Source organism: Pseudopodoces humilis, chromosome 1 (genome assembly GCF_049639895.1).
Source record: "Pseudopodoces humilis isolate 2021_Gansu_Grassland_sample_001 chromosome 1, ASM4963989v1, whole genome shotgun sequence".
Taxonomy (NCBI): Eukaryota; Metazoa; Chordata; class Aves; order Passeriformes; family Paridae; genus Pseudopodoces; species Pseudopodoces humilis.
In genome coordinates, this window is record NC_142200.1 from 19,798,010 (window position 1) to 19,941,768 (window position 143,759).

Genomic DNA, 143,759 nt, shown 5'->3' on the forward strand with positions numbered 1-143,759 from the left:
GTGGTCAGTCCAGGGGAAACCAGAATAGCTGTGCACCACCCATGTCCACTCCCAACGCCTTTTAGCAGAGAGATGTGAAATGCAACTGTAAATATTTTGAGGTTTCACCCCTTTTAGGTTGGTACACAGCATATGACTCACTGGCTGCTGCACAGAGCCTGTGTTTGCTGTTGCAGAAAGCAGATGATACTGTTATTATGCAAAATCACTTCCACCCACCCTCGTGACTCACCAGTACGTCACCAAACAGGATTTACATCAGTTTCAAAATATATCTCCATTACCATTCCCATCTCAGCAGATTACTTATTTCTTCCTTCCACTCCTTCTCTGAATGACGACAACACGGCTGTGTTTTCCTCTTGGAAGCAGAGCAGGGCCGGAGGCTGCTCCTGCCTGGTTGAGCTCAGTTTGCCAGAAACCTTTCACTTACAGATAGAGCAGAAATGCCGTGTCGCAAGGGCTGCTTCTCCACCGAACGACCGAGCCCTTTCCTATGACGGAGGCTTCCCTCGTCAGCTAAGATTTTTCTTGCTCTCTTAAGATCCATTACTTTGTATCTTTAAGAGTTGATTAACCTGTGAATTAACATAAGGTAGCACTGATCTCAGCAGTGAACAGTCTGTAAATTGTGTCTGTAAATGGTCAAAGGCTGCTTAAGACAGATTCATTTGCCTCAGTTTAAAATTGTTACATTTTTTAACTCCACAGTAAAACAAACTGCAGTAGGAAGTCTGTTGATACAGGAAATGAAAACGAAGATAATCTTTTAGAAAAGTTAGTTATTCTCCTGAGGTAAGACACTACCTCGGTCTTGTGGAAGCACCTGGTGATGATAGTAAATAACTAAATGCATTCCTATTTATTTGAGCAATTCTATTAAACTATGAATTTCATGGTTCTCTGCTCTGGCATGCTTTGTTTCTAAATGTGAGTAGATAACATTTATATTGAATATTTGGGCTTAAATTTAATTGAGATGGGATGAATTTGCAAATCTGAACATACTCAGAAATTTGGAAGTTTAGCTCTCCGCCTCATTTACAAACCTGCAAAAAGGGACTATTCCAGCCTTTGTTTGCTGGCAAAATAAATACACACATTGTATGGGATACCGTGCCAGTACACCAGCTAGGACACACGTATAAAAGCAAAGAGGTCTCTAAGGAAGATCTATCCTGAGGAGAATCCCAGCTGCTTTTGAGGATGCATGGGCTCATTCAGGCAGAGAACATTCTCTGAATTTTAGATTCACCCAGCTGCTCTCTTCAGATGGTGCTGTGGACCAAAACACTGCTGGAGGGTATCATCTCTTTGCCCATTAGGTCTATCCATGACATCCTCTCAGTGCCCAGGTATTTGTTCAGCTTCACTCTGCCCCTGCTGTGTGCTGTGGGTTTATTGTGCTACACCTGTGCAAGCAGAGCAGCCCGAGTCAGCTGGCTCCAGGGGAGAGACCTGCAGCTGAACCTGCTGAGCACAGCTGAATCACTGATACAATCCCAGTGCACTCAATGCTTGGCTGAGTTCATGCTTGCCAGCACCTTTGTTTCATGTTCTGTGTGCAACTGACCACAAGGATAGGGAAAAACCCAACAAATTTAAATAGCTTCAGGAAAGGTTAAAAAGCAATAGAAAAAAAAAAAGAAAGCTTATCAAAACGGTGATTTGCAGAGAGTTCCAGGTAAGAACTGCAGCTTGAGAAGGTTGGAGACATCACAGTGTGGAAAAGAAGCCCTTGGGATTCAGTTAGGGATGAAGACATGTAACCCTATCTATGGCCCACTACAGTTCATGGGGATCTAAGGAGCAGAGAAGTTCAGCTGCTCAGCCAGAGGGGATTCAGACAGATAAGCAAAGCACTTAGTGATCCAGGTAGGATCCAGATGGATATGGACCTCCCACTGGCCCCATGTCTTACCTATCATCCTACCTCTGATGATCTTAAAGGTCTTTTCCAACCTAAACAATTCTGTGATTCTACCAGGAGATCCCGGCTGCCTTATGGTGCTTGAAATGGCACTGGACACCCCTGCTCACAAAGCACTACCAAACTGCTCCTCAGGCTCTCTATGGCGAGAGCTGAGCCAGCTTACATGCAGACAAGACCATTTCTGCTGTCTAAAGCTGAATTTCACACTTTGGTTAAGCTGCCTTCTGTTTGCTAACCCTGCTCCTCCCATTCTTTTGCAGGAAGTGTTCACATCCTGGTTCCTTTGCCATGCTATGCAAAAAGGTTGGTTACTTGAAAATGTATTGCTTTGAGATATTGTCCTTTGCCAATATTTGCTTGAGATAAGACAAGGTGTTAGTAATTACATTAAAAAATAGTTCTGTAAAGCAGCTGATCCACTTCCAGAGGTTGCTGAATTTCATTGTTCTGGAGGGACCCCATGTTGTGGGTTTGATGGTTTTGTGGGTTTTTTTTGGTTGTTGCTAGTTTGTTTGTGGATTTTGGGGTTTTTTGTGGGTTTGATTTTTGGTTGAGTTTCTTTTTAAATTTTAATTAGGAAATAGTTCAAGAAGAACAATGTATCCACATAGCTATTTTAAACAGAAATGGATTTAGTATTATTATTCTGGTTTGACTATTGGAGTCAGCTGTGTGAGCGCCAAGGAGAGATACAAAGGCCTGAATTAAGAGCCTGAACTGTCCTCCAGAAAAGCAGAACAACAGGAAAATTATAGGTTTGATTTAGCATTTTGAGTGCAATCCAAGTCTGACAGAAAGAAGTGGCAAGAGATCATTAACTGAAATGGGGATGGCATGAAACCTGCTCATTTTAGCTCTAAGTTTTGAAGCTCTGAAGTGTGAAGTGCCTGAATGAAAAATGTACTTTTTTATTACTTTTTTTTCACAGAAACAAAAGAGAATCCTTATCTGTCTTAAGTAATACCTTTTAATAAGGCCAGCTGAAATACTTAATAAATCTAAAACTGATTTTTACGAATTAGAAGTGTTTTGTTTTTTTAAAGAATGTCAAGTTATATTATTTGTGTAATTATTGTCTTAATATACTTTCCATTAGAAAATATCCTAAAATAATTTGAAACCACTACTTTACAGCACTAAACACAGTAATTTTTAGAAAAATACCAAGATGCAGGTATCCTAATCTATTCTCATATCAGCTGGGCTAATTCTTCCTAAATAGTTTAATTATCAATTTTCCACAGAGTTTGATCCCACTCAAAAACACTCAGAGTATCAGGTTTGAAACTATTATTTGTATTATTAATGACTACCACAGCAGTCACAGTGTTGAACATGGTGGCAAGTAAATGCCTACTTAGCATTTACAAAAAATACACCCAAGCCCATGAGGCGTGCTGGTGTTTCAAGATGGCTTTTGTGCTGTCCCCTCAGGGACACAGTTCCAAAATGTCTGGTTCTTTCATCCATCTTGATTCATCTACAGTGCCATTGGACCACCTCATATCTTCAGAGGAGGAAAAAAGTCCTTTGCAAAAAAGTCAGGCAAAGCTTTCTCTGCCAAAGCTTGGCAAAGGTGTTTTTCTAAACCACAGCATTTCCACAAGGTGAGAAGCCCAGGTGAAGACCAGAGGGAAGTTGGATTACAAGCACCTTTAGCTGGTAGATATGTAATTACAAGCATTTTTCTTAATTCTTATGAAAATTCAGCCACTACATGTGTGTCACACATCTTTAGAAACTAACCATTATGGACAGTTTAAGTGAAGAATCATATTACACTAGTTTGGTATTTGGGAAGAAACTTGCTATTTCTATTTCATTCTGATGAAGTAAAATTGATATAAGCTTTAGTCTTCAAAGTTATGTACTCCAGTTTAAAATGTCACTGATTTACTATTTAGCACAAAATTGTTCATCACTGTAAATTTCAGATTTTATTGCCAACCAGGAATTAAAATCTGATGTTTTACAGTTTCTCTGTAAGTGCAGGCACTGGGACCCTTACAACACTCTGCTGACATAAGTTTTTTGATGTAGAGGCAGGATCCATCAGCACAGCAATGGTGTCAGAACTAATCCTTTTCAGCTGTGGAAACACGCTCAGCGAGTGCTACAATGACATGTTAAGGCAGATCCTGCCACCTCACACCAGGCTGTGTGCACAGGCAGAGCAACTGCAGTGGCAGAGTAACTGTATCCCACTGGTTCTACACTATTTTAAATGGAAAATTATCTGCTGGGGGAAGAAAGCAGCCAAAAATACTTATAAGTTTAGAGTCAATGTTAGTAAGGAATTCCTGCAGGCTGGGGCTCTGCATTGCAGACATTTTTCTCTGTGCACAGATTGCTCATCATGGTCTGAAAAAGTAACTTGAAATTTGGCCTTGCAGTACCTCTAAAGGTGCTGAGCACTTCAAAGCCGCTGGAATGCCCAGTGTATCAGTGACAGACCAGCAAAGCCTCCGTGGTGCCGTACTGGTATTCACACCTCTCCCACAATGGTCCCAGAAGCAGTACAGGCCTGTCCCTTGGGGATGAGCTCTCTCTGGCTGCATCTGCTCTGTATCTCCTATTGCGTTCATCTAAGCTCATGACACATGTTTTCATGTTTTTTTCTGACACCTACTTAACTTTGAATTAAGTGGAAAGAACAGTGACGTAAGTAATTCTGATCCACAGTTTTAGAAGGGGTAACTGGAGTTTTATGGATAGTTTGACTTCAATAGCTGGTGAAAACTCTGTCTTTTTGTCTTGATTACTTGCTGTACCATTAGTAGTTGAAAACCCATATATAATTTAATATTTCCAGACCCTTAATCAGTGGAGTAATGAGTAGATTGGCTAAATAATCAGCTTGTCCTTATGAGCAGATTGCAAGTCTCTTGTAATAAAACACAACACAGTCAGCAAATACATTGTGAAATATAACCATTTCTGAAACAGTATTGTCCAAAAAAACAGATTTAGTAATAACTACAAGGGTGAACATGGCAAGTTAAGCTGTTGTTTAGCTATGGGAGATAAAGACAAGAATGCATCTGAATTTAGGGCAACCAAGTGGGGCTGCAGATACTAAACAATTCTAAGAAAACCAGGCTGTTGAGAACAGAGGAAAAATACCACTTAGCAACATGAAAACATTCAAAACTGCAGCCTCTGGTAGTGTGTCAGTTTATAAATAAAAGAAGAACAAGGAAAAGGAAGAGTAGAAGAGTGTAAAGAAGTGAGAAATGGGAAAAATGGGAAAGTTGGAGTAGCAGGACAGAGAACTAAGAGATTCAGTAAGGAACATGCAAGGACCTGCGACAGAGTAATGTAACCAAGGTGATGTGACAGAGCAGAACAGGACTGAGCTCAGGCCCTGCTCCTGGCTGCTCTGCTGTGGGAAAGCAGGGCCTGACCAAGTGAGGTTGTTCCATGCAACCCAGAGTGACACTTCTTACAGTTGCTTTTCTCCATTGTGTTTACAGGTGAAGTTCGGTTGAAAACAGCTTTTCTGTTTTCTCTTAGCCGAAGGAGGTAACCAGGGCATGGGAAAACAGATGGGGTTCAGCTGGCAGATCTGCTTTGGAGTCTGCTATTGCTCACACAAGGTAGAGATTGTCAAAACAAACACGTGCAAGATAAAGTAACTGTGTCATGATTCCCATCTGTCCCCAGAGACCAGGAATTCCTCTTGAAGAGGAAAAGACAGCCTTCTGCCAGGCTATACTAGAAGTTATCAAAGCCCTACATTTTGAGTATTGGATTTAAAAATCTAAGTTTGTTGTGGAAAGAAAACTTAGTAGCTCAGGAATTACAGGAATATTTTCACACATCAAAAAACTCAAAAATATATTTTAAAAGAGAAAAAGACTAAAAGGGCTGCATTAAAGTTCTACAGCCTTCAGCTGCAGGATCCCTCCTCTTGCCAGGGGTGTGGAGCAGTGTTGAACATTGCAAAAGGAGATGGTGCAGAAGGTTGGAAGCAGAAGACTTTTGCTTTGATGGAAAATGCATGTGATCCCTCAAATTCCTTCATTTAATATTTGGTAAAAAAAACCAAAACAGTACTAGTAAACAGTACAGTCAAAGAGTCTACTTTTAAAGTATCTCATAATGTACCTTAAATTAGACATATACCATTTTAAGTAGTAATTCTGAGCCCACCAGAATTCTCTCACCATTGGGACATGCCAATCGTTTCAGGCTCTTCAGTGAGAAGCTGGATATATGCTTAACACCACATTAATCTTTAGGAAGTACAGGGAAGCAAAACATAGTAATTATGGAAAATATTAAAAACTTCCTTGGTATTATGAGACCATTCAAAGACCAAAAACTTCAGTTCAAACTCAAATCATTCAGCAAAGGCCTCCTGAGAGCTTTACCCCGGCAGCTATTGGAGAGCAGCTCGAAGTCGCTCTCTAGAGGTGAAAAATAGATTTCGTTTCTGCAGATGATGCAACCAAAGCAATTCGTCAAGGAGACGTGACAGCACGCACCCGGACAGAGTTAGACAGGAGAGATCCTTGAAGAGCCTTACAGAGGACAAGAACCAAACCCACTACATTTTCAGAAAAGTGATAGCAAGGCCAAAACCGAGCGATCAGTCCTACACTGCTGTGCATACTCACACTGCTCTTTGTAACTCTTTAGTGTGAAAGTGGAGTCATCTGTTCAAAGCTGGCTCTCCAGCACCTCCTTTTGCCAAATGTAGTTTCCCCTGTAGTTTTCTCAGTGGCTCTGTCCAATGCAGGACTGTCCAAAAGTGTCCACTCAGCCAGTTTCCCAGGTCACACCACCACCATCTCACCCAGTGTCTCAGGGAAATGCAGCATTGCAACAACCTGCTTACAGACTCCAAAGAACCTTAGGAAAACCACATCCTACTCAGCGAAGTTTCAGGAATACAAATACTACACTTGTATTTCCCTCAGAGCCTACAAAATGTGAACTTCTTGGTAAAACACAAACCCCAGACCTCTGCAAGAGCAAACACTCATGATTTAGTCTATCCATGATTCTTGCTGTTAATGCCACAGTACAGAGAATGACAGAGTTCACTTGTAAGCAACATTAAACGATCCCAGGCAGGGATCCTATCCCCATAAAGTGAAGCGTGATACCACTTGCTTATGACTCATCCCACCAATTGTGCTCTTAAAGATATTTAAGTCAGTATAAGATAAACTACACATTGTCTGCCTGGAAACAAATACTAAGCTGCTGGCAAATGTTAGAGTATTTCACTCTAAGAATCCAGTCCTGGTTGGGCAGAAGACAAACACTGCACTTGTTGACATAAGTGATGGAGCACAACTCAAACATCCCCTCTGCAGTGGGAATTCTGCCAGAAAACCACAATTGAAGTACAAAGTTATCTGGGAAGAAGTTACTTTCTAAACACTTCTGCTCAGAAATCAGACACTGCCTAAGTAATAGTTCAGCACATCATAGATACATTTATCTTTCAAAAAGCTTTCAAAATCATCAGTATCTTAATGAAAATTACATTAATATAGAAGTTTAAATGCTAAGCATTTCAGAATATTATATATTAAAAAAGAAACCAAAACAAAGATTCCACATCTGTTCATCACCATGCATTGCCATATCCAAGACCTATATTCCTTAGAACAAAAATAGCTCCAGAAAAAAAGTGCTTGAACACTGCAGAGGCTCTCACTACCCTCTGCTCAATAAAATAATTAGTCTCAAGAGCACCTTATCCATGTTTATTCATACTGACAGGAGAGTGTAAAGAGGGAGCCTGACTTCTCAGTGGTGCCCAAACAGAGACACATCTTGTCCTGTCCAAATAGAACAGTTTTACTACCTGGTGGTTTGAACACCTGGAAGATTGCACAGAGAGTGCTGTGGAGCTTTTCAACCCCTAACTGGACACAGTCCTGAGCAATCTGTTCTTCCTGACCTCACTTGAGGAAGGAGGACTAGATGATGACCTTCAGTGGTGGCTGCCAATCTCAAACACTGCCAAGCTGTGGTGTGTGTCCTCAGTGCTGAGGTGAATGGACAATTCACCCTCCTCAACCCATTGGCAGTGCTCTTCCTAAAGTGAGCTGTTGGCCTTCCCCACTACAAGGGCACATTGCTGCCTCATGCTCAACTTTTCCAAATGGAGTCCTGAGTCCTTTTTCTGCAAAAATGCTTCACAGCCAGTTGGCCACCAGTTTGTACCGGTATGTGGCCAATCTGGTATTCTTCCCCAGATGTGGGACTTGACATTTCTCTCTGTTAAACTTCATAAAGTTCCCATGTTCCTACTTCTGCAGTGTATTGAGGGCCTCTGAACAAGGACCATTTAGCATATGACCCTCTCCTCCCAGTTTTGTGTCATCAGCAAACTTGGTGAAGGTGCACTGTCCTATCATCCAAGTAATAAATAAAAATGTTTAAAAATACTGGCCCCAGTATTGAACCCTGTAGTTCTAGTACTAGTAATTAGTACTAGTTACCAGTAGTAACTAGTGGCTTCTGCATGGACTTTGTCTCACTGATTACAAGTGTTGGGCCCCATAAATTCACCTACTTTCCAGTCCACCTCAGCATGCATTTACCTAGTCTGTACTCCATCAGTTTGCCAATGATGCTACAGGAGACAGCATCAAGGGCCTCACTGAGGCCAAGATAAGCAAACATCTACTGCTCTGCTCTCATCCATTGATCCAATCATCTCACTGCATAAGTCCATCAGGTCAGTAAGGCACAAATCCAGGCTGATAACCCTTAATCACGTTCCTGTCCTTGGCACAGTTTGCTCCTTCATCCTACCCAGAGATCAAGGTCAGGCTGCCAGGACAGTAAGTAGTTCCCCAGATCCTCTTCTTGCCCTTCTTCAAGATCGAGTGATGTTTGTTTTCTTCCAACAAGTTTGTGGTGGTTCATTTTCCTTAAAGTTCACTGAAATCCTCTCCTGCTCTGACCTCAGCCATGGTGATGCTCCCCCACTCCCCTTCCTGTTCAGTAATGAGTTACTAGGTCTGCTTAACTTCCCCTTCTACAAGCTCCCCAGTTCTCTGTTCATTCTTCTTCCCAGTCCTGGTGATCCTGGAAGTCACTGAAGGTATTGCTTTCTCACACAGTTTCATTACTAACTTTTATTTGCCAGCTTTCAAAGGCATCCATCAGCATTTCAAGATCTATGTTAAATTTACAAAAAGACTAGTACATTGCTATTTTAGCTTCTTCTGCTTTGCAGCAGCTGTCTCCCCTTCTCAGACTTTGATTACAGACATGTGACCATTCAGTTATGTCTGCTTTTCCTATTAAGACATAAATCATCTATCGCTACTTAATTATAAGAAAAATAAAATTCCCATACTCCTCACATTCCAGAGTATACTAAGTTTTTAATTTCTTCCACAAATTACTCTCTAACCTAATTACTTGGCATACTTCTTGGAAACAAAATGAAAAATTTCCATTTCTACACTGTTTTTAACCTTTTTTCATTTGCCAGAAATCTCTGAAGAACCACAGAAATATAATAAACTGTAAAATCATGTGGGTTTGGTCATAGCTTTCCCCTATAAATCAAATCTAACACAACCTGACTCCCAGCTCCTGTATCCAAAGAATCTCTCTTCACCACGAGGAAGGCCCAACAATATCCAGACACCAGCTATTCCAGGCTGGTTACTGATACTTAATACTTTGCAAATTTCCCTTCTTTAAACAGCAATTTTGAGTCAGCCACAGGCAATGCCAGACTGGATACATCATTGAAACCAAATGCACTGCAGGTATTTATTTCCCTGTAGCCCACAGAGGGGACCACAGTGAAGCAGGAGCTGTCCTGAAGCCTAATTAGTTAGAGGTCAGTGCCACAGCACATAGCCACACTGTAGCCTTTGGAAGCCCCAAATCAGACCAGGTGCGCAAGCCCTGAAGGAAATGTGATTCACTGAGGATCTGTGCTAGACTAGGTTTACTCTGAAGGACTGCAGCCTGTGGAAAGAGCCATGCTGGAGGCAGGGGAAACATGTGAGGAGGAAGGTAAAGCAGAGAGGAACTATTATGAACATACGATCATAACATCTATTCCCCATCCCTCTAAGCTGCTGGACAGAAGGACAGAGGTTAGGAGCAAAGGAGTTAGGCTGAGCCTCAGGAAAAAAAAAAAGGGATATGGTGTTTCACTTTTTGTCTGCTTCTCATAAACCAAATCTTGAATTGGCAATAAACTTCTGTAACTCCAACTTTCCCATCTTCCCCAAGTCTAGCCTGTGACAGTAAGTGGTAAGCAATCTCAACTCAGGAGCTTTATCACCTTGTTTTCTCCTCGTCCCATCAGGAGTAGTGAGAGAGCAGCTGGTGGGTCAGCAGCCAAGGTCAACCCACCACAGCCTTCAGTGAGAATTTCCCACATTCAAACTTGCATCCTTTGCCTCTCCTTATTGCCATGTACCTCTGACAAGTGCTCAGGCACATCAGAAGGCTCCATCCTCTCTGTATCCTCTGTTCAGGCAGTTGGAAATATCAGTAAAATCTGCTCTTTGCCTTTCCCATCTCTTCCCCAGCACTGAGAGACACAATTCTCCCAGTCAGTGTCACATGCTCCACCGCCCTGACAAGCTTGGGTAGCTTCCACTGGACTTACTCCATTTTCTTGCATTATACAGCCCAGAAATGACTTCACAAGTGCCAAATACTGGGGAAGGATGGCTACCCTCTTGCTAACAGCCATCCCAGGAGATGGCTGGCCACAATCACAACTGGTTTCCCATGAGCAATCCCAGCTTCTTCTCCACAGTGTTGCTTCCTGGCTAGTCCATGCCCAGCCCATACTGGGGTGTAAGACTAACTCAAAATCCCCCAGAACTGGACTTGACAACTCTCTTTGCTGAAGTCCATGCAGTCCATGCAGCCCATTTTCCCAGCACTTCCACATCTCTCTGTTTCTCAGCACATTAACTGCTTCCCTCACTTTGGATGGTGGTGTCATTCTATTGTCCACCTGTCCTTTGCTTCCATTCATTTCAGAAGGATCTAAGGCTGACTGAACTGGCACCAGTATATTGAACAGGGTCAAATACACAGCAAAGCATTTTTCATACAGTACTTACTGGAAACCTAAGCCCTTACCCACACTTGTCTGAAGAATGTCTTTGAAAACAAAATCAAAAGAGAACTAAGGTGAAGAAGAGAGATGACAGTTTAGCCTGATTCCTCCTGTGATTAGAGGGGCAGGACAAAAACATCCTCTTTACCTTTAAGCAGTGTACATGTTATAGTGGGCTCAGAACCAAGATGATGACCTTTGTGTGCAGCAGTAACAAAAGCTAGTGGAAGAACTGGGTGATGAAAGGGATAACCTCTTCCACTTGGGCACACTTTAACAACCTGGACAACACAGTAAACAGCTGTTATTTTCTGTAAGGAAAGAAGTGGGAGAAGCAGAAATGTGACCACAACAGGACACCTGATCTCACTATTTCTCTTTTTGTCCATAAAAATAGGAAGAAAAGCAAATATAAATTTACACAGCAAGTATTTTCATAGATGTCAAACCCCATCAAAATCAGTAGACAGATGCAACTCTTGCACTTAAAAGCTAGACTTCCCTTTTAAAAACTAGAGATCTCAATGTAGGCTTACAAAGTTAGCCAATTCCTCAAGGGTGCTGCTGGGTTATGATTAGAGATCCTACAGCTGAAAGCTCTACACTGCTTGGAGCCACAGCACTGGTATTTTCAGTTAGGGACTAAATGAGGAAAGAATACAGTGGTGACAGTACTTCAAATATTAATTTTGACAAATCAGCACCCCTCCAGTCTCCCTCTTAATTCAAGTCAGTTTTAAACAGTACTGCAGCTTTTACTGCATATTTAGCTACTCAGGTAGAATACTTGTAATAGCTGCTACTGAAATAAACAACTCCTCTCTATACACATTAAAAGAAAGCTATCATATTCCCTTTGTGGTAGAACAGATGTCGCAAAAAAAAAAAAAAAAAAGAGCATTTAATAACACAGTATTCAAAGCCATAAAATAGTCTCGAGCTTCAACTGACTGAAAAGAACAAAGAATTATCAAAACCCCAGCTCAGCCTAGCTTGTTATTATCCCAGCTTGCCATCATCTTCCCAATAATTGTCTCACATCTTTTCTTTAGTCACAAAGATATAAACATGAAAAACATTCGTACATATGTGTGATGGCCAAACAACACACTTGAGCCTTTCTGCACAAAGCAAAATTAAATCCTGCATCTCTTAAAAGTACTTGTGCTGAAGCCAATTGCATTTCTGTGACAGTGTGTGCAGGCTGCAGCACTATTAAAGACTTAACACATTGCTTCAGTTTAGACACAAGTATCTACAATTTTATGTGGTACAAGAAAGTGACACATTTGCACAGGTATGTTTATTTTCCCTGTGTTTACAGTGCATCAATTGTAATTTTAAACCATTCAGAAAGCACAATTTCATACCAATTTTACATACTTTACATCACAGTTCAACAATGTTAACACAGTTGTATCTACTAAATCAAATGAACAAAATGGCCATGAACATTTACACTAGTCTGTAAACAAGTTTTTTTATAAACAACAGTAAATGGAATTAACACAGACCACCATATGAAAGAGGGATAAGCTTTTCCTTAAATAAATCACTCTGTTTATAAATACTTAAATTCTCTCAATATACATTTACAGACATAGTCGATTAAAAGCTGGTTACCTACACTGTTCTTTAAAAAGAAAATGTCTAGAGATGGACCACGGTGTGTTCAAGTCACCTAACATAAGAAGCAAGCATATGATTAGTAGAATGTTTAAAGTATTACTATACTTCAACCTCACTTCTGTTTGTTTACACCAACACCGAGAAGATTGTCATGTTAGGGAACTTTTACTTGAATTCCAGCAAATTACAATCGATCTTGTAGTACACATATGGGTAGTACTCCTGTTGGCTGAGGTTTAAACCTGGAATATCCATAGTTGCCTGCAAATAAAGGTTTGAAACCAGTTATACTCTTACCATTCTGACTCCTATTAAGAAGTAGATGAAATATTCATGTGTTTTAGAAGCAAATAGGCCAGGTAAGACTTCAAGCTTAAATTTTCACATTCAAGTGATTGTTTGAATAACAGTCATTTGACAAATAACTAATAGTATTTTTCAAAAGTAAATACAAAGTGCTTTTTCAAAATCTAAGTAGTTCTGTATCGATAAATGACATCCACTGCTAGTAAACACATCATCACTACAACATCTAAACACTGTCAGTTTCTGATAAGAATGTTATAGGGTGCTGAATGATCCAGGAAGTTATTTAAGTTCAGCATCTTTAATTTTCATCTAAATTGTCTCAAATCCTCTTTCCACAAAACGGCCTGGAAATACATTACATTCAATACAATATTAAAAATCTTTTTTAATTCAGCTAAACTCATGGTATCTTTAGTTAACCAATAACTATTAAAATCAATGCTTTTCAATACAAAGCAAATTAGTAGAATATTCCTCCTAACAAACCACTTTTACACATGAAAATGAGACCTCTACATATGGAAAGACTGATTCAATTTTGACAATGATTCAGCCCTCTTCAGCAGAGGACTGCTATACTAACTTGCAGTCTGTATCTTTCCATCAGTCATAGGAAAGAATGTAGAAGAAGAAATACTTCTAAACCAGACACCTCTTCAAATATATAATACCATCTGCCTTGCTAAAGTGTAAAACAGAAGGAGCATTTTTTTAAGAAGAAAAAATTCTCAGTACTGTGAGAAAATGAAGAATATGGAGAGGTATAGCTTTTTAATGATGCCAATACACTTTTTGCTTTGTTTAAACATACTAGTAGCAGTTAAAAAGTACTTACATCAATGATAGCTGCTGCACTGCTGTCAAGATGTTTGTATAAGTCATACAGAACTTCCCTCAGTTTCTTCATTGTTTTCTTATTAGGCTGAAGCAGCATTGCCTGGAAGTTAACTGGCAAACCATACCTGAGGAAGTGAAGTAGAAAACTATGGATATGCTGAAATAAACCTTCTTTCATAATTCAAGCAGAATTCTATTTTGAGAAAGGATCCTACAGCTGAAGAGGAAATTTTCTCATTTCCATTTTTGCAAAACCATTCTGTGTCAACAATTCTAAGGCAAAGAAGTAGAACTTCAAATTTAAAGTAACAAAACATAAGCCTAAATATTTTTAAAATAATTTTAAATCCTTGAGTATTTAGCATAATTCTCAATGTTACCTGAACACTCAAGACTAAATTTTGAATACTCCATTAGTTCCCTTTGCTTATGACACTTGGTGGACAATGTAGTTTCTACTTAATCCTCCTTTCTATGAATGTGGAAACAGCTGACAACATTCCAATTAAGTTCAGCTTTCTTTACTCAAGTTTTGTCTTCACAATAAGGCCATAGCAGCATGAATGCAAGTTCATGTGATTTGTTTTCTTTTTCTCTTCTGTTTTTCTCCATTATGACAACTTATCAAAAAAGCTAAAAACATCTTGCCCTTTGCTGACCACAGTAGGAGTGTTTTCAACTATAAAAAATAAAGGTCCCTTCTTTTCAGTACAGAACTACAGCTGTTCTCGACTAGTAACAACACTTGTGGGTAGTATGAAGAAAAAAAAGCAGTTAAATTTTCTAGTTAGAATATTGAGTGATTTAATACTGAAACGTTTAGACTACAAAAGGCATGTCTTAAAGTAAAAGAATCCCATTTCATGATGCCAAATTGTTACTGAAATCTCAAACAGTTTTTATTCTGAACTATTCAAAATTGCCGTTTAAATATAGGATGTAGTTAGTTCTTGTTACAAGCAACTCATAAAGTAACCTAAAAATCAGCAAATATGTCTCACTGCTATGCACAGAGTGTCTTTAACTCCTAAAGCAATAATGAAAAGACTATCCAAGGGGAAGATACACAATTATCTACCTCAAATATTTCACAACTGGCAACAAGAGCTATTGCCATCAGCTATTCTTACTGCCCTATTTTTTGCTTCCTCCTTCCCAGAAGAGCAGCATTTGCATACTTCAGTTTGGTAAACCCAAGCTAGATGTAGATTCTTACCAGGTCTAGGAAGAAAATCAATATTGAAATCTGCCTCATTACCTTAAAACAGATTCAACAAAAACACGTAATGCTTTCACATGAATCCATGCAATGAAAGCTTCACTGAAATTGACTTTCAGCCACCGAACCAGAGGCCCCTGTGAAAAAGGAAAGAAAAAGAAGCAGCTATTCAAACATCAGAAAAATACTCAGCCCATTTTGCATGTTTGAGCAGCTACTCAATATCTGTACCATGATAATAAAAGACAAGTTAAAGACAGAGTTCACCACGGGCATAATGGTTCAAGAGTGTTTTGATACAAAGTAAAGAGACATTTAATGAGACTTCCCATTGTCTCTTCAGTTCCCCATCTCAGTTGTCATGATCTAACTATATTAAAGATCATTTTAGTAATATCTGATTATGTAATTCAAACACTTGTCCATTTTCAAACTTCAAACATTATCAGCTGCAATACCAGCCCTTGGTTCAATGCAGTGAGGAGCACTTGTGCAGCAGGAAATTCAATTATCCCAGAGCACATTAGCTGGGTGCAGGCTGACTACATCATGTCATCCTTACAATACTCTGAATCACAACTTCATGAAATTTTTATGCAGCAATAATAAGTCTTAGATGTCTCACATTTCTATAATGACCAGTTTATTAAGACTTACAAACTGTTTCTTCTTGTCAGTTGACAGTCTATTCATTTCTTCTTTATCGGCTTTCATCTCTTCTTCATTGTACTGGAAGTCACGGACCATAAATCTGCATTTGGAAGTGAATAAAAACAGAAGTGCCTATCTACAGATCCTTCAAAGCATGAGAGACAGAATGTACACAGAATAAACCTTACTTATATTCTCTGGCTTTGTGCTTGAAGTCATCCACTGCCTTCCTGAACAAGGTGACATTACAAAGGTAGCTGTCTTGGTCCTCAAAGAGTACACTACACAGAAAGAAAACAAACCAAGTGTCAGAATTAATCAAGTTCAAGTCAGCACAGACCAGTCACAGAGTACCACATGCTGTACTTTATTGCTACAAGGCAAGACATAAATGTAGATAATTATACAAGATTTAGTTCCCAAATTAAGCACCTCATACAGAATGTAACTGACTGCTCAATTACTCCCTTCATAAATGAAGGCAGCTTACAGTTCACATTAAGTTCATATGATATTTGTTCAAATAAAAATTAATTAACAAAAAAAGCAGCTGATGCTGGTTTAGTACTGAAATGTTTGGACTACAGATTTATTAGAAATGTGTGTTTTAAAGAAAAATTGAAAAGATATAAAATAGAAAAGTACACAAATTAAAAGACACAGGTTGGCAAAAGAAAATGTTTCTTAGGCTGTAAAGATGACCCCTCGATTTACTATTTTATAATTAAAAATAATATTGCGTATTTTGAGGCTTTACCTTAGGAAAAAAAAAAGCTTTAACAGACTTAGACTGTTCCTCAAGATCATACTGTCTTCAACACATGTATTATCCAATAGTTTAACAAGTTGACTTTTCTTAGGCTAGTCCTAGGCTGTGGTTTCCCAATAATTAAGTAAGAGCCACTAGCAAGTCTTCCAGATGTGAAGTTATCCAAAGGAAGTTCAGGTTTTTTAACATGCACAGAACTGGTAATATTGCATTTGCCTGATGAAAACCTCAGTCTGTCAGTTAAAATTAACCACAAATCGATGCTTTGTGCTACATGTGGACTTTATCTTTAATGTGGTTACAAGGTTGTTAAAGTGGTTTAATCTTGCCCACCACAGCACCTGGCACCAGCTCGATACCAAGCACCCAAAGAGACAAGCTACCTTTCTTTGTACACAACAAAACCATTTACACTTCCAGACCTCCATTCTTTGGAAGTCTCCAAAGAATTCACACAACTTGTTTCAAGTCCTGTGAATACAGACCTAAAGCTTACAGGCCAACAGCCAGCATTTGTTGCTTATCTCCACCACATTCCAGCTAGAAGCTGAATATATCTGACCAGAATTAGATTAACTTTTCAATTCTCTTACTCTTCTCCAATAAGTTAAGCTGGATAACTTTGTTCATTTGAATCTTTCCTTGAGTATTTGATCAGATTTGACCAGATAAAGCTATAAAGCTACACATATTGACAAGTTTTTGACCAATCTTTAAAATTCAAAGTCTTTCTAGAAAAAAAACGCTCCTGAAACACAGCACAAGCAAATATGAGATTTAGCATTCAACAACTTACTTGCTGGAACGTGGAACAACCATCTCTGCTAGCGTTTCATACTGCTTAACCCAGTCATTGTAATTTAACCTAGAGAATACAGAGGTTATTGTTAGACTTTTAATCTGAGATTAATGGATCAAGGGTTTTTTTAAAGGTAAAAACATTTAATCATCACATCCTCCTTCTCAGGTGTAGGTTGTCAGAAATACGCGAGACTCAGGAAATGCTCAGTTCTCCTCACACTGTTATTATAATTATTGATAAATATAGTGATAGCAAAAGTAACATATTTTCAGTATTCATGTCAGTTTACAAGTGCAAATTTTTTTTAATCTAAGAACTATAAAATTAAATCGTCATTAAGTACAGATCTCAGGGGACCAAATGGAATTAACTGTCAAGGTTAATCAGAAATTCCTCATGCAACTCTGCTCTTCTGAGCAGACGAATACTTCTTCCATAATCATAAACAGGTTCCCCAGAGTCCTGCACTTGCCTGAAGGACTGGGAATTTTGGAAGCCCTGCCTTTCTGTAGTTGGTTGTGAACAGGTTCCATCCTTTCAACAGCAAAAGCAAGCCAAGAAAAACAACAGCTGAGATATTCTAACCCCTTGCTTTCTGCTAAAGACACAGCAAAACTGTTTTTTCTTCACCAGAGTTTGACATGTGACAGATTCTAATGGTTCCTGTGGTAAAGAGAACCAGTGGGCTTTTCATAAAATCAGAAGATCTCTTTACCTGTGCTCCAGAAAGACAGTCAAGGGACATATTCTCATTTTACAACAGTTTTGTGGGCATTTGTATCACTACTTTCCTTGGCCAGGGGAAAACATGAGATTTCTGTTGTTCAAACATTTCAAGTAAGAACAGCCTGTTCCCCCAGCAAGCCTTTGACAAGATGTAAGCAGGGTTCCAATAACAGAGACTTAGGTAAGTAAAAAAAAAACACCAAAAAAGGGTTCAGGCAATCTAAAAAATGTGCAGAACAAAGCAGTAAAGAGTTCACTCGCTACGTGATGAAAGTTGGCGTACTCCTAACCAGGATAATTTAATGACTAAGCCTTCTAATGTAAAACAAGTCATGTTTTTACTCAACACTTATTTTCATAAGGACACCATCTGGAACATGACTACTCATAGCAAACACTGGATAAGAGACATACGTCTAATCTCCAGTTTCCTCAAGAAATGCATGAGCACTCAGCAGTCCTTATGAGGAGTTTTTGTGAAAAAAAGAACGCAGGCACAGACGCTCACTTATCTCTCCTGAGCATCTTAACAGTCCTGTTTGCTCATCCAGGAAAGGCCCAAGTAAATTCAGATGTCACTCTTACAGTATTATAGGGCTGTGAGATCTATTACTTGATTTATATTTCTTATTGTATTCTGCTCAGGATGAATAAACTTACTTCGGCACAATCACTAATAATGTGACCAAATATTCTGAATCAAGTACAAAGTCCTCTTTCTTTACAATATCAGCAAGACTTCTGGTTAGCAAGCTTCCCCTGCAGAGAAACAAAGACAGCCAGAACAATTATATGTTTAAGAATTTAATTTGTCTGGATAACAGTTTCCAGTGCTTAATAATATAGCATTCTCATAAATACATTTTACCTACACAATTGTTATTAGCAGAGCAAACAAAATGTTCTTATACGCATTTTATATCTCACTGTCCAAAGTCACTGAAATTTGTATCAGTAGCTCCACTGCTGTGTGTCATTTCCATGTTCCAAATACATCACACGCTTAACTGGCCAACTTTTCTTTTTAGAAGTTACTTAAAACTGCAGGAACCATTAAAACCATTAACTGTGGATTCTAATATACCAAGCCCCAGAGTTATAACTAACCTAGTACAGATCTACATACAGAACATCAGTAAAAACTTAAAGCAGTGTATTTCCTCATATGCATAAAAGACCAAGAACGCACAGAGGTTTAATGGCTCTCAGCTGACAAACTGCCATGGCTTAGCACAGAACTTATGTCTCACTCCTAAAACAGCTTGTCACACACTGTCATTGGTATGACCCGTGGTTCTGAATCAGCCAGCAGGCTTGTGCCATTCACTGTAATGGCAGGGTTCAGGCACATTAATCAACCACATTTGCACAGAAGAACTGCTGAACCTCAACCGTACTTCAAATAATTGTCACATGTACGTAACAACACACAGTCCTTGTTTAATTTATTATCTGCGTGTACTGCTGCTGTCGCTGCTAGTAAATTCTGAGGGAAGAAACCCAGAAATTAAGTTGGAGTGAAGGAAAGACTTTCTTACTTAGACAAGACACCTAAGTAGCAGAGTTACACACCACAAACAGCAAGCTCCTCTTAAAAGTTCCAGCAATTTTATGCTATTTGTACATGCTTTTGTGATTTCTTAATAGCTTTTCAGTCACAAGTAAGTTAACACCAACCAGAGAGCTCGTAATAAATGTTCCTTTATGACAGCTGCTCTTCTAGATGGATAAAAACCTCAAAAATACATTAAGCCTAGAGCCTGAATCACTCCACATTTCATTATTTATTAAGTTTTCATGCTTAGATAACATTCCTGTGCTACATTAGCAAAAAATAATACAACTTACGCATTCTTTCTTTCCAAATTCTGAAGATTCCCTTTCAGATTATTGTATGCCGAGGCTCTTGCTTTTAGATCATTGTCAATCTGGTTTACTCCCTTAAAAATGAAAAGAAAAGGAACTATGTCTAAAGAACTAGAATAGAATTTATGTTCAGCTTGCCACTGCTGCTCAATAATCCTGAAGGATGGATTTGAAAAGGATGGCTTAATTAGCATGATTACCAAAAATGATTCATTCCCAGCTAGATAACTTGGCAGTAAGTAGAAGAACACAAAACAAAACACTTTAGTACATCTTAAACTGCCAACCATACTCGTATCAGCATGTACCCTATACAAGGAAATGTTTTAAAATCAGTGCACTCAGTAACAGTTGGGAAACTGGAAGAACTTGGCACAGTGTTGGTCTGGCATTATAATGCTGCCTACTGCCTCCTTCACTGCCTCCTCACTGTAGTATGGAGGTACAAGCATGAAAAAATTTCCAGGGACACATTTCTGAACACTGTCAAGGGACTCTCCCTTTATACAGGCTTAGGCCAACAGACAAAACATTTTGTTTGCATAAAACACTACAGGCTGGAGATCCAGATATGATTTTGTTTCCACAAAATAAATCTCTCTTAAAAGCAAGGTCAGTTAATTAAATAGTGACCTTGTTTATGGTAACACCTAAGTTGGCTTGTCTGTAGCAGGAAGTAATCAAAAGCCTGAAGATTCTGTTAGTTTCATGTGGCAACACATTAACAGCTTGCACCTCTACAGATTCAGAAATCCTTTAGACAAAATACTCTGAAAATGACAATATTAAAAAGGTGAGTACTTAAGGCTATTTAAATCCTTTGACTGATACAACCTTTAGCAAAGTAACATGCAGAACATTTCAGCAGGTGTCACACAAGGCATATACCTTCATGCAAACCCTTTAATACTACACCAGCACCTTTTTTTTTTTTTTTGCATCTAGAAGGCATCGTAAGGTGAAAATGAATCAGAAGTTATTAAGCTAGCACCTTTGTGCATTCAGCTCTTCCCCAGAGTGACAACTCTTTGCCTTTTCCAAGGATCAGGACTTTCAACAAGTTTAACTATGCATTACTTAATGACAAAACCCAAAAACCACTGCCTTTACAAATCAGTTCCATTCAGCATTTCCTAATTGACAATACTCTAATTGCTCTCATTTGCAGAGTCAGTAGTCTTTTAAAAGATGACTGCTTAGCCAAAAACCCGTTACTGCTGTACTGACTTAAGTTTATTGAAACAACCAGCTTTGCTTCCTACTCAATGTTAGAGAATACAGAACCACAAATCTCAATGCCACAACAGAGCCCTTGAAAATAAATTTTTGTAAAATTACCAAATGAAGCAACAATACAAACTTCCTTTTGGGAATAGAATTGGTGAATAACTCACAAAGGTCATTGCAAAAAGAGGCAGACTAATGGTATTGCTAAAGAAAGTGCCAGTATAACATAGTGAGCCTAATTCTACACAGATATTTAAACCACTTAGGTAGTGTAGTCATTGGCAATACTGAGAGTCTTGCAGCCATACAACTGAGTTGTTGCACTTCAATACATGCCTGGGTTGCTGAAAAGATTCAACTAGAGCACTAAAAATATTGAGGTCTTCTTGCATAAGTCTGATGACTAATTTCAAATTCAAAGAATGACTCGATTAAGTGACAGCTCTCACATAGCGCAGATGCCATCTCCAAAGTATTCGGTATTGCCACTGGGGTTCACAAAACTTCTGAAAGTTAAAAGCTGAAAAAACTTGATGGATAGTTTCAAAAGATATCATTTTATTTTAAATGTTTCTAACACTGCTGTAATTTCTTCTCAGCTGACAAAGCCTCCACTGCAATTGCCATTACTCATCTTGACAGACATCAGAACCTGCTGTCTGAGTGAGTGAGGATGATATAAAACCATACAGGAAAAGCAGTAATTCATGATATGACAAGCTTTTCAAATTATTTAACATCAACATGTCAGAAGGCTTCACAGATTTTAATTAATGTAGCTCTATCAATTTTCCTGTATCTTCACTTTGGCACATGATTACATGAAGATTTTATCTTTGTCAGAATTCCTGCCTTGGGACAAAACTGCTTCAAGTCCTGTGATATGATTTCCTAGGGGTCATTTCTGTAAGAATGTAAGGTATCTTCAGTCATCTTCTCTACTTTATGGACACACATCTATGGCTCACAGTTGAAAATATTTTATGAACTATTTGAAATCAGATTTATGACATTATGTGTCCTGAAGCTGTACCTGTAGAATAGAAGCACAGCTAAACATGAAGAGAAATGGCAACCCTCAACAGGATGAACTCCAGCAGACCTGTTTCTCAGCATATATTATCCAACCTAATAGGTCAATGATGTGCCCAAAGTAGATAAAGAATGTAAGACAGTTAAAGTTCAGGCTAGAGTACAACTTTATTGAAGCAGATTATTTATCTAGCAAACTTCAGGACACAGAATAACATGCACTTAATCTTTGATAATTTTCAACAAAGGGCATATCTCATCATGTACTTTGTTTCTTTTTCAACAAATTTAATTTCTGCAAAAACAAGTGCTGTACTATTAAAGCTAAAAAGTTCAGTGCTTCATTTTGGTATCTTCTTCTGAAGAAGCAAATATTATGTACTAGTGTCAGATATTAAGATTCTAATTTTATTATCTGTGAGATATTTTTAATGTGCAATTCTTTAGAACTGTAAGATAGCCAGTCATCTTTAACAAAAGGCCACACCACAGATGTTTTCCAGGAATAGTTACTAAATGCAATTCGTGAAATAAATTCAAGATACAGTGATAGTCCCAAAGAAAATATCAAAAATGAAAGTACTAATTACAGTCTCAGTCAGCTTTGTAGCATATATTAAGATTTTGTTCTCTGAAAAAACATTAATGTAATAGTTTCGGGAATCTGCAGTTACAGCAAAGCACAAGTCTGCCAGCACTTACCCACATCCCAAACCCATTATAGTCCCTACACATCCATCACCAAAGACTACCAAAGGTACCTCTATAGGTACCCAGAACAGCTTCTTTTTTCCAAGCTATGTATTTCCAGTCAGTAACAGAGGCAGATCCAAGTGCCAGTCTGCAGATTGCAGAAAACAGGGAAGGAAAAAAACCAAAAAAAATGAAGCAGCTGGGAAGATCATAAAGCAAGGGCTGCCTACAGAGAACTCTCACTGTCTAAATCAGCCAGCCACTGCTGAGGACCTTGTACAGGCTCACAAGTAAGTACAATGCAAACAAAACCCTGCACGTATGAAACACATTGCCAAAGTAAAGATGAGGAAAACACATGACAACTCTCAAATGAGCTTTCTTTACATCTAACAATGAAGGCTTATTTCTCCCCTCATAACTGACTGCCGTGGCTTTCAGAATGCAAATAAGCTCCCTGGCTCACTGCTAACAGCCTACATACATGGTTTGAGAACATCAGACAAACAATATGCTAGTGCAGCAAAACTGAAATGTAAACATCATTTCCTGGCTATTTATTTGTTAGATCCTAGGAAACAAAAATCAGCAAAGACAGCATGATGGTCTTCAGGGAGCACTCTCCAAATCCCAGCCACATCCTAATGTATTTCTTTGGTTACTAACTGCTACAAAGTTCACTGCTATTGTTAGCTGACTAAAACAGACAAATTTGAGAGCAAGTTTTCTGCATAAATATCTCAAGTTCAAGTAGGGAAGTTTTATAAAACAAGTTACCTTACCTTTGCAATAATTTCTGAAATATTCTTCAAGGATTGCTTGATTGGGTATTTGGCCATATCCCATTGGAACCTTGTTATATAGGTGACCAAGTCAACTAAAATTTTAAAGAATTTTGTTAAGATTGACAATAAAAAGACTACTGTGTTATATTCTACGTAGAAGTGCTGTAACAGAAGAGAACTGTAACAGGCTGGACCTTCCCATGTCTGGACCCTGTTGCTTAAGAAATCTGAAAAGAAACAAGTTGTAAATTAGCCATGACCTCTGCCTTCAGATATTGGCTTCTCCACCTCTACAGATCGTAAATAACATTTACTACCAAGTCAAGGATGGTTGGAGAACTACAGACAGGAGCAACTATTTTTTGCTCTGTGTGAAAAATAGGTGGGAGAAGGGAAGGTTATGATGGCAAGAAAGACAGCAATGACCATGTGGTTCACCTGAAGTGACAGTTTTGTAAAGCTTTTTATGAAAGACACTACTCCAAGCCCTTATCCACTTATATTAGCCTCTCTTGCGTCAATACAAGTTGTTAAATTCTATTAAATGGCTTTGAAAATAAAATACTGGTTCAGAGAAAAGTGAAGCTTGTTATTGAAATAAAAGGCACGCTGGCACCCTCAAGTGCTTCTCAGCAGGGCTGCCCTCAATCCATTCATCCCCCACCCATATTGACACTGAAGGTTGCCCTGACCCAGGTGCAGCCCCTTGCACTTTTCTTCCTTGTACCTCAGTAAGTTTCAGGATCATTGCCTTCCTTTCTAGTTTTAGGATACATTAGGATATCATGGTTAACACTTTACCTCCATTAGCCAGAAGATTCTCCTGAACTTTATCTTTACTGTCTTCTAAAACATCAGCCATATACTGAGCCACCTTCTTTACAACACTGAAAAATGAAAGATCAAGATATATAAAAGCAAACAAACAAACAAATAAATCAATCAAAACCCCAAACCCACCATTTGGGGAATACCATTCATGAAACTGATTTTATTTTGCCTGAGATTGGATCAAAAGTGACTGGATCAAACAAGGATGATACTTGCTCTACAGTCAGGCTTTCCAGGAGCACAAGCTGGGGTCAGTATCTGAAGGAGACCAACTTCTCAGAAGTATTCCACAACTTTATTTAAAATCTTCTCTACTGTTGCTACTCACCAGTTCGCAACAAGGTGAGGCCAGCTCACTCACATTGGTATTGACTTCAAGTGTAATGTCACTATATTGCAAATTTTTTTTAAAAGCCTGTGGTACTTCCAAAATTCTAACCCGTTTTTAGAAATAGAAATGTAGAAGTTAACAGTAATCCAAACTAAACAAGGCAACCCTGGCAATGCAATCTGACACTCAAGATCTGCCTTCCTAAATGAAAAGCCATGTATAATACTACTCACATGTGCCAGGTAAAAAGCTGCCTTTTCTATTTAAAAACTTCTAGTTAATACTTCTCTCCTTGAAACTGGAGATGGCTCCATGAGTTCTGGTTATGTGAAATTTTGCTACTTTTGCTCAAAAACACTTTCAAAAGGCTATTAGTTTCTTCAAATTTTATAGGTTTTGCATTTTAATAATAATACTGTTTAAGCACTTATATAGATTAGAAAATCACATTATTACCCTCTCAAAGTGTGTAAACAGCATTCCTGCTAAAAGAATAAGCTTTTACTTCATTTCATCACTACTTCCTGTACCTGTCAGGCTCAATTCTTAACAATTCTCCAGGACCCAGCACCACACAAGCACTACTTTAGGGAGAACCATCCTTCATCAATGCATAGTAAGAATTTCGAATTATTTTTCTTTTTTCAGGAACAGATACTGCGAAAACCAGCATCTCAGCTTTCTTAAATCTTAGCATGTTGACTGCCTGCAGAGGATCATTTTTTCCTATCTTCCAAATCACTGTGATACAAAAAATGTTGAAAATAACCTGTGTATTATTAGGACTCAGCAAACTATCACATCATTATTCTAATACTTTGCATCCCAGTAAAAATAAACTGTTACCTCTCCACAAATGCATCCAGTTTAGCCAGCTCATCTGACAAACCAACCAAAACATCCAGTGTGCCAACCTAGAAGCAAAGATCAAGATGCATTAGCAGATGTATATAAACACAGAAAGATAAAACCAGCTAACAGTAAAAGCTACATCTCCCAACAGGTCTGCAGAACTACATAAAATGCTGGACTCTAAGATTTCAGACATCTTGATTTACCAAAGTCACACTGTGTTTCATTTGTTAGATATTGCCCCTCAAAACACCACAGGATCAGATCTAACTCACTAGTTTGGTGCTCAGTTTCAGTTCTGCAATCAAGACATCCAGAACATGTTAAAACAATGTCTACACTATGAATGCTGTATTTTTCACAAGGCAGTTGCTTCAGCATTTAATTCACTACTTTAGATCAAATGTGAAATTTCACTGATCAGGAATCTCAGCACTGGAGGCAACCTGGACGTTGAAAACTTTAATACGAGAGTACTGGACTTTTTGCATCTTGGATAATAAAATATCTAGTTTGTCTACAAGCTTTCACTCTTTTTTCCCTTCTCTTCCAGAAAACCCTTTCTTCCCTAATTTCATGTATCTGGAGTACCCATTTCTACCTGAAATATTACACGGCATAAATGAATCTTCTGCCTAGCCAAGATGCTATTAGCATTTAACGTATTTGTAGCCTAGCATCTACTTTCTATATATCTGACCACTCAAATTCACATTAGTTCTTTTCTGTTTAGCCTTGAAGCAGAAAGGAGCAGAATTACTTAAGGAACATGACTTTCCATGCCCCACCTTCTTGTGGGCCACAAGAAGAATAAGGAAGCCTATTTTAACTAGTCACAAGCCTCAGGACAAGCAAGTCCTTAAGCAATAAAACTGCTGTTCAGCGGAGACTAAACCACTGTTTCAATGTGTTTTAACTAACAATCTCACTGCTTAAACAGTTTCACCAGGTCCACAGAAGCCAGACTATTTCCCACCATACATAAGGTATATTCAGCTTCTGCCCCATTTAGGAAGCAGAGTAGAAGCAAAACCAATTGTTTCTAACCCTGATGGGCCCCAACAGTTTTCAGCAATAAGTCTTCTAAATGCTGCAGATATCCTACAGTTTGAAAACCATCCTGACTCATGTCCAAAAATCTCCTGGGAGGAGAATGACATTTTTTCTAGTCCCTATTTAACACAGGACAGTCCAAATGTGAATACTGGTTATGGCAGTTGGAAGATCTTAAAAGGCACACCAAAGCACTCTGTGCTCTGGGCCCATTCCTTAGCAGAGACAGGAAAAAGGCATTATGCCCCCTGATCTAGATCCACTCTGTAGACAAAGACCGAAGGCATTTTTCTCCTCAATTTTGTAAGCTTTGATGAGCTGTCACTACATTAAACTGAGCTCCAAATTCTTGTTCAAGAAACATTCAGGCATCAGGAAAGACCTTTTCTAAATGAATACACTGGCTCATAACTTTTCCATATTCTGATCATTGTATTAAACCAAGATTAACTACTTTCAGATTTTGTTACTATTTGCTTCTCACTGAAGAATTCAAACAGGCTTTTTTCCATTTTCCACAACACATTGGCAGGTCACACTGGAATGCTCAGCCAGAGATAAACCACTGCTCTAATAGAAGAATGTTACTTCTGGATGGAGAAAAGGCAGTGCTGCTGTTTGATCAACTCCTGTACTTTAATTTCAGCCTTTTCACTGTATCTCAGACAGAAAAGGAGCAGACAAATCAGATGAGGAAAAAAAAATTAAATAATTTTTTTAAAAGGTAAAACAAAACAGTCAAAGGAAACTATCAATAATCAGACCACAAGTTCCTACTTTTCTTTTCCAATTAACTGCTACCTCTATGAGATCAAGACTACCATCCTCAGAAAAAACTGCTTTATTTGCTGGAAAAACACAGATTGCTGAATCTTGAAAACTTACAGAGTGAACAACTAACTCAGAAGTTCAGAAGAAAAGATAACTGTCTGAATATCATATAATGTCTGAATTATTTCTTAGCTCCACACATAAACATCAAGAAAAGTCAGCAGTTCTCTCTAAAATGTCTGCAAGTTTTAATCTAGAGAAAAAAAGATGATGCAAAACGAACGCACTTCTTAGGACACGACATGGGGTTTACATACCTTCAAGTCCGGAATATTGAACTTTGAATTAGTAGAAAGATTGTTATGTTTTGTAGTTGCTGCATGTAGCTTCTCCCATGTCTGTTGACAGGTTTTTTCCCCAGGAGCAGAAATCAGCCAAAACTCTGTCATTTTTGTGCCTTTATCTTGATGTTTGCTGATTCTGAGGAAAAAGGCAAGATGCTAGCAGAAGGGAAGTAAGGGAAAGAAGAAAAAAATATCTGCCATTAATACAGCAGTCAAAGCTTTGCCTGAAGAAAAACATCTCATTCCATATTACTGAAGTGCAGTTCCAGTCACTGTAAGAGATTTTACCAGGAGTATCACATGGTTTCAAATTAATTTTTTCCTATCTTCCAAATCACATTTATACAGTTCGAAAATCTTTTTAAACTGCCTGTCCTGCATCTTAAAGGGGGCTGAGTTTGCAACATTAGCACCTTTCAACTCTAATTTCACAGAAAGGTAACAAGGAAACAATCTAACTGAAAATAAATAAGAGAGCACCCAAATTATATTTCCACAGCTATATACGTCTTCCAGTGTCTGTACAACAGATAACTTTTTCTGAAAACATCAGAGAAGAAATAAGAAAAAACAAACAAATTTCAACTCTGACATATCTTTTCCAATCACTTTTCAGATTAGGACAGTGTTTTAAAGTAAGTAAATGCCTAAAATTATCTAAATGCAGTAAGATCTAGTTTATTCTTTCAAGTAAAGAAGCTTCTCCTGGCAGCTAAAAATTTCAAGAAAAAGGAGAACACTTTATAGTCTTGATATCTCTGTCTGCAGACCACCAATAAGATTACACATACTGGCATTAGTCAAGAAAGTGTTGGTACTAAATACAAATTATGTTGGTTTACTTTGCAGACAAGCTCAGCAAGTTAAGAGTATATATGTTCTTTTGTCACTAAGAAGCAGAAACAGCTGATTGAGAGTTACTGAATGTCTTTGATAAGGGAAAGAAGAACAAAAACAAAGTCTACTTTGACAGAATCTATATGTCAAATTTTGATATCTGTAATGTTTTCTGTAGCAACTTGGAATGAGTAGAGACTAACCTACATTTCATAGCACTCAATTTTTTTGAGGGAGAACTAATCAAATGTTCTATTTGTTAGAACTAGCATGTGGTAGCGAACTTTGCCCAAAGCAACACACATAGGTCCTTCATCGTGTATTCATTATAGGGGTAGCAAGTTATTAAGGATGTTGAAATTCTAGGTAAGATAAAGGCCTAGTTGCTGATTCTTTTGCTCAGCTACTCAGGAAGCCTAAAGCTGAAGTTTATCAGCCATCAAATTACTACCATGGAGCACAGCCTGGCATAGCAGCCACCCACCTTAGAATTAAGGGGCCTTGTTTCCAGCAGGAGATGATGACACCCAGTTCCTGAGGCCCTTGATAGCAAACACTCCGTGCCACCTGGCACTGCACCACCAGGCACAGCACAGTGGTGCCACAAAACCGAACACAGACAATGCCAAGGCAGGTACAGGTAACTGAGAAATCAGAATATTTACAAGAACTGACACACAACATCAGTTATCACCATGCTACAGGGCTTCTTTGTTTAGCACCAACTGCAGTATCTCAGATAACAGGTCTCCACTGGAAGTATACTAATTATCAATGATTTGGAACAAAACAAAATTTCCTCTTATTCAGACTACTAGGATGCATTGTCTTCCTTAATGCATGCCAGACCTGGTGCAGGAGAAGTTTTCCTGCTCTCCACTGAACTCTGACCCTATAAAAGGCACAGCCAAGTTTACAGTAAACTTCACCTACTAAGGGAGACACAATTGCAGCTGACACACACTCACAAAATGTTGAAGCTTCGAATTGTTTTTTTCTGGATTTGACTAGACTAGGACTAGAAAAAAGCTGTGGAATAAATGTTATATAAACAAACTAGGTGGTGGCAGCAGCAACTTGCAAATATCCAAGTAAAAGACAGAAGAGAAATAACACAGAAATCCAGAATCCTACTCAGTAAGATACAGGAAACATTGCATTCTCACATTTTCCACAAACATCAGTAATCTAAAGAATATTTTTAAAGTTTCCAGAAGTGGCACAGAGGGAACAATTGTAGCTCCCAGGAACCATTAAGTCACTGAACTTCCCTTCCTCCCTCACCATTTTTTGTCTGTGTGGCTGGTTTTACTGAAACTCTGTTCCATTTCTAATAGTCATGGGAAGGAAGATGATTTCCCATTTCAGGTGTAAGGTATTATTATCAAATACACACAAGGGAACAAAAAGCTTGGTAAAAGAGTTTTAAGTGTTTTCCACAACAGGGCTTGAAATCAGAGCAATGGAGAATACCAAACAAGAAGTGAAGAAAGGAGAAGTGCTACAGAATGGTTTGAAAAACAGATACAAATACTGGTCAGACAAAAAATACATACAGATGGACTGTAAAATGAAAGCAAAGAAAATTAAAGATAAGAACCACAGGATAAAGCAGGAAATTCCAAGTGTTCAAAATAAAACCTAGAATAAGCAGTAAGAATGGGTAGCTTGTTCACATCATATACCTCTATGACCAGGACTTTTTTGTAATGCACACTGCTTCATCCCTATGTTATTAGGAAAATGGGTTTCCAAAGAAAACATTTTCATGCAATATATTACAATCTAAAATAAACTGTTTTCAGTGTTACACCCAGAAAAATATACAGTGATGTCAAAACAGAATCTCAACTACGGCATTGCATTTTTCAAAAATGCAGGGCAAGGGGCAGGGGACAATTGCTTCTATTTAGCTCAGCAGGAAACCTCAATTTACTGATGCGACTTAGCACTAAGTCCTCAGGGAGTCACTTCTTCAAGCCCGCTTTCAGAAATCACTTCTGGCGCTTGGCCTCCACGTTTCATAAACAGAAGCGGACTCGACGAGGAGACCAGAAAGACTGCGCCGTGGGCAAGTCCCCACGCTTATGCGGAGTCGACCTGGGGCTGGCCCCGGGAGCGGGGGGCGCTGCCCTCGCTCCCCACAGAGCCGCTGACCCGGATCACAGGGATTGAATGTCCGCTCCCACAGCCCGGCAGCCGCCGGCTCGGGCTCCCCGGGCCGCGCTGTCCCTTCGCGCTCCCCGATGTAAACACCCCCCGCAGCGGCAGGGCGATGGCCTGGCCGCTCCGAGGCCCGGCGGAGCTCCTGGGAGCCGCGGTACCGCCGGGCCCGGCCGGCGCTGCCCTTCATGCCAGGCCCTGCGCGGCCCAGCGCCGGGGGAGGCAGCGCGCCGGGGAAGGCCGGAGCGCTGCGGTAGCCACTCGGGGTAGCCCAGACACTCGTCCGTCCTTCTGTCTTTCCTTCCTTCCTTCCCTCCCCCGTCTGCTCCCGGGCCCGGGCCCGCCGTTACCGTCACTGCTCCATCCCCGGCGCCGCCGCCGCCGCCGCTCACCCGCCGGTGGGTCACGTGACCCGCGGTCAGCTGACGCCGCCGCAGCGCCGGGCACGAGGGGCGGGAAGAGGCGCTGTGACGCAGCGGCGCAGTGACTGCCGGGTGCGCTGTAGCCGCGGGTTCGAGACCCACCCCGACGCCATGTGTGCTCGCCTGCGCGCCCCGCTGTCGGGGCTCTCGGGCACCGCTGTTGCCACGGGCACTTCAGGGCACCGACTGCCTCAGGACCCGGGCCACTTCTGGTTACTCTGGGCTTGATTAGGGAATTGGTGTGAAAACCACGTGTGGCTCAGGGCGGCTCCGTGTTAAGAAGGCTTTGTACGAGTCTGCCCTTAGGGCAGAGAGGGACGGCTGGGTTTGAAAGCGTGTTTGTTTGTTCTTGCTGCGGCCAGTAGATTTTCCTCCGATTACAGAAAGCGTCAAGGAAACATTCAGACTGGAAAAGGCCTCTAAGATCATTGAGTCCACCACGTTGAACACCGTGTAAACCTGGCTCTGCCACTGAGTGCCACATCCAGTCTATCCTTAAGTCACCTTAAGAGGGTGACTCCAGCACCTCCCTGGGTACGGGCAATCCATTCCAGTGTTTAATCACTCCTCCACTGAAGAAATTCCTCCTGATGTCCAACCTAAACCTTCCCTGGCACGGTTCGAGGCCACTTCCTCTTACTGTACTGTCTGTAACCCGTCAGAAAATCCCGACCCCCCGGCTGCAGCCTCCTCTCAGGGAGCTGTAGAGAGTGATGAGGGCACACCCGAGCCTCCTTCGCTCCCTCAGCTGCGCCTCACGGGACTTGTGCTCCGGACCCTTCCCCAGCTCCGTTGTACTTCTCTGGACTCGCTCCAGCTCCTGAAAGTCCTTCCCGAAATGAGCCCAGTGCTCGAGATGCGTCCTCCTCACGAGTGCCCAGTACGGGGGAAAAGATCAGCCCTTGGAAAATACAGAATGCTGGAAAACAGAGCGTACTTCAGGGATCACAACCATGGGAACGTGTGCTGAAACGCTTTACTGCTGTCAGTCTGCAATGAAGGGCTCGGGAAAACAGGAGGCTTGCATGCAGGTGACAGTGGAAAAACATGCACTTAAGAAGAAACTGTTGCTGTTTTATTTTGGCACCTAACCCCATTTGTCTTAGAGTAGAAATGCTGAGTGAAAAAGAGCAGGTAGTAAATTGCTTTATTGGTAGCCAAGTTGTGTGAAACTGCCTGTCATTATAATTCACAACATTAGCTGAAGAAAGCAGAAACTGTACACAAAAGGCAAACTATTTTGGTTTGCTGGTTTTAGGGAACCAAATAGTTTGTTCCTATTTTTGTTTAGGTTTGGGGGTTTTTTTGGGGTTTTTTTTGTTGTTGTTGTTTTAATCTTTTTGCAAATAGGCAAGAGTTGGAGCCGTTATATAGCTGTGGGTGGCTTGTAGGGAATTGCAGCAGAGAGAAAGCACAAATGTGACCAGAGATACCAGAAAGGTGACCTCACACAGTTCCAACCCAGCAAAGGATGTGACTTCATGACTCTGGGAGTAACTTCAGGCTTCTAGTCCTGTGCTCTTCTCCCCTTTAAGTATTTATAGACGCAGAAGCTCCAAACTCTATTTAGTCAAGTTCAAAATGTAAATGTTATTAAGCAAACCCTGATGTGACAGATGAGTCTTCCTTCAACCACCACAGGCTACTGAAAACATTCCGATTGCCAAACTGCGCACAGCCATTTAAAATGCTCTTACATGCTCCTGCTGGTACAATTTTATTAGAGAGGCTTTTCTCATACCAGTATAAAAAGGCTTACCCTAAACTAACATGGTAAAACAGAAACTTGGCTACCTTAAAAGTGGGCACACTTATTTTAAAATTACAAATGAACAACTGCAGCAAGAATAATTTCTTAATGGATGCATTACTAAGTTTTCAATGAAAAATCCTATGAAATTTCACAATAGGCACTTTTTCTCATTATTGTTGCAAGCCATTTCCTCAAAATGTGGCAATATATGCCATATGCAAACACTAACCAGCAAATGCAAGACATTATCTGTGTTATTTTTGGAACAAGATAAGATTTTTTTTAATGATCCATAGCTCCAAGCTATCAGACGGAAACTTGGCATCAACCTCTATAAATAAACAGAATGGTTAGTAAATGATACTCTAAAAGCAGTACTTAAGAGAGGAACAGCAAGCATTTCTAACCTGCAAAATGACAACGTGCTTGTAAAATTGCAGGAGGGGATTCTGAGAACAAGGACCCATGATCTGCTACTTTAAGTCCACTGCCTAATGTGGTTGGTTTTATAATGATATTTGCCATTTGATATCAATTAACTGATGCCAATGAGGTACAAAGCAAGCCTGCAGGCAATCTATAACTCTTCACTAGAAAACAAAAACAAAATAAACAAATCAAAAATAAAACCAAAAAAAAGGTAAAAGTGATTAGTACAAATCAAACAACCAGGATATTAGCAGCTGTGGAATAAAAGCACAGTAACAGTGAGCTGCAACATGGTCTTTAAGTGAGCTATTCATGGGAAACCTAAGCCAGATGTGTAATCATTATAAATGCTGTTAGGGAGAAATCTGTAAATATATTTAAAACCACAGCTGATACAATAGGAGTATATATATGGTAGATTAAACCGATATGTTCACTAATATTTTTATAATACTTCCCTGTACCATTATTCCATCTGGCCTGAAAGGGATATTTTTATGAAGACTCTGAAGCCTGGAAAAAAACAGTACACACTTCTTTTTTTTTTATGTCTTGACGAATCTGTTGAAATTTCATTCAGGGAGAAGGGAACTGTTATGTGTCTTTTTGACCTCAATTATTTTCTGTTGTAATTTTTGAAAAATAATTATCTCTTTTAATCATTGCATAGAAGTTTCATTCTATAATAAAAATGTGTCAAAAATTACTTTGGGTAAGGTCTCTGTGTAGGCCTGTATTCAGCTTTGAATATCTGAATGACTCATTTTTGTTGAATATTCTTATTATGCACAGGCTAAACACAGATTGACTTGAGAGTACACTGGGTTGCAGAGAAGTATTTGAGATAAAACTACTTAGGATTGAGAAAGCTTACCTGGGAGTTATAAAGAAGTGATGGGGGCAGGGCTGCCCTTAGACATGATCTTTTACCAGCTGCATGAAGTGGTTGCTCTTTTAGATCTCTAGAGTGAAAATTAGAACACATGAGATAGGTTGTGAAAGTAGCTGCTGCTGTTTGAAAATCCTGGCAACAAAAGTAACCCTACCCGGGGTTAGGAGGGTCCCACAGGATTTATATGACCCCAAGCATGTGTGCTGAGCCAGGCAGTGATGGGGAGTCCCCAGTGAGGGAATCCAGGGCAGCTGTGCAGGAGCCTCAGCCAAAAAGCCCATTGCAGGCTGCTGCCAGAAACTGTCCAAGGACTCTGTCCTGCAGAGGCCCTCTCAGTTGTGAGTCAAGACTGACATTCCACATTCCCTCACAGCAGCGGAGGGTTCCAGAATGAACGGGGTAAAAGGAGTTTAGCTTTTCATTCTAACGTGATGGCTCTTGACATCTCTGGTCATTTTTTAGGGAAATACAGATTTTATTTGAATTCTGATTATTCACCCATTCTCTATTTATTTGATTTGTAGCCAGATTTTCTCCAATGATTATTGCAGAGCTGTGTGTTCTTCTTTGATGTGTGGATGACGTATACAATAGAGGCCATCAGAGATAGTACAGATTTCCTTTGCTTTTTGGTGTCTTCCGAGGCCATGCTTCTCCAATATTATACCAAGAAAAGCTGAGAAACTGACTTGCTGAAGACAATGGGGATATTATCATCAGTTTTAATATGATCATAATTTTGCTCACAATTTTATTAATATGTCAGTGGGATTTTTTTTTTTATTTTGGTAATAAAGGTGGTAAAAAAGGATTCCATACAGTTTGCAGGACTAAGGCCCTAAAAATGGAAAGTCATGATTTTAAAGCTGAAAAATATCTGCAAATCAAAAGATAGTGAAGAATAATGTTGCTGTACTTATAACCCAGTATCATGTTGTACAGTATTCAAATATCTGAAAAATAACTACAACTAGGTAAGGTCATAATGTTCTGTGTAAAATGAGTCAACTGCAGTATAAGACCCCATCTTGCAGCTTCCATCAGTTTGGCTGATATGAGAATGAGATAAAAAATACTATTGTTTTCCCAAAATTATTCAAAGAAAGCGGCAGGAAAAAGATATATTACTTTGTTATTTATCTTTATTTTTCCTTGAGGTGCTTTTTGAAAGCATTTTAATAAAAATACCTATCAAAACACGCTGCATTTTAATCTTTCCTGATGTTGCCTGGGAGACATAAGTCTTAAGACTGAAATGTAAGTCTTTAAAAAAAAGATGTTTGCAAACTGTAATTTTGTAATTTTTTGTTGCAAACTGTAAACTTTTTTCCTTCAGGTGTGCTTTGTGCCGGAGACAGAAAATGCCGCTTGCCTAGCTGCTTCTCTGTTTTAAAACTTCATCCCTGACTTTCAGCTTCCGTTCAAGGACTTGAGACAGATAATAAATCTGAATTTTACAAAGTTTTTTTTAATTCCTGGATCACCACAATTGACATTGAAGTCCTTGTTTATATATATATTTATGAATATGAATATGTAATTATTCTATACAATGCAGATAGCATGTTCAGGACAGGAGCAGAAAGATTTAAACCATCATGCCTGAAAAGCTGTGGGGCAGGCTGTACTCTGACAGAGTTGAAATCCACATCCGCAGCCTTGTTCCAAATCAAGCCGAGTGAAGTTATGAACAGCATTTGTGATCCCAGTTGCATAGTCCTTGTGGACAGCATTGACCAGTGCCTCCCTCATTCCAAATAGGATGGAGTTCTCAAATATTCCACTGTTATTTAGGAGAGCACCTGATTTATGGGAGGGGGCACTGGGAAGCCCGGTATTATCATGGATCTCTGTTTCAGAGCCCCTCATTTAGAGCTCTGGTGTAGAGACAAGCTGATGGGGGCTTCTTGTGGGACTCCTAACTCCAGGCTTGCATTGATCAGAAGGGCTGGGAAGGCTGTAGCCCTGTACAGTGTGCAACACCTGGGGACACCTTCAGCCCTGTGGCTGCACAGCACTTCCATCCACACCCTGCTGCATCCAGATCTCATGTTAGTGCTGTTCTCAAATAATCTAAAGCCAGGCAGTAACCTCTTTGTCCAGTACACCTGTGTCTACAGTAGAGCCCAGCTGGCCAGGCTCAGGCAGCAGAGCTTTGCCGAGTGCACAGCAAAGCAGTGCACAGTTACTAATCTGTAGACTGGAAGAAATCTCCAGAAAAGAAGAAAGAGTCCAGAGGGGTCTGTCAGCAGAATGGTTGGATGCTTTAGGAGCTGTGGGAGAAGCCATGAATAAGATCTCAGGACACCAGTGATGCCAGGTATCACTTCACTGGAGTTAAATGCCTGAACCACACTGTGAACCCACACTGAATTAAAATTCTATTTAGGTAATTTCATTATCATAGAGTAGTATTTAAATGAGTTATATGGCTGTATATTCTGAAAAATGGAAACCATATATAATCACATCAGTAATAGCAGTAATGGGTTGGCAACTTACATTTTATGACAGATTAAGAAGATACGAGTGACAATAAAGTATCAACCATTATAACTTGGCACCCAGCTCTAGAAGCACTCATTCAGCCTAGCAGGATGTATGTCCCTTGTGCCTTTGTAGACAATACATTGGAACACAGAAGTTGCTGACTAAAGACGTAAGACAGACTATCACCACAGTAGTTTTGACAAGAAAAGCAAAATCCCTGTATTGCTACTGTATAACTGTCCTAGACAGTTTTCCTTTAAAATTATTTTTTAAAAACCAATTTGAGTAATTCACTGCATTCTCATAAGTTCTTAGTTTCCTCTCATTTAAATCCTTTGGTTATAATCCTGGCCAAATATTTTCCTCATCACAGCATTATAATAGAAAATGTTTTAGGACATATTTTGATAATTAACTGCTTGATATCAGATTGCAAAGGCAGCTTATAATGTCATCATCTCCTTCTGTGTTCTTGTCTACTGGTCCTACTGGTCCACATTACTTCCTCTTTTGCCCAGCATGGGCAATCTGCAACCACATAGTGGACTCATGTGGCTGGATAACAACTTTTTTCCATCCCCTCAGTTATTCTTCAGCTGAATCAGTTCTTTAACCTAATCTGAGTAGATCGTGTGTTTTAAGTGGTTGTAAGTGTGCCAGTGCTTGAAGGACAGAGCTGGTGGGGGAGCAAGAGGCCCTGAAGGTACAGGAGCACTGAGCTGAGCTGATCTGATCTCCCTCTGAATCATCATCACATAAATAAAATTACGTATATGTTTGTGGTTTATATGATGTTATAGGTTTCTTTTGCGAACTACAACAATAACATCTGCTACATACAGAATTAATAAATCATGTAAATTTTGTCTTTACTTCAAATTTCTGATAGAGGGCAATGTTAGAACAGCTTATCTTCTGTCCTTGTTTTTCACAGTCTATAAACGATGGTATGTCTGGTTCTTCACAGACATGCAGCAGAGCTAATAATTTACTCAAGGTTCCTGGGAGCTTGAAGTCTCTTTTTGTCACACATACTTCCAAGGCAACCACATGGACTTTGTGACACTTAAACTCTGTCAGTTTATTTTTGATTTGCCAAAAGGGTTGTGATTTACCTGCTGATAAATTTAGATATTTGAGTATATTCCCTGTTTCTTTACCAGAATTAAATGATCTCACAGGAGGCACTGAAGTTTATAGTAGAACTTACTCCTTATTTATGAGGATAAGTGATCACCAGCAGTGGCATTTTGGATGTTTTATCTTTGAGTCTATTCTACAAGTGTATTCCAGAGTTCACACAAGGAGTACATTTTATTCTGTCTGACACCTGGAATGCAGAAACACAATAAACATTTCTCAGTTAACTCCATCACATCCCTTGCATCTTTTTGCCTTTTGTTTATTCTGGAGCTAAAAATGCTTAAGGTCTCTCTTTTTAACAGGCTCTGCTGGACTTGGGCTAAATAACATACTAGATTCTTCCATGTCAAATTCCTTTGAATCACATTTGTTCTGCTTGGGTGGATTAGTAATGAGATCAACAGTGTTTCAATTAAACAATGAAGATAGACATGAACTTGCACTGAATTCCCTGGATTTGGAAAATACAATATGAAACAACACCTTCTTAAGACAAGACACAACTGAGAACAAAAGGGACAGCTGGAAGAGCTGTTGACTCTTGTAACAAGTATTTGAGACAGCAGTAAGACACGGAGGCACCTTTTCTTGCCAAAAGCGCAACTTGGATGGCAAACAAGTGAATTTGGTACATGCAGTTCCAAGTTTCGTATAAGGTAATGCCTAACACATTGCAGGTGAGAAAGGACATGTATAAGTGTTAATAACAACAGCAATGATATCTCTTTAACGCTGCTTTCACTTTTAAATCTCAAATGTATGTTGCTCATATATATGTTTATTTTATGAATGAGAAGAATGAAGCATTGGGAAGGGATCTGACTTCCTCCCATTCAAGCAGTGTTTGAGTGAAGATTGAACTGAGGTTTCCAGACCCTGGCACATGGTCAGAACGGCCCCACTGTGGGAATTGCTACCTTTTCCACACTGTCTTTTCTCATCAACAGCAGAAATCTAGATTTGTATTTGAGAATGCACCTCTACTAATAGTACTGCTGGTTCTTACCATGCAAAGACTGGCTGAAAGAATGCACTTCCCAGTAAATAAAATGATCATAGGAGAGCTTCAGAAAGGACAGAAATGGTGCAGTTCAACTTGGGATCATTATATTTGAAATCAGCTATCTGAATGCTGTATTCTACCTCTGTTTATGGTAAAAATGTGTTTAGGAAGGACATAATTGCCAGTGGGAAAGAAATGGCCTTCTCTGGCCGTGATGGAGGGAAAGGTCATCTAGCTGGACAGAAATTCATTGAAAACCTTATTTTTTCACATTTTATATATATATATATATAAAGACACATTTTGCCAGACAATGCTTCTGGCAATGCAGATTACACCTTGCTCACAGAAGCACTTGGTGTATCACTCCCCTTCTTCTGCAACAGAGTAAGATCCCTATGCTAACCTAAGCAACTGCTTTGGTTTATAACTCTTACCGGGATAGTAACTACTTTTTTTTCCTTTCTTTAAGGACGTTTTATGTCTTCTTTAAGCAAGTTAATTGATCTCAACTTCTTCACTCTCATCTGCTTTCCTTCTTCTCAGTGTTCTTTCCTATATGCCCATTCTTCCTCATATGTTGCACACTGATCTGCTCCTCCCCTCCCAATGAGCCCTCCAGGGCAATGCTGTCCTTCAAGTGAGGGACCACTGTAATTGCTGTGATATGGTAGCCCTGATTTGGAGGTAGCTCTTGAGTTTCTGTCACCCCTCCTTTTTAATAACAACCTCCTAATAATAACTCCTGGGATCTTTTGGCCCAGAGGCTCATGGGTTTCCAGGCTACTGTGAATTAGAATTTATTCTGATCTGATCCTCTAGCATCACTGCGTTTTGAGGAGTCATTACCTGCTAGTACCCAGAATTACATTTATACAATAACTTGATAAGAGCTACTTATGCTATGATCATGAGGACAGAGAGCGTGGGGAAAGCCTGGATGTGCCTATAATGCATGCCCAGATAAGATGCCACAGCTGTGGGACCCACACACAGCAGTGCAGCACTGCAGGATGGAGCAAGTTGCCCAGAGTTGTGGATGCCCTCATCCTGAAACTGTTCAAGGCCAGGCTGGATGGGGCTTTGAATAACCTGGCTGAGTGAAAGGCATCTCTGCCTATGGCACAGGGTTGGAATTAGATGATCATTAAAGCCCCTTCTGACCCAAATCATCCTGTGATTCTCTGATCCCATTTATATCTCCATGCTGAAGTAGCTCTCGTGTCTGTGTGAAGGATACACAGCTGAGCAAGGGCTGGCCAGCAGAAAGAGTAGCTGCCATTTCTTCATTTCATTGCTTCATTGCTCTGCAATTTCACAAAAATAGTGATAGTAGTGTACAATCTGCAGCATGTCAGCTACAGCTGTAAAATAAGTAATTTTAAAAAAACCCTTATGATTACGTTTTATTGATATTTGCTCCTTTCTGTTGCCACTAACCATCCCCACCTTTGAGTTTTTCTACACAGCCCATGATTTTTTTCTTTTAATGAACATGCAGCAATTGGGCAGAAACCAATGAAATATTGTAGGCTCCTCCAGTCCCTGTTGCAAGTGTTGTGACGCCGCCTCTGTCTCACTACATTTGCAGGGAAACCTTTTGCCTTGGTAGCTTGCACATCCTATTGGTCTTAATGGCACACAGCCAGTCTGATGGATTAATCCAGGCTGTGACAACTGATAAGAGCTGGTGCTTGCAGGGAAGCCAGGGTACTGGAGATCTAATACTTGATATGTCCTTTGCTGAGTTGGAGATGTGCACAGACTGCTGGATATTTCCACTAGTGTGATTATATTTTAAATTTGACTTCTAAGTACTCAAAGTAAGCTATTTTTACAGAGTTATATATATTTAAATAGGATTCTTTAAAGTGCTGCTTTGTGGAAAGGGAGAGTGCAGGGCTAATTATGGTTGAGCACTAGCATATATCCAAGGCCATAACATACCTGTAATCTAACACATGTATCCAATTTTTAAGGGCAGCAAACACAGACTCCTGGGAGCCTCCACCTCCCATCCAGTCACTAGGTAGTTAATTTTCTAGATTTTAAGTTTTTGTCATTTTCATTTTCAAGTTCTTAATGAATTTATACAAGTCATAGAATACTGAAATGGGTGAGATACTCCTTAAAAGGAAAGCCACTGCCATCAAGGCCTCTAACTATTACAAAGTCACGCTGTTTTTAATGCAACATTGATGTGTATGTCACACAAGCTGTTTTGTTGGATTAGCCACATGACTCACATAGTATTATATCCTTTCCCTGACAGTATTCAGCAGAGGAAGGGGCAAGAAATGTCCTAATCATGTTTAGCTGAGGATTGGGGTAAACCATGACTGATTTCAAAATTTCAGTGTGTTGCAACTCTGAACACTGGTGTTTGTGTTCATGCCCTTACCAACTCCTACAGAGTTCTAGCCATTGGTAATATCTATCAACTGGGAGTCCCACAGTTGAACTGTCCCTCATGAGAAAGAACCTAACTTCATGTCACTCCTAAATAGGTCACATTTTGATTTCTTCAACTCTCCGTTCCAGCTTGCATCAGGAGAGAGATTAGAAATCCACACTACACATTTTCTGTATTTTAATTACCTGATGCATTTCTGTTACTCATGTTTCTGTGCTTAAGCAGAATTTTCCATCTTCAGGCTTATCCACCCTGAAGATAAGCTGTTGTTAAGGAAGTTAGAGTGTGAAATTGAAGGTTAGTATCATTTTGCATAAACTTTTTGTGTAGCTACCCCTTCCCTGCACTTGGAGGGCTTTTTAGAATGCATTCCAGAATGCTTCTCCTGCACACAGAGAGAATGTTGTGAAGGTGCCAGCTTATTCCCCACAGCTCAGATCCTTTCCCGCTATACCTCAACAAGCAAGGCAGGTGTTCTGAGCCAGGTGCAATGCACAGCAATATCATCTGGGCAGGACAACCATGTCCCCTGGCAAGCTCCACTTGTGCTACCCTTGTGCAAGCAGCCTCTCTGGAAGGTTGTTGATGACCTCCCCCAAAGCCTCCTTTAAGCCCTTCTGACTCTATTGTTCCTGAAATAGGGTAAAGTGCTGTCATTATGTGCATATGCATGGCTGGGCACAGTGCAAAGGAAAGGGCAGAGAGGGTTGTAGGTAAATAACTTGCCTGTGATTTCACAAATTATGCATAATACGGAAGATTAAAGCAATAAAAAAGGAGAACAGAAGGACAGAACTATCCCTCCATTTTTCATGTCTGCATTTGCTGGGCAGTCACAAATGCTTTGGTGTTGTGATTCAAGGAGAATTTTTGTCATATGGGTTAGTTTGGAGGTAATCTTGGTATAATTTCTTAGCTTTTAGAGCAATAGTATGTCCCAGGTGGAAATTTGCAGAGCTGTCAGTTTTATTTGTCTGTTGGGTTGTTTTTTTTTTAAAATTTACAGATTATCTGAACATTTGAGCTACAAGAGCAATGTAGAAATAGTTTATTCTGTAAGGACTTTTCCCTTAAAGGCAAGCTCACAGAGTAAAAGGTCTCCCTGGCTCTGTGGAGGGCTGGCAGGAGTTTCTGAGTGAAGGCCAAAAATATGTTCTTGCAGCAGTGTTTCCAAACTGATGGCACTACAACAGAGGCAGCTCCACTAGAGACGAAGCAAGCAAACCCACGCTTTGGCAGGATGGGGAGTTCTGCCTGCCTAGATGTAAAGGTAGCTGTCATCTTTTGAGCTTTATTTGTCTTTGCCTAAGGCACTGAGAGGAATTATGTTCATACGGTAAATAAAAATAGTCCAGGTAAAAATATCCTATGTCTTTATCCTCTCACTTTTATCTTACCCAAGAGTTATCTGCATCACTTGGGAAAGCTGATACTCTCTGAACACAGCACAAGCCCTATATAGTATTGAGTGCTGTGACTAATTACTGGGTAGTTACAAGTGCTGAAAAGAGCAAGGAAGAAGACAAGCCTCCTGAACTTTCCACTGTTTTTAGTCTTGCTTCAGCTGCCATGGGTTTAGCACTCCTTTCAGCTGGGGCCAAGAAGAGGTTTCAAATGACTGGTGTAAATGGACTAAAATTTCAGGGTAGCACATGCCTGGGAGGACATTCTCTTCTACCTAGCTAATTCCCAAAATATAATCAGCAGGCATCGGCTGAACTGAGGGAGCCTCTCACTTGTACCGTGCTTTACCCTGCTGGTTGACCTAGTTGCTGATGCAGGGAGTTACACACAAAGCCAAGCCTGTTAAGTGACTGCAGATTTCTTTGCACAAACAAGCAAACAAGAAATTAAAGAAAGGCTTCAGCAATGCTGATAAGCTTGTAGGGGCACTTAGGGCTTGTTTGTTTGGTTTGGGATTCAGTTTGGCCTTTCTTTGAACCCAGCTAAGATGGAAAGCTGTAGTAAGCTTCAGTGCAGCACACGAGGCCAGAGGAGGCCAGAGGCAGCTGCAGCTCCCTGGCCATTTGGGGCTTGCAAGAGCATACACAGCGTCAGTCCTGCTCTGTATGTCACGTTCTCCAACGCCCTGGAAGTGTTTGCTCTGTCATGCTGGTGTCAAAGAGATAAAAGGAAAGATTGAAACCATCTGTGCTATAACACACCCTAGTCAAAGGTGTCACAGGGTTTCTGTGAGACGAGCAGCGTCACTAACATTTCCATGTCTGCCTACCCATGATTATCATATCACTGAACATGAAAGAGACTTTGAGGAACTTTGAAGGGGAATTGCAGTGGAAAAGTGTGTAGCAATTTGTGAACAGTTGCTTGGCAAGGACTACATCATCCTTAAAAGATCATTTAACTGCTGTTCTAAATCCTTTTCACTCCTAAAAGCACACAAATAAAGAAATGCAAATACAGTTTGTACTAGCCACATATGTTTTAGGACTATATTTAAACACCATGTAAGTGTTCTGGGGTGGATTTAGAAATAATTTCAGTAATTTTAGAAATTTTTTTTTCAATAATTAAATTTTGCTTTTAGTACCAGGCATTTAGTACCATGAAGTGTAGAAGATTATGGTAATATATGATGATGTTGGAGAAGTGAGGCTTGCTCCTGTAGGAAGCCCTTATCCCTGTAACACAGATATGCAGGAACTGTTTTTATGTTCTACTTTGAAAGATTATTTGTGAACACTTTAAGAACTGAAGACAGGGTTTATGATGCACAGAGAGAAGACAGTTCATGGCTCAGTGGTGCTGCTGCTCAAAGAGCCAGGCACTTTACTGGTCATTTGTTGCTCTGACCTTTTTCAGAATTTTTCATCAGAATTTCAGAGTATTTTCATCGGGTGTTTTTCTTATTTTTAATACATCTTCAAGCAGGGAGAAGTGACTTCATAATTTTGTTTTATTAAAAAGAAGGACCATGAATTTTCCTTCTCAGTTTTACTATATCTATGAGGATAATAATGTGTATGCACTGTGGTACATGTAGAAGACTACAACTCGTGGATAACATTCAGGGCTGTGATGCTTTAGATGTGTAACTGCAGTAAGACAGAGGCAAACAAAGCTGATCTGCATATAAAATATTCTTTTAATGAAAGAGCACATGAAGGTAGATAGATCTTGCTGTTACAGCTACATTTTTAGGGTCCTAAAGACAATCACAGACTCTTTCAGCAACATTTTTGTGGGATGTGAATGGTCTAGAAACCTACACCTAGTTCTTCCTACAAAAGATGCTAGCGTGGATGAAACTGTGGAAAAAGTCTCATCACCAGCAGCACAAAGGAACACCCCAGAACTGCTTTTCATTTATAATATATTGCACTGCATAAACATTAATGGGCCATGGGTGTTAGAACCAAATCTTCTGAACCAGATCCAGCAGCCACAGATGTTACCATGGTAGTGTTTCCACCACTTCCAAGTGGTCTTCTTGAGCAGCTCCACCGTGTTGCCTCTTGTTCAGAGCCTGAGGCCTAAAGTCAGTCCCACAGACCTTCTTTTCCTACACAGCTGAATACTGTCCTCTCCTTCCCTTGTAACACAATTGCACAACCACAGCTAAGGTTTGCACTCTCCATGACAGCGCTGTCAACAAAAGATCTCTGCACGGTTTTTGAGCTGAATGCTCAGAAACCTGTACTGCAGCAAGTTCCCAAGGGCTGTGGTCACTGTCCCAGGCCTGGCAGTGGGCAAGATGACTTTGTACAATGCTTTTAGATGTATGATTTACCTTTTAGTCTGCCCTTTGGTGGGAGTTGGATTTAATGATCTTCTTGAGTTCCTCCCAATTCAGAATATTGTGTGATTCTAAGTTTCTAGTGTTTTCTACTTTTCCCACTTCTTGATATGTGACTACGAGAATATTAGCGCAACTGTTTGGTGAAAACTTTTGAGATCACTGGCTGCAAGAAATAAGAATAGAAGAGGACTTAGCCCTCTTTTCTTAGCTTTTAATTGAACACAAAAAACCAAATAATGTTGCTCACTTACTGTGCAATAGAAGAATCATCTGTCGGAGAAGGACAAAGAAGCTAATTTGTAAACTCAAGCTGTCCTTCAGTGCATGTTACTATGGCTGGTAAGATATAATGTCTCCACTGCTATTGTCACTTTATCCTGCCATGGAATTCTTACTCAGCTGAAAGTGTTAGTAACTGATCAATGGCCTGCTTGAGCCTGGATGTGAGCCGCTGTTTGCTGGATGAGTACAAAGTGCCAGGAGTAGCAGCTGGCCAAGGGCTGGCAGTAGGAAGAGGTGTCACTCCATCTGTAAAGAAAATCCTAAGTCATAAATGAATCAAACTAGAACTATTACACTATCTTATACAATGTTTTTAGAAGGACATTTGTTCTAATATATTGTGAACCTGGAAGTCTCTTTTTCTCTCCTCCCACTCCCCTGAAAATATGTATTAAAACATAAAAAAATTGTGGCTGCTTGTACTTTTTTTATTTGCAGAATTAATTTCTAAAGCAGAGTGATTCTCCTTACTGCAAGATCTAACTAGAGGGTACTTAACTTTGCACCTCCAGTGATGAAACAGGCACTGTTTGGTTTATGGGAGTAGGCAACTGCAGGGTTTAGGTTTCTTCTTAACAGCTCGGTAGCTGCATTACAAAAGACCATCACTAATACTATCCATGTTTCCATGGTCTAAATATCACCAAAGCATGTAGACCACAAGCATCTAGGCCTAACAGTGTCAGAGAAGCTCCTTTATCTCACTGTTTGCAATGCATAAGAAAAGCCCAGTCATGGTAAAATGCTCATTGCTGCAAATTATGTTTTAAGCACAATTGACATTCCAAGCTCAAATCTGGAAAAAAATTCAAGGAAGGATTCCTGTCCAGGGGTCCTTTGAATTAATTCCTTGTGCATAATTGTAGCCATTAAGTCCTTAGTATTGGTCTTGTATATGTATGAAATTGTGATTACCCCATTGTGAACCAAAATACTGTTTCCACACAGGATAGAGGATCGAGATGATATTCACTATCATATTGGTACTGATTGTGGATAGCACTGAAGTAGCTTTAATTAAATTAACCCCTTCAGGAAACAGGTAATAGGTCACTGAACTTACCAAAATGAGTTATTTCTTCAGGATTTATTTAAAACCTGATGGCTTGCAAGGATAAAGCTGAAATATAAGACAAGTGTGTCTATAATTAACTCCATATATCTGAAGTATAGTTTGACCTTGGGCCTCTATTATATCTGGAGTTGTTATGACAAGTTTGAGGGATGCGTGGCCTTCTGGGCCAAATCCTATTTTAATAATGCTGGTGTATCTGAAACTTCTGTAAAATCACTCTGCTGAATACTAGGATCACCTATGCCTGAGTGTGATTTCTTTTTTTCTTTTTTTTTTTCCCAATGTTTCTCTTGTTTTAGTAGCACAATTATTCCCACTAAATCTATTTGCAACCTTTCCTGGCTGATACTTTTCTCCCAGTGAGCTGTAACTCTCACCTTACTGAAGGAATAGATCTGTATTTTCAGAGGTCTGGACACCTTATATGCCATGTTTAGAACTTCTTAACTTAAATCATTGCAAAAGAGAAATTTAAAAGTTTCTAGTGTCATCACATCTAACTGTAATTTCAGGGTTACTTTGATCTTTCCCAGCCTCCCAAAATACAATGTAGTAGCTTGAAACTTGGTGTGCTTCTTTCCAAAGAGCCTCCCTGGTGATGAGAGGATACGAATGACTGCTAATGCATTTTCTACTTAATATTTTATCTCCTAAAAAACTGCTTATAATTTGGCTGATATTGCAATTACTGCAGTGGATACTAAACACTGGGGAATGGGGGTGTATTATTATTTAAATCATGTTATTTTGAATAGTGTACCAACATATCAAATTTCAAGCATATTCCTTACAAGGAGCCTCTGTAACTAGTAGCTCCCTGTCTCACAGCTTAGTTGCTTCAGTTGGTGCTGTGACTGCCCTTCCAGTGACACTTTCAGAGTCAAGCACATTAATGCAGATTTAATTAATGATACAGTTACTCTACCAGTATACAATCCTCACTGTATCAACCAGATAATTCTTTGTGGGCATTTGTATTTATGTTTTCACCCGCAACCCAAAATCACTTACCCTTTAATAAAGTTTGTTGCTTTATCTCTTTGTATCATGCCCTGTACAAGCCTTTCAAAATTTATTCCTCACAGGTTTAGAAGTCATCATTTCCACTGATTAATTAAGAAAACCTGAACTTCTTATCTGGGATTTGGGTTGAATTTTTCATTTTTATCTTCCCCTGCATCTTCTTTGGAATATCAGGTTTCTGATCTGCCTGCAAACCCCAAGCAGTTAAATACTACTTTGGGCAGCTTTTCTACTTAAGGGCATGACTTCAGGTGGCTTGTTATGACAGCCTGGCAGTTGTTATCTGGCATGGGTAAGTATTTAACTTTGTATTTTCATTGGAATCACACTCATTTATTCTCTGTTTGGTGAGTACTGGAAGTTTAACATGTCATTTACATTCTCTGTGGTATTTTGAAAAATATCAGCCGAATCATTATAACACAAGGAAAATAGGTGCCTCCCAAATTTGTCTCCAGTTTTCTTCCTCTTAGGGCATGCAAACTATGTGAAAACTTCATTTTTGGCTTGGCACAAAAGCAATTCCACGTAGAGCTGAACATTAGTGAAAACTAATTACACCATCCTCAGCTTCCCAGCAGTGAGAGAAAAGAGGAGTTATCAGAGGAGGATGAGCCAAGAGAATGACCTGGTTTTCCAACACTGTGCACAGAGAGACATAAGCCGTGGCTGATGAGGAATGCTAATGGTATCATGCAGCTGGCATCTTGTGCTAAAGCAAGCAGCCACAGTGACAGCTTGGTACTGCCTTCAGAAGAAATCAGAGCCTGTCTTGAAGGAAGCAGAGCTGCCTTCTTTCTCATCAGTGTACTGAGGGATTTCACTGAAGCTCTTTATTATTACCTTTATTTTATACTTCACTCATGGGGTCATTAAGCATGCCATGTAAATGTGTGATTTAGATCTCCCCTTTGGGGCTCTGGTGAATGGTAATGGTGCATGAACTGCATGGCATTGTGGTGTCGTTGTCCCCTAGAAGCTGATCTAAAGTGTGGTAGGAGGAGACAATTTGCCCCATGGACAGCAGCAGTAACCATGTCTGCTTCCCACAACTTGTGCAGAAATCCTATCTCACCTCATCCCATCCTTGTCTCCCTCCTTTGCCACAGCCCCAGGTTCCCTCCATGTCTCCTAACACCCCTTGCCCCCAGTAGCCTGCCAAGGACTGGCCAGGGAGCAGACAGTGTATGCTGAAGCTGGTCCAAGCCAGTGCTCTTTAGCTAAACAGAGCAGATGATCACTGAGCTCCTGCTGATACCTAATCCTGGTGCAAGCAGCAATCGGCTGCAGAAAAAGTGATGAGCAGAATGTGTTTTACCCAATGCCTGCCCCCCAAAAGGACTCTATTTGCTAAATAAATTATTTTTACTTGGAAGAAAAAGCTGAAGACAAAACCTTTTTCAGATGCATCATTTTAACATGACTCCCTAAAAAAAGATGAGTACTACCCTGGAGAAATGTTGAGACTTTGTAGTGCTAAAATCACAGAACCATAACTGACCAGAGCTGAAAGTGTAGCAAGAATGATGGACTGCCCTTGCTGCAATGATAGGCTGCTACTATTGGTGTCTGCAGCTTTCCTCAAACTGAAAAAAATGCAGCTCTCTGCCACTTTCTGATATTTCTGTTGGAAAGCCAAAGTTTAGAAGGTATGTATCATCTGTCAAAAATCTTGCTAAGTGCAGGGGTGATAAGTACATACTATGGAGTGCAGGGGCAGAGTTAAGCAGAGCTTGCAGCTTCAGGCAGCCCTAGGCCAGTCATGCAGAATTTGTGGAAGTCTCTCCTACCTAGATGGAGATCCTCAAGGGAAATGTTATCCCAGACAGAATGCTGGCAGGAGACAGGATGTCATCTGGATGATGGGAATATACTTCTGATCGATCAGAGTTTAGGGACCAGACAGTTTACTGAGAAAATAATGAGGCAGAGCCCTAAAGTAAAGGCCACCAAACAGCAGTGTATTAGCTGTGGTCCTGCAAGTGGAATTTCCCAAGTCAAATCTCTCTGTTGCAGCTGTTTTTATTCAAGATGTAGATGAAGATTATTTCATTCAGTTCAAGATGCAAATTAAAAAGAAGTGTTCTAGACATTCAAATCATCCTTCCAATTTTGCTGTCCATACAATGTCTTCATAAATTTTACGAAATTTAGGATTTATAAAGACATTGTATGGACAGCAAAATTGGAAGAATGATATGAATGTCTAGAGCACTTATTTTTCTCCTAAGGAAAAGTGCTAAGATGCCATTTTCATTTCTACATAGTCCTTGGCAGAAGGGGCAGGCAATCCATGATTGTTAATTTTTAAGATTTTAGAGAGACCAGTGTGATATCTGTGGTGTTTTTAAGTGTTCATTGTGAAACACTGGTGTTGCTTCTGGACATGAAACGAGTCACATGGACACAGCTCGAGGTGTGGTGAAGGAAGGAGAGAACCTTATCTTTTCTCTCAGAATTTATAGGTTTCTGACTACGGCCAGGGATTGGATGGTCAGGATAACACCTTCCCAACCGCACTGGCCGTGAGATATGTCCATCAAAAGACGTGTATCAGAAAGAATGTACACATATCTATGTTCACAGTTATTGCCCTGGGAAAGTCTTTAGAAACTATGTCAACAAGATCGAAAAACTGAGTTTTCAGGGCAACACACTGGTATATTTTCTAAGTTTCCTTTCAACCCTAGTGTCAGCTCTTCCTATCATCTTCGGGGGGATTGAACTGTTGAGAATAACTCCTGCACACAAGGAGGAAGAAGACATGGAGTTCAGAAAATTGGAGAAGGTACTAGAGTGAGAAAAAAAATCTCTGAGGAATTAGGTAAATAGAAGGAAGAACATTAGGGAAATGGCAGAAGAGTGTAAGATTTAGGGATGTGCCTGGAGGGGCTGCAGCCAGGTGTGGAAGGAAGGGAGGAAGAACAGGGAGAGCAGGAGGTGTTTGGGAGGGGGCAGACAAATGTGTGCAGGGTGACTGGGGCAGAGCAACCTGGCGTAGGCCTGGCTTGCTGTTATTAAGGTAACCACAGAAGGAGGAGTTAATTGCCCATTTCTGTAAGCCCTCGTTATTCATGTTATGAATAAGAATTTATAAATAGGAATTTTCTGTAACACCAACCAGAATTTGCTGCCTGCATTATTTTGAAACATTCAGTAAAATAAATCAAGATGGGACAGACCTGCGTTTTGATAATAGGAGGAAATTTGAATATAAGTGTGTTGTGGTTTGACACTGTTCAAATCCCAGGCACCCACAAAAGCTGCTCACTCACCCTCCCATGCTACAGATAGACAGAGGAGCAGAAAATTTAACAGAGGGTTCATGAGTTGAGATAAGGACCAGGAGAAAACACTCAGAGAGAAAAACAGGTTCAGCTTAGTGATACAAAGTGAGTTTATTACCAACAAAATCATAAGTGGAAAATGACAAGTAAAATAAGCCCTTAAAAACACCTTTTCTTCCCCCGACACTGCTCTCCTTCCCACCAACAACTCAGGAAGATAGGGCAGAAGGGTTTTGGTCAGTTCATCACCTAAGGTTTTCTTTGACTGCTCAGGGAGAGAAGTTGTTCCCCTGTGAAACCATAGGGTCCTTTCCCACAGGAGACAGTTCTCCATGAACCTCTCCAACATGAATCCAATCTCATGAGCAGCAGTACTCCCAAAACTGCTGCAATGTGAGTCCCTCCCACAGGCACACAGCCCTCCCAAAACTGCTGCAGCATGGGTCACTCTTCCACGGGGTTCAGCCCTCCAAGGACAGGCTGCTCCAGCATGGAAGCAGGGCCCTCTGTCTCTGTTTGGGTCTCCCACTGGATCACAGCCTCCTCCAGGCCTCCACCCACTCCATCATGGGCACCTCTTGAATGGGCTGCGGGTGGATCTCTGCATCCCTCATGGATCCCTGGGCTGCAGGGGCACAGCTGCTTCGCCATGGTCTCACCACTGGCTGAGAGGAATCTCAGCTCTGGCTCCTCCTCCACTGACCTTGGTGTCACCACGTTGTTTCCCTCACATGTTCTCACCTCTTCTTCTTCTCTCTGGCTGGAATTAGATCTGCACCCCACACCTTTGTTTTGATTTCTTCTTAAACCTGTTATCACAGAGGAATTACCATAATTTCTAATTGGCCCAGCCTTGGCCAGTGCCACATCCATCTTCAGAGCCATCAGGGATTGTCTCTGCTGGACATGGGGGAAGCTTCCAGCAGCTTCTCACAGAAGCCACCTCTGTGGCTGCCCTGCTACCAAAACCAGGCCATGCGAAACCAACACAAAGTGGAAAATTAGGAAATCGCTTTTGTCTTCTGAAGTACTACACTCTCTTCATTAATTTTTTCAATTATCATGGTAAGCTCATAATAAATTTCTGGAGGGAAAAAAAAAGTAATAATTGTCTTGTTAACAATTAGAAGATGCATTATGTTAAAAAGAACACTTAAATTTTAACATTTTTCTTAAGATTAAATATCCATTAAGTGACTGCAAATCACTAAGAGGCAGCATAATTTTTTTTTATTTGTGCATATATGAGAAATATGTACAAAACTCTTCCAATTTAGGATTTTATGACTTGAGCATTGACAAGGATTTATTAGCTGAAACTCATTCATGGAATCACTTTTTTCCTAGTCTTTAGTATCTAATTTTGGAACTTATCAGTTTGCCATGGTTTAAGATACTTGTTAAATGCAAGAGCATAACCATCAGCTTTGGATAATAAATGGTCTGTTGTAAGAAATAATTTAGCATATCATCAAAGCAAATAGTAGAACTAATTGCATTCCATTTATCATTGACCGTGTCAAATCTGGTGCGGTATTTAAAAGCAAACTTCTTCTGAGAATTAAATGGGAGTCATTGACACTGATTACACTTATGATTGCGTTTACATGTAGTAAAACCTCAGAAACACACTCCATAGTTATTATTATAATCTTTCATTTAAACTCCACTGCTTTACAGAGAATGGTAAGCATGCCTTTGGTTTCTCACAATGAACCTAAGCCCAAAGCCCTGCTCCATAACTAACAACATATTAGGATGTTCTGAGTAAAGGGCCATCTGGGAGATGGTAACCTTAAATTCACGTTGCTTTGGGCATTTTTTTCCCATGATGGATGACATGGGGGCAGCCATCTCTCCTCCCAGCTCTTGTGGCACCTGAGCTGATGATCCAACTCAGCCATGGGACTAAAGCAGCTTCCCAGATACTGTGTTGGGTCTCTGCCCCACATTTCCCATCAGGAGAGAAGAGAGGAAAAAAATTCTAAATCATGCAAGAAAATGATACATGACAAGAAAGTTGATTGTGGCTTTTTTGATTGTTTTAATTTCAACATGGAACAGCAATTATCTGCCCCTTTGGAAAACTGCATCTAATAAAACGAAACAAATCCCAGTCTAAGAGCACCAGGCAAAGTTAATAGCCTGAGTCTAGTTTTGGTGGTATTTTTCATGAACAGATGCAGAGTAAGTAAGCAGGAAGCATCCATTGCAGTGTGCTTACAGGTACCAGTAATAGCTCCTTAAATCAGACCATCTCCCTGCTCCTTGCAGTGGCTGAGCTTGCAGGGGCTGGGCAGTTTTCTGTCCTCTGGCCTGGGAGCTCTCTGCAGGGAGGTAAAAAGAGGTACAGATGATGCAGAACACCATGGCAGGGAGAGGGCCAGGAGCCCTGAGGACTGCCTGGGGCTGAAGGCTCAGCTCAGCTCAGCTCAGCTCAGGTCAGCAGCTCTTTCGTCTTCCTCCTCTGCAGATACCCAGTGGGGCCCTGGCTACACCCATGTCCTGGGGCTTCCTGGCTGGAGTGACTCCATTGTCCTGCATAAAGTCCTCCTTGGGGTCTTTCCCTGGGGCCTGGGAGATGTTAAAAATAGGTGAGGTCTTCTGGCTTTGCACTTCTGGTTTAAGTGTGCACTAAAGGCTGTTCACTCTTGCTGATGAAACAGGGCAGGACAAAGGGCATCAAACACAAGACCCTGCTCTAGGCTTATCTGGTGCTCACTTCAAGTTCAGTTTTCACTCACATTTCTATCTGGTCAGATTTGGAAGGCACTGAGTACTTAGACCAGCTGCAAGGAAACGGAGTGTAACAAAAATAACCCAGCCCTGTTTGCCTTGCTTTGCTAACTTTCCTGTTGCTTCTGCAAATCTGGCTGGAAATAGCAAAGCAGGGAGAGAGCATTGACACAGTAACCTGAGCAGATGATACCCATAGCTACTGTTTCACCTCCAACAATGTATCTGAGCCAGGACATAGCTCCACATTCTTGAGTGAAAGTCTTCTCCAGTCTTGAACAAGATCAGGGATCATAACGGCAACAAAATTAAAAAGGGGTTTCCTTACCCGTTTTTGAGGACCTCAGAAACACTGAGGCTGGAAAACAAATTTCAAGGTAGAAATCTCAGAGTTAAGGCCCAGGCCCTAGAGAGAAAGAATAGAAGGCACACAGACACAATTTCCTGAGGTGAAGATCAAATTCGGTTGAGTACAATTAGGCACTCAAAAACACGTTGACAAACAACTTGTTTGAAGACCCTGAGTACCAGCAGCATCACTCCTGCCATGGTCTGACAACCAAATGCACATGTCCACAGCCTGTTCCTTCCTGTATGCAGGTCACACAGGTGTGACAGATCCTTCTGTATCTCTGAACTGTGTTAAAGAGATAACTGTTCCATGCTGGTCACTATTGCCAGCCTATCATCTGTGGGTTTTCTGGTTTTTTTATGTGGAAGAAAAAATAATTATTATTTTAAAAAGCCTTCAGCTTCTCAGGGCAAAATGTATATGTTACAGAAAATTGAAATGCAGAGGGACATGAATAGTGCTACATGCTGCTCATCTTCCTCCAGCTAACATAACAGCTCTAATCATACAAGCAAAGTAAACAAGATTTACAGGATTTATATTAAATGGATCAATTTTGCTTTTCAAATGTGTTGTTACTTGCTTTTAAAGTAGCAAAGGAGTTTGCTAGAGTTTTGTGTGAGAGTCCTGCTCCTTTCATGCTAGTGGGAAAGGCTTCTGTGTTGACTTGTGGTTCTCTCAACCCCAAAATGTGTGAGACAACATTGTCAGTGAGAGAGAGAATGCAGGCACACATTTGGAGGCATCTCCGATGGCACTGGAGTGCAATCTCAAGAGACCACTTCCTTTCTTGCTGCTCTTGGATAACAAGGGGGGGATCATCGCCACCTCTCAGAGCTGGGAGGGTGATGAAAGACATTGACAAGTAGAAAGTGCTTCTCCAGGGGTTAGCTGAAAATCTTTCTTTTGAAGTCTGTGAGTCTTCACTCTTGACAAAATGCCCTAGCAGCCTGGAAGCCCAGCAAAACTGGAGGCTATTAGGACATGCTGTTACTAGAAATCATGAGCTGAACGTGTGCATGTTCAGAAAGCTGAGACATGACTGTCAAGAACAACTAGCAAGCCAAGCAGCCTGAAAAATCTTAATCATTGCATAAAGCTAGGATCACATTTGAGGAAGACTACTTACACAAGAAGTACAGGGCTGAGAATAAACATCTGGCAACAAAAACTTCTTGCAAATGCAACCAGTGACAACAGAGAGAGTATTCATTCCAAAAAAGGTTAATAAGAATCTCCCCATTCAGTAACCATCAGTCACAGCACATGATATGCATACTTTTAACCTCCTTGCATGGTACACAGACCACTTCATCCTGCTTCAGTGTTTGGACTGTTGTGTTTTAAAGTTGATTTATCGCTGCTGACCAGTTCACTCTTCTGGGAACAAATGCCCCGTTTATCCACACAGGGGAATTCCATGCCACTTCTCCAATTCAGAGATATTTGCAATGAGAAATTATAAATTCCACAGAGGCATAACCTTTGGTGTCCAGCTGACCCTTCAGGTATTAGTGATGATCCATTGCACATGGATAACAGGAACTGGAATGGATGTGATTAATACACAGCTCAATATCTATCACACAATGAACCCAAGTAATTCCTAACCTGATTTCAACTTGGGCACATTTCCTATGGTAAAAAGACTCTCAAGTAATGCTCATAGCTGAATATTGTCTTAAATAGTCCTTATTTAGTAGCTTGGATTGTGCTGGTTTTGGCTAGGGTAGAGTTCATTTTCTTCACTGTAGCTGGTAAAGGGCTATGATTTGGATTTCTGCTGAACACAGGGCTGCAAATATAGTGATGTTTTTGTTATTGCTGAGCAATGCTTACACAGAGCCAAGGACTTTTCTGCTTTTCATGCTGCCTTGCTGGCAGGGAGGCTGGGGGTGCATAGGAGATTGAGAGAAGACACAGCCAGGACAGGTGACCCAAACTAACCAAAGGGATAGTCCAGACCACATGACATCATGCTTAGTAAAAAAAGTGGGGGGAAGAAAGAGGGAGGGGGGCACATTTGGAGTGACAGCATTTATCTTCCCAAGTAACTGTTACATCTGATGGAGCCTTGCTGTCCTGGACGTGGCTGAACACCTGCCAGCCCCTGGGAAGCAGTGATTCATTCTTTTCTTGTTTTGCTTTGCTTGTGTGAGTGGCTTTTGCTTTACCTAGTAAACTGTCTTTATGTCAACCCAGGAGTTCTCCAGCTTTTTACCGTTCTGATTCTCTCCCAATGCCACTGGTGAGGGAGTGAGCAATGGTGTGATACTTGGTTGCTGGCTGGTTCTTTTCCCTTAGTTTCTGCCTATCCAGTCTAGGTTCTTTGGAGCTGATACCATTTTAGCATTGAACTGCAATCAGCTTATGCTAAATCACTGAATACGCCCAAACCGAGACTGACTTTTCTTGCTCTTTCCCTCTTTCTCTTTGTCTTCGTAAAACAACCCAAATTTAATTTTATTTACTTATGATGACTTTATGTAGTGCTTTGAATTGATGTTTCCATTAACTTTATGTAAACTACTTGGTGTGGATATGAGATCTATTCTGTAACTAGTCTCCATAGGTATTACACTCCTCTGAAACCAATAAAGGTGGAACCTTATTTTTGTCCCAGTTGTTTTGATCCAGAAAAATAGTCAGTAAATATAGGTGAAAGGTGACTGTCCCAGTGAGTTAAGGCAGAGATGTCTTTCCTCCCATCACCTCTGAGCTTTTAATAATTATGAATCATCCTCCAGCTGGTTATCAGCATTTCTGTCAACTGGCTGGAACAGTGATAGCTCCAAAGTATGCAGCAATAAAAAAGGTCTGAAGATCAGAGTATCAGTTGATACTACTACAAGGTCCTATTTAGACAAGTTATTTTACTAAAAAGAAGGAGTACTGAAGTTCTAATATTTCTTTGTCATTTTGGGTATGAGGGATCCAGAACTATCACAGCCTTCATTTCCTTTTTCTCATGCCTCTTCCCTTTGTACAGGCATTCCTGCCCTGAGCAGCTCAGATGAAAATGCACTTTGGACTGATTCTTTCCTCCCACCCCAAGAGCTGAGTGCTAGAGCTGGATGCCTTCAGATTTTTAGCTATACCCAATGCCAACTATACTGAGTGCCACTACATGTGAAAGGAGATGGAACAGGGAACATGCTTTCAAGTCCAAGCACTCAGAAATTGAAGCAACCTTTTCCCTACTTTGAAAGGTGGATCATTATTTATATTTGTCTTCTGTTGCACTGAGTTTGCAGTTGCTAGGAACATTTTATTCTCAATGGAAGATGAAATTCCTGCGTAAACACATAATTCCTGCACCTGAGGCTTTAAGAAAAAACACTGACCGCTGCAGGAGTTGGCAGCAGTGGGGGAAGAGGAAGAGGAGATGGAGGAGGAAATAATCTCATTCTCTCACTGTAGGAGTGGAATCCGACCCCAATGCTGATGAGTAGCGATAGAGGGTGCATCTGAGAGGAAGAGGAAATGGGAGAACCAGAGGAGAAAAGAGCCCTTAGAAATACATCCTTAAGAGAAGGAAATGCTTGGGATTAGCAAGGAGAGTCATCAGGCTGTGTAGCCCTCAGACATCTGCCCAAACCAATCTGGACTTCCTGACCACCAGGGTTATTAGTGAGTGCCTCATTAGTGAGTATTTTTTGCACTGCAAAACATGAGGTGGGGAAGGATGTCTTTCCTGCTCCGGTTTATCTGTGTCATAGGGGTAACACCTGATTTTGTCTACATCCAACAGTGAACTATACTGAAAAGAAAGTCTGGAGGCAAAAAACCCCTCAAAATGTGGTAGAAATACCGCACAGTTGGAAGTAAGGGGAACTCAGAGTTGGAGCTGCATTTTGTGCTTTGCTGACTTTCTATCTTTGGAGCAGAAAATGTAAATTTTTACTCTACTAATATATGAAATGTGGAGATGGAGCCATACAATTTTAGGAATCCAAGTATTAAGACTGAGTGCAGATAAATGAGGCAGAAGGAAATTTTATATAAGGTTTTTTATATATTTTGCCACTCCAGACAAAACAGGACTGCTAATATAAATATATATACATTGAGCTGTGGCATCAGTTTTCTAGTTCTACATTAATATCACCTGTGGTAGCAGAAACACTGTATAAAGCATTCATCCATTTTTTCTCATTTTGTATAAAGTGACTACACAGTTCAGTCTTGTACTCTTTCTAATAGTGTGCCACTCTATTTTTTCCAGTAGATTTGAGAGGATGAAGTTTATGTTTCTGTTTTTAAGCGTTGCTTCCCTCATGAGCAGGAAATCCTCTCTCCCTCCATGCATTTTTAAAATAGTTGACAGATCCCCCAATTAATTGCATATCAAACTGAAGTTATTTTTCCTGTCCTACGTGACTATACATTCCTCTTAAACAGTCCATCTGTTTTCTTACTCCTGATAAGAATATCAAAAACATCCCCTACCTACCAAAACAAAAACTCTCCTGGGAAGATGAATGTGGAAGTAACATGTGCCAGTGAGATCACTTATTTATCACTGGGATACCAACAGGAGACCTCTAAGAACATATATAAAATACATAGTAACATCTCCAAACTAGTCAAGTCCTTTTCCTAGTTTATATCCCTTCCTAAGATGTGTTTTGAAAAATATACCTTCTTAATGAATACAGCTTTCTGGATTGTTCTTCTGTATATACCACTATAACCTTTGTCCTCCCCTCTATCCCTTCCTCCTTTCTTTGCCTGTTAATGATTCACAACTACTGTGCCATAACCAAGCTCTGCCTAAATTTCTCTTCCTATCTCTCTATAGCTTTTTCTGGTTTGGGTTTATTGTTTGTTTGGTTTTGTTTGTTTGTTTTTGGGTTTAGTTTAGGTTTGTTTTTTAATATACTCTGATCCCTCTTCCTGCACTTGCATTCTGGAATGGGAACTCAAAATACAGGTAAGTCACTGATACATAGAACACACCTGAAAAAACAGTGCTGTAAACTATAAACTTGAATTTTTTGTCTTCAATACAGGGTTTGTTGCAAGTGTATGTAAGAGGTTTTCTGATTTCCTAATCAATGTACCTGCTCTTACAAACTTTATCCACAACCTACTAGTGCTGTTATCACAAAAAAAGGAGACATGATAATGAGACTGCATGTATTTCTCAGTTCATTTCCTCCTCATTTAACATTATTTGCAAAAGAGAACATGGTAACAGATGAAAAGAATAAACAAACTCCATCTCTATGTGCTGTGGAGCCTCAGTCCCATTCTTTTTCTGAAGAGATGATAGGTGTGTATCTATTCCCTCCTTTTCTAAATTCTCTCTGCTATAAATTTGCTTTGGAAAAAAAATGCAAATTGTACTAACATAACATTTTAAATAAATGTGCCCTGAGAGGAAGAAGTGCTTTCCAGAACAAGTATATCTTTTGGTGGGTTTCAGTGAACTGCATAACTACATATTTTAGTGTCTGGAAAGAATTGTGATTGCTGGAATTAATTTTTTTAAAAGCAGCCCTGCATGGTTTAGTAAAATTGACATGGCAGAGCCAGGCTGGTAGATAAGGGTTCATCCACAGTTCCACCATGAAAGTTTTGTGACTTTTAACTGAGTCATCTCATCTCCTAGTGGCTCTTTTCCCATTGCAGCTGAGCAATGCAACCTCATAAGGCTGTTATGAAAGAACTAAAGGCTTTGAGGTGCGCTGAAGATGTCCCAGAGCTTCAGTGAAACTCTGTGTGAATTATATGGGTCAGCTAAAGCCTTCCATTCATGTATTTACTTACAGGATTCTTGAAGGCCTGAAATTGCTGGGAGACTGAGGCTGCCAGCTATGCAATGTAATTAGTTTCCTCTGGTGAGCATTATGAGCAGCTTATCAATGCCCAAGGAAACAGGGCGAGCTGTCGGGCTGGTGTTAACACGGTGAAGGAGGCCTCTGACTGACCATTAAACCCTGGGTTCTTTTTCCACCTGCTCAAAGCCGTAGTGACACAAAACAGGTCTCGGGTTAGTGGAAGCCATGACAGAAGCACAGATGCCAGATGTCGTGTGAAGACAAGTATGGTAACCACCTGCCCGGTATCCCGAGGGAATTCTGACGGTGTCCCTGCCCTGACTTGTGTCAGAAAATAACCAAAGACCTGATCGCTCCAGGAGCACCCTCGGTGCCAGCCAGAGCGAGGGGCCCGCCGGGGACACACGCCTCGCTCCCCCGGCCCAGCGCGCTCCGGCCGCCGCGGCGGGGGAAGGCGGCGGGTCCCGCCCCCGGAGCGGTGACGCCAGCCCGGGTCCCGCCCCTCCAGTCCGCCCGCCCTATAAAAGCCCTGCAGGCGACAGCCCCTTCTTCTCTCTCCGTGTCTTCGCTAGCTCGCAGCTCACCGGCCACGCTCCCTCCTCCGCCCGCTGCTGCCGCAGCCCCCGGCCCGCTCCGGCTCTGTCTCTCTCTGCCTGTGCCCTCTGTTCCCAGCGCTGCGCTGCGCTTTCCCCGCCGGCCGCCCCCGCAGCCTATGGCCCTGGAAGGCGCCGCTGCCGCCGCCTGTATTTCTGCTGTAGGTTCCCACATCCCTCTTTAAAAATTCCGCCTAAAAAGAGAAGACGATTTACCAAATCTTTCGGGCCGTTATCTCACGTGAGTACCTTAGCGGGGGTCCTGGGGCTCTCGCCGCCCGTGGGGGAGTTGGCGGGAGGGAGGGAGTGAAGTGGTGGCGACGCCCACCCCAAGCTCCGAACGGGCCCGGAGCGTCCGTGGTCACAGGCGGCGGGCGGGAGCGATAGGGGCTTCCCCCTGCCCGGGGCCTGGGGCTCGGAGCAGTGCAGGGAGGGACGGGGAGCGGTGGTCCTGATGCCCGGAAAGGATGGAGGGGCACCCGGCGGGCAGTACCGTGGCGGTGGCTGCCGGGGAGGTTTGGGGATGGAGCCGGTTCCTCCCGCTGCCCTTTCTTCGCCCGGCGGCGTGGGGCGAGACCGGCTGCCACTGGCGCCGGCAGATGGAGAGCGGCGGAATGAGTCAGAGCTGGAGCTCCCCCTGTCCCCCGGCGTGCCGGGCGGTGCGGGGCCGCAGTGCGGGGCCCGAGCGGGCGGGCAGCGGGACCCACACACCGGGAGGGTGGCGGCGGCGGCGGGCGGAGGGTCAACGGCCGCCGCGCTAATATGGCGGACAGCGCTGCGTGCGAGCGGTGACGGGGCGGGAGCAGAGGCCGGGCACCGGGGTGAACGCTGCGGCGGTGCCGCCGGTCCCCTTTTCCCGCAGTCCCCGGGACGCGGAAGGGCGGCGGGGCCGCCGGCTCTGCGGGCAGCGGGGGCTCGGCGGCCGCCCTACCATGGCGGATTCCGGGGGAGGGGGGCTGTACGGTGTCTCCCCCCTCACAGCCGGGGCAGTGCCCGCGGCTGGAGACCTGCGCCCACCGGGCGGGCGCTGCCGCCCCTCGCAGGGCGCCCCTGCCTGGGAGCGAGGGGCGTCCTTGCCTGGATCCCACAGGGAGAGGGGCTGCCCCGTGCCCTGTTGCAGCTGCCTGGGCTGGGAGCGCCGGCTGCGGTGCCGGTGCTGCAGAGTCCCTTTCCAGGTGTGACCCACACGCTGTTAGCTCCCCCGAGCCCCCGGAGGTAGCCGTGTGTGACAGGCTTCGGCGCTGGGCAGCCTGACGGGGGCAGAGGCTGGAGAAGTGCTGGTGGCATGGCCGCGGCGTCTCCTCGCTTGCTTCTCAGGGGCCATGTTGTGCTTCTGTGAGCGTGATTATCCATCCGGGCTCCCGCTGCCGTGCTCCAGTTTTCCCCTCACCTGAGCTGCGCTTGCACGAGGCCTCCTCACCTGTCCCCCTCGGTATGGTGAACAAGGGCCGCACCGAGGAGCAGGGTGGCAGCGCCAGCTGTCAGAGCAACGCATGAGTTGTAAGGGTATTGCACAAGTAACGCTTTCCGGGACTGCCTTCACGCCGAAGGGCCGTGGAGTCACCCGGCATGTGGAAGTGGGGAGCCCTTCCCTCCCGTTAGCAGTCCCCTCCCTTTGCCCGGGGAGTAGCTCCCTGGTTATCTCACGGGTGCACCCTTTCTCTCTCCCCTTGCTCAGACCCTTAGTGTAGCAGTCGCAGGTTTGCTGCTGCCGGTCCTTTTGGAGGTATCTTGGTTGAGCTCAACCTTCCTGGCTTGGCTGCCTCTGCCTACGTATTGTGGTCCATTTGACCCCTGGTGTACTGGTGGCTTTTGGAAAGTATGGAGGAGAGAGTCTGGTTCCTGCTCAGCTGCTAGCTGAATTTGTGTGTGTAAAGTGCGTGCCCCTGAATGCTGGGGTATCCGGAGTGTGTGTGTGTGTTGGCTGCAGTGCCGTTGTTCCCTGCTCGGTAGCAGGTCAGCAGACTGGAGTGGTGGAGATCAGTAGAGGTGTCTGTCTGTTCCTGGTGGTAAGGGAGCTGAAGGCACGGTGAGCAAGTGGGCTCATGCATGCATAAGTGGGACGGTGCAAGTGCAGGATTGTGGTGAAGCTAAAGAGGATGCTGTTATGGCTGGGTACTAGACAGCACTGCAGGTCTTTTCCAGTCATGAGTCTGAGCCCATGGTGATGTTTGTGTGTGCTGGGGGTTACCTGGTTGTGGTGAAGAGGGAAGAAAGTGAGCTTAAACCTTTTGAGCCTATCTGAAGTGCATCTCCTGCAGTACAAAATCCTGCACAGCTGCCTTGTGCCTGCAGGCAGGAGGAGCACTGCGTTTCAGACCTCTGCAGCAGTCTCCGGTGGCTAACCAGGGTGCAGTTGTGTAGTTGCAGTCAGTAATAGCCGCCTTGAATGAAAACAAGTCCAAGTGTGAAGTCCAATAAAACCGCGTAGATCTGCCTACCATCTAGTCAGATGTGGCATTGAGTCTCTTGTGTACGAGTGGGTTGGGGGTAGTCCTGCCCCACTTCTGCCCTCCCTGGCTGCTGGATTTTAATCTCTGAAGACACTGCACTTGCCCACTATTCTTCCTTGGATAAACGTGGGAGGCAGTGGTGCTGGGGGGAGGTGGGGGTTGTGAATAATGGTGATGGTAGGAGGGGTTAGTTCCAGTCTGGACTGGTCCAGTCTAGTTCTTTCCTTCCTGTCACTGTGTGAACAATGCTGCTGCTGCTGTGGCTGATGCCTGTGACAAGGCAGCCCCTTCCCCGTGTGCCTCTGGCTGTGGTGAGCTCCCTGCTCTGCCTCCTGTAGGCCAAAACCCCCGGCAGGCAGCCGGGCGGCCTGCTCTCCCCCATCCCTCCTGCTGGGCATTGAGCTCCAGGGGAAGGCTGTTAAACGCAGAAAAAGGAGGGTCTTTGGGAGGGGGGAGGGTGTTGTTGGGTGGTGAACAGCTGTGGGAATGTTTCTCCTGTGGACACAGTTTTACTGGAGGCAAGAGGCAGGATTACTGCCTTTCAGCACTGCAGCCCACCCCTGAACCTGCAGCCTGTGCCTCTCACTGCTCCCTGGATGGCTGCTGCAGGTGTGTGATTGCAGCAGTGCTACTGGAAATGATTCCATCTCTCAAAGGGGAGACAGAGTGCTCTGGAAGAGAATTAAGACTGTCCTTTCCTGAGAGCAAGGCTTAATCGAGTAGTGCGCTAATTTGGGTATAATGGTAAATTTCAGCTCCAAATACTGTTGCTGTAGCACAGGAACAAGAGTGTAGTTCATGGGAGAGCTCCTCAGGGACCTGTGCTTCCTTCAGGACCTGCTATCCCCCTTGGGCATCTCCTTGCTACAGTGTCTTCTCCCTGATCTGTGGGAGGTTTAATGTATCTCAAAAATACCTAGGTTTTTCTGTGAACCAGAGTGACTTTGGTGCCTTTGAGTCTGTCACTCAGTGTGAATGTGCAAGGTCATTGTAATTCTAGAATTTTAGGGTTTGGTTAATGGATATTTTAGCTTAAGCCATTACAGGGTCTCTTCTCAGAAACAGATGCAGTGGATTTTTTTTTTTTAAGAAAATAAATTGATACCTGATAAATTTTGTAGGCCTGTTGGCATCACACATGAGGAGTTGAAGGGGGCCAGTGAACTGGAAAAAGCCCAGCCCTGCTGGGCACTTGTAGGGCTTGCTGCAGGGATGCAGGTGTTCTGACAAAACTATGTTCTGTGGACAACTGAGGGGTGATTTGGGTCCTCAGGTGAGTTGTGACTGTTCCTTGAGCTGTGGTCAAACTTCAGGAACCTGCTAGTAGAGTATACCAACAGATGATAGATAAATACATGCATATAGGTGTCATTTGAACATTAAAAGGCAGTGCTACCTTGCTGACTATTCCCACAACTCAGAGCTCACTGCTTAGCAAAGAATACTTTTATACCTACTTTAAAACCCTTAAACAATGAATGCTTCATTGTGGTTGATAACATACACAGTTTTTGTAAAACCGGGTTTGCCCTTATGGGTTATGGACATCTAATACACTTCTACTTAAAATGGTAGCCCAGCTCTTCCTCTACATCAAAATACCTCTTTCTGCTGCTTAAAGCAGACTAAAATGAATGTGATTGGAAAGGCTCAAATTGTACCATTTTCCTCTGAATGTTTGGGAGTGGCAAAGCTGCACAAAAGAGAGCAGTCAGACTATTTTGTATATATTTGTGTAGATCCTTTAGATAAATCTCATTTTAAAAAAGTTCTGAAAGACAGAACTTGCGCAGCTCAAAGTTGTTGCTACAGAAAATTGTTGGGTTTCATTCCTGCTCCACAGGAACTTTCATTGTAAACTTTCCTCCTTGGGACATGTGAGAATATTTATTGGTATGATACTGCAGGTGGCATTTGGCTAAAGCACTGTGTTTTAAGTGTTGCACTGAAGGTCGTGTGCTCTCCCTGGAAGCACTTGTGTTTAATGACTTGTTTGGCTAGGAAGGTAAACTTAATTCCTATCACTGGAAAATTTGTATGAATTCTTGAGTGTAATCAGAACAGCAGTAGGAAGTAGTGTAACTACTAGTTAATTTTAAACATTGGCAGCACCTTTTTGTAAAACTGTTGTGCGCAGAGCTAAATGTTACTGACTTCTTGCTTCAGTAAAAGAAAAGGATAAGGTTAAATTTAATACATACACATTAATTCTAGCTGGCAAAATTCTGTTATATCTCAAATTTGAAGCATTGAGGTTTGTTTTTAATGTTGCATGCTAGTAAATGCTAATTTATGTGGTAAAGCTGCAGGGATTGCTGTGTGGGAGTTGCTGTGAAACACTTACCCTCAAGTTGCACTACCTCTGTGCGTTATGCAGTACTTCATAGAGTGTACTAGGTTAGTTTTCCAATAGCAAGAATAAGTGGAAAAGTACATTTCAGGGGTTTAACTAACATGGCTGTGAAGATCTTTTGTGTAGGGTGATTCCCAGAAATCAGGCTTTTGTAGTCAGCCCATGTATTATTACGTAATAAAGAAAGTAGCAAAGGTTTATTTTTACAGTAGGTTGGTACATTCTATGTTTCATGCCATATATCACAGTGAATTTTTAGAAACTTTGTTTTATGTTGGGTTTACACGTGACCAGTTTGGTAGTGCATTTAATTCCATGAGAATTACTGTTGCTTTTTGGAGGAATAACTTCTCAACAGGGCTAATAAATGTTTCCTTGACTGCTCTTATGTTCATTGTACTGGTTTGTGTGATTGCTTTACCTTGAATAAGCTAGCCTTGTACTTTAAAATGCTGCTTTGGTGATGTGTGTAATAGCCTTTAAGGGCCAGCTGAAATGTTTCCTCATTCCTGAAGGCAAGCATAAGTTTCTTTGTTTTTCCTGTCTTGCTCATTTCTGGATTTGTCTGTGTGGTGTTCAGTTTCACTATATAAAGCACTATTTTTCACCCACATAGCTTTTTCACCCACATGCCGTGTTCATTCACAGCAGAGGGAGAAGGAACGTGGCGAGGGAATTCTAAAATAGAAGGGAAGTGGGGAGGGGAAGAATGCAGTGGTTACAGGGTTAAAAACACTTCTGGGAGAGTAGTCCAGTATTAAGGCATACTACCCTACAGCAGGATCATGTAGAGCTCTTTGCCATTAGTTTTAAGTTTTCCCTTTCAGACTGTGGAAGGTAAGTACAAGCAGTTTCACGTGTTTTAGCAGTTCTTTGTATATCTGACTTATTCTGGCTCAGAGTTTATATAAACTCCTGAAAACTGTGTGCTTCATGTGATTATAAACTTTTGTGGTGGGGTGTTGCAAGCCTCCTTAAAAGCACTACTGAAAAGGCATTTGTTACATGTTTTATGATAAAGCTTTTATTCTGTTCTGGCTATGAAATTTATTTTGTGTGCATTTTTCTCTCTACAGGGCAAAATCTCTGATCAAGTTTACAACTATCCAGAGGGCTTAGGAGAAGTGCTTTATAGAGAGCAGTTCGACTTCAACGCTGAGCCACCTTGGGAACCTAGCTGATGATAGTAGGGTTCCATCTCCTAACTTGTCCATGTAAGTGTCTCTTTATCCGTAGGCAGGAGGATAAGCACTTGCAAAAATACAGCTTGTATTGTTTTTTTCTGGTAAGCAAGATAACTGTCTGGATGTAGATTATTACACAGGACTTAATCATGTAGTATGACTTATGTCACATGTAATGTGTCATGCATATTACATAGGATGTAGATTAAATTACATAGGACTTTGATTCAGGATGGTGGGGGAACTAAAATTTTTACTTGCCTGACACCTTTCTCAGTACAATTATCTGATGAAGTTCGGCAGTATACTTGGTAAATAGAGCTACTTTTCTGAATTAGGGTGTTGGCTGCAGAAATCCTGAAATAAAATGCTGTTACTTCAGTCTCTCAGTGATAATTCTGAAGTAATGAATTGGACTGCATGACTGTTAACATGAACTCGTGACTTGCTGAGTACTGTATAGTTTCTTAGAGTAGTTTATACTGAAATAGTTAAAATTTGCTATTGTAAACAGTAACTAATGCTGATCATGAAGGGTGTGCCTTCCCAAATGCCTGTCTCCATTATTTGCTAATTACTATCCACTTCCACAAATAGTTGTAGTGGAGTTACAGTAGAATGTGGAATTTAGTGTTGGATGGAAAATGTGTGCCAGTTATAAATGCCTTTATATTTTGAAGTGGCAAATAGTTATTGAAGGAAAAAAAGACCATGATAATGGGAAACAAATGAATGCACTTAGCTGATCTTAAGGAGCACAGAAGACATATGAAATGTGTGTGGTTATCATGTTCTGCTAACTTAAAATAGTTTTATGTGGTTTTTAACAATGGTCTTAAGTCAGATATTACAAATGCATTTAAGCTGACTTTACACAGTATTTGTACAGTATTATTTTTCCTGTCTAGCTGAAGGCGTTTTTGTTTGGCTTAGTACCTATAAATTATATAATGCTTTTTAATGTAGAACTTACAAATGGTAAAGTATATCTTACTGAGCCAGGTACTTTTTAAAGACCACAAAGATTCTAAATGCCAGTTGTGTTAGTATGCCTCCTAATAAGGTACTTAATGTAGATAAACTTGTTCTTTGAAAATACCACAGTTGCTGAGGCACAGGATGAGCTTGGTTTATCTTCTATTTGACTTCTGGCTTTATCTCCAGAGGTTATGTTCTTTGTTTTGTTTGAAACTTACTGAATTAAGTGCATATATTATATCTGGTTCTTTGTAGTTGAATACTCTATTCAAGTGAATTCAGCTAGCACTGAGAATTTTCTGAATATCACTGTTATGTTTTAGGTGTGTTTTTTATAAGCAAAATAGCTGAGAAAATTGCTTCTCCTGTTCAGTTCAAGTTCTCATTCACTCTTGTATGTGGCTAGAACTTCTGCATGACATTTTGCACTTGAACAGGAATAAAGTAATAAAAAGGTAGGAAAGGCAGAAGATGTGTTAGAAAGAAGTGAATAAACAATTAAGAAGTATACAATCTTAAGGTACTACACATGCATCTTAATTTCTAAAACTGTTCTGAAGAGAATTTTGGCTGTGACAGACAGCCTTACTCTTGAGGTGAAGGCTATTCTGGTACCTTCTTTGAGATACTCTTTCTCTAACTGGTAGGCTCCTGTGCTGTGACAAATGATGCAAGGTATAGATTGCCCTAGAATGGAAATGCCACTGGATTTGCTTTATTTGCAACTGAATGTTCAGATAATGTGTGTTTATTTTGAGGTTGGATCTATTACGTGTTCAGCAATAACGTACTGTGCACAATAGAAGTAATTCAGTATTGAAAGCAGTGCTAGATGTAGGCAGCAGTACTGTTTGCCAGGAAATCTGTACCTGTTTTGGTGTGCTGAAGCACAGGTCATTGCCTCAAATGCAGCTAAGACGTAAGTTAGAGAGCTAATTGGTACTTTGAGTCTTGTTCAACTTGCAAAGTGATTTAATGGGAAAAAGGTCAAGTGAGCTTTTAAATATAACTGTAATGTCATGTGTTAATGTTCCCGTGGAGCTAAAATAAAAATCTTCTGTCTGAAGGTGTACTTATATTTCCATTAAACTCGCTTCCTTTTTATGATTTTCTCCATCTCACTTTTTCCTTGTGTTACACTGGCCAGGGAAAGACTTGGGGTTTAGTTCTGTCTGTTCTTCAAGCTCTCACTCCCTGAGAAGTCCAGCAACCATGGCCTGAAGTCTTGCTCTTCTAAATTCACTTTGGTGTATTGCCACATCTGGTTGAGCAGAAATGCTGGGAATTAGCAATGGAAGTCTGATGTACTAGCAAGCCTTCTCTATGCCAAGTGGAAGCAGTAGCTGTCTGGGCTGGTGAACTTTGGAAGCTCTTTGTGTAAATGGAGCTGGTGACAGTTGGGGGAGCAGGAGGGCTGGGAGTTGGGAGTCTTACGGGGCAGTGGGGAGGCCAAATACTGACACTGACTGAGCAAATAAGAAGGTAGGATAAGGAAGTGACTTCACTGTTATAAAACAGAAGTGCTGGTCTGGTTCCACAAAGTATATGTGCACTTAGAAGAGTAATCATTCTTTTGCAAGCTTTGTGAGCTTATTGGGTCTGAATAATATATTTAAACTTCAAGAGCACAGAAGGAGGTTCTTGTTCCTGTAGAGGATGCTGGATGAGACACTGTTTTTCCAGTATCAATGGAAAAACCTTCGCTTTCCCCCTTTGCTTCAGCAGAATTGTTCTTTGTACATTGCTCACTTCACTGTGTAGACTGTTGCTGAGAGAGTAGAGTAGGATGCAACTCACCTAAGGTGTACTATGACCCTCAGTGGATTTGTCCTGAGCAATAACTTGAGTAATACAAAAAAAGACACCTGTTTCAGCATTTCCATCCCCTGGTTAGTGGCTGCATTCAGCTAACTGAATTACAGTGATGCAACTTGGTGAAGTAGCATATTGGAATATTTTTTTTAAGATACTGCCATTAGAAATATTATAAATTTAATATATTAAAATTGTTTTATAAATCAAATGTTTTATATATACTATTATAATATCTATACATTAAGTATTTAAATATATCTAAATTAAATATTTATAGATTATAATTTAAAATTATAATTTAATTTAAATTATAAATAGGTATTTCCTTTACTGAAAACAGAGGACTGTATTTTCTAGTATACCTGTTCTGTTCTGAATTGCCAGTGTTACTGACAATGGTTTTTTTAATTTGTTACCCCTGAAGATACCCCAGTATTGCAAAGGAATGAGAGAATAATGTGGTTTTAGCCCTTTGTTTTTTGCATTAGTGTTATGTCATAAATACTTCTGTTTAATAAGATGTGGTTGAAAGACATTATTTGGAGCCTGTTTGGTTTGCAGAGACTTTTTTTGCAGAGGAAGCTTTTAATGAGAGAAGCAAACCTACAGATGTTTGGCATTTTTTTAAGTACTTTTCTTTGACCAAATGATAATAGTTTGGACAACGTGAAAACAAAAATGAAAATTGCATGTTATGGATGCTTACATGTGACAAATGTGTGTTTAGACTCTGTTCAGAGAATTTTAATTTTCTTTTATTCCAGATGTCTGCAGTAATTGCAGTATTTAAATATGTACACTTATCTTAGAGTTCTTCATCTGGGAAGTCATTGTGTTGAACGGTAAAAAGCCTGAGGATGTAACGCTTACTTCAAAGAAAGCAATTACATGCCTATGTAGAAGTCTCATACCACTTGACAGCTTTTGTTTGACTTAAAATAATATGTCCTGGAGCATTGTGCAGACAAACATTTCAGGTGCGAAAATGGGTGGTGTTACTGCACCAAGTCTGTCAAATAATGACTTGCAGCAAGTCAGCATTTCCAGCAAGGAGTGAACTCTACTCCAATGATTTCTGACTCATCTTACAGACATTAAAAGTCCTAAACCATCCTTTAGATTTCCTTCTGCAAATGTTATCAGTGATTCTCCTCCCCCCTCAGGAGGGAACCAGTCAGGACAGAAGGTGACAGCAGTCACAAGTCCCACTGTAAGGTATTGACCCCTTAAAGAAATGTTTCTCTAGCCACTACCTTGTAGTGGTGCTTTAGCAGTGCTTCTAGGAATTTGTTTTTTCTTTGTAGAATATTCTTTCTATCAAGACTGAGGAGATGTAATTTATTCAGAAAAGGGGAAATTGGACTGTAGTCAAGCAAATGTTAGTTTTGTTTTTTTTCTACATGACAATTTATGTTAAATGGAAAATCTTCCATGTCTGGCATGTACTTAGAAAAAGCAATCACTGTTTAGCAGCCTGGGAGAGGTTATATCAGGTTGTTTATGGTTTGTTGCAAATTTGTCATTGAATCTGTAGTAGCACATATTCCTTTTGGTCCCTGCCTTTTGACCATAAGATGCCTTTTGATGAATGAGCAGATGAGTCTTAGGAAATAATCTTCATCAAAATGAACTTACTAGATAATTGTTCTTTTTGATGGTGGTGGCTTTGGGGAATTGGTGGTAAAGAGTCCTTTATGCTTTGCTTGAACAAAGTCTCCCCAGAATTAAAAGGGCAGCTTTTGAAGAAAACTATTCTTCTATACCATCTGTCTGAAAGCTACAGACACCACAGTAATTAGGAAAAAAAGCCTTTCTTTTAAGAGTACTAAACAACTAGTTTAAATCTACTCAACTGTAACTCAGATGAACACCCACACTCAAAGAGAAGTGTGCAGTTGGTTTGATTGAGGTGCTTCATTTGAAGTACAAGGTACAAGCAATTAAGCTGTGTGTGTCTGGTGAGTCTGAAAATCTGTATAGGGCTGTGACTGGTTCTAGTGGGTGTGCTGAGACTTTCCAGAAGGGTAGATCTGGGGTGGAAGGGACTCTTGACCGTCTGCATGCTTTAGAGTATAGGAAGTGGCTTCTAGCATGAAAAAAATCTCAACCAAAATTTTAAAATCTAGCTAAGTAGTACCCTTGTATATACAGTAATTCCTTAAAAAAAATCCAGCAAAATGCTCATGCCAGCATTTCTTTCTGGGGGAAAAGTTAACTCAACCTTTTTGGTCCTCTGCCTCTGAAAACCATGGATATTTTACGAAGATGACTGTGGTGTTCATGCTAGTCGGACTGATTCTAAGGCAAACTTAGTTCACGAGCTTCTTTTGTTCACTGGTGGTATTTTTTTAAGGAGTTTTAGCTGTTAGTCCCATACTGAGTTAAGACTAAGGACTTCTGGTTATTATAGTCTACCCCCTAGTCATTGTTTTTATAACTAATTAAATCTTTAGATCAATGTGATCATTATCTTGCTCTTCTGTGATTATTTTGGATCCTCAGGAATCCCTTAAATAATCATAGGACTCACTGTATATGCGAGAGACAGGTATTTCTTACCCAGTGTACTTGTCTTTATCATTCAGCTTCTGAATAGAACTGAATGTTCTTGCTGCCACTGAGTTAGTTCACCTGGCAGTAAATTCCTCTTGTAACAAACATAGGGGGCATGTTTGAGTTGTGCAGAAAGCATATAAAAAACCCTGTTGGCTCCTTTCCCATTATTTGGCATAATGACAAGCAGCAGCAACTGCTGCTTAGTTGTGGTAATATTAAGCTACAGCAAAGTAACTTTGTTCATATTGTTGACAACATTAACCAAACCTATGTTGCAAATAGTGTAATTTTTTTTTTTTTTTTACTCTATGGAGGTGATAGATGTAACATGAGACAGTTAATACCATGGCCCTGTGATTATTTGAAGCCAAAATTATCTTACCTTTTATAGTCCTAATGAAGTATTTTTGGCTTTCATCTGTAATGTTTGTGGTTTCTATAAATACTTTTAATTAGAAAAATAATTCTGCTATTGTAAATCTTAAGTGCAGGTGGTTTTAGAGAATAACTATCACTTTTTTTACAACTTCTGTTGAGAGATTAAAAAAGTTAGGTCTTCATTTAGAGAAGGAGTCTAGTTAGCTAGCTGGTTTTGATCCATCTTGTGTTAGTCATAAAGATGACAGTTGAAATAAAAACGTGGTCAGTGGGTTGACGTAAGCTAATAGGATGTTTTTAAACAACAGCCACAACTCTAATGGAATGTAAGCTGCAGATTGTTCTATTCATCAAGTAAAGCAAATGAAGGTATATAGTCAGCTGTTAGCAATTTTCTGCTGATTTTTACTTGTGATTAAATAGTTAATCTGCATTCTAAGATTATATTTAACAGTGTTTTCAGTGTTTGGACTGTGGTGATTCAGGTTGTCTTTTGGAAAATACTGTATAAACTACTACCTACTAAGCTAATTTGCAGTGAAGATCTGAGGATAAGAAAGATGCAAATAAGGTTGGACTGTAACTGTTACTTCATTTTAATAACAATTCTACATATACCTTTATCACTTATTTTAAAATTATGTCTAGCCTAATGGCTTCTTTTTGTTAACTTCTATTGCAATTAACATTTTGAAGTGTTGCAGGTAATGTTATGAGCAGAATAACAAAATAAATGTCTAATAAATACAATGTGTAAATGCAGTGGCGATAAATTAGCATCAAAAAAACTAGAATGTTAACACAAATATCAATTTAATCAATAATCTACAAGTTTTTTAAAACATTCTGAAATGTTCTATTACAGGCAGTCTTCCATTTGCACATTTGAATGCTGGCATTGCTAAAGATGCTGTTCTTGAGAAGAACGGAGCCGAGGAATTTGTACAATTATGCTGCACTTGCAGTATTTTCATAGTTTGCATAAACTCAGTGCAGATCAGTGTGCATACAGTCTGGAATTCTTCTCAAGAGCAGCCTTGCATCAGTTGTTTCTGGAAGTATCAGATTTAAAGTACCCAGCTTCTGTTTTATTCTTGGCTTCAGTAGAATTGTTCTATCCATATCCATATCTCTGACAAGTGTAGGGTGAGCAGGTAAAAACATCTTCTGCTTTTGTAGGGGGTGGGTGTGTTACTGTTTGTAGGACATCAGGTGTAGAAAGCTGATTTTTAAACAGCAGCATAGTATGCTTTGTGCCTCTTTTTCCTTTGACACATATTTTCTTTGTACAGTTTGTTGCATAATTTAAGGACCCGGATATAAGGCTTGGAAGCCCATCCCTTGTGTTTCTTGGTTTATGACTGTCGGCTTTGTGGAATACGGCTGAGATGAAAGGATTTCTTGAGGATGCAAATTATTCCATTGGTCTGTTGGATGAAGGAGCAACTCTTGCAGATGTTATTGACAACTGTATTTACGAACATACTCATGTAAGTTTGCTTTCCAGATCTTTTGATTTAGTTCCCTAAGTGTTCAAACTAGGTCAAAGTATTTTAGAACTGATGAGCTGACAGCAGCAGTGGAGCAGTCAGCTAAGCCTCACTCAGCTTATAAAGTAGTTTCCTCTTCTAATTCTGCTTCTTTGCTGTTTTCTTGTTTTGGGTAGAATTCTCTTGGGAAAATTTGGGCATCAACTCTTACCTCCCTGAGTATGGCTAGCAGGAAAGTAGTCTGGCTGATGTAATTAAATACAGATTCCCATCTCATTGTTTCAAGAGATTTTATTATCAATGGAGTTTAGATCAAGCACCTGAAATTGTGCAAGTGGGTATATTCAGTTAGAACCTTCTTGTTGTTCTTTCCCTGAGAATGTGGCAGAGTTCTGACAAATGTGGATGCTCAGCCAGTTTAAAGCCATGTTTAATTTTTTTGTGGGCTATCATGGTTTATATTTATACATCTTCCTGTAGCCCTTCTCCCCACTGGAAACTGGTACAAGCACATTGTGAGGTGCTATCTTTCAAGGCAAACTGGTGTAAAAGCTACTGAAGTTTAGCAGCCAGCTGGAAAGAAACTTGAATAATTCTGTGTATACAATAGTAATTTTTTAATAAGGCTTCACTCATTTCTTAGGAGGAGGCAGGAAGATGTAGCTTTTGTTCTGTAGACAAAGTTGTAGTAAGAGCAAACTTTAAAAAAAATTCATTAAGCAGATCTTGTGTTCTTCATATGCCATACCTGTGAGTTGCTCACTTTTCCCTTGATTAATCAGAGCTAATATTCATGTGCAAGTGGTCAACTTTGGTACAGCAATAGCTAAATTCCAAGGCCTTCTGAACTCAGGTGTAGGATTCCCAAATCCTGATTCCTAATATTCTTTTTCTGTCTAGCAAATAAATAGGTAAACTACTGGCAACATGTCATGTCTCCAACCACTGGCTGGCTCACAGAGGATAGCTGCCTCCTGCTGCTTTCATTTACTCCTTTAGCTCAAGGGGTAGAGGCCTGTGCCATGGATCTAAAGCTCCAGATCCCATTCCTGCTGGTGACCCGTACAGGGGGTCAGTATGCTTCCACCCGATGGAATTTCTATTTGTGTTTTTTAAACAGAAATAAAGACTTTGTATAAATAATCCACAACATATAGAGTTTCATATCTGTGAAAGTCAAGTGCTGGAATTAACATTTGATGTACAGTCTCGATTCAGATCCTTCGTATCTTTTGTGATGGTCTTTAATTGATTTATGTAGGTCATTTACTTAGAGTAGTTTTTCTGAGTGCACATTATGAACAAATCTGGAATGATCTGTTTGCATTTCAATCCACTACACCTACATCATGACCTGATATTGAGAAAGCCTGTGTTGTAACAGATGTGCAAAAGGAACTTAACAGTTTCAGAGAAGTCTGTGCATTTTCTTAAAGATTACGTACTTGATTCTGTCACCTTTAATGTGGAGTCTAGTTCTTAAAATACCTTTTAAACTTAATTCTTCACAAGATGTGGAGAACAGTCTCAAAATTGACTTCCTGAACTAAAATAGAGAAATTTCAGTAAAACAAGCTATTAGCTGGATGTTAAAATAACGTTAGTGCATCAGATTTTATTCCTTCTACAAGGAGATATAAATTACATTGAGACTGTGGAAGCTTTCATCCCAGTGGATTTTCTTCCTATAAATAGCTGCAGACTTCTGAAAATAAAAAGTTGCAAGAAATGTATACTTAAACTGGATTTTTGGCTAAGATCAGCATTAGGCATTTAAGTAGAGTCTTTTATTCAGGAATCACAGAATATTGTCTATAGCATTTATAGTATCTCTGAAGTGGTAGGTATTCCCTTTGATTTTTTTTAAACTAGTTCAAATTGCCAGGTGAACAGAAATACATTGTTCAAGGTCAAGTCTAAAAGTTAAGAGCAGGGTGAAAAAAAAGGTACATAATTCTCTAAGACTTTGGGCTGTTTTTTTTGACAGCAAACCTACAATTTCAGACATTTTATTTTCCTATTCTTCCTTTTACAGGCTGGAAAAAAGGCATTTTATGTTGGTGACCTTGGAAAGCTTGTAAGGAATAACATACAATGGCAGAATGTGATGGCACCCATAAAGCCATTTTATCCCGTAAAATGCAATTCTACTCCAGGTGTACTCGAAATTCTGGGAACCCTTGGTGTTGGTTTTGCATGTTCCAGTAAAGTAAGTTTTTCTTGCCTGTGTGCCTTATTTTTTCATATGTCTGCTGGTTTAAATTCATCTCTTTGGTGTTAAGTGCCATAATTATAAATAAAATTTGAACTGTGAACTCATTTGTAACTGGCTGTTGAAAATCTGTACTTCTGTCCTAGAAGCAGTAGATAGTTTTCTCTTTAGTGTGGTAGTAGAGCACACCTAATAAAAATTCAGTGCACTTTGTCAAACTCTGGTATGGTCCTGTTTTTCAGTCTGAAATGGCATTGGTGCAAGACCTGGGCATTTCTCCTGAGAACATCATATACACAAATCCTTGCAAGCAAGCCTCTCAGATCAAGTATGCAGCAAAAGCTGGGATAAACATCATGACTTGTGATAATGATATTGAGCTGAAGAAAATTTCACGTAACCATCCAAATGCCAAGTAAGCGTCAAAATTCTGATTTTGCTTTTAATGTGGAGGAAACTTAGTTTGCCTGTGTTCTGGGTGGTTTGAGTTGCAAGCAAAGTACATGGCTTCTTTAGTACAAATCACTTGTATCTGTTCTTCGGTCTCCTTTGAAAGCAGCTGTTTTGCATCTTTTCCTACTGATGGCTTCCTAATACAGTGGCCCTTGATTTGGGAGAAATCTTGGGAGAAAGTGTTTTTTTTTTTTTTTAAGGCAATCTTCATGTAAAGGTTTCAGTGATTGAAGTTCAGAAGTCTGGCATTTCATCATTTGCGAATACATCTTCCTCCTGCTCTGTTTTGGTTTCAGTGTTATCTTTCAGGGAGTTTTGTTCAGATATTAGTGGCTCTGGCTGAAACTGGGGCTGAGCTACCAACAAATGACCCTGTGCATTGGATCCTATCTGGGGTTTGGGCACACTCTGCAGGTCTAGTAAATACCCCTACAGGTATTTCCACAGGATTTAAACAGTGAGAAATTTGACTCCTCTTCTATTTTCAATCACTTTATTATTAGCTCAGCTGCTTTCTGTAGAAAAGTGATCAGAGCTGATAATGTGACTGTTATTCATGGCAAATTTATTGATGCCAATGTATAATGGTCTCTTGGAGCCTGATAGGCACTCATGTCATTTAACATCACATCCCTCACATGTGAATGCTTTAGCTTTGGGCCATGCCTGTAAGAAATACAGAGTCAGAGCTTAAGTGAATGTTACAGTGCTATGCAGTGATTCAAGGTATAGCTTTCCATAAATGTCATTGGAGAAACCAAATTCCTGATATCCTTTACAAATTCCTTGGTTCTGAACAGTCATGATTAAAGTATTTTGTCTTTGTCCAAAACTGGGTTTTTTTTCATTTGGGTGGTTTGTTTTTTGGGGGGTGGTGGTATTTATTTGAGATAGTTTTTCTGTTTGTTCAAGTCTACAAGATTTAATATTGTTGTTCCTAGTGATTGCACTTCATCCTCATGCAAGTCTGTGGTTTGCATACTGGAGACAAATTTCTGTGCAAAAATGTGATGTATGATAAATTTTTCTGAAACTGCTAGCCCTGTGGATTTGAAAGCCTTGGCAGTGCTAAAGCTGCCTGGTAAATCATTAGTGTTTTACCTGTTATTCACTAGTAGCTTCAGAGTTTTGTTAGCTTTTATGTTGATTTATTTCCATTATTCTAACAACCTCTTTAAAGAAGATACTGTCTGTGAAAACATCCACAGCAAGAGAAGTTAGGTTGCAGATTTTTCTTGGGCCAGAGAAATTGTAAATCAAGGAGAAAGGATGAAGGAGTATCATGAGCTAGAGAAAAACAATATAAACTCTTTACTTCTTTTGAAGGATCCCATTGTCTAATACTTGCAAAAGTTCCTGTTTACCAAGGGCAAGAAACTCAATTTCTACCAAAGAACTGCAATTTGATGTCTAAATTTTTTAGATATATGGTCTCTCTTATTGGATAGAATATTTTTCCTCATTTTATTAGAATTATCTTATTCAGGTCATTTTAATGTTGATGCTCAAGTGACAGATTTTTTTTTTCTTTTCTCTTCCTTGGCATAATTTGAAAAAGTCAAAGCCACTATATATATCGCCTTGTTTTCCTTATGTGTGCTTTGCTAGAGCTGGGTTGTTCACGTGGGTGAAACCAGTGTGTTTTGGCTGAAAAAATCATTTAGGAAGATATGATTCTTCTAATTTTCTGGAAATGTGTAGCTAAAAAATTTATTGCACTAAACTCAGTAATGGGTGGAAGTGTCTCTTTTTGTAACTGATGTTTTTGTTATCAACTCAAATAATTGCAATTTTTTTTAAGATCAAAAATGCCAGGAAGGAGTGCTTAGGTATTGCTTTTCTTTATTATATCTTTAAGATTTTTCCAAGTAAAGTTTAACTGCTAAGCTTTTTGGTGTCCTAAGAACTTAGGTAGAGGCAAGGGTGTTGTTAGTATCAATGCTGCTTTAACAATAAAACGTAAAACCAATCTCTGTAAGCACAACATCACCCTCTAGCCCTGCTTTGACTGGCTGAAACCCAGGAGGAAGAATCCTGCTAGATTCCTAGAAGTCAGATTTAGTGGGTTTTGATTGAAAATATCTTGACTCACTTAATGCTACTGTAACAATTGGACAATAAATTTAACATTGGATGTCTTTAAGGAGGGTTTTGACTAATCTTAATATGAGCCTACAAATCAGAGTATGGATTTGATTTTTTCTATTGCATTTTAAAGTGTTTGACTTGTTATAAGTTTTTGCTACACTCGGGACGTTCTTCCAAATGCTTCACAAAATGTTGTCAGACTACAGATTTTTTGAACAGAAATTTCTGTGCTAGTGGAGAAGCAGGAAATGAGATGCTTGTTTCTCAAGATGAAGTGGTATAAATTAACAAGGATTGCAGGGCAGCCTGTGTGAGAACTTAGGACTTTCTGCTCTTTACAAAATTCGGTTTAAACACACCATGAAACATTTGGAAAATACTTGTAGAAGTCATGGTAGATGTTAGGCCAACTGGCTGAGTTCTGTTTGTTGCCTGTCTTGTAAAGAGCTATTTTACTCTGGGTATGAGTTTTTTCTACTCATTTACACTCCTCACCCTGGTTAACTGCAATGTGTTCTGTCCAATCTGCATGTATGTCATGATACCACCTTTGTTTAGTTTACTGCATGACTTATTAATTGCTCTTGTGGGGGTGTGACTTTCTCAGTGGACAGCAGTTTGAATTTGGGAGGTTTGGGGGTATGTCTCTAGAGGTTTGGATGTCACTGTACCTTTGCCCCTCAAGTGTTACTTTAACATAGAAAAAGGCCAGCAGTGCCACTGCAGTTTGCCAGACCTACCCAAAATGTGGCTTTGACCAGAGAGAGGAAGATGTCCCATTGCATAAGAATGTAAGAGATAATACTTGCTGCCTCCCTGCTCTGCAGTGTCCTGGAAGAAGGGGCAGGGAATGGACTGACCACCCTACCCCCTCATCCTGGGTCCATGTGCTTGGCCAGAAGGGGATGTTATGTGATATGCCCAGATGTGCTTTCAGCCTGGTGTTCTCCAGATGCTAAGTTTAACTAAATCTGATACATGTGATTGAAGGGGAACCTCTGGGCTGGGGAGTAGGACAGAGATGGGAAAAATCATATTAGTCTTACTGATTTTATGAGGAAACTACTCTTTATTAGAAGGTAACATTATTTTTTATTACAGCACTCAACAGACTCTTGCTGCTACAAGAGTCTTAGTTGCTGCATTTTGAAATCCCTTGTCCTTGTTGGCTCCATGTTTTAGCCCCTAATTGCTAGTTTTTTCTCTGTACAGGATTGTTATTATTAGGTTACCTTGATTCATCCATCGTTGGAGCTGGAGTACTGACAACCTAATCAACACACTTCTGACAGTCTTCAGGCTTCACATGTGCTGATGATGTAAACCAACTGCCCCAATCATCTTCCCCTTCTCTTAGGCTCTTACTGCACATTGCCACAGAAGATATTACTGCTGGTGAGGAGATGAATATGAAGTTTGGCACCACCCTGAAGAACTGTAGGCACCTCATGGAATGTGCTAAGGAGCTGGGAGTCCAAATAGTTGGTGTCAAGTGAGTAAATTTATTGTCCTCTGCTGGCTGAGCAGATATTTGTATGAGGTACCTAAGATGTAAAATAGGATTTTTCCCCAGTGACACTATCTTGCAGGCATAAAAAAAAAATCAACAAAAACCCTAGACAAACAGTATCACATCAATTTAGAGTCATGAGCTTTTGCTTGCAAGCCCAAACTAGTAAGAAACAAAGTAACTATGACAGCAATCAAAACAATATGAAATTAAGTATCATAAATCCTTCTGTCAGCATGAAAACTTAGTTTTGAAGCCTCTCCTATTCTTTAACTGTACTCTTGAACTTCTGTGGTAACTCAATTTGTATTTTTCCAGCAGTAAGCATCATAACAGAAGTGCTAGTACAGCATATGGAATAGGTTGGATAGTTTGAATACGTTGAATATGGGGGTCAGATTTTGTAAAAGTTAAGGTTGTATGTCACTCTTTGATCATATCAAGACAAAATACTCAGATACATTTTTGACTTGCAAGTAGTAGGAATGAATCCTAGAGTTCTTAGTTTGGACTAATGATCTGTGATACTTTAATTGTAAGCTTAATGGATATTTTACTATATGGGAGAAAAATGCAGGCACAAGTCTGCTCTGTCTGCCTTCAGCTACAAATCTATCACATGCTCATGACTGTTTTAGGAAAGCAACCAAACAAATAAATGGGTGATCAAGACAGTAAAAAAATGTTGAGCCAGATTTTGATGATTTAAACAACAAATGTTTTGATGTATATCTGCTTGAAATGGATGTTAAGGCATAAACTGCAAATGTCTTAAAAAATTAGATACTACTGAGAAAACATTCCTCTTTGTATAATGTCTTAACCAACTTCTATAAAAATCACATGGCTCTTGTGCATTATTTTTATTTAAATAATTTTAAAATCCACATGTGGATTCATGCACAGAAGTTTGAAAAGTGACCTTTGCCTCAAAATGGCATTCTTTAAAGGAGAATAACAATAGAGAAAAACAATATAAACTCTTTACTTCTTTTGAAGGATCCCATTGTCTAACACTTGCAAAAGTTCCTGTTTACCAAGGACAACACTGTGGCATGGGTGTGTGTATGGTCTGTCTAAAACCAGCAGACCATACTCCTCTTGAGGAAGCCCATGGGAATGCTGACACTAGTTTTAGCACCTCAGTGACTTAACTGCATATGCCAGTACTTGAATCTTTTGAACAAGGAACAGGAGGGGATTCAGGAGCTTGTGGCAGGCATCCGTATTTCTCTGCAGCTTTGTCACCTACTGAAGAACAATTTTTATCCACCTTGATATTGAAGACAGAAAAAATTCAGTAATGTTGTTTCTCAAAGATGAGATTACTTTGGGACATTCTTAGGATTAAGAGGAAGACAGTTCTCAAGTACAAATCCAATGAAATAGAAGACAGTGGTTGTCTGAGCTTATTCTTTGGACAGTTGCTGTATTATCATTTAAGCTTGTTTTGAGACACTTGAGGATGAATTGCTTCTGTTGCTCTTTTATATGGTGAAACAGTTTGTTTGGTCTGAAAGCTGCATGGTTCAGTGTATTTAGTGTGTTTTTATTTCTTTCAGATTTCATGTTTCAGGCTCTTGCAAGGATCTGCAAACGTACATTCATGCTATATCTGATGCTCGATGTGTGTTTGACATGGCTGTAAGTAGATCTATGCATACATGCAATTGCTGCAGTAGAGAATCCATTCTATTCCAATTATACTAACAAGCCAACTACATTCTTTTCAAAATAAATCACTGGAGGTGGAAGTTTTCGCTAGGGCCTAAATATTCCTTTGTGATGTGTGGTAGAGGTAAAATCAACTTTGTCTAATTGTGGTAATGAATACTGTCCCACTGACAGGCAGTAGCCTTGCATACTGTTCAAATTAGTTTCCCACTTTGGGTCAAGGCTTTTTGATATTCAGATCTCAGTCCTGTAAATACACAACTGATGCTTTTAGGTTACATTGAAGTTGATCAATTATATATGCTGGCACCTATTGTGGTATGAGAAGTTTGTAAACTAAATGAAGATTGCAAGTCTTTTTACTCTGATTACTGCAGTGCCTTAGCTGGTCACACATGGGGGCAATAAAAATGACAATCTTGATGATCTTTGTGCAAAGTCATTGTAAAGGTCTTGTCACAAAATTTGTAAAATCCTAAAGCTGTCTTTTGTCAGAAGCCACCGCCTGTTCAGCAATTACTGTCTGAATAAAACAAAAGCCAAGAGATGAGAGTTGATATTGCTGTGGGACTTGCAAGGAATTGTGTAACCAGCCTCTACTGACATCCCAGTGCTTTACTGCTAGATGTAATGGAGCTGTACTATGCCCTTACTCCCTCATTAGATGTACTCAGCTAAATATTTTCAAAAGCTTAAATACACAGAAAACAACCACAGTAAGGAGCAACAACATACTTTTGCATTTACAGTTGTTCATGTACTTGCCTTCTGCCTATGCATTTTAGGAAGAATTTGGCTTTAAGATGAATATGCTGGATATTGGTGGGGGCTTCACAGGCTCAGAACTTCAGCTGGAAGAGGTATGCAATGTGTTGGAAGTTGAAACTCTTACTTTTGAAGAAACGGAAGTGTTTAAACTGCAAATTGAGTTGATAGCTAAAACATGGTTTAAGTTCTGTGTTAGACTGTAACTCAAGATCCCACTAGTTGGGTTTGTATTCTTGATCATAGATAGTGTAATCAGTTCTTGGAGCTGATCATTGCTTCTTTTTAATCCTGATCATCCTGGGTGACTGCTGATTTTAAGGGTGTTAGAGATTAAATTACTATCTGAAGCAACCCTAGCAGTAGTAATTCAAGTTGTTTTTTACTGTTGTTGTTCAGCTGGTGACTCTTGCATGCTTTGGACCATAAACTCTGTTGCTACTGGATGAAAACTTCCAGTATTTTGCTTTAGAACTGAAAGCTAAAGGTCTTGATTTGGCTGGCCTCTGATTTGGCCTAAGTACCATCTTTAGTATGAAGTGGCACATAAAACAGGATACCAAATTTACAGGGTTGTTGTCTGAAACATGGACTCCATTAATTCAGGACAGTGAAAGTGGTGTAGTGAGGAGTTACTAACAGCAGTCAGTGCTTTTCTCTCAATATGGTTCTGTTACTTGTCCAAAATATCTGTTAATCTTCAAATATCTGCCTTAAGAACATTAGTATTAAATAATTTTGTTCCTAATATAATAGTATTCAGAACTGATCACTTTGCCTGTTCTTGTGGGTTCATATGTAATTTTTTACACTATCTGTTGTGCTGCATGGGCATTAAAATTATAGTCTGAGTGTAGGAGAGCTTTAACTTTGGTTGTAACAGAGACTGTGTGGTACTCAGACTCATGGTTCTCAATCTTCAGTGTTCAGCAGAATGATCAGTTTTCTTACATGTTTCCTTATAATTTATGGACCTCTGATAAAGGCATTTCTCAGACAATGGAGGACTAGAGAATGCATTTGGTGTGCTGACTAGACCTGTTGCTGACTGGAAGTGCATGTATGTCTGATACACCTATAAGCTGAGTTCTTTGGTCTTACTTCTGACTTCAATTTCCCAGGTTAATCATGTCATCAGGCCATTGCTGGATGTCTACTTTCCTAAGGAATCTGGTGTTGATGTGATTGCAGAGCCTGGATGTTACTATGTTTCATCTGCATTTACACTGGCAGTGAATGTCATTGCAAAGAAGACTGTTGAGTATGATAAACTTCTTCCTTCTGGAGGTAAGGGTTGGATTTGTTTTCTGTGTTATGAATCAGTACAGGTAACTGCCCACCATTAGTTGGAATAGACTAGTTTGTTATATATTTAGTGCATTCCCTAATTCTTGCGCTGTAACATGCCTTTTGGGTTTTGAATAACATATGTTATCTGTGTATCTCACTTATTTTTGTCATGCTTCTTATATCCTTACTAGGTTAAACATATATTGGGTGTATCACATATGGTGTGTTAGAACATAAAAATATTCTGTATTATAACATAAAAAAATCATGTCACAGAACAAGCTACTTCTCTGGTTCTCTGGATTTATATTCTTAGCAGTAGTTATTAGTGAAATTACTAATTTTATTAAGCCTCACACTTAATGTTATTACTGAATTTATAATCTGGTCTCATACAGATTACTCTGCTTGTAATTCTCCCATTCCAGTATATATGGAACCCCCTTGTCAGGAGAAAGCAGCTGACTTAAGTTAGATTGCAAAAGGACTACTTATGACAAAACATGCATGCAAGGCAACTTCTTTTTTTACTTCCAGTGGAGCAAACCAGGAATGATGATGAACCAGTATTTACATATTACATAAATGATGGTGTTTATGGTTCTTTTGCAAGTAAATTGTCTGAGAAACTGAATACTATCCCAGAGGTTCACAAGGTGAGTCCTTTTATATTCTTCAGAGGTAGCCCTTACTATGCTTGTATTATTGAAGATATATTTAACACTTGATACATATATAATTACATAAATTAACCTTCTGTATATTTGAAAATTTTCTTATTCAATAAACTGAAGCCTGAACTGCCTCATCATTTCCATATAGAAATACAAGGAAGATGAGCCTCTGTTTGCAAGCAGCCTTTGGGGTCCATCCTGTGATGAGCTTGATCAAATTGTGGAAAAGTGTCTTCTTCCCGAGTTGAGCGTTGGAGATTGGCTGATCTTTGACAATATGGGTTCTGGTACCTTAGGTGAACAGTCTACCTTTAACGACTATCAGAAGCCACTGATTTACTACATGATGTCTTTCAGTGACTGGTAAGTAAACTATCTTGATAGTGGCATGGTTGCTTTTGCTTCCTTCAGAAGTGTACACCTATAAATTACATTCAATGGCAAATATAGGAAAATGCTGAGTGCAAGAATGTGCCTTTTTAGTTTGTGCATTTTTTTTTTGTCTCTGTCTGACTGCTGAGACTAAACTGAGATCTGTGATAAAATGCCTACTTTACTTTAGGGGTGACAAAGGAAAGCAAAATATCTGACTGATCTCACCTGTGAGTTCAGTGGCGGCTGTTAAGTCTTGCTGGGTTAACAAAAGCTGTTCAATGTCAACCTTTGAGCTTTCCTAATACAAGTAACTGCAGCTTGTGTACAGTGTTGGCACCATCATAGGCAGGAAGGGCAATGATGCTCTGGTGGTGATGGAGAGTGTGGTAATGCATTCCTGCACTGAGGCAGGCAGGGCCTTGTGCTCCCAGCCCTGGAGAGTGGCAGCATTTCTGAGTGTGCCAGGCACTGGCACAGCTGGGCTCCCTTCTGCCAAGCCAGGGGCCAAGCCACACAGGGGCATTTGGCTTCAAATGCTGTGTGGAGGCTGGTTTCTGAGGGGAAATTGAACCTGAAAACGTACTATAACATCTCTTGACCTTTCCTGCTGCAGGGATGAGATGCAAGATGCTGGGATTGCTTCAGACACATTGATGAAGAACTTCTTCTTTGTGCCTTCGTGCATTCAGCTGAGCCCGGAAGAACGCTTTTCCACTGCAGCTTAAACAGGCATTAACGCTTCATTTAGACCTGCAGTTGCAAGTCTGTAGTTTGTCTGGTCAACATTCCAATGTGGAAGAAATGGAACAGTCTTGAATTCAATTCATTCTCTTCAAAACTTGAAAAAATAGTAATAGTAATGGGGACCAGGCAAAACAAGCTACAGCTAAATTCAGTGGGGGGTGGGAGGGTTAGATAATGGTGTCCAAATTTAAAATCAAGTTCATTCAACCCCTGAGCGTTAAATATGCAACAAAATGGATGACTTAGTGGAGATGGAAACCCATCACTTGGGTTCTTCAACAGTTTACATACAAGTACACAGTTTTTATACTAAGGATTCCTGTTAGAAAAGTCTTGTAAAGTTATTGTCTTTCGCCCAGATATATCAAATGTCAGTGGGAGACCAGTGTGACTTCATTAGATGTTTTAGTGTATTTAGAATGTGTAAATTTGTGCTTTGAACTGTAGTTTAATAAATGTAAAATTGCATCATAGTATTTGTTGTATTTGACCTGTGATGTATCCCTTGTATGATTGCAATAAAACTTTGTGTAGATTTTACTGTTTTTCAGGCTAACTTTGGGAGAAACTAGGCAGATAGCTATAAAATAGATGTATATGTGATTGATTTGAGAAACTTTCTTTTCCCAAGCCCACCAGTTCAGCTTTGTGTTAAACAGTAAAAATTTTTTAAGTTTGTTCAATCTGTATGAAGTGAAAGTCATGTAAGTTCCTGGAAGGCTAAAAGGCAATTTGTGGTGTGTTTTTAGAGCATGACCTTAGATTCAGTTCTTCACACCAACCAGCTAACCTGCACTAGGCATGGGTGTGCACAGAGAGGTTGTCCCAGCTCGTGTGCATGCAGTGCCCTGAGGCAGCATGGGTTAGTCCAAATCTGCATGTTGTCACAGAACCTTTGGCTCTTATTTTAATTGTGTTTATTTGAAAAGGCTTAACTTTCAACTTCAGCTAGTTCTGTATAGTGCTGACTCTAGGGGAGGGCTGCACTTTCTGTAAAACTACAGAAATTTCAAATGCTCTCTTGCACTGGACTTCATTTAAATGTATCCATAATGTAAAGGTAAATCAGACTGCTGCACGTACACGTGCATTGAGTAATGAACTGCCTGAACTGGTCAGAATTTCTTTATTGTGTTACTGCAGCCTCTTGATTTCTTCAAGGTCCTTTGCTTACTTTCTCACTTTAACTTTCCCTACTTGAAAACTGGGGGAAGGAGGAGAAGGGGGTTTTAGGGTTTTGACATGATGCACCATGGTCTGCATCCTACAGACAAAAGGGACTTTTTAAAACCCTTTAGTTGGAGGAAAAATTTATACCCTTTGGCTGCAAGTGTATTTTACATGAGTGCCAGCTGGTAGGAGATTTTATTTTCTGACTCTCTAGAGCAAAGATTTTATGAAACTTTATGAACTTGAAAGTAAATTCTCAGTTTGGATTAATCAGACCAGTTTTACAGGCCATTTAGGTGATACAAAATGGCTTATGCTTTGGAGATGCAGTCTAAGAAATAAATACTACTGTAATTAAATGTGCAGGTGGAAAGGGAGTAGATGAGAGGGGAAAGTCTGTGTTTTGGTTTGGGTTCCTGGTTTTGTTTTTTTTAACTGAAGTTACTAGCTGATCCATGTCAAGCAGTTATAAGCTCTTCAGTTTACCTGTTGAGGTCTTTCTAGACAAGGTTTGTGGGTTTTGACTAAATGCAACTACAGTTGCCTAAGGTTAGATAATCCAACAGGATTGTCATATGGTCTTTAAAAGTTGTTTTATGTTAACTCACAGATAAGTAGAAACCAATTTCTCTATAAATGCAGCAGTGTCAGAGCAGAAATACTTGCTGTACTTGAAGAGAGTCTGTCATTAAAGCCAACCTGGAGTCTGAACACAGTATTTCAGTTTGATTTGCTATGTGCTACTGTTTATGTTGTAACTGCACTGCAGAATTTTTACAAAATATGAAAGCTGGATGATTTTTTTAGAGTACTTGGAAGTGATGTAGCCCTGTTGTGCTCGCTAGACAACTGCAGCCCCTCTGGCTTGACAAGGCTGTGCAGGAGCAGAGGTGTCTGACACATACCTGTGCCTCTGTGTGATGTGGTGATGGTCGTGCATGGCAAACAGCCCTGCCTGCTTTGGCCTGAGTGCTTCCCTGATGCAGCCCTTCAGCCTGTGTTCCATTTCCTAAGGAAGATCCAGGGCTGTGGGCCCAGACAAGGCTGTGGTACTGGTGTTGCCAGTTACTACTTAGGAACAGGAGTAAGTGGTTCCAGCTTTTCATTGTGTGTCCAAGCAGCTGCACAACTGGCTTACATTGGATCAGAATAAAAGTGGGTGCCCTGGATCCACCACTGGATATTTTGCTGCTTCCTATGTACTCTGGTTTCTGCTTTTTGGGGGGGGAGGGTGGGGATGGGGCAGGGTATGTGGAGCTGTCTATGTCTCAGGATAGAACCCTTGGATTTTTTTATTTTAGAAAAAACTCAAACACCTAAAACCAAACAAAAACCCACCCAACCAAAATAAACCACCCACCACCCCCCCCTCCCCCCCAAAAAAGAAACACACCTTAGGCTAGAAAACATCTTTCAATCCTTGATAGCTGGGCAACTTCCCTTGTTCTGGTCCAGATTGGTCTTGCTGAACCAGGACTGTAAGACTTGTAAGTCTCCTCTTCTGGGAGGAGAGGGAATGTTCTCAGGGCTTTGCTAAGGCCTCTGGCAACAGCTGGAAAGCAGATGCAGCCCTAAGAAGAAGCCTGGATGCCAGCAAGGATGGCAGTGGCTGCCCATAGCAGGGGGGGTGCTCAGTGGGTGCTGGCAGTGCCAGCTAACTGCTGCAAGGAGCCAGGAGAAGGAACAGGGTATGTACCAATGATGGTTTAACTGGTCTGGTGATAATGGAAGGAGAAAATACCTGTGACTGCCACATGTACTGCAGGAGGGTGTCAGATGTTACGCACCTAATTTTCCCTTTTGCTAGAAGTATTGCACTGACTGCAGACGTGCTCCTTCTCTGAGCTCTTATTCTTTTATTAAAATTTGAAGTAAGTAGTAGCATGTAATTCACTACTCCAGTTATAGTTACTGCTTTACTATGTGAGAGTCAGGTGCATCAAGTACTTGCCCTGAGTTTTAGGGAAAAGCATGATCTGTTGGATCCACTGCTGAGGGGAGGAGGTGTCTGCAGCACTGGCAGAGGGGCTGCCAAGGTAAGGCAGGCGAAGGTCTCTTTAACCCAGGGCTATTCCAGGGCTGTTCCCCCTTTCCACTTTTCAAAAAAAGTGGGAAGGGTGGGGACCCTCCCTCTTACAGTCCTTACACTTGGAGTAACAAGCTTTATTAATTTTATTTCAAGTTTTCTTCCCTTTATAATTTCATCTTTTTGCAGCTGCCCAGTCTCTGAGCTGAATTAGGGGCATTAATAGGATTACCTTCTTGGCTCATAGGACAAAGCTTATTCTGTTTGTCAGCCTGAGTTCGGATGTGGTAGCAGGGACTGGGTACCCCTGTCTTCAACTGGCTGCTTCCCATAAGTTCTGTTAAATATAATCCTTTATTTTAATGTTCTCTTTACGTGCTTGAATAGCGCAGAACTCAATCTGTCAAGTGTCCATCGTGTAACACTACCTGTCCTACTGTGCCATGTCAATCCAGGGAACCTCCTTTGTATCACTGAAATAGGGGAGATACTTTGGGCCCAAGAGTTTGCATTTAGATCCTGATTTTAGATTTTATTGAGTTGAGAAAATTTAGATTTTGCTCAACTACCCAGTCTTTTAATTCCCTTCATCGTATCCTTGAGCAGCAAACCATTCAGCTGTGTGTCAGAAGTTTATTCCACCTTTCCAGTGGAAATCCCCGGGCTGACGATGATGAAGCAGAGAGGAGCTGTGCGCTACAGATCACTTGTCAGCCGCTTGCTGCAGTCAGGGATGGCTGAGGGATGTTCTGGGCAGCAGCTGTGTCCTCCACGGTGGACACCCTCCTCCCAGAGGCTCCCCTTTGTAGCACCAGCATTACCAGCGAGCCCCAGAGCGAGTTCGGAAGCAGCACCCGCACCTCTCGCTTTCTCAGGCGGGTGCTGGAGCTGTGGCAGCGGGGGCCGGTCGGGCGGCGCTGGAGCTGCGGCCAGCAGGGAGCTCCAGCGCCCGCCCGGAGCCGTGCCCGGCCGGGGAAGCCCTGCCCCGCTGCAGCCCGGGCCGTGCCCGGCCAGGGAAGCCCTGCCCCGCTGCAGCCCGGGCCGTGCCCGGCCGGGGAAGCCCTGCCCCGCTGCAGCCCGGGCCGTGCCCGGCCGGGGAAGCCCTGCCCCGCTGCAGCCCGGGCCGTGCCCGGCCGGGCCGAGTCCCGGCGGCGCCGGGCAGGGCGCGCCGGGCAGTCGCCGCACGCTCCGAGCCGCCACGTCACGCTCGAAGGCGCCCCTGAAGTGCCCCTGGAACTGCGGCTGGGGAAGCTGTCTGGATGTGTTAGGCTGGGCCAGGGGCTGCCCAGACAGGCTGTCGGGATCCTTTCCTGCAGGCTTTCCCAGCCCTGACTGGACGAAGCCCTGGGCAGCCTGGTCTGACCCTACCCAGAGCCAGGGGCTGAACCTGAGACCTCCCGGGCCCTCTTCCCTCCAGAAGTACCCGGTGAGCCTGTGACACCGGATCACAAACCCCCTTTCCAGTATGAACTGTGCCACCGCCCTGGCTGAGAGCTGGTGGTCCACGTGGCTGGGGCTCTGCTGGCAGCTGCTGTCTGTAGGGCTGGCTTAAAAACCCATTCTTTTGAGCTGTCTGAGGATCCAAAACCTTCCTGTTCCATATGAGGATGTGGACTGACCTACCCCCGCTAGTACAAAACAGAGGGGAAAGGCAGGAGACGCTCCAGGACACAGGAGCAGGAGACTCGGTCTCCCACGCACATACGAACGTTCCCATTAAAATCTTTGATTTCAACTAATTACTACTATTTTCCAACAACGAACACCTGAACATCAAGTTCCCAGCCCGCTCTAGCTCCTGGGATATCGGCGCTGAGGGGCGGGATGAGGAGCGGACACCCCCTCACCCCCTTCTCCACGTGCTCGCCCCCGCCGGCTCCACGCCGCGGTCCCTGGCCCGAGGCCAGCTGCCCTGGCACGCTTTCAAGGCCGGTGCTCAAGGCCTGTGCCGGGGGCAGGGCTGGTGACATGCCCCATGTTGTTCCTGCAGGACAGGGGTCGGCCCTGCCGCCGCACCCCGTCCATGGGCCGCACCGCGGGGAGTGATGCAGCTGGAGACCGGGATGAGGCGGGAAGGCAGCCTCGGCTCCCGGAGAGTCGGGACGGTGTGTTCCCAGGCAGGGCGGGGCAACAGCGGCCGCAGCGTTTGCAGGCTGCATCCCATCCCCTGCGCTCCCCTGGGCTCAGGTTTCCTTTCTCCCCACCGGAGCCGCTGCCAGACCCAGCCCTGCCCGCGTGGCAGGCACGGCCTCCTGCGGAGCCGTCCGTCAGTCTGTCCGTCCGTCCGTGCGTGCTGCAGAGCCAGCAGCAGCTGGGCCTCACCTCCCTTAACCCCGCCAGCCAAAATCAGTTCAGCTGAAATTTTCCACTTGAGACTTATGCGAGACCAGAATAGCTTTCCAGGGTATTCTTTTTTTCCCTCTACTAGGTAGAGGAAGGCCAGGCAATGCTTCGCGATGTTTGCTTCCCTCTAGATGACTTTAGGAAGTGTCTAATGCATGGGCAGTCCCACAGGGGCACCCACTCAGGCTCCAGCGTGCCAGGCTGCGGCTCAGCCGCTGCTCCCCTGGCAGTCCCAGCCCTCCGTCCCTTGGGACCATCGAGCCGAGGGCCGCCGAGCCACGACACATTTTTCCACGGTGCTGCTGCAGTGGATGTGGGGGCCCTGTGGGATCCTGCGAGGGACTGGACAAGTTAGGAATGGACAAGCAGGGAAAAGGCAGAAACAGAAGAGGGATTCCCAGCCTCTGCTCAGACCCCAAAGTGGTGTTTAGTGGCTTGTGAGAACAACAACAAAAAAAAAAATTCCCAAAGCAAAGCTGGTTTAGCTTAGCCCATTTAGCACGCTGTGCTCCTGCTTCTGCCAAATCCATTTTGCAATTTCCCTGCAGCAGGGGCTGTCCCATCGCTGGTGCTGCTGAAGGGCTGGAGCCCCTCTCCAGCGGCGGCAGGCAGCCCACAGCCCCAGCCCCGCTGCACCCATGGCATGCACCCACCCACACCCACCTCCATGGGCCGCTGCTGCTCTGCCTGCGTGCCTGGCGAGCAGCTGCTGTCCCCTGAGCCTAAGGCCGTGGAGGAGGGCACCAGTTTGGCCATTTCTGTGGGATTCAGCCATCGCAAACCTCAAAGCTGGCAAGTCAAGACAAGGGGAGTCACCCGCAGCCTGGCAATGAAGTGGCAGGCACATAAAGCCCACAGCTCACACACAGATCTGGCTCCAGACCTCGGTGCTCTGGATGACCTTCTGGTGCCTCTCATCTGGCTGCAAGCACGTTGGGCTGTGGCTCCAGACACCAGCTTGGCACAGCACACAAGGCTGCTCCTGGCCCAAGCAGTCTCTGGCAACCACGATGTAACCTCTCCAGCTCAGAGGAGGGAGTTTCTTTGACACCAAACCTATTAAACCAGCAGACTGGTTATGTTGGATACATCTTGAGCAGGATGAGTCCTCCCCCAGTGCAAAATCCTGGAGGACACCGGAATTAGAGAAGTTTCAGAGGAGAGACCTCACTTGCCAAGTGCCCTACCCTGCACTCATGCAGGACTGAAGACTCGGGATGAGATGGTGGCCATGAGCCCCGCTGCAGGAATGCAGACAGCATGCATGCCATGCCAGGGCCAGCACTGCAGCCACAGCCAAGCAGAGTGCCTGGCTGCCAAGGCTCTGGCATCCTCCACACCTGCCACCCAGAGACTTGCACCTGCCAGGATAGAGCAGGAGACCACTCTGGATGTGACATGGCTAGCAGGGAGAGGAGAGAGGGGATATGGTGCCAATGTCACATCCTGTCACACCACAGCCCTCTGCAGTTCATTGCAGCCCCCTGCCCCCCAGCAGCACTGCATTTCCTAGGAGCTGGTGCAGGCTCCCTGTGCCACAGACTGAGCCCATCTGCCCCACATGCTGCTCTGGCCTTGCAAAGGGTGCAGCTTGGCTTGCTCCACCTGACTGTTTCCATATGATCACATTTTTTTTCTATGTGTGACCTTCTTTTGCCTCTCCAGTCACTACTAACAATCCCCCAAACTCAGACTGATGTTGTCCCTTCAAGCCTCTGGGGTTTGTCTCATACTGCAGCAATTTCACCTTAAAACATGTAGTCTTTTAAGTTTCTATTTACACACTATGTGTTTTACACACAGCCTGCTGGGCTTTCTGCAGCATGTCCCCAAGATATCCAACAAACCACAAGTTGTTTCTTTACCCAGTACAGTTCCCAGCTTCACACATAAATGAGATCTAAGGTGATTTGTTTCATTTTTATTTCCAAATGAATGACTGCAAGTCCCAGGAGCAGGGTTTCATATAAGCTGCACAATGGAGAGGTGAAGCTGAGGACATGCAACAAAACATATAAAGCATCATGGTCTGGAATAAGCTGCATTATCTGAAACCAGCTGAAGGCCCTGACAGCTAGTCAGAAGGCATTGTTTCAGCATTAAGTAGATTGCTAATTTTTTCCAAAGAAAATCAGTTTCTGCACTAGGCTCCCTTGCCCAGTTGAGCAAACTGATAAAAGCAAGAAGCAGAACTGTAATGTTCCAGATGGAAGCACAGTGTTTGGCTTGATATCTCATCTGTAATTCACACAGAGTGTCTATACTGTCTACAAATGGCAGGACCAGATCAACAGAGACAGATTATTAAATGATTGTAGCTTCTGTTGGTTGTTTTAAAATCAGTGATCATGGGATTTCACAACAGATCTCCTAAAGGTCCTTTTGGATGGTTCACAGGCTGTCCTGTGCCCATGAATAAACAGCAAAGGAGGAGGATGACATGGTGGCCTGCCTCGCTGTTAAGGAAGCTTCTCTGTCCATTTGGGAGCCACTCTGGGAGTCTCACTCACATCACCCCAAACTGGGCAGCTCCAATGAACTGACAGGTGCCCCCCGACTCCATACACACACCACTCACACAGTCACCATCCCCACCCTGGCCTTCCCACAGCAGAATTTCAAACATCTGGTTCCTTTCAGTATTTTAAATGTGGTACAGCAGACAGCTTGAGCGGGTGCCTCTGGGGAGGGACTCCCAACAAAGAGGTCCCCGAGCTTTTATACCTTCACAGTGTGTGCACCTGTTCTGCACATGTCTTGCACCCATCTCTTGGTGCAGTGATGATACAGGGCTGTGCTGTTCATCAGGCCCTGTGCAGTCCCCAGGTGACCATCCACCCCCCAGCTGGCTCCCTCTGCAGGCAAAGGGTCGGCATCGTTACCTGCAAGCAGCTTAACCCCCAAGGCATGATGTGCAGCTTGCACACCCAGCTACTGGCACTCAGTGAGTTCCTCAGCATCAAAGCTGGTGTGAGTTGTAGATGAGTAACCAAAGGATGCTGGATGCAGCTGTCACTCCCTGCATGTGCTGTAGGTGCTTTCAGCCCTCTCATCTGGAGCAGAGAGGAGCTGCTGGCCATGCTCACGCCCCCGGCAGAACATGGGGCTGCTCTTGCTGCAGGCATGGAGGGAGCAGGGCCCTGGGGATGGGGCTGACAACTCCAGGCCACTCCTGTCCAACCAGAGTCAAACCAGAGTGTGTTTGCAAGTGTGCAAAGGGGGCACACCCTGAGCCTGGCAGAGCAAGCCCTGCAGAGGGGATTACACTCATGGCAGGGACCACAGACATCAGGGACAGCCACAGGCTCCCCTCCTGAGTGTCACCAGGGCCACGTGCCACAACTGAAAACCAAAAAGGAGTGTAGGAGAAGGTGCTGGTGCTCCGTGGGAGTCACAGGGATAGCTGCAGGGCATGTTGTCCTTCCAGGGCTCGGTATCTTGACTGTCAGCTCTCGTTCTTGGAGCTGGAGAGGAACTGCTGGGGACAAGTGAGTATTTTCTTTAACAAAACACCTGCACCATTTCCAGCACTTGCAAGCAACCCAAAAATCTGAATTCTATGGCAATTCAACATGTACAGGTAGGGTAAAGCAATGTTTAAAAAACAGTCTAAAACTATTGAGTTGTATCTTCTTTTGTGTGTGCCTAAAGCACAGCCAGTCCATTGCTCACTCTGAGAATAAGCAAATTCCCAAGTTCTGTTTATTTCAACATGTTACTCCCAAGGAAATCCTCTCCTTGGTGGGAGTGAAACCGGACAATATTGCCCTAAACAGAAGTCAAACCCAACTGAATGCCACCCAAAAGATTGGCAACGAGATCCAGGTCAGGTCTGGGGATGGGCTGGTTTTCACCACGCTCGGGCTTGTTCCAGCACTCCACAGCTCACCAGCTCATCTCCATCATCCAGGCGGATCAGAAAGGCAGCACTCACCCTGTGCAGCCTGGAGCCACGCTGGGCAGCCCTGCTGCCAGTGCAAGGAGCCCACTGCCCACAGCCACTTCCACTGCTCGCACCGGCCTCCCCCGGGCTGCAGGCCACCTTTAACTGCAGCAGAGCAGCTGGGAGGGAGGGATGGATGGATGGATGGATGGATGGATGGATGGATGGATGGATGGATGGATGGATGGATGGAACCCCCTGCAGCCGCGGCTCCTCCGGGCTTCAAGCAGCACCTTGGCAGGCACGGGGAGTGGCGCAACAAGCCGCCTTGGAAGCAACACCGAGACAGGCTGTGCTTTCCTCTTCCTGCCCGCTCAGAACTGCCTGTGCAACATGAGAGCTTCCCGCTCGGCACGCATGTAAACAGAGCAGCCGCAGCCTTTCACCCACTCCAGTCTGTTTACAGATCTCGCTCCTTTCCCAGCACTGCACACCAGCTCCTGCGGGTGTTGCACTTGGCAGGGCCATATGGTGCTCTCCTGACATACATCTGATACCTAACTGCACTGCTGAGAGATTTAAGATGAGAAAACCTTTCCAGGACATTTAAGCTGTACAAATAATGATAATAAAAGGCCTTTATAGATGTGTAGGCTTAGTCCAGACAAACTCTTTGCTACTCTGCTCAGTACAAAATATAAACAGACTGTGATTTAAGAGTTTCCTCAGTAAAAAAACAGCAAATGAGTAAAATAAATTAATATGTCTATAAAAACAAATGCTTCTTAAAATTCCACTTAAACACATTTTTATTTCATGGAAGCAAGAAAAGAGCACTTGGAAATTATTTTAACATTAAAAAAGTCTTACCCCAATATACTAAGATAAGCAAAGAGTTATGGCTAAGATCTTCAAATCTGCCTAAGGTGTTCAAGTCTCCAATTAAAACAAGCAAAATGAGTATCCAAATCCTTTCAGCAGCCTTGAAAATCCTCCTATCTGTGTGCACAGGTCCATGCATATAAAAGTATATAGAGCTTCATGAGTAAAAGATTTAGGATGTCTTTCACCAAAGCAACCGTTTCAAGGCATTCTGAGAATATAAATGCATAAAAATGAACTCTGTAGGGTTGCAGTATTTGCAACAGTGCTCTGTTGGGTTGTCATATGACCTAATCAATATTAATTGTTTATTTAACAAGAGTAAATTTGATCCAAAAGTTTCTAAAGCCTCAAGCTCTCCAACACCAAGTGCCAGCAGGATTATTCAAGGGCATTCACCCAGAGTTGCCAAATAGCTTTTCAGTAACCAAACTTACCACTTGAATCTGAATTACTGTGCTAATAATAGTCATCTCAAAGAGAGGAGAGGGGTCTGTGCATGCAGGGCCACTTGTAGATCTGCACCTAAAAAACATGTCTTTGCTATATCATCTCTGTCATCCTAATTTGGATCCAAAACCTTCCTTCAGCATGGGTTGCTGCTATGCTGTGTTTCTTTAATTTAGGAAATGCTTTCCAGACATGTTTTTTTTTCACATACATATACTTTAGTGTCTCAGCTTTGCCTTCCATGGGTGCACTGACCAGGATGGTACAGCACTGATTTCTCTACGACAGCAACTCCTCCAGTTGCTCTTAAATGAAATCTGAGCCTTTAATTCACTGAGCCCAAGGAAACAGACCAAACTGTGACAGGCTGACAATATGTGACAATGCAGCTCACAAAGGACACAGAACCCTGGGGTGGAGGAGAAGGACGTGTCACACCAGCTTTAGGAGTCCCCAGGACTTCACCAGAAGCAGGAACTCTTTGGGAACCTGAAGCCCAAGCAGCAGGCAAAGCTTTCTGGAGAATTGTTATGGATATTACATGTTCCAGATAAATTACAGCTTAGATTCATTCACTGTCTCATGAGACTGACCTGGATTTGAGGTTAACATCAAAGCTTCTTGGGGACAAAGGAACACAAAGGGCTTCCACCTACCTCCTCTTTTCTGTACTCATGTTCCAGCACTGGTCCCAGACAGTGCTCACTGATTGTCAGCAGGACTCCTGAGAGTGGTATCCACCACCAGTGCATGCAGATCTGTGCAGCTGAAGGCTGAACACACAAGCAGAATAAAAGTGTGGAGAATGTGGCCCACTTTATCTGACAAAGCCTTTTGCAGGCACAAGAGCCCCCTGACCCTCACTTGCTGCTTTCTCTTCCACTCACACCCACACTGATGCTGGAAATGCCCTTTTTTGGGGGGATTCTTTTTTGGGTAAGTGCATGATGCTGACTGCACTGAGTGGGATGTAACAGTTTTCTGAAAGTTAAAACTGTTCTAGCTGCAAAACAAACATATCTACACACACAGACATTATGGTGACATCAGTAGGGTTTCTTACATCTGGTGCCATCAAATACACGAAGATGGTCTTCAGGACCATCTTGAAAACTTCTCAAAACTAACTAAGGCATCTTTAAACTAACCAAAGGATCTCGTTAGCTTCTTGAAACTAACAACTAGATGTAAGCTTTCTTCTGGTAGACATCTCTTTCCTATTGCCTTTTCATCCTTGCTCTAAACAGTTCACTGCACTGGTATCAAGAGCTATAGAATCACACCCTCTTTATTTCTGCCCAACAGCTGCATTTTCAGCCCCTAAACAAAGGGAGATGAAACAGTATTTTGCAAGAATCATTTTGTTCTTCCACTACTGCAAACTTTTCAACAGCACCTGTGAAAAGGCTTCCTGAAAGTTCATGATGGAAATGAACACATCAGTCCATCTTCAGCCAATCCTCTTTGTGTAGAAATAGAGTTTACCTGCAAAACCCACCTTAAGCTAACTCAGAAACAGGAAGATACCAGAAAAATGTTGGGGAAAAAAACAAGATTTCACAAAATCAAACTTGGAAGTAGTGAGAAATTAATGTCAATTTTCTCCTGGGATATGGGAGCTAGTTACACACAGGCTGTCTCCTGAATTTTAAAATTATTTGTTAAGACAAGATATACTTGTGAAAACTAAACTGGAAACCAAAGGGGTCACAAAGCCTTTGACATCAGTCCCTCAGCTTCACCCAAAGACACAGAGCCAAAGAAGAGATTCATGATGAACAAGCACATTCCTGAAAAACCTGAAGGAACAGAGCCACGGCCCCTCAGCAGAGCAGACATCCAAGAGACGGTGACCGCCAGCTGCCATGCTGTGCACCAAATCCAGGGGGAGTGGGGGAAAATGGAGCCTTCTGGTGCAGGATAAAGGCAGCCAAGCTGTTCCCTGAGCTGCTCTGTGAGAGCCTGGTTCACCACAGGGTCTGAAGCTGTCCTCTATGGGCCCCATCTCAATAGCCACGCCATACCTTCTTTTCCAATTCCTTTGTGCCCTTGCAAGTCACTCAGCCTTTTCACCTTCTCTAAATTTGAGTCCCCATCACAGCATCTCCTTTCTCCCCTCAGTTTTTCCCCAGGTCTCCTGGCAGCAAAGGGAAGTGTGAGATGTGTTAAGTTGCAGACCTGCGTGTGAACACCTGCATGCCAGCAGCCCTCAAACAGCTGGAACCTGCTCCTGCAGTACCTCCACAAGACTCTGCTCTGTGAGCTGATGGTTCTTGTGGGCACTTGTGGTGGGACCCACCTCACCCCACCTGCTTTGGAGAATCACCCACTGTGGTTGCTGCGCAGGCTTCCCTTATCGTCAGGGAGATGGAGTCAACAGAGCTCAGAATGTAATTCATTCTGCATCAGAGAAAAAAAACATGCTTGAACTCAATGATTTATATTTATTAGCTCTTCACTGACCATAAAAAGAGCTATAAAACCAGATGCTTGTGTTATAAGCATCTAATCTTAAATGAACTCTGCCCACAGTGACTCTGGGTACCTTTATATACACTTTACTGTTGAAACCCAAGAACAACCTTGTGCCCAGGGTCTAACACTGCAAACTGGCTCACAAGGATCCTTTGGAGCAGATGATTTGTACCAACAGAGAAGATGAAGGGGAGAATGTCAGCCCAGGGCCCACCTGCTCAGGCCTCCTTGGCTTCCCATGCTTGTGTACTCTCCATGCTCAAGAGCCTTCCATGGCTGTTTTGCATAAGACCTGTGCCTACATATCTACACCCTTTCAGACACTGACCTTGTCCACCATCCCTTCTTCCCCTTGTGGAGAGGAGACTTTGGACCAGGGCAACAGCAGTCATAGGCAGGTTCAGATTGATGAGGTCTTTAGAAGGCTGCTTCCCAACCCTTTAATGCCAACACATCACTCACAGGCCCTGCAGAGTGGTTGGTACCATAACCAGCTACATAGACTCAGTCTGCACCACAGATCCAATAGGAAAAATGTATCCTTTCTACTACAGACAAGACAGTGTCCTCTTCTATAAAAGCTTCCATTAGGTCAGGATGCCACTTTGTGTGTCACCTCAAACAAGGCTCAAACTGTCCCTCTTCTTTTTACTGTTTGTTGTGGTTTAATCTCAGCTGGCAACTAAAGACCATGTAGCTGTTTGCTTACTGCTCCCCCCACCTCCCTGGGACAAGGAAGAGAATCAGAAAAAAGGGTAAAACCCATTAGTTGAGATAACAGCAGTTTAATAATTGAAATTTTAAAAAAATAACATAATGAAGGATAATATATATATATATGAATATAATGAAAAGGGAGGAAGCAAAAAGAGCTATAAATAAACCCAAGAAAGACAAGTGATGCATGGTGCAACTGCTTACCACCCCTGTCCAATACCCATCCCATCCCCGAGCAGTGACTAGCAGCTCCCAAACAATTCCCCACAGTTTATGTACCAAACACGGTCTTCTATAGTAGGGAATATCCCTCTGGCCAGTTCGGGTCAGCTGTCCTGGCTGTGCTCCCTACTGCTTCTTGTGCAACTCCTCACTAGCAGAACACAGAAAACTTAAAAACCCTTGATTTTAGCAAGCCCTGCTAGCAACAACTAAACCATCAGTGTGTTATCAACATTTTTCTTATCCAAAATTAAAAACATAGGACTGTACCAGCTTCTGGGAAGAAAATTAACTCCATACCAACTAAAAGCAGGATACTGTGGCTCCCACAGAGTGAATGTCTGTAAGACCAAGGATGAGCTGTGGGACAGAGGTGACTCTCCAACAGTGAGCTACAAGACCAAAGTGCATATGCCCCATGCAGAGCTGCAGGAATGAAGTGTGCGTCCCCAAAATTGAGCTGCAAGAGCAAAGTGAGACACATAGAGGAGAATTCAGGGAGCAGATGGATGCTGGCAATCTGCTGTCATGCAGGTTTTGGTATGAGGGCACACTGAATAACCTGCACAATCTCCATCTACACCTGGGATCTTGTGAAAACTGATGAAAATCTTTGGGCAAGTTCTTCTGGTCATGAGGGTAACCCCACTGACGGGTTTACAAAGCCAACACCATTCCTGCACATTGTGCATTTGGAGAATAGAGATCTATCCCCTTGCAGGCTCACATGCCAGTCTGAGCTCACGGTGGATACTTGCACTGAGGAACACTGGCTTTCACAAAGGCTCTTACTTTAAAGATTTAAAGCTTAATCCTTATATTGCTGCTAAGAGACTATGTGAGCAGCAAAGCTGTGGCTCCTATGATGTCTCTTTAAATGAAACACGAGGCCTTGATTTCCACAGGTCCCACAAATGTGCCCCTTGCCCTTAATTCTTGTGAAATCTTAAGAAAAATAAGGAAATCAATTACTAATAGCAAGTAGGTGGCTTAACAGCTTGTCAGTGATGTGTTTTGTACCGTGATGCCAAGGGTGTGGTATGTGAACTAGGAATTTGGCAAGAGAGAGCAGCAGGACATGGGAGAGCTCGAGGCCTGCTGAGACATACAGAAGGAGTGTATCAGCTCCTGGGGGCCAAATTTGATGCAGTTTAGTCTGTATCAGATGTTACCTGCCTCTTTTCACTTTAATTTTCCTATCTAGAGATTGTTTGTTTGTTTGAATATAAACTAAGAGATACACGGTGGGTTCAGGTATTACATTAATAAATTAACCCTGTGGGAGCTATTAACATCTCTAGTTTATTTGTCATATGGAGATTAAATTAGTCAATAGTTCAGAAATAATTAAAGTTAGATTCAAAGGAAAGAAGAACCTTAGATCTCATGATTTCTATCAAAATACATGTCATGGCTAAAACCCTGCCAGCAGCTAAGCACCACAGAGCCACTTGCTTATTCCCTGGCAGTGGGATGGGAAGAGAATCAGAAAAGTGAGAAAACTCAGGGACTGAGATAAAGACAATCTAATAGAAACACAAGCAAAGCAAACCAAGGAATTTGGAATTCATTCACCCCTCCCCATGAACAGCCAAGTGTCCAGCCATCCTCAGGAAAGCAGGGCTCCACCGCATGTAATGGTGACTTGAGAAGACAAATGCCGTTGCTCCCAACATCCTCCCTTTCCCTCTTCTTCCCCCAGGTTTATGTAATGAGCATGATGCCATATGGTGTGGGATATCCCTCTGGTCAGCTGGGGTCAGCCATCCCAGCTCCTTGTGCTCCTCCAGCCCCCTCACTGCAGGGATGAAGTGAGAAGCAGAAAAGGCTTTGACTCTATTAGTGCTGCTCAGTGATAATGAAAACGTTGCTCTGTTATCAACACTGTTTTCAGGACAAATCCCAAACATAGGCCCAAACCTGCTACTACAGAGAAAATTAACTCTATTGCAGCCAATGCCAGCACCTTCTCCACCCCTTATTCCATATCCTTTATGTCATGCTCACATCCCACACTGTGTGGGGACCTAAGCATGACATTCTATGGTCTGGAATATCCCTTTGGCCAGTTTAGGACAGCTGTCCTGACTGTGCTCCCTCCCAGCTTCCGTGCAGCCCCTCACAGGCAGAGCATGGGAAACTGAAAAGTCCTTGACTTAGGGGAAGCACTACTTAGCAACAACTAAAACATCAGCATGTTATCGATGCTGTTCCCATACCGAATCCATAACACAGCACTGTACCAGCTACTGGGAAGAAAATTAGCTCTATACCAGCCAAAACCGGGGCAATACCTATAGTGGGAGGTATGGAAATGTTATCTGTGTTAGAAGGAAAGGCAAAGTGTCCCTGCTGATTTTTACACTATATTGCTATGTCCCGTACCACCACCACCTCATCTCCTTCATACATCCAGGATTTAGCCCATCAGAGGAATTTTTAAAATGCAGCAGCCTTTATGACACAGTGTAACAAGAAAATTCTGTTTTGGCAGGAAAAAGGACACAAATATGTTTCTAACACTTCCATTGGGAAAAAACATTTATTTGATCATAGCAGGAACAGGTGGCTTTGTTAGCTACACAAGCTCATTCTACAATGGTTACAGGCTGTCTGCTTCTCATTTTATGAAATTTTATGAAATGAGAATATTTATTATCTGTTCAGCTTCTAAGTATCTGATTTTGATAGCAGAAATTCAAATTGATCAGCTAAGTTTTATGCTGAATAGTTAAATCAATCATGACACCAAGAAAACTCAAAATATATTAAATATACCTTCCTATGTGTTGGAATGCACAGGTAACTGTATGTTACCCTTTTAAGCAGAAAACATTCTCTGTTGTGTTTTCTGATATTTTCCAAGCTCTGTCTGCAAAAGAAGAAATGTCACTTTGCCACACTCTTCCACTGCTCTCCAAAGGTATCCATGTTGTGAAATGAGAAACTCCACGTGACACAGAAATGTTGCACTTTACTGGAGGTATCAACAAACCCACCAGCACTGCACAAGTGAAGAAAGACCACACAAGATACTAAACAAAAATAAATGCATGGTCACATCCTGGGAAGTGAGACAGGAAGCACTGAAAGAATCAACAGATCATTCCAATATTAATTCCTGATTGTCACTGGATTCCCAGGATTTCTTGGGTCAAAGCACTAAGTGAGTATGAGACTTGGCTGGTTTGAGCTGACCAGACACCTGTTTTGGTTGACCTTCCAAAAAGACAGATGGAAGCAGGGCCGCAGCTGTACAAGACCAACAGTACAGTGTCCTCAGAAGCATAGCCACAGGACCCAAGGAAAGTTCTAGTTGGCATACAACCTAATCCTGCACTGAAACAGCTGAGTATAAAACCTCTCACAATGTTTGCTATGTATTGAAGTGATCATTTACTTACCTGGGCTCTTTCTGTGCTAGAGAAAAAATTAAAATGGCTAAAATGGCCATCTATCCTAAAGTCTTATGTGGGACATGTACTCATCAGAAGTAAAAAATACCCCTTGATGTCCTGTCATGAGAAGTGTAAAATATCTCTTGCTTATTTTTAGGTAGAAATCAAAGAGTTTAGGATAAAGGAACAACTTAAAACACCTTCTTAATTCTGCATGCCAAGGCCAAGATAAGCCACAGATAACAAAGCTGCTTTTCTTAAGAGAGGGGTGAGATTCAGGAGGCTGTAGGTTCGCCTGACTTAGCCTCAGCCCCTAGACCAGTTACAAAGCTGGCCAGTAAATTACCAGCTGTGTTCCCAATTCTCTTCTCTAATTTATTGTCCCAATCCCATGACAATTTAGCTTTTCAATCAGAAAAATGAGGTCCTCTATCCCTGAAAGTGTTCACAACTGGGCTGGATGGGGCTTTTAGCAACCTGGTCTAGTGGAAGTTGTCCCTGCCCATGGCAAGGAAATTGGAACCGGTTGATCTTTAAGGTCCTTTTCAACTCAAACCATTCTATGACCTGCAGGATGGACAAGTGTTGGTTTTTTTAAATTTAAACTTAAGATATAGTGTAATAGGCTTACATAAATAACCGCCAAGTGCTTAACAGTCAAAATACTAAATACTTCCTAAAGAAACACCCTTTTCCTCCTGGGTGGCATAAAACCACATCCCCAGCTTCTCTGGGAAACTGAATGGAAAATACTTGTGAATTGACAGTCATCCTTTAGCTCCTTCCATTGCTGCCAGAGAAGATCAACTACACTGGAAACACCTCACTTGCAAAAAAAAAGCTTCTCTCACCTGACCTTTGGCTTCATTAGGGGTGTTTGAGGTTTCCCCTGACCCCATGAGGCTGTCTCCTATGGCAGCAGTGCAAACATCAACACTGCTGACAGCCCCTGAGCCTTCCACTGGGCAGGCACAGCAGGACTAGAACTGCAGTGACTCAGGCACAGCCACAAATGCCCCAGGGACAAAGGGCTACAAGCAATACTCTGTAAAATGCACGTACACAGAAACTGGGGTGAGTATCATATAGGGCTGGGGAGGAATATGGCACTGCCAGGCAAACAGGATTTGCTCCATCTGGCAATTAGAATGGTAAAACAAAGTAAAACCCAAAAACTGAAATCTTAATGACAAGTAAGTTCTGTTTTTCACTTGGTACTCCAATAAGCAATTGCAGAACCAGCATGAAGCAGATTTTTCTTAAGGTTAGGATATGTGAGGAAAATGGGGCATGAAGAAGAAGGAAAAATGAGATGAAAAAAGCACCAAGCTGCCTTGTTGCTGACTGTATGCTCCCTCTCCCCAGTTATCTGATATATCATGCTTGGCAATTGCTGTCAGTAGCAGCAGAGAAATTTTTCTAATTCAATAACTGAATGGGAGCAGTAGAAGGACAGGGTAAAAAGAATAGCCCCACACTGTACAACCATCTCATGCCCTGGACTTGTTGTCTGCAGCCTCCAGTCCTCCTTCCTCCCCCTCCCCGTTCTTCATTTGCTCCCTTCCTTCCGTCCTTCCTTTCATGTTCCCCAGCTGCCATTTCAGAGCTGCCTTTCCCTGGCCACCCCCTCAGCCTCAGCTGCTTTCAGACACCCACTGCATCGCTCTGCATATGAAAATGAGCTGTCACATTTTCCAGCCTCTGAAGCAAGAGATTATTTTTGGGAGAGGTGGTTTTGACAGTTCTGCTCCGTAATTCAAAGGCAGAGCACAGGGCAGGGAGAGAAGATACAGCAGATGAACACACATGCAAGGCTCCTGGCTGTGCATTTAGAAGGGACCAGAGGTCTCTGGGGGGACACAAAGCTCCTGTGGACTGTGGGAGTCAAGGAACAGATATGTCTACTCACTTCCGAGGACTGCTCTTTCCTGAGCCAAGGCCAGCTGCTACCAACACAGCTACAGGACATGCCACTGACATGACAGTCGAGCCTGCTTGTGGAGGACAGGCACAGCAAACCCCCTCTCCACCCTCTCACGAAGTTCTTCATCCCACCTGCATCCTGATCCCCCACACCACCAGGAAGTCTAACAGAGCCCATACTCCCTGCCAAACCCAGAACTCATATGAAGATCTGGCCTAAAGGAGGGGAAGTGTAACAGGTTTTTGACCTACCAGCCCAAGCCCAGTCGTTCTGGGTATTTTGACTGCACCTGGTCAGTGCACAACACAAAACTTTCAGGGCCCTGCACCTGGATGGAGACAGCAGCAGACAAGCATTCACATGGTGGGAACAAAGCCCAAGGGTGAGAGGAGACTCTCACACAGGAGAATGAGCAGGAGGCTTCCTGAGTAACCAGACAGGCAGACTGAAGAGAGGCGTGGCTGCAGAGGGTTGTTCTGGAAATTAATGTTGAAACAAGCTGGTTTAAAGAAGCAAAGAAAGAGGGCAGTTGGGGAGGCAGGGCTGGAAACATCAGTGGCTGGAGGTGTCAGCGGAGGAGGAATACATTAGGGAGGATCGAGAAATAGTGGAGGAAGCAGCAGGATCTGAATGGCCGTAAGAGATGCAGAGCAGACTCTGGCAAGTGCTGGTTACTGGGAATGGCCACAGGGAGAGGCTTTCATGGAGCAAAAGCAGTACAGACATCATGGGAAGAAAGGTGCATTATAAGGCATTAAGAAAAACTGTGTGTGCTGGGCATATGAAACTGGCAGCTGCCACAGGCAAGCCAAGAGGACCTGTGGAGAATCACTGCTGGAAGGGGTGCCAAGAGCAGCAAGGGTGATCCTGCAGCACCCACAGCAACAAAGAGCTGAAATGGCTTACTGGGAAGCCAAGAGAAGGATGGGCAAGGAGGTGAAGCAAGGACAGGGGAGAGAGAAGTAAGAGTGGGAAGAGAACAAAACAGAACAAGCCACCTGAAGCATGAGCTGCCATTGCAAGTCAGCCCTTTATTTTCTCAGTCGCACCATAGCAGAGTCGAGAAGTACCTGTCAGTGTTGGATCATAAGTTACTTCATGTTACATAAACAAAGAGAGATATGGCCAAAACTCCAAAGTGTTTACAACAGCTTTGTCCACTGTTCCCTGAAAGTCATCCTTATGACAAATCTAAAAGGTACATGATCAAGCTTAAACAATGCTATGCTAATTTCACCTTTCCATTTTATATGAAAATAATTGTATTCCCTCCAAAGAGCACTTTACTTACAGAAAATTACTGCAGAATCACCATAACCTCTTCCAACAGTCCAGCACACACCTTCAACACGTTGCCATAGCAAGCAAGCTAAAAATGGTGACAGTAGTTCACATTGCAGATCTTCATGTTGGAAACCGGATTTTTAACACTGAAGTTCTTACTGTATCAGTAAAACATTTGTATATATGCATTACATACATGTAAGGGTGAAAAAGTGACAATTTTCTGGTGAATGTACAGGGAAGCTATTAATTTTGTGAGTGAATTTATCATGTAGGCTGATGCAACTTTTACAGATTTAGTTTTAGCGGCAATATTATGTTTCAAATGAGATTCCAGGAAACCACTTACAATCACAAAAATTATGATAGAACTTGCCATAAACAGAAAACACAGAATTTCACCAAGAACTATTGAGTATTTGTTCCACAACCTTTATTTCATTCAGGGCAGATGCACTTGTAAGTCAGGAGCTCATTCCCCAGCTGCATGTTGTGTGACAGTAGCACCTTCTGGCAAAGGACAGCATGTTCTGGGAGCCAAGCAACCATTTTATCAACATTTTTTCCCCTGTTGATTTCAGTGTGAAACACACAATAAACATACTTTATTCTGTTTCTCCACCCAGAGACTTGGGATCCAGCTGAGTAATTTGTAAACAACTGTTTGCTACTAGTAGTGAAAGGAGTTTGTATAATCCTGAAGTGAATTCTCTTTTGGGAATTCTCTTTAGATAAGGCAGTCAGGCCAATCAGTTTCTCTGCAGTGCCTGCAGGGATTTTATAAAATCTGTCAGAAAGTCAGGCAGATATCCAGGCTGCACAACAGAAACAGGAGATGGGAGATGCAGATTTTTCTCTAGTGGCAAGTTTTTCTACAGGTGTCAATTGTGCCAGCTGTACGAGCAAGGAGAAAGGGATCTCACCACTGGCAGCCTGGTGCAAGGGGATATAGTAGGACAGCACACCCCATCAGATGTGTCTGGGGTACCACTGTGAAGCCAAATAGCAGAGATTCCACCTACACAATGTATCAGTTGAAATACTGGAATTAAAGCAATATGAAAAAAAAGTGTCTTCCTAGGAAAAAATATTACCACTCTTTTGTCAATACATGTCTTTGAAATGATTAAGTATTATTTTAAATTACATACATCTATGGTCATGTTTTGCAATATCTATATCCTTTTTCTATCTTCAGGCTGAAGAAACTGCTAATTTCTTGCAGGTTGGTTTTCTCAGTTTGTTGTTTTGGGTTTTTTTTCTCTCTTTCAAGCATAACTAAAGTCTCTGGAACTGGTGTTTCTTGTTTCCTTGCTTTCTGGCAAATTACAGGAACACATCAACTGCTGCCAGACCCCTTCTGCCAATTGGAATTGGCTGACATGGGGAAGAACTAAGCAGAAAGAAAGAATAGGACCATGACACCATTGAAAAGGGGAAGGACAGGAAGAATGACATAATCACAGAACAATTAGGTTTGAAAAGGCATCTGAGACTTTTGACTGAACACCATGCCAACTGGACCATGGCACTGAGTGCCACCTCCAGTCTTTCCTTAAACACCCCTAGGGATGATGACTCCACCACTGATAATGGGGCAGCCCATTATCAGTGCCTAATCACCCTTTATGCGAGGAAATTCCTCACAATGTCCAACCTAAACTGCCCCTGAGGCAGCTTGAGGCTGTCTTCTCATCCTATTGCTTGCTGCCTGGGAAAAGAGCTCAACCCCCACCTGGCTACAGCCTTTCCTCAAGGAGTTATAGCGAGTGATAAGGTCACCCCTGAACCTCCTTTGCTCCAGGCTAAACACGCCCAGCTCCCTCAGCTGCTCCTCACAAGACTGGTGCTCCAGACCCTACATCAGCTGAGCTGTCCTTCTGTGGACTATCTCCAGCACCTCAATGACCTTCTTGAATTGAGGGGCCTTGAACTGGACACAGCACTCAAGGTGTGGCCTCACCAGTGCTGAGTACCTGGGGAGGGTGACTGCCCTGCTCCTGCTGGCCACACTATTGCTGATACAGGCCAGGATGCCACTGGCCTTCTTGGCCACCTGGGCACACACTGGCCCATGTTCAGTGGCTGTTTACCAGCAACCCCCAGGTCCTTTTCTTCTGAGCAGCTTTCCAGATACTCTACCCACAGCAGGTAGTGCTGCATGGGGTTTTGTGGACAAAATGTTGGACCCAGCAATTCTCCTTATCAAACCTCATACCACTGGCTTTGGGACATTGATTATGCTTATCCAGATCCTCCTGCAGAGACTTCCTACACCACAGAAGACTGATATTTGCACCCAGCTTGGTGTCATCCACAAATTTATTAGATCCCCTCATCCAGATCATCAATGAAGATATTAACCAGGACTGGGCCTAACACTGATCCCTGGGGGACACCACTGGTGACTGGATACCAATTGGATTTAGCACCATTCACCACCACTCTGGCCCAGTCATCCAGCCAGTTTTCAATGCAGTGGAGAGTTTGCCTCTCAAGCCATGAGCTGCCAGCTTTTTCAGGAGTGTGCTGTGGGAGGTGGAGTCAGAAGCTTTCCTGAAGTCCAGGTAGACTATATCCACAGTCTTCCCATCATCTACTAGGCAAATCACCTGGTCATAAAACGAGATCAGGCTGATCAAGCAGGACCTGGCTTTCCTAAACCATCCTGGCTGGGACTGATCCCTTGGTTGTCTCGTATGTATCATGTGATTGCACTGAAGATGATCTACTTCATAACCTTGCTGGGCACCGAAGTTAGGCTGACAGGCCTGTAGTTCTCTGGATCCACCTTCTGGCCCTTTCTGTGGATGGGTATCACATTGGCCAGCTTCCAGCCATGTGGCACCTCCCTGGTTATCCAGGACTGATGATAAATGAGATAAATGATGAAGAGGGGCTTGGTGAGCTCTTCCACCAGCTCCCTCATCACTCTAGGATGATCCAATCCCATAGACTTGTAAGCATCTAAGCGGCACAGCAGGTCACTGCTTCCTCCTGAATTACAGGGCATCCTGTAATTCTGCTCCTGTCCATGTCTACCATCTCAGGACAATGGGGTCAGGAGGCCCATTGTACTGAGGATAACTGATCTTACTGTTGAAGACTGAGGCAAAGAAGGTGTTAGAAAAAGAAAAAAGGGAAAATGCTCTGACCAAATGACACTAGACTGCTTAGGAGGACGGGAGATCTCTTAAGTGAGACTGAATAAGCAGGAGCAAAGAAACTGAGCTATAATGAAGCCTCAATAGCATTTCTAGAGCCCAACACCAGTCACAGCTGCAGCCTGGCCTGGATACGGCTCCTCAGGTCCTGACACACACAGCCGCTCTTACTGCTTTCATTACAACTTTTGACGGGAAAAAGAGCCCGCCCTAAACCCTGCGTGGGGCAGAACGGATCTCCCGGCTCTCGCCGTCACGGCGCGCCGCAGCCTGCGGGGTAACGCGATTAGCAGCGACCCAGCTAAGCCGCAGCTGTTCCCGAGCCGGCCGGGCGGCAGCAGCCGGGGAGCGGGCGAGGCAACCGCGGCTGAGCTCCGTGGGGCCGACCTGCCTGGGCTCTCCTCGGACTGCGGTCTCCCTCGGGTCTCCGGCGAACAGCAGCGCCCTGGGCAGACACGGACGGTGCCGGGCGCCCCGGTGCAGATTGGCGTGGTCCCGACGCGTGGCAGCGACCTCCCCCGCTCCGAGGGTGCTGCCAGGACACGGCAGCGGGTCCCTGGGCGCGCCCAGCCACGGGGATGGGCCAGAAAGGCCCGAGGAGGTCGGAACGACCGCGCCGCTCTCTGTCTCTCCCCCCGCCCGCGGGTCCGCGTCACCTCAGCCCGGCGGGGAGCAGGGGCCGCGCCGGGGAGGCTGCTCCCTCCCCCGCCGCCGTGTGAGCTCATGCAGGAGGAAGCGCCGGGCCGCCCCCGCCGCTCCCACACGGATGCCGCGGAGGGAAGGGAAGGGCACGGCAGGGGGGGCGGGGGCGGCCGCCCTGGCTCAGCCGCCGGCGGGGACCCGCCGCGCTGGCACCCCGGCCCCGCCGCCGCCCGGGCGCCCGTCACGCGCGGCCGCCCGGAGCCCATTGGCCGCCGCCCCACACACCTTTGTCGGCGATTGGCCGGCGGGCGGCAGGGGGCCCCGCCCACCCCCCCGCGCGCGGGCCCGGGGGCGCCGACGCCCGAGTGGGGAGCGGCGAACAAAAAGAGGAAAACCGGGAGAGCGGCGGTGGCACCTCGGGACGGGCTCGGCTCCTCCGGTGAGCAACCCGGGCATCCCGGGGGTCGGGACGGCTGGGACGGAGGGAGTCCCCGGGGGTGGTGCGGCACGGGGATCCCCGGGGCACGTACGGGGGCGACCCACGATAGGGGGCACCGATAAGTGGATAGGGGGCACCGATAGGCGGGAGATCGGGCTGGGGCGGCGGCTGGAGGGGCTGAGTTGAGGTGGGGGATTGGACCCGCTGGGGTGGGCTGTAGAAGAGCTGCCCGCGTGGAGAGCTCTCCGCGGGGCAAGCCGGCGAGGAAAGCCGCGGGAGGGAGAGACAGAAGCCGCCGAGAACCTGTTGGCAACGCCGGTCCGGCGCCGTGCAGCCTCCTGTTGCCTGCGTGCCCGACCGGGTGCGGGCGCTGGCCTCGGCGGCTGCACGTACCAGGTAGCAGCGGTGAGGGAGGAGGAGAAAGCCGGGGGGATCCCGGCGCCACGCGGGGTGGGCGGCGCGGCGGCAGGGAAGCGGAGCGGCGCGGCGGGAAGAGCCGGCCCCCGCCCCCATAACCCGTTTCCCCCAGGGTCGCCGCTTCGCTTCCCTTCCCCCGCGCCGGGGGGCGTCGGGTGTGGCGGCGCTGGCCCCAGCCCGGCCCCCGCCCGCTGTGCCGCCCCCCCCCGCCCGGGCCCCTCCCCCCGCCCGCCCTCACAGCCGGCCGCCGCCGCGCGCCGGAGGCGGGGGCGCCGCGCAGGGAACTGGGGGAAAGGTCGGCGCGCGGCGGCGCCCGCTCACGCTTTGTTCAGGTGCCCCGCCCCGGGCCGCGCCCTGCTCGCTGCGGACCAATGGGCGCGCGGCGCCGCTCCGGGGAAACCAATAGGGAGGGGCGGGGGCGGCGCGCGCGGGGGCGGCCGGCGGGGTGCGCTGAGGTGAGGGTGGCGCGCGCCCAACAGCCGGGGGCGGGGCCCACGCCTGAGCCCCGCCCACAGCCCTGCGTGAGGGCCGGGCAGGGAATCCGCAGAGAGAGGTGTGGGGAGTACATATGTGTGTATATCTGTGTATATGTATATAATATCTCGGTTCTCCAAGCAGGTGATTTCCCTTGCATGTACGTGTGTGTGAGAGAGACCCTTTCGGTATTTTCTAGAACATTTTTTGTTGCTAATAGCTTTCGAAGAAAATGTGAATCAGCCCCAATGCGGTCCTTTCTCATGTGCCAGAATAAGCACAGTGCTGACTGCTGTGTGTCCAAAGCAAAAATAGAAGGAGGGTGGGATGGTGGAGGAAGTTTTGATTTACTTTTTGGGGGGGGTGTGAAGATTTTTCTTAAATTCTCAGACACAGCTCTTGCAGTGTGGAATAACTTCAACATATCCAGAGTAGTTCTTCTGTCTCAAATAATGATATAATTTTCATCTGATTGCCAGATTTCCTCACTAATAACTTCATAAAAGTATTACATAAATAAGAAAGGAGGCAGAAAAATACAGGTACATCAAGTGTATTTATCTTGCACAGGTTTCCCTATTTGATTTTAGCAATGCCTTCTTACAAGCAGCTGCAAAATACTCAACATCAGGTTTAAAATCTCTTTTTTTTTCCTCTAACCAAAACAGGAGTAAGAAATGGAGATAATGACTGAAAAACAGAGAGATAAGAGGTACTTCTGGAACAATACGCCTGAAAAAAGCGATTATGAGGCTGTAGAAGCCCTTATTTCTATGAGTTGCAACTGGAAATCAGACTTCAAGAAACATGCAGAAATGAGACCTATAACTCCTGCATCTGACATATCAGAAGAAAGTGATGAGGCTTTGCTTCCGGGAGCAGCGGACTTTAATGCGATACCAGCATTTGTAAGTTTCCCAGTTTGTGTGCATGTGCTTGTTTTTAACGATTAGTGTGGTGATGTCTTGTTAACATCCCCCCCTTACTGTGTCTCTCTCTCCTGCACAGTGCCTGACCCCTCCCTACAGCCCTTCCGACTTTGAGATGTCGCAGGTGATCCATCCGCTCGCCAAGGCACTGTCCGAGGCTGCCAAGCCTCCTCTGGCCACATCTCGGAGAGAAGTGGAGAGGTCTCCAGCAGCCAGGCCTCTGAAAGCTCAAGTGACAAGTGTTATCCGCCACACGGCTGATGCCCAGCTCTGTGACCACAAAACCTGCCCCGTGAGAACAGCCAGTGTGCTCAAATACCAGGACAGCGCTTTGAGGGAAACAAATGGGAAACAGAATGCCAAAGAAGAGCACTCAGTGTGCTCTGCCGTGGCACCGAGCGGAGCCTGTGCTGAGACCAGCGAACTGTCGCTGGCAGAAGGAAGAACTGCAGGACCAGCTGTTGGTCCCGTGCCCTTGACAAGGCCCTCGGTGAGCAAGGAGGAGTCTGTCCCTGAACCAGCAGAGCAGCCAGCGGCCGCAGCACTGCTGTCCCCAGCCCAAGGCAGCGGAGCCCCCCCTGTGCCAGTGATTTGCCAGATGGTCCCACTGCCCACAAACAACAATGTTGTGACGGCTGTGGTACCCAACACCGCGCCAAGCCAGCAGCCGGCTCTCTGTCAGCCCATGGTCTTCATGGGCACCCAGGTTCCCAAAGGTGCTGTCATGTTTGTTGTGCCTCAGCCAGTTGTGCAGGGCACAAAGGCTCCCATTGTTAGTCCAAATGGCACGAGACTCTCTCCCATTGCCCCCGCTCCTGGCTTTGTACCTTCTACGGCAAAATCCACTCCTCAGGCTGATTCTTCAAGAATAAGAAGTCACATTTGCGGCTACCCAGGATGTGGGAAAACGTACTTCAAGAGCTCCCATTTGAAGGCTCATGTCAGAACACACACAGGTTGGTTACTGCTGCTGCATGTTAAAATCTAATGTAGAAAACTCTGGTTGTATATATAGCTTGTTATAGTTGTAGCGATTACCGGATCTGTTCATGGAACAAATTGTGGGCCAGCAATGAAATACTTTTTTTGCCGGCATGCATTATAGTGCTGCCTAATCTCTGACGGGAAGTCTCCCCGAGGGGAAGTTGACTCAGCAGTTTGTTTGTGCTGGACTCGCTTCGTGTCAGAAGGTGTTCAGTAATGCATCTGTGGAAGCAAGGCCTTGCCCAATGTGGAGAATGCTTTCCAGAGTTAAAGATGCATTTTTAGGCTTCTCCTCAGGAATGCCTTTGCCAGAAGTGGGTAAAACTTGGAGGTTGTTTCATGTGAGAATCCACTCCAAATTTCTATTCCTGCCTTGGTTATTCTAGAGTAACTTCTCCAGCCTTGGCCCTTAACTGCAGTAGCAGAAAGAGCTCCACCTATTTTCACACCGGCTCACAGTGCACTACTAGAGCTCGGTTACATAAAACATCATTGCAGGCTGTGCTTCAGAGCTGAGTTTTGGGCATGCTGCGTCATCATTATCTGCAGTTTACACAGAGAAGAGTGTTAATATCAGCTGTTTTGAGATGTGAAGAGCATTTCAAACAATTTGGTTTCAGAGAATTTTTAACCTTCAACCCTTTTAACCCTTTTAACCCCTACTACCTAGCCTTGGGGATAGCGAGTCTGCATGTTTAAATATTAGATAGAAACAATTTTCCACATTTTATGTGTATAATGCTTATATAGAGTTTTTGGCTCAGCTGCCACAGTAGAAACTTTCCTGCCAATTAAGTCAAATTGTGCCAGTTAAGGCAGTGGTGTTTATTGCTCAGTACTCACTGGGTTTTTCCCTTTGTAATTTCTTCCCTTCTAGGAGAAAAGCCATTCAGTTGCAGTTGGAAAGGCTGTGAGAGGAGGTTTGCACGCTCTGATGAACTGTCTCGCCACCGCAGAACGCACACTGGGGAGAAGAAGTTTGCCTGCCCGATGTGCGAGCGGCGGTTCATGCGGAGCGACCACCTCACGAAGCACGCGCGTCGCCACTTGTCGGCAAAGAAGTTACCAAACTGGCAAATGGAAGTGAGCAAGCTCAACGATGTTGCCGTACCACCAATGCCTGCGACCGCCCAGTGAAAGGGCTTGCTCTGGAGACAGTGGAATTAACTGCTGTTGCTGGGATAGGCCGGCTGAAAAAAGGCTTTTTCTCCCGGTCTGTGGTTCTCCCGCATTGGCTGCTGACAGCAGTACAGAGGCAAAGGCAGCTGCACTTAGTCACAGAAGATGTTGCTGGGAGAACCAGTGGCTGACTGGAATAGCGGGTGTCTTTTGCACTGGTGAGGAGAGAAAGGAAGGGAAGGCTCTAGAGCAGAGCAGCCACATTGTGCCAGTTTTGAATTTTGTGAAACACTTTTGTATGCTCTAGATTCAGTCCCATGCAAGTGTTCCTGAGGGTTTGCTGCTCGTGTCTGAGACCAACTCCAATTTTAGCTGTCAGTTGTCCGTCTTCAGTAGGTGCAGACAAGCACAGCAGCAATGTACAGGCACAGGCTTGAAAGCCCAGAACCCACCTGCGTGAGATAATCTAAATCAGTTTTGCTACTTCTGCCACTTTTGCTTGGTAGGAATCTCTTCCTCCTAACCATTCTCCAGCCCCATTATAATCAATGATTTGGTGCCAGACTCCTGGAGATTTTAGGCACCTCCTCCTGCATGGGGTGGTTAACACACCCAGCTTTACACTGCTGTGTCCAGAGGGGCTTGGGATGGGCACGCGGGGGCACTGCATGGGCAGTCGAAGGCAGGAATGTTTCTGAATCCTTGTTAGCTTTGTAATGTTTTCCCAGCTGCTTTGGCAAGCTTTGTGATTGTTACAGCTGGTTATACCTGGGCATCGCATGATGCTTCTGCTTTTGTGTTGCTTACAGTTTCCTTTCCACCTTCTCACTGCGCTGGTCATGAGCAGATAATCGGGCACCTTGAAGGTAAACTTGGTAACTGTAAACTACTCTGGTTGACTGAAGAAGAAAACCAAGACTCTTAGACTTCTTGATTGAGTTATTCATTGAAAGCCGGTTTATGCTAAAATTGAAATGGATATATTATGTATTGTATTAAATTAGAAAATTGTGATTCAAAGAGGAAAACAAGGCAACAAAGACATCGGCCTAGAATTTAAACCAGCTTTCATGACAATGCATCAGTTTTCATTATTTGTATTTTATCATATTATGTTGAGGACACATATCAGAAAGTGAATGGTTTGAAAATAGTGTATTAGATCTGCTTTTTGTGACTACTTTAAAGATTTGCACATTTCTTATGTTGTACTTTATACTTTGTTTACAATAAACCAATTTTCTGTAATATTGAACTCTTTTTTTTTTTTTAAATTCATAGTGGAACTTATCCATTTGCAAGGAAAATAACCTCAAAATAGAATTGTCCTGACCAATGGAACACACTTATCTCTTAGTTTTTTAATATTTTTTAAGTACTATAAAGCCCACGGGAGTGGAATTTCAAGTCTGCACTTACTACTCTGCATCTCTATTTTAATTTGGTTTTGGGTTTTTTGTCCCAGCTCTTAATCCCCCGGCTTTTCTCCAGTACCCAAAGCTAATCATGCCTATGTGTGCTGTTATGATGCCATGAAAAGTATTTCCCTTTTGTTGGTGATTGCACTGCCTTCCCCAGGAAGGCACCTGCTCATGTTCCTGCTGGCCCGGCTGTCAGGCAGAGGTGGTGGCTGCTGCCCCGGTGGTGTCCAGGGCCAGTGGCCACGTGGTGCTGGCACCGAGATGGGCTGGAGGTGGGCTCCAGGCTGGGGGTGTGCATGCTCTATTAAAGCTGTTGCTGAAGGAGTCCCCTGCCAGGAGGAGAGCAGGGAATTGGGGCTCTCCCATCTCAGGGCAGAAGCCGGGCAGCCTGGCTTCTCTGTCTGCTGCGCCTGCGTGCCAGGGGTGGCCATTGGTGCTGCTTGTGCGAGCTCTTCTGCCTCCCACTCCGAGTCCCCTGCCTGCAGGGATCCCCAGATTTCACAATTGCATGGATGCTGACTCACTGCCTTTCCCTGCTGTGGGTTTGGGGCAGAGGCACTCCTTACCTTATCCTGTGTGACACAGGGCCCTGAGTAGGGAGCACCTGAGTCATTGCCCTTCTTGTTCCAGGTGGGGTATGCCATCATAGCCCAATGCAGAAGAGAGGCTTCTTCCCCAGCAATGTGAGATGTGAGTCCCATTCAAACATCTTGCTTCAAGGTATTTCTCATTTCATGGCCATGACATAAAATATTGCAACAGCTCTGGGTCTGAGACCTTTTCCCATCTGCAAGTAGCCCCTGGACTAGGAATGAGGTCCCCTTGCCAGCTCTGTCTGGCACACTGATCCTTGAATGCCATTTAGTGCTGCAGCCCTGCAGAGGAAGAGCATAAAGAGCGTTGCCCATTAGTATCCTTCCCATGCAATGGCCCCGTCCCTCTCCTCAGCAGTGCATGTGGTGGGCTTTGAATCCCCTCTATCTCAGCATGGAGCTAAACTTAAATCTGATTTTCCAGGTGAACACTCTCGTGCTGCCATACAATAACAGAGGAAGAGAGTGGCTTTCCATACCGTGACCATCTCAGCTGCTTGTGTTTTCTGAAGTAAAAGCAGCTGCTGGTGCTTTTTGCATAGCAACCCACTCTGGAGGCATGCACGGGCTGTGCCCTGGGATCTGGCTGCACTGCTGGGAGGCTGCTGAGGGAAGCTTGTTCCTGGCATGCTGTGAGCTAAATAAAATACAGCTTCTCCCTCTAAATACAGAACTTAACAGCAAGAAGTGCACTTCTGGCTAGTTCCAGCTGAAGACGGAGTCATAGTTGTGAATTTACCTCATACCATTTCTAAAGCTTAACCTTGAAAGCCAGCTGGAAATTACATCAGCTATTTTGGAGTTTAATCCAAGGCTAACCTGAAAAATGAAGTTGAAAGGGCATTATTAGACACCTTTTCAATGCTAACTTTATTGTGCAATCAAATTTGGCTGCAACAGTAGGAAGCTTGATTTTAGTGAATTTTGTACAGATTGCTGTAAATAATTAGAACCTCCTTATTCCTGTATGTGAAATAAAGGCACACCTCGTACTTTTTCCTCCTGTTTGGGTTCATTGTTGAAGCCAAACAGAAATGCAAACCAAGACACTCTCAGAAACCCCCACAATTAGTACTTGGATGCCAACACTGGCTGATGCTGGCTGTGGCAAGGCTTGTCATTTGCTGTGCAGACACCTGGCTCTGGGGAGTTAATACAAAGGCATCCAAGAGATAGCACACATTCTTAGTAGAAGATTTTGGAAGTATCTATAAACCCTCCAGCTTGCTGGTTAGCACTGCACTGTGAAGTGATGCACACACATGAAAGTTGATGCTGCAGTGCTGACATCGATTACCAGAGCTGGAGTGAGACACATTCCGTGTCTCAGCTTGGAGTAGGGAAGGGCAGCAAGAGTGTCATAACAAATTGTCCTGGGAAAGCAGGGAGCTAACCCCTGTGTCCAAAGCAAAGCAATACAACCCCATGCTTGGTGTGCCTCCCTTGCCACTGGGGGAGAGCAGGAGAGGGAAGCTGAGGGTGCCTGCCTGCCCTGGGTGTAGCACAGGGAGTTCATTCCAGCCACAGGACTGGCATCAGCAGGATCGGTTAGGGGGCTTGAGCTCTGGTTATCCCATCCAAATGGATCAGCAGTAGGGAACTGCAGTGCCAGGGCACCCTGCATATGTCCTGAGCAGTCTGAGTGCTCAAGGATTTTAATCTCCAGAAAGGATGGAGAGAAGGCTGGAAAAAACAAGCATTTTTCCTTGTGGTTTGGAAAATAATGATTTCCATTACAGCAGAAGTATTTGTGGGAGGCTTGGATGCTCTGTGAGTGAACTAATATGTATTTTAAAAGAAGAAGGATCCTGGGCTGGGTCAATTTGTCTGGACCCCCAGATGCAGCTGAGACAAGAACCTGTCTACACAACCTGCCTGAGTGCAGCTTTCTGAGGTTTTTCCTCCTGAGCTTTACCATTCAGCACTGCTATTTCAAGACACCCTTAACCAAGCAGTCCTGTTATTCTGGCACAGGGTGTCTTCAGCCTCTGTGGCAGAGTGGGTGCCACAGTGCAGATGTGGCCTGTGCCCAAAGAGCTGAGAGAAAGAACTTCATCATCCGCTGGCCCGAGACTTGCACGCCACATGCAGCAACATCAGGTATTCCCTTGGCAGTTCCCCACTTTTACTGTAAATGCATGAGTCATTTGTCTGCTTTGGCAACAAACTTGGATAACCAAGGAAACAATCTGTCAGAAAAGCTGGAGCACAAAATCAGGTCAAGAGAAATGATGAATGAATATGTGCATTATGGGCACAAGCTTCTAGTTCTGTATCACATATTTTCTGCAGGAAACTTTGCTTCTCCTGGAACATGTGGTCAGGGAGGGTAATATTCAGCTAGAACAATCGGGTTTGGGTTTTACAATGTAATTTAACATGTCACACAGAGCTTCCATGTGTAGCAATATGGGGTTCTCGAATACTTTCTGTTGTGCCCAAAAGAAAATGTGATACTTTGGCAGTAAGAGAACAAGAGCAAAACACAGCCTTCTTGTTATATTCATGAGAAGACAGGAGATAAACTTGCTAACTCACTTCCTGCACTGTGATATAAATCAGGTAATCATCATATGAAATGCATTCAATAATTCAGAAGCTTTTTTAGGACAACACAGTTTTGATGAAACTTCATACTTGATTGGGTAGTCTACTCTGAAAGTCAAAGCAGTTGTCTGAAGAAAAAAAATCTGCTATTACCATGACTTAATTTCAACTACTTGGAAGGTTTTGATAAATGTCAAGGTACTTGCATGGCAGCAACTTCTCAAAAAAATGGATGCAGCCGTGGTGGGGACTGCCCATGCACTGACGGCTGTGGAGAGGCACAAGCACACCCTGCCTCAGCGAAATGTTCCTCAGAGCCTCAGCAAAATTTAAGTGGCTTTGAATATCTAGGACATTAGAGTCTCCTCTCTGCCCAGCTCCTCTCCTGACTGCTTTCAATGCATGCAAGAAGATCTGACATTTGTCAAGCCTACCTCTAAAAAAAACCCAAACCAAACAATCCTTCGCAAACTTTTCTATTATCGTCTGGGATGAATTCCATACAGCTGTCATTGTTTAATGGTGAAGGCTGGGATCTTCTCAGAGATAGCCAGGAAACTGGCATGGGGTATTTATTGTGAGCAACAACCTCAGGCAGTTTAAACCCCTCTGCTTGGGAAACAGAGCCTTTAATGTTTAATTGCCTGGCAGACACTTGGAAAGGGCAATCCTCACCTCCCCTAAATGGAAAGAGATGCATGCAACCTGAGTGGAATTAAAGAAAATACAGCACACAGAGAGTACCCTGACTGCCTAAAATGAAGGGTTATCAAAACATTAATGAAACTCCCATCCAGCAAATAATAAAGCAAGTCCCCTGATGACCCATCAGCCGTGGTGCAACATTGCCAGTTGCTACACAACAGAGGAGCAGCTGCTAAATAAAAAGGTGCTTAGGAGCCACAACACAGCAAGAGGACAGAACAGCCATCTTCAAACAAGCTAAACAATCAGCTCAATGAAGACAGAACTCTTGATCAGCTGTAATCAGTATTCCTCAGGTAATCCTGACTGAGGCAGTAGGGACTGCAAATGTAGAATTGAGGGCTAGGAAAACTAAAGGGATTCCCCTCTTTGCAGCTGAGTGTGTTGTGCTGCTGCTGGCATCTGGTTGCTATGCAGATTTAGGGAGTAGTTGCATTTAATGCTCTTGGTTAAGCATAAGTGGTTTTATTTCCTTTTCTTATCCCCACCATTACCTGCCCTCACAGTGCCATGCAGGTGCTCTGAGATGTCAGTTCCTGCCTTCCTGGAGAAGAGAGCACCTGTTCCTACCTGCAAGTGGCTGCATATTGTCCTAGGAAGAGGGTTTCCCCGCACCCTTTGGCTGTGGGGCACTTTACCAGGAACTCCCACCATAGGGAATTAGGTTTCCCACTGGTACCGCATCCCTTCCACCTGCAGGTGACAGTCACCCTGTCACCCCACTAGTGCCAGGGCAGCCATGCAGCATGCCATGCTACTGGGGAGGAGGAGAATTCCTCAGCAGTATGACAGCCTTGTCTTGGGCGCATCACATCATGTCCTATCACCCTGCTAGTGCCAGGGCACCACTATGTTCCTGATTCTTCACCAGCTTCTGCAGCCCAGAGAGAGCATGGGGAATGGGAGCCAGAAGCAGCCCTGTTGCATGGCAGCCTTTGCTGGGGGCACTGGAGCAGCTTGAACCTCGCACTGATGCTGCTGGCTGCATCCCTCACTGGCCCTGACTCATGGGCTTGCCTTCCCTTCCAGCACTGGCACACACCAAACCCCAGCCAGGTTTGTCAGCAGCCCAAAACTGAGGGCTCTTCTTCTCCTGAAGCCTGGGAGATGTTAGTGTCTTTGGGTCCTCACATCCTCGCCTGGCTGCAGCTGAGGTGACCCAGGAGCTTCCCATGCTGCCAAGCAAAGTTCAGGAGGGTGGTGTGATCACCTCCATGTCCTTTTGCTACCAAATCATGCTGGTAAAAGAGTCATGCACGTTTTTGAAATAAAGGGAAGACTGTGGCAGCCCTGTGAAATTCTCGATGCAGTACACGAGTCCAAAATGTCAGCCATTGAACTAAGGAAGAGAAATAAATTGTTACCATCTGGAAGCACCCAGAGGCAAGCAGGGCGGGCAGAAAGGAGGAGCATTTACAGACTGTCTGGCCTAGATAGCACTGCTCTGCCTCACACTGATTAATCTTAACATGAACCTCCCAGCCACGGGACAGCAGGAATTATTTCAGGTCTTTCTGTATGAAGTGGTCAGTTGTTAATCTGCAGCTGGGGACGGGGGGGTGGGGGGGTGGATATTTTTATTAATTTTTTCTTTCCATTTAAGCAAGGGACTTTTTGATGCCCTATTTGAGTGAAGCAACAAGTATGATGAGTCGATCATGAGTCACCGGGCCAGGAAAAAAAGCTGTAGGAAGGCTGGACTATTTATAAAATGCAAAAGAAAGAAAGGAAATATATTCTAGATGCAGTTGGATCTGGACGGTGACTCCAACTTCTCCTGCGGGACAGCATATTCCCAGACGGCAAACTTCCCGGGAGGGAGGGAAAGCGCTGGCAGGGAGTGCCCGGATTTTCAGATTGATTGGCGCTGCAGGGAGCAAGGAGCTCCGCAGGGCTGCCGCCTGTCGCGGGGAGCTCCGCAGCCTGCTCCGAGGGGCAGCTCGCTTATCCCGGCCGCTCCTCATCCATCGTGGGGCAGCTCGCTTATCCCGGCTCTCCAGCGCCACGGCACAAGCGTGGGCTGCGTGTGCCGAGGCGGCTCCTGACGAGCGCGGCCCGGTACCCCTGTGTGAGTCCGAGTGAGTCCCCGTGAGTCCCCGTGAGTCACCGTGAGTCCCCGTGAGTCCCCGTGAGTCCCCGTGAGTCACCGTGAGTCACCGCCGCGGCCGCGCAGGCTCTGCGCTCCGCTGGAGCGGTAGCGGAGGAGGCTGGACAGGATTCTTCCTCTTCTTCCTCCTCCTCCTCCTCCACCGCACCGCCGGGAGGGATGCGGAGGAAGAAAAAGCAAACAGAAGAGCTCTCCGGTGCACTAATTGCACAGGGTTGGCACTGCTGGCACGGGCATTACTGCGTGTGCAAGCCGGGCCAGGTGATCCCACACACCGGGGTACCACAGCCTGGCAGGGTACAGTACAGCCTGGCAGGGGCTGGCACAGCAGCGAGAAGCAGCCACAGCTTCACCTCCGGCCATGTGCAAGCAACGTGGCATGGTGGGAAGGGGTTGGACTACGGGAATACCTCATGCTTTGGGTGCAGAGGGGTCCTCAGCACCGGCCACTCAGGTGGCTGACACAGCTTTGTCCTCAAATCCCTGCTCTACGCTCGCATCATCCCTACTTCTGGCACTGTGTCAAAATCCAAAATCCTGCCATAAAACCATGTCATGGCACGGTCAAACAGGTGCTTAAACAGGACAGGGAGGCTAGAAGGTGATGAGCTTTCTTTATCGCTTTAGACATGGATTACGTGCAAGTGGCTTGATCCAGTATTCACAGTTCTGACCCAAGATGTGGCTTGGTGCTGATGTTCAGCACGTCCCAGTTTGTGGGACACCTGCACACCTAATGAGATTAATATCTTTAGGAGTTTATTTAGGCTGTAGTTTCATAAAGCACTGGATCTGGGGAAGAAGAAGGACAGATCTTGAGTGTTTAGGTGACAATGTCACTTGACTGAGTGTACACAAGGTGAAAATATGGTCAGTACTATTTGCACACCACTTTAGGCTTTGAATGGGCAGCAGCAGTGCAGTGAGCAGAGCAGTGTGAGCTGCGTGGCAGCTCCTCACCTAGTGCATCTTTAAAGAAACCACCCAAATTGGCATACTTCTAAGGGGAAACCAAAGTGATGTCTTACTGGAAAACTTAGTTTTGTCTGCTATAGTTAAGAATGTTGGCTGCCTTTGTTAGCCTCAGCCTGAAGGAACAAAAAGAGGAACCTAATTTGATGTACTTACAGTATTTTTGCTGTTAGTAGGTAGCAAGAAAAAGCAAAGAAATATGTTCCTGTGAGGCTATTTCAGTGGCTTTTGCCATCAATAGAAGCTTTGCAACAAAGGATTAACAGATTTAATTTTTCAGTGCTGCTGCTGGGGAGGAGGAGAATTCCTCAGCAGTATGACAGCCTTGTCTTGGCATCACATCATGTCCAAAAATTACAGACCCTGCCTCCTGAAAGAACTTCAGCCTATGCTGAAGGCCATTTCAACACCAAAGCAAACTTTTAATTGACCTGAAAGGTGCTGTTTTCTTAAATCACTTAAATAAAAATTATTTTTTATTACTTACTCCCTCAGTAAGGAACTGATCTGCTTTATTTCTGCATGTTGCTAATGCTGGTTGGCTCAAATAGATTGTAAATAAACAATTTATTTTGCTTGCATAGTTGCAGCATGCAATCTGTGTTGGCTTGGAGCTCTTGGGAAGGCACTGCCTTACTCCCCAGAGGCTCAGTACGGCTTGCAGGGCCTGGAAGCTTCTAAGCAGGTTTTAGATGTTACAATATCTGCTGCTTCAGTTCAATGCTATTGACATGACAATGACAATGACAGGCTGCTGTGGTTGTGTCTGCAGGCTGGAGATACCTCTCAGCATCACTATTTGGATGGCTGTATCTGGTTCTGGGTGCCTTTCTCCTGGACTCTCACCTTCCTGTCTGGAGCTCTGAGCCTCTGGTAGCTACTCTGAAAGCTTTGATCCTTGTCTTACTGGCAGCTGCAGTGGATAGGGTCGGCAGAGGTGTCTGCCTGTGCTGTGCTGGAGGGGACTCGGGAGGCCCAAGCCTCACCTGGGCTCCAGGGCAAAGGGTGGTTTTCACTTCCCTTCTTTTGTCCTCTCTTGGGTGTTGGCTGACTGGGGAAAGGGAGCTGCACTTGGCCCTCCCCTTTGGGAGCCTCTGCGTTAGAACAGACCGTGTTGGTACCTCGGGAGTGGGGCTTGGGGAGGAGGAGAAAAGCAGGCAGGAAGAGCAGAGGTTTGGGGCCACCCCCGCACCCACCTGCACCAGGAACCACATCTGAGCCCTTGCCACTGGTGAGTGTAATTAATGCCCGTGCAACAGGAACGCTTTGCAACCCTGAGTACTGATTGCAGTGTAATTTCAGGGCTGGGTTTGACATCACAAGGCTCAGTCACCAAAGTGAAATAAATTCTTGCTGTTAATTAACTCTTTTGCCTTTTGGCCTCATTTTTTCCCTGGTACTTTTTGTTTACATGTTGATGCTCTCCTTTCAGTTTTCCTTGCTGCTGTCTACTTTTTTCTCTCTTTAATGTGTATTGAGCAAATTTAATTTCCTATCCTCTCCACAGCTGATTTGCCACCACTGTAATTTGTCCCCAGCTTTGTGGGTGCACAAGTGGAAGTGGGATGCTTTGATACGCTGGGTTGGATTTTAAAGTTTTGACAAACACTGATATTTCCCATGGCAACAAGCTCCATAAGTTACTCAGCACAAACCTTGCCCTTGCAGAAACAAATGCAGCTCTGCAGTGTCAACTGTTTTCTGTTAAATTCCAGATGAGATATGAAATGGGGTTCTGGGGCTCGGATAGGATGGGGGGATCCACAGGGGCATGTTGGATACAAAAAAAAGAACCACACAAATTTACTGGGTGTTACCTGAAACTCTGCAAGATGAAGAATCTGTGACTTTTGCTAGGACAGTATTTGGTGCAGAAACTTCTTCCAGAAAGTCCCTCTTGCTCTGGTACATTTCTGGGTCCCCCAGACAACAGGCACCTCCAAAACACATGCCAGTGTGTTCCAGATCCAGGCACTTGCTGCCTGACATGTTGACATATTAAACTGAGCACTTGTCTGACAAGGCATTTCCAAGGCAGCCAGGATGTGCCACCATGGAGCCAGCTGGGCTCACCCAGCTGCTGCCCAGCTCTCTGGCCTTGGTTTGCCTCCTGGCTGGCAAATTCAACTGGGCCATGCTATTTCCTTTGCATCAAATTTCTCAGGACATGTAGGAAAACCCTCCTGATCCTGAGGCCACAAGAAGAAAATTAAATCTGTGGTGGAGTTCCTTTAAGCTCTCCCTCTGTATGCCCAGCACACCAGAGCCAGGACTGAACTACCTCATGTTTCAGAGAGAAACAGCAGTGTGTGTGTCTTTACCCACTTTTTTTTTTCTTTTCCTAAGAATGTCCAAAACTGTTTATTCCTGATATTTTATTCTGAACCAGCACTTGCACAGCTGCTTGCTGAGAGGTTCCTGAAAGGTACAGATTTCCTACATGACAGTGTAGGACACATAATTTGTCTTCTAAGGCCTCATAAACCTACCTGAGCAGGAGGAGCATGTCACAGGGACTGCCAAGGCCCGAGCAACAGGGGAGGCCTTCTGGAAGGAGGCAGCAGTCAGGGAACTGCTGTTGCAGGAGGACCACTTTGACAATGTGCTCCACTGGACAACACCTCTGCTGTGAGTAGTGGGTGCTGGTGGGGGTGGCTGGACACAGCAGCCCCCAGCCCAAGCTCCCACAGCTGTTCTGGCCACTGCAGTGCAGCAAATGGAGTTACAGGAGGAGGAGGAGGTCACAGGGAGCTGCTGGGGCTGCCAGGGCTCTGTTTGTGGTGCAGGTTTGCTGCCCCAAAGCGAGGGACTGGAGGAAGACTGAAGAGTGAGAGGCTGGGGTGGGAATTGCAATGGGTCCCTGAAGGAGCACCAGGTATGGGTAGGACAGAGTGTCTCCAGACATGCTGATAGTTTGGAGTTGTGGCTCGCAGGGTTCAAAAATATGCTGCCCTAGGACTATGCAAAGCATAGAAAACTGTAGAAATGACAAATTTAGTTGTAGCTCAGCTTCCCTCTCTAATAAGGGCATTTTTTTTGAGCTTCCTACAGAAAAATAAGCCCAAGCAATGTTTTCCTTTTGCTGTTTTCTTCTCGTTCTCAAGTGCAGTGTGCTGGCATTCCCCGTGCATTCCTCTCGTTGAGTCAGAGCCCGGGGACAGAGAGCACGCGAGGGCCAGGCTGGGCTGAGCTGCAGCATCTCCAGCTCGGCAGCAGCCAGGTCCAGCTGCCATGTGCACGTCCAGCCGAGGCCAAGGCCAGCACCAGCTGCAGGGTGGCACTTGAGTGCCGTCCCGGCCCTGTCACACGCGCTGGAATGGCGTGGAGACAGCGGCCGTTCTTTGGAGGCTGCTTTTGTGGTAGCTGTTCTTCCTTTTTCCCCTTTCAGGGTTGTGAAATCAAGGGCATGAACTCTTCCAGCAGGGATGTAAGACCCTTTGACAGGGACATCGCATGTTCTTGGCACAGGGAACAGTGGGGAAGAGGGGCTGAATATGCTTGTCAAGAAAGAAGCAGAGACCAGCAAAAGCAGAGGAAGCTCCTTTTCTGCTGTTGCTGGGCTGGGAAAGCTGCTGCCTGTGGCTCCTGTAACATCACCTGCAACCTCCTTTGAGGCAAGACCTGCAGGACCTGCAGAACCCGCAGCTGGGAGTTTCATCTTGGCAATATCTTCTATATTATCTTTTTTTTTTTTTTTTTGCATCCTGAGGTAATTTATTTCCCCTTCTTCCAGGTAGTCCTAAAATTAAGCAAAAAAGGGGGTGAGAGGGATTTTGTAACACACAACATCCATGCAGAGCAGGTGACAGTCTGTGCTGCCAAGGCTTTGCTCCCCATCCTTGCTGGAGCTGTCTCTGCCTGCATGTTAGTCCCCAGGAGCCACTGTGGTGAGGCAGAACAGCGTTTGGCACGTCCTGCACAGAAAGCTCAGACCTCCTCCTGCCGGAGACTGAGCCGGGGTGAAGGCGGCCACCCCTCCCCTTCTGCCTGCCATGTGACAGCCCCTTTTGCAATTCAGGAGAAAAACAGAAAACCTGCTTCTATTAATTTTTATTTTGTCATTAGAAAGGCAGATTGCACTTCTCAGCAGATTGGACTGATCTGATTAAATTCTAAGTGGTTCCTATGCTGATGGCAGCTCTTCAGGTAACTCAGTAGCAAGCCAAAAAAAATACTGCTCTACTGAGAAATACAGGAGGTTTATTTTTCAGTCCCTGTAGCTGCTCTAAGAATTTTTTTTTTAAACCAACCAACCAACCAACCAACCCAAAGAAACAAAAAACCCCACCCCCCTTTTCTGAATCTGAGTATACTGATTTGGAAATGAAGCCATAAACTATGAAGTCCCCCATCCCAAAACCTTGGTGTCTGGGACATGGACACAGCATTTTGGAAAGAAGGTCACTATGTTTCATGAAATGGGTTTTTCATTAGTCAAAGCTGACAAAAAGCCTCCAACCTGATTCTTATCATTCTCCTGGTGTTTCCAAGGGCACGTAGGGGATCATAAATACAATAAGAGCCTTTAGGAAAGTTTGTAACAAAGGAAGTTTCTAAGCCATGGTTGACCCCCAGAGTTATGAAGAACACTGGTAACTATATGGAAACCTGATTTTAGGAAGTTAGTTCTCTAATAAGGTCTGCACCAGTAAAAGATGGAAACATAGAACTTCACACAGCAACATTGTTTTCCCTGCAATTGCACTGGAACATACTTAAGCCAGCACATAAACAGCAGGAAGGTGCCACCTGTGGGTATGTGGGTACCTCCAGAGCAACCCCACAGCAAGGGCTGCCCCTCTCCCAGTGTACAGCCCAGGTCACTCCACCTGCTGTTTGCAGCTCCTGATGCTGATCCTGAAGATGGTGAGGCAGTAGCACAGGTTGCCCAGAGACATTGTGGATGCTCCACTACTGGAAGTGTTCAAGGCCATGTGGAACAGGGAAACCTGGTCTAGGGTGGCATTACTGCCATGGCAGTAGGGTTGGGACCACAGGAACTTAAAGGTCCCTCTTCCCCAAACCATTCTGATTTTTCAGCAGGAACTGGTGTCAGGCACTCAGATCCCACCCCACCTGGCTGGGCTAGGTTAGTGGTGAGCAGCATGGGGAGCAGTCACATCCTGCCCAGGGAGAGAGCCTGGGGCACTCCTCTGTGCCTGCCTGGACCCCAGCCCACAGATTGCATTGCCCAGGTAAATGCCAGAGCTGCTGGAGCAGCAGCGAGGAGGACAAGCTTGCTCTCTCCTGGCATTGGTCACTGCATGCCTGGAAAGGCCAGCTTTGGATGGTGGGAGTGAACCCAACTCCTCAGCCACAATACCCTCCTGAGCAGCTGGTGTAGATACTCCTAAATGGCAAACACAGGAGAGATGCTTGCCCAAGGCTGCAGTCAGGAAGACTTTGCCCATTCCCTACTGTGGCTTTTCTTGCCCAGTTCTGCTTTTCCTGCAGAAAATTGCAGAAATGGAGAAGAATTGACCTAGGCTTGCCCACTGTCAGCTGTTGCCTGTGGGCTTCCCAGAGAAGTGGTCCTTTTGGGGCAGGAGGTGGCCTAGGACCAAATCTGCAGCCTCCTCTGTGTGGTGATATTGAGATGTTGCTGCAGAATGAGCCCTGCCAGCACCTGCAGCAGAGCTTTGGAGAGAAAATTGCTTTAGCTGTCTGGGGTCAGTGCTCAGCAGAGACTGAAACAGCATCTCCAAGAATTTCAGCCCCATCCAAAACATCTTCAAATCCTGGGAGAGCTGAGCTGGGAGCAGAGTGTCACAAACCGCGGTGCTTCTAAGCAAACACTGGAGCTGGTGATGAGGCTGTGGTGAACGTGGTGCTCCCTGACACGTGGATGCCCTCAGTGTGCTGAGCGAGCACGTCGCTGCCGCGTGGGCAGCTGCCTTCAGCCTGCTGCAAAGTCTGGCTCTCTGCAGTGCAGGAATTGGAGCCAGGTGCAGCAGTGGCCCAGGAGAAAGACTTTTTTTTTTTTCCTTTTAGGCCCATAAACTAAACAGAAAATAATTTTGTGCTGCAGATGTTTTTTGAGTGCTTCTTTTCTGTAAATATACCTGCATCCAAGATCCAAACTGCAGCTTCTCTGTGCCAAGAGGAGTCCACAAACAGCACCTGCTGCCCTTCTGTACCAGGAGTGAATGTCCTAAAATAAACAAGCAAGAAAGAGGGAAAGAGAAAAAGAAAAAGTTTGATCAAAAAGAATGCCAGTTGATAAAGTAACAAATCCATTTTCTTATGTAACTTTTACAACCCCTTAGAACTGTCGCCAAATATTGAGCAATTCCCTTACTTCTCTCTGGGGCCAGGTGACTTTGAATCTGCACTATCTATATTAGCTCATATGAAACCCTTTCACTACTTCATTGTTAATTTTAAAGCCCAAATATCTTGGTGTTTTAAATTTAAATTACTGTGGCATTTACTGGTGGAAAACACAGTGAATTACTGTGGCTGGTGGAAAACACAAGCCTGTGTGTCTTGCTTTTGTTCTTTATTTTTCTTTATTATGAAATTTTAAGTTTATTTCTTTGCCCAGTCAGTGACACTGGTCACTTTTATTTCAGCTTAAATGTCTATCTTAAAACCTGCAGGAGAGACTGTTTGTCAGCCTGAGTCACTCATCCTCTTGGGTCCTCTGGATGCCACCTGCCTGGTGTCCCTATCCCACCTGGAGGTGACACGAGTCAAGGCTTATCTGGTCAGAAGAAACCAGCCTCATGTGGTCAGCATGGATAGATCTGTAATTGTGTGCCCTCCATTCTCAGCACTTCATGGAGACAAAACCTCTGTGAAGGGTGGTGTGGCCACTGCATTCGACAGGCTCCTCTGTCTGCCTTGGGCTCCTCTCTGTGGGGCTGGGCACATCTTGGCAAGGTGTTTGTACCTCCCATGGACACCATGTAGCTACAGAAGAACAGGTGGGGTAGGTGCAAAAGGATATACCAGCACTTCCTTTAAGATGTTAATGCTGCCTCAGGCCTCTTGAGGGTGTTCAGCCATGTGCAATAAATTGCTTTTATATGGCTTTGTGAGCAGTTGTGAATTTAACACTGTTTTCAAGGAGCAAGAAGTGTATCTATAATCACAATCAAGGAGATGGAATAAAAACTGTTTCAGCAAACATAAAAATATCTGGCCTTTACCTTTTGAATCTTCTTGATAATGTTTGAAATCCAGTTAAACCTCTGTACCCAGGAGAAAACTAGCACAAATAATGTCAGAGAGATTGATACTAATGCTAAGCAAGAGACAGAGCCTCTGGCTCTTCAAACACATTCAGTTACTTTTCCTTCTATAAAAATAAAAGGATTATTCTAAAAATGTTAGATTAATAGAGGTCAGCTCATCTCCCTACTTGTGATTTGTGATACTCTGCTCCAGGATAATAAATGTAAGTGATGCACCGCTGTTTCAGCCAGATCTCATGGGCCTTCCCCCATGAATCATTGGAAGCAAACTGAACTTCATCTCTAATTGGAATTCAAAAAGGCTGGTGGGTAGAAAGCAGTTACTAGGTCAGAAAGAATAAGCTGAGGCCTAGAAAGGCACCTGAATTTAAGTGGAATGTCTGTGTCTCCCTGGGTGAAACAAAGTGGATGAGGAGGGGAGGTGCTGCAGAATGTTTCTCTTCCAAGCCATCCCCCACAACGGGATAGATGAAGTCAGGTCTCTGGGGTGCTAGCAGGAGACACTCCTGCACAGGTCTCACGTCTCAGATTTACATCTCTCCAAAACATGCATGGGCCAGGACTGACCCAATATTGCTGGAAGAAAAGACCTTAAGGACCAAAATTCAAGTCCTGGAGAAACCAGAGTCTTTCTTGGAGCACTACAAGATGTATTGAGGTGATTTACAAAGAACCGATTAAGCTTTCCTGTATGGAGATAACTGTTGTGTAAGAATGTGAGTGTTTAACTGGTAAATTAATTTATTTCTGATTTGAAAGACAAAATTTCCCTTACAGAATACAAAATGTGCTGGGATTTGAGCTACTGCTGTCATTGACAGGGGAGGTACAGGAGCTCTTTCCTACACCCTGTGGTGAGACTTCCCCAGGATGCTTTGTAGAAGCTAATGAGCCTTTCAGACTAGCAGGCACATCAGGCCATCTGTTCAGCACACTGTGCTTCAGACCATCACATCTCAGCTGACTATCCCTGAGTTGAGCTACATTTTGGGCTCTACCCCAGTTTTTGTTGAGGGGAGTCCAGTACTGCCATGATGCACCATCAGCAGGGGGAAATGCCACCAAAGCTTTTGGCATGTCAGCCTGTGCCTCTCCCTCTTTTGGGGACAGGCTGTTTGCGTAGCCATGCCCACTCTTTTCCTGTTTGTATTGCTCCAAAGTCAGCTTTCTTCCTAACATGCAGTTTAATGCTCTTACTTTAAATTTGTCCCTCACTCCGATTCCTTCTGATGTTGTTTGGAGCCTCTACTCTTTGCTCTTTTAATATTTGGTCCATGTTTTTTTTTTACTCAGATGAAGTACTGACTTGAGCATTCCCTGAATCAAACTGTGCTGAGTCTCAGATATATAAGCTTTCTGCCCAAACAATTAGGTACTGAACATGGTTCTCAGGCAGTCTAAGGGTGCAGCATCTCCCAGCACAATGACTCCAACGTCCTCAAGCCTGTGCTTGTCTTGTCTATGGGAATTCTTATCTGATTTTTTTTTTTTCTGACACCATTGGCCAACCTTATCCTTGCTCTGTCAGTAAAACCTTCCCAGAGACATGGGCAGAAAACCAGAAAGGTCCCTGTACTGTCCACAGGCATCACTGCTCCTCATCCTGGGTGACTCCTGTCCCCAGTAACTGTGGACATGGCACAGCAGAGGCCCAGGGTGCTCTTGGCACAGAGCAGGGGCCACAATGATCTGGCAAACAAGGTGCAGCTTTTGCTTTGGAGTCACCAGCACCCAGGGGACATGCTGTGACTGATAAATTCCTGTCACATAGGCTATTAGAGGACAAGTTTTGGTTGTGCTACCTGCAGAGCTGCCTGCTGCTGCTGACACCAACAGGCGAGGCATCCCCCTGCTCCCCAGCTGCATGGTCCTCCATGAGTTCATTTTTAAATGGCCTCTTTTAGTCCAGATTTTACCTTGCATCTAAATCTTACCATCTCCTGGGTGGAGCCAAGCTCTGCTGTGTTGGCTTTGCTGCTCCCTGGCAGCACGTGGCACCTGAGGGTACAGGGCTGGGGCTCAGCAGTGGGCGTGCAGCCCTGGTGAGCCGTGCCTGTGTGTTTCCTCTCATACAGCTCAAGGGTTTATGCAAAATGAAACAAGTGTGGCAAAACATCCAGTTACATCCCATCCAGGGTGCCCTGTGTGCCATGGTTCCCAGAAGCACACGCTGACATCAAGACCTGCATTGGCTTCTGGCTCAGTCCTCTCCATTTGCTGTCAGGGTGATGGAGCACGTCTTTAAGGGTTTGCCTGTGCTGTAGAAAATCCCCCCCAAACACAACCAGCACATTTACCCTCACTAGATCCTCTCTGCAAGGGCTCTGGGTGCATGTGGTGACATTGAGGTGGTTGATCCCACCTCCACAGCGGGCTGCAGGCACGCTGGGAGAAGAATGAGGTCCTGGTGCTCTATCCAACCCTGCAGCCACACCAAGTGAGTACCCAGGAGCAGGAAACTTGTTCTTCTCACTAATGTCCTTGGGTGGGTCAGTGCTGAAGGAGCTCAGCACTGAGGGTGCAGAACTTGCATCCCTGCACTGTGCCTGCCTGGGAGCTGGGAGGACAAGAGCCAGTTTCCATGAGCTCCCATGCAGACAGGGCTCAAGCTGCAGGCAGCAGGACCCTTGCCTCCAGGGACCCCAGGCAGGCTGTGCCAAGCACTGCTGGGAGCCAGCAGGATGCCCAGCCCCCAGGGCCACTGTCTGGCCAGTGTTTGCTGACCTATTTACTGCTTCTCCCTCCATGCATGCAGTAATCTTCTGCCATATCAGGGCTCGCTTTTCCTCTGTTTTCCAGAAGAAGCAAGCACATATAAGTGGCTGAATAGTACTACAGTACAAGCATTGCTCCTGCTCCTTTAGTAGCTGCTCTGAAGAGTAAACAGCGAGTGCTTCCTTCCTCCAGGCTGTTTTGGTGCTTTAATCCAATATGAAGCGTCATTCTCTGTGCACACTTTGCATACCTCTCCTAGATGAAACCTACCATACTGTTGTGGAGTCAGCAGCACCACATTTGAAAGGTCGTGCTAACTGGGCTCCCAGTCCAGACGGGATTGCTTGGAGCTTATGTAGGTCAGTCCCTTGGGCTATTTTTAAATATTGGGGTGAGGATTACATTACACTTGTGCACTACCATCCATAAATCTCTCCGGGTGCGAGCCCGGGATTTCAAGCTTAGTGCCTGGCTCTCCAGGCACACCAAGCAGCCAGGAATGGGTGGGTACCAGGTCAGAGAGGGTGGGATTTTGACACTTTAACCAAGATGATTGAATTTTCCTCTTATCTCTCTGTGGTGACACTCCTGTAAATATCTCTGTCTTCCTCCATGGGTGCTAACTGTGTAATTGTTCACAGAAATTGTGGAATTCTGCTGTGTGCTGTTGTTGTTCAGAGAATTTAGTGAGAATAGAAAGTGCTCAAGACATGGTGTGAGTGGGCCCCAAGTGCTGGAATTTCGATTTATTCCTCTCTTTTCAATGTCCCAGAGCCTTACTGAATTTGCAGTCAGTAATACCTCAGAAAGGCTGCATGACTTTTAGCTGCTACATTCAGCTGTTACTGTCTGCTACAGTGCTGGTTTCAGTTCTTTTCTTCTGCTGCCTGTCTACCAAAAGATGTTCACTAATTTTAATTATTTATCTGCAAGATGTCCTTATGCCCAATTTGTTCTCAATTTCACGTCTCCTACCCCAGTCATCTCTTCTGCATCCTGCAGATTCTGCTCATATTTAAACATTTCTAGCAGGTTACCAGAAGAGAGGGAAAAGCCAAGACACAAAGCAATGGTAGTCACAGCTTAGCATTGCTGTTGCAGCTGGCCTGAGCAGGAGGCAATGGGCTCTGAAGCACCTTGGAGTTGCTCTGATGGACTGTGCTCAGGTTTGAGAATATTCAGTGCACCTTGCATGGCCTCAGATTCTCCTCTTCCCCATCCCTCTTCTGCTCTGCTGGAGGATGGAGCCTTCCCTCCCTGCTGGGCTCTGGAGGAGTCTGTTCCAGTGGAGGAGTGGCTGCCCAGAGCTCTGTGTCCCGCTGGTCCTGTGCCTTGCCTGCGGCTGGTGTCAGCCTGCTTGTCCCTGGGCCGACACCAACAAACTCTCCTGCCTTCCCACTGACTTGACTTTTGCTCACATTCTCCTCAAAACTCTTACTGGGCCATAGCCAGCTGCTCTGGGTGGTGCTCCTGGCTCTGTGCTTGCAGGAGCATGACCCTATGTCCCACAAACACAGGCATGTGGTGGCTGGTGACCCCCAGATGGCAGCCCTGGGGCAGGGGCCGTGTGCTGTGGCTGTTGTGGGCCCTGCTCGTCTCTGTTGAGACCCCTTCTCACCAGAGACAGGATTTTGTTTTCCCTTTTGACACGTTGTAAAGTACCACATGCGCTTGTGTGACTGTGGGGCAGAGCCCTGCAGCTCTCCCTTTTGCAGGCCTTTCTATACACGCATGTGGACACACAAAAAGCTATGGAAAAAAACCCCAAACCAAAAAGAGGAAGCTGCATTTTATTTTTCTGACAAGTTAAAATCTGTTCTAGTGAGATGTAGGGACTGATAATTTTTTGTTTTCAGATTTTTTAATTATAGCATTATTGTCACTTGCAGACCTTTAAAGACTCTGTGTAACACCCCAAGAGAGGGACCAGTGCAAGCAACCAGAGAGCTAAAAGGTCTGCTATTATTTGTAATTAATATTGAAATCGAGAAAGACAATTGCATGGGGATGATTTCACACCACATGGCAGGGCAATTGAAAGGATAATCTCCAGGACAGTAAACCTTTTCTCACATAGAGTGAGGTTTCAAGAGAAGAAGCAAACCCTCATCCATGTCAAAAGGAAGGCCTGACCTACAGCAATTGGAGGGGCACAAATGGCATGGCAGAAGGAATTAGAAGATGGATAGAGATGGAAAACTTACTTTTCATTCCAGAGACCAGGGAAAGGACCTGCAGGGTAAAAGAAGAGAAGCAAGGGCCAGTGTCCCATGCTCATGGAGGTGGCAGCTTCATGACAGTCATGCCGAGTGTGCTGGAAGGATCAGCTTACTCCTAACCTAAATTCAGTGCAAGGTTATTAATGAGGTGACAAATGCAGAGTCCAGAATGACAACAAATCTGTGGAGTCTTTGGTACAAAGGCAGAGTTGAAGACATGCTCTCTCTTCTAAACTCTTAGGGCTTTCTCCAGGGGAGATGATGGAAAACAGGCTTGGAAAGTTTACCCAAGGGACTAAGGTGCCAAACAGCTTAGCAAGGACAATGGTTAAATTTAACTTTAAGCACAAACACAATGGACGGCTGAAGCTTCTCACCTCATGTGGAAGTGCAGTGGAGGAACGCTGTACCAGCTCCACATGGCTGGGGTAGTGCCAAAAGCCTCACCGTGCTGCTGTTCCGAGGACCAGAACAGGAGGTGTGAGGAGTGGAGCTGGCCCCTGTGACAGGCTTTTCATTTAGTCCTGGGCAGGAAGAGCCCTGCCAAGCGGGCACTGCCCACTGGGAGCAGCAGCCCCCTGCCCGAGCAGCGCTGTGCCCTGGGGAGCAGCGGGGCACCAAGGCAGCAGGGGAGAGGAAAGTTGGGATCATTTTGCACCTTCTCATGAGGGCACCGCTCTCCCCAGGTTTTCAACAGCAGGGAGAGAAACAACAGTTCAACACAGCCTAAGGCTGTGTAGAGCACAGCAGAGCATTTCCTGGCTGAAGGAAAACCCCTAGAAATTGATGACCGAGGAGAAGTCTGGATTTAGCATCCTCAGATGACCTCTTGTAACAAATTCCCTGGCTATTTATAAATGCCCCCATAAGACTAGAGTTCAAGAATGCACTAACATTTAGAACTACAGAGCCAATTCACTCTCTCTGATATCTTCCTCATGCTAGGGAATTCAGAGAGTATCTGCTGCATGAGGATGGTCAAAACTGGCCCCAAAAATAATTTGTTGCAACAACATGCTGAAGAATACATGAACCGCTGGAAGCCCCTGTTGGGCTGATAGCTGTGGCAGAGACAGGCTGCTGAAGCAAATTAAAGTGGCCCTATCCAGGAGCTGTACTCCATGGGGGAGAGCTGCAGCATCAAAGGTCAATATAATCCAGTGTAGTAACCTAATGTGGTGGTGGTCTGTCCTGAGAGCTCTTGCACACCCATGATCACAAAACAGCTCTGTCTCTTGCCCTCCTCTTCACTTGCTATTAGCATAACAGAAAAAAAATACCAGCTCTGGTGTGTGCCAACCTTATTGCTTTGTGACACCACCCGCAGTGTCTTTGCTCTGAATAAAAGAGTTGCACGGTGGTAAATTTTAAAAAATAGTATCTGCCACCTAGTGGTAAATGAATTTGTTTTATGGGAGATGATGTTATGGCTTGCTGGGTTAATCTGTCCTTGAAAACTCTCAGTATTCGTTTATTATAGATTTTGGGATAAGTTCCAGATTGTTAACAGTATGTAAGTATTAACAAAACTAAGTGACTATTTCAGTGATTTGCTTCTATTATGGAAAAGGTCTCAAAGATGCACCTACCAGCCTAGACTGGCAATTAATGGGATGTAATATGAATTCAGAATTTTCCTCAGAAAGTCATATCTGTCAATAAGTGCTCAAGAGTGTAATTTGGCTTTAGGAGCGTAAGGAACCTAATTTAGGAACAGAGTGTGAAGAGCATGTGTTAAAGGATGAGCAATAAGGATAAGAGCAGTCATTGCCAGCCCTGTGATTGCTGTGGAACTTGATATATTTCTGCAAGTCACGGGTAGTGGGGAGGTGTTGAAATATGTTTCCCTTCTGCACGCTCAGACAACTTCTGTAAAAATCATTACAAAGTGCAAAAACCGTATCACAGGGGGGTTTTTGTTTTATTACTTGGTGGGTTGTCTTGTAGGAAGATGATCTTTCCCAGTCCTTCCCCAGTCCCCATCCCTGCTGCCTGCTCTCACAGGAGAATCCCTTGTAGCTTTATGTCTAAACATCCTTGGCCAACACCAGAAAAATCAGACTACCCGTGCATGGGCACTCTTTCAGTATATTAGCAACATCTACAAGAAAGATGGAGAGACACTTTATACCGATGCCTGTAGTGACTGGAGAAGCAGCTTTAAGCTGAAAAAGGTTCAATTTGAATGTGACAAAAGGAATATATTTTTTTTTTTTTTTGATGATGAGTGTGGTGAGACACTGTAACAGGTTTCCCAGAGGCCAGTTTGGATAGGGTTTGAGCAACCTGGTCTCATGGAAGATGTTCCTGGTTGTGGTAGGGGCATTAAACAAGGCAATCTTCAAAAAGTCCCTTAACACCAAAGCTATTTTATGGTTCTATGGTTCTGTATTGACCCAGCTATACACTACGCCTATAAAGTTTAACATTTATTAACAGGTGTTATTTTAAGTGGTAGCTGGATGTTGAAAACATCCCAGAAGCAGTTAATTTCTTGCACCAAAGTTAAATTACCAAGCTGTTTATAGCCAAGCTAAACTGATCCTCAGCTGATCTGCTTGTAACATGTTTGGCTGAAGGAGCTCCCACCCAGAGGACAGGAGCAGGTGGTGATGGAGCCAAGGGCCTCTCCCAGCCATGGTGCTCCCAGACATGGACTTACCCCTCTGTAACCCACCCTCTGATTCACCACCTTCATAAGTGTCTTGGTTTGAATAGATAGGTGTCTGTTGAGGAAGGCAGGAGCCTTTTTTGAAATGGGAAAATGTAAACTTCTTCTTCTCTGAATTATTGTAATTTTGAAATTAAGGGGCTTTCAGGCAAAGATATGGGAATAGGAATAATAATTTTTTACTAGGAAAATTAAAATAAAAATGCAGTAGTACAAAAAAACCCCCAAACCCACTGACAGAGTCAGAATACAACCAATTCTGACACAGTCAGGACTCTGTTGGTCGGGGTGTTGATAGCAGTTTGATTAAATGGTGGCTGCAGTCCTCCTGGAATGACAGATGTGGTTCTGCTGTAGCAATGATCTTGTAGAAGGGTATAGATTTTTTCTGAAGGTCTAGTGGTGGTGTAGATGGGATCGGTTTTTCTTCTGGCAATGCAGTGGAGAAAGGTTAACTATGGTGTTTTTAAGTTTCAGGTTATATCCAGGTGGGAATGCTTGGCTCCTCCCCCTGGGTGGAGCATCTCCCAATGGGATGATGTAATTTTATCAGTCATGCAGTGAGACTCGATGGCCCATTAACATGGGATATCCCTCTGGAGGGAGGATGGCTGTGGAAGAGATAAAGAACACTGCCACACCTGGTTTTAACAGCTGGTAATCGAGTACATACTTCTGGTTACATCTTGCATTGCAATTTAAGATAGTAAGATGAAAGTAAACTGTGAAAGTGAGGCTGTCTGCTTGCAGGCTGTACATAAAGGCTCGGCTTTATTTTCTTTAGGCATGAGTGTTTCCAGGGTAATATTCCCCGCTGCAGCACTGAGTGGATGCTTTTGGCACTGGGGACCCCTCGGCTGCACTGGGACACATTGACCTAGCTGGTGTGAGGGTCCTTCAGGGGCCAGGGTCCCCATGTGTGACAGCAAACAACTGCATTTCTCAGCCAGGTTAACGGCAGGGACAACACTCCACTCAGGAGTTTCAAGTGTGCAGCACACCTGCACAGCATTGGCCCACAGATGCCCACCCTCTCCCGCAGCAGGTTAGGGAACATCAGATTCTGTGCCAGCACAACCTAAAACATTTTGTTCCCTGTTAGGAAAGTCTGCTGCAGGGGACTGCATCACATGAAGAGGTAGCAACCTTCCTCCCTCCAGCCCCAAGGCTCATGAAACCTGAACCAGGTGGTGCTCACTGGGGAGATGCTAGCCCAGGTGGCTGGTAAATGGACCAGGTATGTTCTGTTACACACCTTTCTGCAGTGGGAGGTAATGCTACTTCCCATAGGAGTGCATTCCCAAGTGCTGAGGCCAGGGCAGCAAAGTTAAAATTGCCTTCAAGCAATTATATTGACAATTTTCCCCCTCTCCCAACATGAAAAATATTTTCTTATTATTTTGGAGCCATTGATTGAGCAGGAAATGCTGTCATCCCTTCCTCAGCTGGCAAGTGTTCTACCCTAATCCAAATTTTTCTAAGGAAAAGCTCTCTGTCCTTCATCCACAGCTTTTTCCAGCCAGGCAGTCACTACAAGAACCAAACCAAGTGAACAAAGAGCACAGCTTGATTTTTCTGGGAAAAGGTTCCTCCCCTCAAGGTGTTTATCATCAATATTTTCTTCCCAGAAATACCCTAGAGCTCAAATGGAAGAAGCTGGATTGAGAGAAGTGTCCTTACAGAAATGTGACTCATCATAAGTGGTGCCTCTCAGCCTTTAAAATCCATGAGACTGTATGTCCTGAATCCACCACCTCCAGCTCTGCCTTCAGTACCCAGCAAGTGACCACAGTCATGTATGCCCAAAAATATCTTTGTGTTTTCCTGATGGCACTCCCCTTTTTGCCCACCTTCAAAATGAAACTCACACAATCTGATTAGAGTGCTGTTTTCTTTTTTGGAAGAGGTAGGAGAGGCTGCTGACACAGTTCTTGGGACACACCTAGATGCAATGGGGAGAAGGGGTGAAGCAGAGGAGTGATGGTGGCTCCCTGCTGCAGCTCAGCAGTTACAGAGATAAGGGCAGCACTTGGGTGGTTCCACGATGTTGTTGGATTCCACTGAGTAGGTCACCTCCTTCTCGGACACCCCTGGCGGCAGGCTGAATTCCTTCATGTATTTCTTGTAGCTGCTTATCTTTCCCATGCAGGTGTTGTGCTCCTCCTTGCGCTCCGCTGCCACGGTCACCTTCCCATCTTTCACCACTACAGTGATTTCCTTGGGGTCAAAACCCTTCACATCGATCAAAGACAAACTGTTCTGACTACAGGATGAGCTCAACATCATGCCAAGTCTTCTCGTTCTGGAATTAAAACAAGAGAACAATCTTTACCTTCCCATATCCCTTTCAATTTATTTCTCAAAAATGGCTATTTTGCTCCCAACCTACTTGTTTCAACCTTTACTCCTGACAGCAGTGTCAAACATCTCTTGATCCTACCCTAAAGGCTGACAATGTCTGTAGAAAGCAGGCAGCTCTCTCTTACCTGTCCAGTCGTCGCTCCAGATCCTGCCTTGCAGAGAGGGCCCTTCTCCCCGGGCATCTGGGTGGGTGCATGCAGCAGCAAAGGGCACACTTGTGATGGCGAGCTGCGCACAGTCTGTCACGGAGCATCTGCAGGCGCAGGTCCAGCAGCCTCATCTGCTTCTGTATCTGCCTCAGGTTCTGCATGCGGTGTTCCTGGAAGTGGCAGTGTGCTGACATTGTTACGCTGTGAGCGTGTCAGGCTGAGAGTAAACTTGAGTGCCCTGAGAGCTGCATCTGGTGGTGAGTGTGAGGCAGATTTGGCTGCAGCTGTTCTGCAGCCTTCCAGCAACCGCTCTGTGACAGCACGGGTCCAGGGCACCACAGTTCTACTGTCACCATGGCAACCACGGCCGGGGTCCGAGCACAACGGCAGCCCCTGCTGCAGCTCCCAGCCACGGCCCATGGCAGCAGGACATGCCGGGGGCTGGATGTGGCAGGGATATGCGCACAGTGACCGGCCAGCAGAGCCATGGGCCACGGGGAGTGTGACTCACATGCAGTTTCATACACAGTGTTGCTTCAGCTTGGCTGTCCACAATTCCCAACAATGATACTGACCATCAGCTTCCATCCCTTCACCCTCTGACAAGAGCTAGAGTCCAAAACATGAAACATTCCCTCAGACTGGCCTGATACACAAAAACTAATCTCAGCCTCAGCAGCACCAACACCCTTGTCTCTCAGGCATCTCCCCAGTGGAAGCCAGATGATGTGTTATTTTCCCAGGGTGAAATATGAATTTTGTTTATCAATAAATCAAAAGAGCCAACTTATTTTATACTGAATATTTATATAGCTTCATCCATTAAAAAAATAATTGCTTTGTGCTTTATTACTCATAAAAGGCATCACTTTTTTGGTCTGAAGGCCAATCTTTTATTTAAAAGCTGAATTCAAAGCTGACAACATGTGAAAGGTCCCTCCTGTATGGAGCCTGTACACCCCTCTGATGGCATTACTTTGTCTTTAAAACTCTATTCACACTCTATTCTCTTCATGAACTCTGCATGAGAGCCCTTCAGGAGGTCTCTCTTGTCTGGTGGGTCTGAACCCTTTATTTCCCAGAGGGGATTTTGTTTGTCAAGCCCAATCTGAAAAGATGAGGTCTGGAGCAGATACTCAAACTGAGCATTGAGCTCAATCTTCCTTCTGATACACAAGTAGGGACCGCAAAAGCCACTACAAAGCAAAGATGCTGAACACAAGGGTGCGTATCAAAACAAAACTTCTGCAGGGAAAGCAACAGCTCAAAATAATTTGAAGTTAAACCTTCCTGGCACGTGAAACTGGGGGGTTGAAGATTTGCCATGTGCCCCACAGGAGAGTGAGGAAGGTCTACAGGCAGTGGTGCCATACATTGCTGACTCCTTTGGGATGCGTCTTTCTGCTAAGGGATGTGAACTTTTCCCCACAGGCATGCTCATCCAGGGAGATTGTCCCCGGACCAGGAGAGCATCAGCATGGTCTGCAAGCAGAACACCGAGCAGAGGGACCTACAGGCAAAATAACCTTGGAGGACATCACCACATACCGTACGTAGGATAAGCAGGTGTGCGTGGACATGAATCAACAAAGCAGGTACTTGCCAAGCTCTGCTCTCCTCTGCTGCCCCCTTTCCCACCCATCATCACAGGCAGATGTGCAGTATCCAGCAGTGCTCTTGGTGTGCATTGCCATGCCTTGGGAACAGTGTGTGCATTGCCTAGTCTTACTGTGTCCCAAAACCTCCCAGCAAATCCTGCAGTAGGATGAAACACTGTCAGCGAGCGCCCACTGTGGAATTAATTAACCCAGGGGTGGTAACACTGGTTTACAGAGATTTCCCGAAACACCCCTGTGTGGAGTTCCTCATCCCCAAGGGCTCTCTCACACCAACCACATACCTGCGCTTACATTTGTAATCAGTGTTTAAAAAACAGAAAAGCCTATCTGCAGGCAGGATGTTTTTGTCTGAAAAATGGGTTGTAGTTTTTAAAACAATGGAAATACAGAGCTCTGAAAGTAATTTGTAGCCTTTTTTTTCATAACTGCAGCAGCTAAGCAATGTTGGTAAAGAGCTTTTTTCATGCTTCTATTGCTGTTTTTCGTTACTCCCACACACTTTAAACTTTTGGTCTTCTGCTGCAAATTGCTCACTTTGCACTTAAAAGAGATGGATGGGTAGCTAGACTAGACAACTCAATAATTATTTTTCATCTTATATTTTATGAAATTTCTATAAAGATCTGCTTGGCAATCATCCTCAGTGTGACTTCCTAGGGGCTGAGCAGAAGTGGGCACTTGCTATGGCTGACAAGTGACTCTCTTGATTGTATGCAGTTGGAAAGAGCTTAGGAAGGTGGTTGCTGCCTCTTTCTACCACTTAGCACTGTTTGCAGATTACAGCAGCTGAGTATTACAAATTTAATTTCAGCATTCTCAGCCATATGTGATCATTTCCAGTAGTGCCTCCAGAGAGCTCACAGTCTGTGGATGTCATTTTTAGGAAAGGGGCCCTCAAAAGCATTCTGAGAAGAAAGACTGATTTGTCTCTCTTGGGAAATGAGGATGGCTTGCCAGATATCCCTTTCCAGGCTTTCACTCCCTTTGGGTGCTGGCAGTACACAGAACCCATGCTCTTAACAGTTCTAAGGAGTCAGATCCCACCTCAGGCTAGTACATGAAAGCCAACAAATGTTAACAATAAAAATCCCTGAATTACAGTGATTTCTGAAAATATGCAACTCTGTAATAAAGGGTTGGGCTCCTGACTCCTGAGGAGCTATTTGATTTACAGAAACAGCTCACTCCTGAGGCAGGCTGATCTGCCATGTGTTAAACAAGCATTTCTTGATAGGCTGCTTCCCACAGCCAGAGCCATATCCACCACTTCCTCCCCAGCTCCCCTGCATCAAAATGCTGTCCTGGGCTGGACCAGCCTCAGATGGGAGTGGGATGGATGGCTGAGCCAGGGCATGAGAATCAGGCTGGGAAACGTCACCCACTATGAGTAATGCTGCTGGTGCCTCTGGGATGTATCAGGAAGGGTTTTGTACTGCAGGAAGGTGACCTGCTCTGTAATTATTTCCTGTGAGCTGTGGGAGAGCTTGCCTGCCCTTCTGGGCATGGATGGGTAATTATGGGCCCACACTGGAGGAATAACCAACCTTGTGCATGTGACCTGGACAATGTCACCACTGTGGAGCTGGTGATTCTCAGGCACAGGGAAGTGACACATTTCTGTGGGTCTGCCTAGCTGGCCCCTCTTGAAAGGAGCACCAAACACTTCCTAGAAGGTAGATGGATGGATAAGAATTGTTTTGAGTAAAGATCAACTCCACCTTGAAGGTGTGCTGTCTGTCATTTCAAGAACCAATTCAGCTCCATTTCTCTAAGGGAAGGAGGGACTTCTGCCACACAGTGTGTTACTGCAGCTGCTGGTGGGGTAGTTCCAGTATTCTCTGCTAGAGAGAATCTCTTAGTATTTCTCTGTCACTGTAAGTCAGCTGTTGCTGTAAGTGCAACGTGGAGTTGCTGGTGGCATGCTGATATATGGATGCTGCATGTTACTGGGATATGGAGAATCAGCAGGGTAACACCACTGTGGTATTGTGAAGGCTCCAGCTTAAGCAGGTCCCTACCCAGTGAAGCCAAGGTGAATTTTGACTTCTGCCAAGACCAGGCCCCATGATTGGGGCTGTTAAGGAAATGAGTCCACTAATAAGCCTAACTTGTAAGTGCTGTTTTGAAATTGTCTTTACTTATCAATGGAATAGGAAATCCTCCTATTTCACACCTGCTACAGTCCCAGGGAGTCTGCACAGTCACCTCTGACCCGGCATGAGAAGGAGGACAAAGGAGTCCATGTGCTACAGCACCCATGTCTGATCCAGCCCTTGTCAGTCTCACAGGTTGGCTTGAACCCACTCCCATAGTGACCTGAAACACAACATCTCAACACAGACAAGTCAAACATAGTATAGGTTCTTTGGCTTCTTAAGCATCCTTGG

The 143,759-nt window shown here is 43.7% G+C and overlaps 3 protein-coding genes across 7 annotated transcripts; 2 read left to right on the plus strand and 1 right to left on the minus strand.

Moving 5' to 3' along the window:
- Positions 1 to 12,284: 12,284 nt before the first annotated feature.
- On the minus strand, positions 12,285 to 34,319 carry ATP6V1C1 (ATPase H+ transporting V1 subunit C1). Of its 4 annotated transcripts, none has more exons than XM_088053693.1 (13): positions 34,206 to 34,319; positions 27,701 to 27,883; positions 25,554 to 25,621; positions 24,347 to 24,432; positions 23,543 to 23,637; positions 19,791 to 19,882; positions 18,603 to 18,701; positions 17,211 to 17,279; positions 15,834 to 15,926; positions 15,652 to 15,745; positions 15,034 to 15,131; positions 13,774 to 13,900; positions 12,285 to 12,890 (listed from the first exon to the last, which is right to left on the minus strand). In XM_088053693.1, exons 1-13 carry the CDS (start codon positions 34,314 to 34,316, stop codon positions 12,795 to 12,797), a joined length of 1,311 nt encoding a protein of 436 aa, XP_087909819.1. In that variant the 5' UTR covers positions 34,317 to 34,319; the 3' UTR covers positions 12,285 to 12,794. The 4 variants fall into 4 exon arrangements, with proteins under 4 accessions (XP_087909819.1, XP_005517033.1, XP_014111999.1 ...); XM_005516976.2 differs by lacking the exon at positions 34,206 to 34,319 and adding an exon at positions 31,078 to 31,165; XM_014256524.2 differs by lacking the exon at positions 34,206 to 34,319 and adding an exon at positions 31,078 to 31,155 and having other exon boundaries at positions 27,701 to 27,863.
- A 25,841-nt stretch (positions 34,320 to 60,160) lies between these two features.
- Positions 60,161 to 87,043, plus strand: AZIN1 (antizyme inhibitor 1). Of its 2 annotated transcripts, NM_001291662.1 has the most exons (12): positions 60,161 to 60,404; positions 66,046 to 66,183; positions 73,173 to 73,370; positions 75,406 to 75,579; positions 75,825 to 75,997; positions 79,481 to 79,615; positions 81,196 to 81,277; positions 82,093 to 82,167; positions 83,194 to 83,359; positions 83,900 to 84,018; positions 84,185 to 84,399; positions 85,025 to 85,695. In NM_001291662.1, exons 3-12 carry the CDS (start codon positions 73,269 to 73,271, stop codon positions 85,134 to 85,136), a joined length of 1,353 nt encoding a protein of 450 aa, NP_001278591.1. In that variant the 5' UTR covers positions 60,161 to 60,404; positions 66,046 to 66,183; positions 73,173 to 73,268; the 3' UTR covers positions 85,137 to 85,695. The 2 variants fall into 2 exon arrangements, with proteins under 2 accessions (NP_001278591.1, XP_087913180.1); XM_088057054.1 differs by lacking the exons at positions 60,161 to 60,404; positions 66,046 to 66,183 and adding an exon at positions 74,271 to 74,441 and having other exon boundaries at positions 85,025 to 87,043.
- Positions 87,044 to 110,057: 23,014 nt separating this feature from the next.
- Positions 110,058 to 115,352, plus strand: KLF10 (KLF transcription factor 10). The gene is made up of 4 exons (XM_005516978.3): positions 110,058 to 110,174; positions 111,734 to 111,973; positions 112,074 to 112,950; positions 113,856 to 115,352. Exons 2-4 carry the CDS (start codon positions 111,743 to 111,745, stop codon positions 114,113 to 114,115), a joined length of 1,368 nt encoding a protein of 455 aa, XP_005517035.1. The 5' UTR covers positions 110,058 to 110,174; positions 111,734 to 111,742; the 3' UTR covers positions 114,116 to 115,352.
- Positions 115,353 to 143,759: the final 28,407 nt, after the last annotated feature.

Bases quoted from the DNA above. Each gene is read 5' to 3' on its own strand.
- AZIN1 (NM_001291662.1), top strand. From the start codon at position 73,269: ATGAAAGGATTTCTTGAGGATGCAAATTATTCCATTGGTCTGTTGGAT. The intron at 79,616-81,195 runs GTGAGTAAATTT...TATTTCTTTCAG, and splicing joins GTCCAAATAGTTGGTGTCAA to ATTTCATGTTTCAGGCTCTT. The intron at 84,400-85,024 runs GTAAGTAAACTA...TTCCTGCTGCAG, and splicing joins ATGATGTCTTTCAGTGACTG to GGATGAGATGCAAGATGCTG.
- KLF10 (XM_005516978.3), top strand. From the start codon at position 111,743: ATGGAGATAATGACTGAAAAACAGAGAGATAAGAGGTACTTCTGGAAC. The intron at 111,974-112,073 runs GTAAGTTTCCCA...TCTCCTGCACAG, and splicing joins TTAATGCGATACCAGCATTT to TGCCTGACCCCTCCCTACAG. The intron at 112,951-113,855 runs GTTGGTTACTGC...CTTCCCTTCTAG, and splicing joins TCATGTCAGAACACACACAG to GAGAAAAGCCATTCAGTTGC.
- ATP6V1C1 (XM_088053693.1), bottom strand. From the start codon at position 34,316: ATGTGTTCTAATTTTCACTCTAGAGATCTAAAAGAGCAACCACTTCAT. The intron at 25,622-27,700 runs GTATGTAAACCC...CTTTGCTTCTAG, and splicing joins TCAATATTCCGGACTTGAAG to GTTGGCACACTGGATGTTTT. The intron at 15,927-17,210 runs GTAAGTTGTTGA...CTTTCTGTGTAG, and splicing joins GTTGTTCCACGTTCCAGCAA to TGTACTCTTTGAGGACCAAG.